The sequence below is a fragment of the Anomaloglossus baeobatrachus genome, chromosome 2 (assembly GCF_048569485.1).
Source record: "Anomaloglossus baeobatrachus isolate aAnoBae1 chromosome 2, aAnoBae1.hap1, whole genome shotgun sequence".
In the NCBI taxonomy this organism is placed as follows: Eukaryota; Metazoa; Chordata; class Amphibia; order Anura; family Aromobatidae; genus Anomaloglossus; species Anomaloglossus baeobatrachus.
Genome location: NC_134354.1, coordinates 790,398,729 through 790,542,907, shown reverse-complemented (window position 1 = coordinate 790,542,907; position 144,179 = coordinate 790,398,729). Strand labels below are relative to the sequence as shown.

At 50.5% G+C, this 144,179-nt stretch overlaps 1 protein-coding gene across 1 annotated transcript; it reads right to left on the bottom strand.

Annotated features, from left to right (window-relative positions):
* Positions 1-62,950: 62,950 nt before the first annotated feature.
* Positions 62,951-138,852, bottom strand: CLPB (ClpB family mitochondrial disaggregase). The gene is made up of 16 exons (XM_075337655.1): positions 138,457-138,852; positions 136,472-136,523; positions 135,812-135,898; positions 123,715-123,818; positions 104,052-104,186; positions 96,303-96,400; positions 87,504-87,618; positions 81,845-81,922; positions 80,085-80,140; positions 79,911-79,955; positions 79,584-79,745; positions 76,029-76,185; positions 75,811-75,881; positions 69,510-69,629; positions 64,159-64,263; positions 62,951-63,324 (listed from the first exon to the last, which is right to left on the bottom strand). The coding sequence occupies exons 1-16, from the start codon at positions 138,752-138,754 to the stop codon at positions 63,070-63,072; spliced, it is 1,938 nt and encodes a 645-aa protein (XP_075193770.1). The 5' UTR covers positions 138,755-138,852; the 3' UTR covers positions 62,951-63,069.
* Between the last annotated feature and the right edge of the window lie 5,327 nt (positions 138,853-144,179).

Genomic DNA, 144,179 nt, shown 5'->3' with positions numbered 1-144,179 from the left:
ATAAACAAGAGAAGATACAGAAACAAGAGAAGATACAGAAACAAGGGAAGATACAGAAAGAAGAGAAGATACAGAAACAAGACAAGATACAGAAACAAGAGAAGATACAGAAACAAGAGAAGATACAGAAACAAGAGAAGATACAGAAAGAAGAGAGGACACATATACAAGAGAAGATAAAGAAACAAGAGAAGATACAGAAACAAGAGAAGATACAGAAACAAGAGAAGATACAGAAACAAGGGAAGATACAGAAACAAGAGAAGATACAGAAACAAGAGAAGATACAGAAACAAGGGAAGATACAGAAACAAGAGAAGATACAGAAACAAGAGAACATACAGAAACAAGAGAAGATACAGAAACAAGGGTAGATACAGAAACAATAGAAGATACAGAAACAAGGGAAGATACAGAAACAAGAGAAGATACAGAAACAAGGGAAGATACAGAAACAAGGGAAGATCCATAAACAATAGAAGATACAGAAACAAGAGAAGATACAGAAAGAAGAGAAGATACAGAAACAAGGGAAGATACAGAAAGAAGAGAAGATACAGAAACAAGAGAAGATACAGAAACAAGACAAGATATAGAAAGAAGAGAAGATACAGAAACAAGAGAAGATACAGAAACAAAAGAAGATACAGAAAGAAGAGAGGACACATATACAAGAGAAGATAAAGAAACAAGAGAAGATACAGAAAGAAGAGAAGATACAGAAAGAAGAGAAGATACAGAAACAAGAGAAGATACAGAAACAAGAGAAGATACAGAAACAAGGGAAGATACAGAAACAAGAGAAGATACAGAAACAAGGGAAGATACAGAAACAAGAGAAGATACAGAAACAAGGGAAGATACAGAAACAAGAGAAGAAACAGAAACAAGGGAAGATACAGAAACAAGGGAAGATCCATAAACAATAGAAGATACAGAAACAAGAGAAGATACAGAAACAAGAGAAGACACAGAAACAAGGGAAGATACGGAAAGAAGAGAAGATACAGAAACAAGGGAAGATACAGAAACAAGAGAAGATACAGAAACAAGGGAAGATACAGAAACAAGAGAAGATACAGAAATAAGAGAAGATACAGAAACAAGGGAAGATACAGAAACAAGAGAAGATACAGAAACAAGAGAAGATACAGAAACAAGAGAAGATACAGAAAGAAGAGAGGACACATATACAAGAGAAGATAAAGAAACAAGAGAAGATACAGAAACAAGAGAAGATACAGAAACAAGAGAAGATACAGAAACAAGGGAAGATACAGAAACAAGAGAAGATACAGAAACAAGAGAAGATACAGAAACAAGGGAAGATACAGAAACAAGAGAAGATACAGAAACAAGAGAACATACAGAAACAAGAGAAGATACAGAAACAAGGGAAGATACAGAAACAATAGAAGATACAGAAACAAGGGAAGATACAGAAACAAGAGAAGATACAGAAACAAGGGAAGATACAGAAACAAGGGAAGATCCATAAACAATAGAAGATACAGAAAGAAGAGAAGATACAGAAAGAAGAGAAGATACAGAAACAAGGGAAGATACAGAAAGAAGAGAAGATACAGAAACAAGAGAAGATACAGAAACAAGACAAGATACAGAAAGAAGAGAAGATACAGAAACAAGAGAAGATACAGAAACAAAAGAAGATACAGAAAGAAGAGAGGACACATATACAAGAGAAGATAAAGAAACAAGAGAAGATACAGAAAGAAGAGAAGATACAGAAAGAAGAGAAGATACAGAAACAAGAGAAGATACAGAAACAAGAGAAGATACAGAAACAAGAGAAGATACAGAAACAAGAGAAGATACAGAAACAAGAGAAGATACAGAAACAAGAGAAGATACAGAAACAAGGGAAGATACAGAAACAAGAGAAGATACAGAAACAAGGGAAGATACAGAAACAAGAGAAGATACAGAAACAAGGGAAGATACAGAAACAAGAGAAGAAACAGAAACAAGGGAAGATACAGAAACAAGGGAAGATCCATAAACAATAGAAGATACAGAAACAAGAGAAGATACAGAAACAAGAGAAGATACAGAAACAAGGGAAGATACGGAAAGAAGAGAAGATACAGAAACAAGGGAAGATACAGAAACAAGAGAAGATACAGAAACAAGGGAAGATACAGAAACAAGAGAAGATACAGAAACAAGAGAAGATACAGAAACAAGGGAAGATACATAAACAAGAGAAGATACAGAAACAAGAGAACATACAGAAACAAGAGAAGATACAGAAACAAGGGAAGATACAGAAACAATAGAAGATACAGAAACAAGGGAAGATACAGAAACAAAAGAAGATACAGAAACAAGGGAAGATACAGAAACAAGGGAAGATCCATAAACAATAGAAGATACAGAAACAAGAGAAGATACAGAAAGAAGAGAAGATACAGAAACAAGGGAAGATACAGAAAGAAGAGAAGATACAGAAACAAGAGAAGATACAGAAACAAGACAAGATACAGAAAGAAGAGAAGATACAGAAACAAGAGAAGATACAGAAACAAGAGAAGATACAGAAACAAAAGAAGATACAGAAAGAAGAGAGGACACATATACAAGAGAAGATAAAGAAACAAGAGAAGATACAGAAAGAAGAGAAGATACAGAAACAAGAGAAGATACAGAAACAAGAGAAGATACAGAAACAAGGGAAGATACAGAAACAAGAGAAGATACAGAAACAAGGGAAGATACAGAAACAAGAGAAGATACAGAAACAAGGGAAGATACAGAAACAAGAGAAGAAACAGAAACAAGGGAAGATACAGAAACAAGGGAAGATCCATAAACAATAGAAGATACAGAAACAAGAGAAGATACAGAAACAAGAGAAGATACAGAAACAAGGGAAGATACGGAAAGAAGAGAACATACAGAAACAAGGGAAGATACGGAAAGAAGAGAAGATACAGAAACAAGAGAAGATACAGAAACAAGACAAGATACAGAAAGAAGTGAAGATACAGAAACAAGAGAAGATACAGAAACAAGAGAAGATACAGAAACAAGAGAAGATACAGAAAGAAGAGAAGATACAGAAACAAGAGAAGATACAGAAACAAGAGAAGATACAGAAACAAGGGAAGATACAGAAACAAGAGAAGATACAGAAACAAGAGAAGATACAGAAACAAGGGAAGATACAGAAACAATAGAAGATACAGAAACAAGGGAAGATACAGAAACAAGAGAAGATACAGAAACAAGGGAAGATACAGAAACAAGGGAAGATCCATAAACAATAGAAGATACAGAAACAAGGGAAGATACAGAAAGAAGAGAAGATACAGAAACAATAGAAGATACAGAAAGAAGAGAAGATACAGAAACAATAGAAGATACAGAAAGAAGAGAAGATACAGAAACAAGGGAAGATACAGAAAGAAGAGAAGATACAGAAACAATAGAAGATACAGAAACAAGAGAAGATAGAGAACAAAGGGAAGATACAGAAACAAGAGAAGATACAGAAACAAGAGAAGATACAGAAAGAAAAGAAGATACAGAAACAAGGGAAGATACAGAAACAAGGGAAGATACAGAAAAAAAGATAAGATACAGGAAAAAAAAAGATACAGAAAAAAAGATAGGATATAGAAACAAGAAAAGATACAGAAACAAGAGAAGATACAGAAAAAGAGAAGATATAGATAAAAAGAGAAGATACAGAAACAAGAGAAGATACAGAAAAAGAGAAGATATAGATAAAAAGAGAAGATACAGAAACAAGAGAAGATAGAAAAAAAGAGAAGATGCAGAAAAAAAGAGAAGAAAAGAAGGAAAGAGAAAATAAAAAAAAGAATATACAGAAACAAGAGAAGATAAAGAAAAAAGAGAAGAAAAAAGAAAAAAAAGATACAAAAAAGAGAGAAAAAAAAGAGAAGATACAGAAATAGGAAACAAAACAACAAAACCATAAAAAGACAATTAAAAAGTTTTACACAATTAGGGAAAAAATAGAAAAAACAGTAAGAGAAAGAGCGGAAGCGCAGCGCTTGTTCACATGGATTTTGTTGCTTTTTTGCATGAACACAGCCTTTGATGTCATTTTGAAGCTTTTTTTGCGCTTTATTTACTGCATTATTTTGATTCTCTGCTTTTTTACCTCTCAAAGGTGAAAAATTTCAATAAAAAATGCAAGAATTCACATACTGGTTTAACAAAAACAAAAAATATAAATAAATAAATAAAAATAAAATGCAGCACAGGTAAAAATAAATTCCCCGAGTGACAGAAATGTTACAAATGTCGTTTAGTTACTGTAACGAATCTGTGACATTATATCTGCCAGAAAAATAGCAGGAAAAACCACATGAATGTGCACAAAGCCCAAAGAGGGAAAACAAAGAATAACAGTATTGAAAAAAAAACAAGAAATTATAAAAATCCCAAATAAAAAAAATCTAAAAAAACCCAACAGAATAAAAGCAAAGTAACTAAAAGGAAACATTCACATAGAAGACATGAAAATAAAGAACGAAGGGAAAGACGAAAAGAAAAACTGCTGAAAAAGAAGACAATATAGAAAACAATAGAAAAAGGAAAACAATAGAATAGAAAAATAAATGAAAGACAAATAGGCAAAAAGTAAAATAAAAAAATCAAGTAAAAAATGGAGCTGGATTTCTATAAGAACGCTGCGACCAGTCACTGCACATGTGTTCTGTTCTCTGCACTATTTATAAACATTTGCGCCGTTGTTTGGTAAATACGAGGTAAACGCTGTATTGCTATTTCTGTGATCGGAACATTGGACGGATCCCGGTGACGATTCTGTATCCATGGAAACCTGTATAAATATATAGATTCATTACTGTCATATCCGAGGAAATGACATCACAGCCTGAACCCAAAGGACAATAACGAGGCCCAAACTGGAGCAGATACTCTCACTGCCCCAGATGCCTCCATATAACCCGGGACAAGTGCATAATTAGATTGTAAGCTCAGCAGGAGAGCAGTACTGCATCTGCTGGAAATAAAAACACCTACTCCATCAGTTTAAACCCAACAGAAATCAGAAAGATGCCCAGGTTATACCAGCTGTACATATATAATTATATACAGGAGATGCCCAGGTTATACCGGCTGTACATATATAATTATATACAGGAGATGCCCAGGTTATACCAGCTGTACATATATAATTATATACAGGAGATGCCCAGGTTATACCGGCTGTACATATATAATTATATACAGGAGATGCTCAGGTTATAAAGGCTGTACATATATAATTATATACAGGAGATACCCAGGTTATACCGGCTGTACATATATAATTATATACAGGAGATGCCCAGGTTATACCAGCTGTACATATATAATTATATACAGGAGATGCCCAGGTTATACCGGCTGTACATATATAATTATATACAGGAGATGCCCAGGTTATACCAGCTGTACATATATAATTATATACAGGAGATGCCCAGGTTATACCGGCTGTACATATATAATTATATACAGGAGATGCTCAGGTTATAAAGGCTGTACATATATAATTATATACAGGAGATGCCCAGGTTATACCAGCTGTACATATATAATTATATACAGGAGATGCCCAGGTTATACCGGCTGTACATATATAATTATATACAGGAGATGCCCGGATTATACCGGCTGTACATATATAATTATATACAGGAGATGTCCAGGTTATACCGGCTGTACATATATAATTATATACAGGAGATGCCCAGGTTATACCGGCTGTACATATATAATTATATACAGGAGATGCCCAGGTTATACCGGCTGTACATATATATTTATATACAGGAGATGCCCAGGTTATACCGGCTGTACATATATAATTATATACAGGAGATGCCCAGGTTATACCGGCTGTACATATATAATTATATACAGGAGATGCCCAGGTTATACCAGCTGTACATATATAATTATATACAGGAGATGGCAGGTTATACCGGCTGTACATATATAATTATATACAGGAGATGTCCAGGTTATACCGGCTGTACATATATAATTATATACAGGAGATGCCCAGGTTATACCGGCTGTACATATATAATTATATACAGGAGATGCCCAGGTTATACAGGCTGTACATATATATTTATATACAGGAGATGCCCAGGTTATACCGGCTGTACATATATAATTATATACAGGAGATGCCCAGGTTATACCGGCTGTACATATATAATTATATACAGGAGATGCCCAGGTTATACCGGCTGTACATATATAATTATATACAGGAGATGCCCAGGTTATACCGGCTGTACATATATAATTATATACAGGAGATGCCCAGGTTATACCGGCTGTACATATATAATTATATACAGGAGATGCCCAGGTTATACCGGCTGTACATATATAATTATATACAGGAGATGCCCAGGTTATACCGGCTGTACATATATAATTATATACAGGAGATGCCCAGGTTATACCGGCTGTACATATATAATTATATACAGGAGATGCCCAGGTTATACCAGCTGTACATATATAATTATATACAGGAGATGCCCAGGTTATACCGGCTGTACATATATAATTATATACAGGAGATGCCCAGGTTATACCGGCTGTACATATATAATTATATACAGGAGATGCCCAGGTTATACCGGCTGTACATATATATTTATATACAGGAGATGCCCAGGTTATACCGGCTGTACATATATAATTATATACAGTAGATGCCCAGGTTATACCGGCTGTACATATATAATTATATACAGGAGATGCACAGGTTATACCGGCTGTACATATATAATTATATACAGGAGATATCCAGGTTATACCGGCTGTACATATATAATTATATACAGGAGATGCCCAGGTTATACCAGCTGTACATATATAATTATATACAGGAGATGCCCAGGTTATACCAGCTGTACATATATAATTATATACAGGAGATGCCCAGGTTATACCAGCTGTACATATATAATTATATACAGGAGATGGCCAGGTTATACCGGCTGTACATATATAATTATATACAGGAGATATCCAGGTTATACCGGCTGTACATATATAATTATATACAGGAGATGCCCAGGTTATAGCAGCTGTACATATATAATTATATACAGGAGATGCCCAGGTTATACCGGCTGTACATATATAATTATATACAGGAGATGCCCAGGTTATACTGGCTGTACATATATAATTATATACAGGAGATGCCCAGGTTATACCAGCTGTACATATATAATTATATACAGGAGATGCCCAGGTTATACCAGCTGTACATATATAATTATATACAGGAGATGCCCAGGTTATACCAGCTGTACATATATAATTATATACAGGAGATGCCCAGGTTATACCGGCTGTACATATATAATTATATACAGGAGATGCCCAGGTTATACCAGCTGTACATATATCATTATATACAGGAGATGCCCAGGTTATATCGGCTGTACATATATAATTATATACAGGAGATGCCCGGGTTATATCGGCTGTACATATATAATTATATACAGGAGATGCCCAGGTTATACCGGCTGTACATATATAATTATATACAGGAGATGTCCAGGTTATACCGGCTGTACATATATAATTATATACAGGAGATGCCCGGGTTATACCGGCTGTACATATATAATTATATACAGGAGATATCCAGGTTATACCAGCTGTACATATATAATTATATACAGGAGATGCCCAGGTTATACCAGCTGTACATATATCATTATATACAGGAGATGCCCAGGTTATATCGGCTGTACATATATAATTATATACAGGAGATGCCCGGGTTATATCGGCTGTACATATATAATTATATACAGGAGATGCCCAGGTTATACCGGCTGTACATATATAATTATATACAGGAGATGTCCAGGTTATACCGGCTGTACATATATAATTATATACAGGAGATGCCCGGGTTATACCGGCTGTACATATATAATTATATACAGGAGATATCCAGGTTATACCAGCTGTACATATATAATTATATACAGGAGATGCCCAGGTTATACCAGCTGTACATATATAATTATATACAGGAGATGCCCAGGTTATACCGGCTGTACATATATAATTATATACAGGAGATGCCCGGGTTATACCGGCTGTACATATATAATTATATACAGGAGATATCCAGGTTATACCAGCTGTACATATATAATTATATACAGGAGATGCCCAGGTTATACCAGCTGTACATATATAATTATATACAGGAGATGCCCAGGTTATACCGGCTGTACATATATAATTATATACAGGAGATGCCCAGGATATACCGGCTGTACATATATAATTATATACATGAGATGCCCAGGATATACCGGCTGTACATATATAATTATATACAGGAGATGCCCAGGTTATACCGGCTGTACATATATAATTATATACAGGAGATGCCCAGGATATACCGGCTGTACATATATAATTATATACAGGAGATGCCCAGGATATACCGGCTGCACATATATAATTATATACAGGAGATGCCCAGGTTATACCGGCTGTACATATATAATTATATACATGAGATGCCCAGGATATACCGGCTGTACATATATAATTATATACAGGAGATGCCCAGGTTATACCGGCTGTACATATATAATTATATACAGGAGATGCCCAGGTTATACCGGCTGTACATATATAATTATATACAGGAGATGCCCAGGTTATACCAGCTGCACATATATAATTATATACAGGAGATGCCCAGGTTATACCGGCTGTACATATATAATTATATACAGGAGATGCCCGGGTTATATCGGCTGTACATATATAATTATATACAGGAGATGCCCGGGTTATACCGGCTGTACATATATAATTATATACAGGAGATGCCCAGGTTATACCGGCTGTACACATATAATTATATACAGGAGATGCCCAGGTTATACCAGCTGTACATATATAATTATATACAGGAGATGCCCAGGTTATACCAGCTGTACATATATAATTATATACAGGAGATGCCCGGGTTATACCAGCTGTACATATATAATTATATACAGGAGATGCCCGGGTTATACCGGCTGTACATATATAATTATATACAGGAGATGCCCAGGTTATACCGGCTGTACATATATAATTATATACAGGAGATGCCCGGGTTATACCAGCTGTACATATATAATTATATACAGGAGATGCCCGGGTTATACCAGCTGTACATATATAATTATATACAGGAGATGCCCGGGTTATACCAGCTGTACATATATAATTATATACAGGAGATGCCCAGGTTATACCAGCTGTACATTTATAATTATATACAGGAGATGCCCGGGTTATACCAGCTGTACATATATAATTATATACAGGAGATGCCCGGGTTATACCAGCTGTACATATATAATTATATAGAGGAGATGCCCAGGTTATACCAGCTGTACATATATAATTATATACAGGAGATGCCCGGGTTATACCAGCTGTACATATATAATTATATACAGGAGATGCCCAGGTTATACCGGCTGTACATATATAATTATATACAGGAGATGCCCGGGTTATACCGGCTGTACATATATAATTATATACAGGAGATGCCCAGGTTATACCGGCTGTACATATATAATTATATACAGGAGATGCCCAGGTTATACCGGCTGTACATATATAATTATACACAGGAGATGCCCAGGTTATACCGGCTGTACATATATAATTATATACAGGAGATGCCCGGGTTATACCAGCTGTACATATATAATTATATACAGGAGATGCCCAGGTTATACCAGCTGTACATATATAATTATATACAGGAGATGCCCGGGTTATACCGGCTGTACATATATAATTATATACAGGAGATGCCCAGGTTATACCTGCTGTACATATATAATTATATACAGGAGATGCCCGGGTTATACCGGCTGTACATATATAATTATATACAGGAGATGCCCAGGTTATACCAGCTGTACATATATAATTATATACAGGAGATGCCCAGGTTATACCGGCTGTACATATATAATTATATACAGGAGATATCCAGGTTATACCAGCTGTACATATATAATGATATACAGGAGATGCCCAGGTTATACCAGCTGTACATATATAATTATATACAGGAGATGCCCAGGTTATACCGGCTGTACATATATAATTATATACAGGAGATGCCCAGGTTATACCGGCTGTACATATATAATTATACACAGGAGATGCCCAGGTTATACCGGCTGTACATATATAATTATATACAGGAGATGCCCAGGTTATACCGGCTGTACATATATAATTATACACAGGAGATGCCCAGGTTATACCGGCTGTACATATATAATTATATACAGGAGATATCCAGGTTATACCGGCTGTACATATATAATTATATACAGGAGATGCCCAGGTTATACCAGCTGTACATATATAATTATATACAGGAGATGCCCAGGTTATACCAGCTGTACATATATAATTATATACAGGAGATGCCCAGGTTATACCGGCTGTACATATATAATTATATACAGGAGATGCCCAGGTTATACCAGCTGTACATATATAATTATATACAGGAGATGCCCAGGTTATACCGGCTGTACATATATAATTATATACAGGAGATATCCAGATTATACCAGCTGTACATATATAATGATATACAGGAGATGCCCAGGTTATACCAGCTGTACATATATAATTATATACAGGAGATGCCCAGGTTATACTGGCTGTACATATATAATTATATACAGGAGATGCCCAGGTTATACCGGCTGTACATATATAATTATACACAGGAGATGCCCAGGTTATACCGGCTGTACATATATAATTATATACATGAGATGCCCAGGTTATACCGGCTGTACATATATAATTATACACAGGAGATGCCCAGGTTATACCGGCTGTACATATATAATTATATACAGGAGATATCCAGGTTATACCGGCTGTACATATATAATTATATACAGGAGATGCCCAGGTTATACCAGCTGTACATATATAATTATATACAGGAGATGCCCAGGTTATACCAGCTGTACATATATAATTATATACAGGAGATGCCCAGGTTATACCGGCTGTACATATATAATTATATACAGGAGATGCCCAGGTTATACCGGCTGTATATATATAATTATATACAGGAGATGCCCGGGTTATACCGGCTGTACATATATAATTATATACAGGAGATGCCCAGGTTATATCGGCTGTACATATATAATTATATACAGGAGAGGCCCGGGTTATACCGGCTGTACATATATAATTATATACAGGAGAGGCCCGGGTTATACCGGCTGTACATATATAATTATATACAGGAGAGGCCCGGGTTATACCGGCTGTACATATATAATTATATACAGGAGAGGCCCGGGTTATACCGGCTGTACATATATAATTATATACAGGAGAGGCCCGGGTTATACCGGCTGTACATATATAATTATACACAGGAGATGCCCAGGTTATACCGGCTGTACATATATAATTATATACAGGAGATGCCCGGGTTATACCAGCTGTACATATATAATTATATACAGGAGATGCCCAGGTTATACCAGCTGTACATATATAATTATATACAGGAGATGCCCGGGTTATACTGGCTGTACATATATAATTATATACAGGAGATGCCCAGGTTATACCTGCTGTACATATATAATTATATACAGGAGATGCCCGGGTTATACCGGCTGTACATATATAATTATATACAGGAGATGCCCAGGTTATACCAGCTGTACATATATAATTATATACAGGAGATGCCCAGGTTATACCGGCTGTACATATATAATTATATACAGGAGATATCCAGGTTATACCAGCTGTACATATATAATGATATACAGGAGATGCCCAGGTTATACCAGCTGTACATATATAATTATATACAGGAGATGCCCAGGTTATACCGGCTGTACATATATAATTATATACAGGAGATGCCCAGGTTATACCGGCTGTACATATATAATTATACACAGGAGATGCCCAGGTTATACCGGCTGTACATATATAATTATATACAGGAGATGCCCAGGTTATACCGGCTGTACATATATAATTATACACAGGAGATGCCCAGGTTATACCAGCTGTACATATATAATTATATACAGGAGATATCCAGGTTATACCGGTTGTACATATATAATTATATACAGGAGATGCCCAGGTTATACCGGCTGTACATATATAATTATATACAGGAGATGCCCAGGTTATACCAGCTGTACATATATAATTATATACAGGAGATATCCAGGTTATACCGGCTGTACATATATAATTATATACAGGAGATGCCCAGGTTATACCAGCTGTACATATATAATTATATACAGGAGATGCCCAGGTTATACCGGCTGTACATATATAATTATATACAGGAGATGCCCAGGTTATACCGGCTGTACATATATAATTATATACAGGAGATATCCAGGTTATACCGGCTGTACATATATAATTATATACAGGAGATGCCCAGGTTATACCAGCTGTACATATATAATTATATACAGGAGATGCCCAGGTTATACCAGCTGTACATATATAATTATATACAGGAGATGCCCAGGTTATACCGGCTGTACATATGTAATTATATACAGGAGATGTCCAGGTTATACCAGCTGTACATATATAATTATATACAGGAGATGCCCAGGTTATACCGGCTGTACATATATAATTATATACAGGAGAGGCCCGGGTTATACCGGCTGTACATATATAATTATATACAGGAGAGGCCCGGGTTATACCGGCTGTACATATATAATTATATACAGGAGATGCCCAGGTTATACCGGCTGTACATATATAATTATATACAGGAGATGCCCTGGTTATACCGGCTGTACATATATAATTATATACAGGAGATGCCCTGGTTATACCGGCTGTACATATATAATTATATACAGGAGATGTCCGGGTTATACCGGCTGTACATATATAATTATATACAGGAGATGCCCTGGTTATACCGGCTGTACATATATAATTATATACAGGAGATGCCCAGGTTATACCGGCTGTACATATATAATTATATACAGGAGATGCCCTGGTTATACCGGCTGTACATATATAATTATATACAGGAGATGTCCGGGTTATACCGGCTGTACATATATAATTATATACAGGAGATGCCCAGGTTATACCTGCTGTACATATATAATTATATACAGGAGATGCCCAGGTTATACCGGCTGTAGATATATAATTATATACAGGAGATGCCCAGGTTATACCTGCTGTACATATATAATTATATACAGGAGATGCCCAGGTTATACCGGCTGTACATATATAATTATATACAGGAGATGCCCAGGTTATACCGGCTGTACATATATAATTATATACAGGAGATGTCCGGGTTATACCGGCTGTACATATATAATTATATACAGGAGAGGCCCGGGTTATACCGGCTGTACATATATAATTATATACAGGAGATGCCCAGGTTATACCAGCTGTACATATATAATTATATACAGGAGATGCCCAGGTTATATCGGCTGTACATATATAATTATATACAGGAGATGCCCAGGTTATACCAGCTGTACATATATAATTATATACAGGAGATGCCCAGGTTATACCAGCTGTACATATATAATTATATACAGGAGATGCCCAGGTTATAGCAGCTGTACATATATAATTATATACAGGAGATGCCCGGGTATTACCAGCTGTACATATATAATTATATACAGGAGATGCCCGGGTTATAGCGTTATTATTCGCTGCTCCGGGCTTCCTGTGTTTCGGTCGCTGCTCGGGGTCAGTGATGGGGTTTTCATTATCGGCTCATTAGCAGATTATATCTTTACATCTGTGACGTTAATTTTCAGTAGTTCCTATGTTATAGCGGACAATGTAATTTCTTGTAGGAAACCCTAAAATATTAAAAATCCAATACAAATCTTGTTAGTGTGCTGGAGTGAGATGATAATGGGAGCGGGGAGCGGGGAGCGTCGGGAGACGTCGGCCTCCGGGGACTGACATCAACACAGTTCCGGATCAATAATGTGGAAGCTGCGGAAGTTTCCTGTAGATTGTCAGCTCCTGTGTTCTGCAGGTGGTGGACAGCGGAAGAAGAGGCTAATGCAAAAGTCAGGAGCCAAGGAGAAGCCATGATGGCCGCCATCACACCCCGGAGACCAGAGACCCCAACTCCTCAGAAGCCTGATGGTGCACCGCTGCGTCATTCCACCGTCACTCCTGCAGGGCCATGCTGGGGATAGCACCATTTTTATTCCTCTTCTGACTCCTGTTTTGTAGAGCAGTCACTGCGGTGTGGATGATGGGGTGTAGTGCTCGGCCATGAGGCCCCCGACACTACTCCTATGCTGGTTCTGAGAGCTGGATCCATAGGGGTTGTTGTAATGCGTTCCTGCATCTGCGGAGGGTTCTGCCTCCCCCTTCTCAGGGTGAGGACTTCAGGAGCAGAAATTTATCCATTCCCTGTAATCCCTCCAATTATTCCTTCCAAAGACCAAACTAAGGACCAGGGACACTCACTACGGGGGAAGAAAAGCGATTCCGGCAGCTAAATAGGAAGGGTTCTTTACAGTTAGAGCAGTCAGACTGTGGAATGCGACCACAAGAGGTAGTAATGGCCGATACTAGAACAGCTTTATATCAGGGCAGATGACATTGTGGGTGATAGATAATTTAGTGAGAAAGGTTCCACTTGATGGACTTTAGTCTCTTTTCAACCTATGTACAGTAACTGTTAGGAGAGGGACAAGCTGGCCACGTTCCCCCGTGAAGACACGAGTATTGTTATGGTGTATAATGTGTATTGTGACATGTTAGGACTGGTCCAGGGTAGGAGGAGATAAAGTGAAGGGACAGAGACAGTTTCTTGTCAGGAGGTCAGATAGGGCCCAGCATGCAGCAGTGATAGACCTACGGTCTGACTGGTGAGCAGAGCCGCATGATGTAGGGGTGCCCAATGTGAGAGGAGACCTGAGAATGAGGGAACAGTGAGCTCCTGAGTAAAGGGGAAAGAAAACAGATGGAACGACGGAGTGGTCACCTGGAGACGGGTCCTGGGGCAGGACATTTAGCAGTGCGGCCCCTGAGGTCATACTTCAGAGAGGTAACGGGCCAGGATGGAACAGAACGTGAGATGAAGAGAATACACCGGGCCGGAGTTCCCAAAGAGTCAGAAGTAGAGAAGCTAAGTATCGATAATATTGGCAAACTAGGGAAGAAGATGCTGAGAATAGGACCCTCGGGCTGAGAATAGGACCCTCGGGCTGAGAATAGGACCCTCGCTGACTGGACTGTAGTGCCCAGCTGGGCTGTGGAGGAGGCAGGTGACCCGGGGGAAGCAGTTCACGTGAGTGAAGAGAATGGAGCGGACTCTGTGTGTGGAGAAGTTCCGTATCGTGAAGGAAAAGTTTATTTTTGATTGCTGGTCTCTTTTATTGACCTGTTCAACATCTGGTCCTGACCGGCCGAAATCAATGTCATAGCGCCCCCATAGCAAAATTCCACACACCCAGCCAGGACCTCCACTTTCATGTAACGTGCCAGGTTGTAAGAGAGGAATAGCTCACCCACGACTCCCGCCCCGAGCCACATAACATGACTCTGTTACTACGTGCAGTCACAGAGGGCACCAGCAGGAGCTCTGATCCTTTATACTTTCATCCCTCCACTTGGGGTCAGTTGCAGAGGGCACCAGCAGGAGCTCTGATCCTTTATCCTTTCATCCCTCCACTTGGGGTCAGTTGCAGAGGGCGTTAGTAACAGTTGGAAACTCTGTATCTTGTACCCTGTTTTCCCTCCACTAGAGGTCAGTCGCAGAGGGCATCAGAGGTAGATTGGAGTTTTGTTATATGTACCCTCTTTCCCTCTGCCTGGGGTTATTTGCAGAGGGTATTAGAGACAGGCTGGAGTTTTGTTATCTGTACCCTCTTTCACTCTATTCGAGGGCAAGCGCATAGGGCATCAGAGGCAGGTTGGATCCTCTACTCGGGGGCAGTCGCAGAGGGCATCAGAGGCAGGTTGGAGTTCTGTTATCTGTACCCTCTTTCCCTCCACTCAGGGTCATTTGCAGAGAGCATCAGAGGCAGTTGGAGTTTTGTTTCCTGTACCCTCTTTCCCTCCACTCAGGGTCATTTGCAGAGAGCATCAGAGGCAGTTGGAGTTTTGTTTCCTGTACCCTCTTTCCCTCCACTCAGGGTCAGTTGCAGAGGGCATCAGAGGCAGGTTGGAGTTCTGTTATTTGTAGCCTCTTTCCCTCTGCCTGGGGTTATTTGCAGAGGGTATTAGAGGCAGGTTAGCGTTCTGTTATCTGTACGCCTCTTTCCCTCCACTCAGGGTCATTTGCAGAGGGTATCAGAGGCAGTTGGAGTTTTGTTATCTATACCCTCCTTTCCCTCCACTCAGGGCCAGTTGCAGAGGGCATTGGTAGCAGGTTGTAGCTTAGTATCCTGTCATGTAAAAAGATGAAAAGTAATGCACAACGCGTTTTGAGCTAGTAAGAGCTTGTAATCATAGGAATCCTTTTCTGTATGGTGCTTACAGCGCTGTTCACACAATGCCATATAACCTGCGTGTGTAGTGTTGCAATTAATGTATTAGGGTCATTGTTACTTGAAAATGTTGAGGTGTTAATGATGAAGCTGCACAGATTGTATCTGTTGTGTCCGATCCGTTAGTAGTGACCATGTATCCCTCCATCCTCTCCACTGATGCAGGGGCTCGGGGCAGGCTACAGGCGTCCTGCGCTGAGAAAGACCCCAAAGATGCCGGATTAGTGAGTGCTTCTACTGTAAACAGGAAATTCAGGTAACTATTACTCGGGTTATGAGCAAACAGATGAATTGAAGGCTGCTGGAGTGTGGTGCAGGTGAAGGTTCACATCGTGGAGCCCTCTGCGGCTCCGGGTCAGTGGATCCTGGAGCTGGATCCTCCACAGCTCGATATTACGGCTCTGATCTAAGGTGTTTATTCGCCTCGTATCACTGGTTCTTGTATTTATGGTTTTGGAATATTGATTACATTTCCTTTATATAAGGGGCAGAAGCTCGGGATTTCCTGAGCTGTGGGACTATATAAATGACCTTTAGTCTAATATGAAGTAAATCTATGATTAAGAGCTCATGGGAGCTCGAAACGTGTAATCCGCCATCAGATGTAAGCGTTAATGTATAAATTTGATATAAAGGTGAAAAAAGGAAAATTAGGGTTTTTTATTTTGTTTCTCGCTGTTGCGGGATTGCAACTTTTTCTACTTTTTAATTATTCACTCAAGGAGGTTGGTTTGGAAGTGTCCAAGCTTCGGTGGAGAGAGTCACGATGGCGTGGCGTTCAGCTGAAATGATAGTTGTATCAGATAGATGCGCTCTTCCAAAACTTACAGTGTTACAGGATTCAGAGCTCCATCCTACTGCTGATGCCCTCTGCAACTGACCCTGAGTGGAGGGAAAACGAGGATACAAGATACCAAGCTCCATCCTACTGCTGACGCCCTCTGCAACTGACCCTGAGTGGAGGGAAAACGAGGATACAAGATACCAAGCTCCATACTACTGCTGACGCCCTCTGCAACTGACTCTGAGTGGAGGGAAAACGAGGATACAGGATACAGAGCTCCATCCTACTGCTGACGCCCTCTGCAACTGACCCTGAGTGGAGGGAAAACAAAGATACAGGATACAGAGCTCCATCCTACTGCTGATGCCCTCTGCAACTGACCCTGAGTGGAGGGAAAATGAGGATACAAGATACCAAGATCCATACTACTGCTGACGCCCTTTGCAACTGACCCTGAGTGGAGTAAAAACAAGGATACAGGATACAGAGCTCCATCCTACTGCTGACGACCTCTGCAACTGACCCTGAGTGGAGGGAAAACGAGGATACAGAGCTCCATCCTACTGCTGACGCCCTCTGCAACTGACCCTGAGTGAAGGGAAAAGGTGGATACAAGATACCAAGATCCATACTACTGCTGACGCCCTCTGCAACTGACCCTGAGTGGAGGGAAAACAAAGATACAGGATACAGAGCTCCATCCTACTGCTGATGCCCTCTGCAACTGACCCTGAGTGGAGGGAAAATGAGGATACAAGATACCAAGATCCATACTACTGTTGACGCCCTCTGCAACTGACCCTGAGTGGAGGAAAAACAAGGATACAGGATACAGAGCTCCATCCTACTGCTGACGCCCTCTGCAACTGACCCTGAGTGGAGGGAAAACGAGGATACAGAGCTCCATCCTACTGCTGACGCCCTCTGCAACTGACCCTGAGTGGAGGGAAAACGAGGATACAAGATACCAAGCTCATACTACTGCCAATGCCCTCTACAACTGACCCTGAGTGGAGGGAAAACGAGGATACAGGATACAGAGCTCCATCCTACTGCTGACGCCCTCTGCAACTGACCCTGAGTGGAGGAAAAACGAGGATATAGGATACAGAGCTCCATCCTACTGCTGTTGCCCTCTACAATTGACCCTGAGTGGAGGAAAAATAGAATTACACGATAGAGAGGATTTATAGGATACATGGCTTTTAGGATACAAGAAAAAAAAAAACTTTTGTTTTTTAATGTATGCTTACAACATTTTCTGACGGAGACAGTGTGCCCTCTGAATTTACAGAAGGAGGGTAAATTACCTCTGTTGCTGTCCCAGGCAAGGAAGACCACCTGTCTGTGAGCGGAGACCACTGTCTGTGAGCGGAGACCACTGTCTGTGAGCGGAGACCACTGTCTGTGAGCGGAGACCACTGTCGGTGAGAGGAGACCACTGTCTGTGAGCGGAGACCACTGTCGGTGAGAGGAGACCACGGTCTGTGAGAGGAGACCACGGTCTGTGAGAGAAGACCACTGTCGGTGAGCGGAGACCACTGTCTGTGAGCGGAGACCACTGTCTGTGAGCAGAGACCACTGTCTGTGAGCGGAGACCACTGTCGGTGAGAGGAGACCACTGTCGGTGAGCGGAGACCACTGTCTGTGAGAGGAGACCACGGTCTGTGAGCGGAGACCACTGTCTGTGAGCAGAGACCACTGTCTGTGAGCGGAGACCACTGTCGGTGAGCGGAGACCACTGTCTGTGAGAGGAGACCACGGTCTGTGAGCGGAGACCACCTGTCTGTGAGCGGAGACCACTGTCTGTGAGAGGAGACCACGGTCTGTAAGCGGAGACCACCTGTCGGTGAGCGGAGACCACTGTCTGTGAGAGGAGACCACTGTCTGTGAGAGGAGACCACTGTCGGTGAGCGGAGACCACTGTCGGTGAGAGGAGACCACGGTCTGTGAGCGGAGACCACTGTCTGTGAGCGGAGACCACTGTCTGTGAGCGGAGACCACTGTCGGTGAGCGGAGACCACTGTCGGTGAGAGGAGACCACGGTCTGTGAGCGGAGACCACTGTCTGTGAGCGGAGACCACTGTCTGTGAGAGGAGACCACGGTCTGTGAGCGGAGACCACCTGTCTGTGAGCGGAGACCACTGTCTGTGAGAGGAGACCACGGTCTGTGAGCGGAGACCACCTGTCGGTGAGCGGAGACCACTGTCTGTGAGAGGAGACCACTTTCGGTGAGAGGAGACCACTGTCTGTGAGAGGAGACAACTGTCTGTGAGAGGAGACCACGGTCTGTGAGAGGAGACCATGGTCTGTGAGCGGAGACCACTGTCTGTGAGCGGAGACCACTGTCTGTGAGTGGAGACCACTGTCGGTGAGAGGAGACCACGGTCTGTGAGCGGAGACCACTGTCTGTGAGAGGAGACCACGGTCTGTGAGCGGAGACCACCTGTCGGTGAGAGGAGACCACTGTCTGTGAGCGGAGACCACTGTCTGTGAGAGGAGACCACCTGTCGGTGAGCGGAGACCACTGTCTGTGAGAGGAGACCACGGTCTGTGAGCGGAGACCACCTGTCGGTGAGAGGAGACCACTGTCTGTGAGCGGAGACCACTGTCGGTGAGAGGAGACCACGGTCTGTGAGCGGAGACCACTGTCGGTGAGAGGAGACCACGGTCTGTGAGCGGAGACCACTGTCTGTGAGAGGAGACCACGGTCTGTGAGCGGAGACCACCTGTCGGTGAGAGGAGACCACTGTCTGTGAGCGGAGACCACTGTCGGTGAGAGGAGACCACCTGTCGGTGAGCGGAGACCACTGTCTGTGAGAGGAGACCACGGTCTGTGAGCGGAGACCACTGTCTGTGAGCGGAGACCACTGTCGGTGAGCGGAGACCACTGTCGGTGAGAGGAGACCACGGTCTGTGAGCGGAGACCACTGTCTGTGAGCGGAGACCACTGTCTGTGAGAGGAGACCACGGTCTGTGAGCGGAGACCACCTGTCTGTGAGCGGAGACCACTGTCTGTGAGAGGAGACCACGGTCTGTAAGCGGAGACCACCTGTCGGTGAGCGGAGACCACTGTCTGTGAGAGGAGACCACTGTCTGTGAGAGGAGACCACTGTCGGTGAGCGGAGACCACTGTCTGTGAGCGGAGACCACTGTCGGTGAGCGGAGACCACTGTCGGTGAGAGGAGACCACGGTCTGTGAGCGGAGACCACTGTCTGTGAGCGGAGACCACTGTCTGTGAGAGGAGACCACGGTCTGTGAGCGGAGACCACCTGTCTGTGAGCGGAGACCACTGTCTGTGAGAGGAGACCACGGTCTGTGAGCGGAGACCACCTGTCGGTGAGCGGAGACCACTGTCTGTGAGAGGAGACCACTGTCGGTGAGAGGAGACCACTGTCTGTGAGAGGAGACAACTGTCTGTGAGAGGAGACCACGGTCTGTGAGAGGAGACCATGGTCTGTGAGCGGAGACCACTGTCTGTGAGCGGAGACCACTGTCTGTGAGTGGAGACCACTGTCGGTGAGAGGAGACCACGGTCTGTGAGCGGAGACCACTGTCTGTGAGAGGAGACCACGGTCTGTGAGCGGAGACCACCTGTCGGTGAGAGGAGACCACTGTCTGTGAGCGGAGACCACTGTCTGTGAGAGGAGACCACCTGTCGGTGAGCGGAGACCACTGTCTGTGAGAGGAGACCACGGTCTGTGAGCGGAGACCACCTGTCGGTGAGAGGAGACCACTGTCTGTGAGCGGAGACCACTGTCGGTGAGAGGAGACCACGGTCTGTGAGCGGAGACCACTGTCGGTGAGAGGAGACCACGGTCTGTGAGCGGAGACCACTGTCTGTGAGAGGAGACCACGGTCTGTGAGCGGAGACCACCTGTCGGTGAGAGGAGACCACCTGTCGGTGAGCGGAGACCACTGTCTGTGAGAGGAGACCACTGTCTGTGAGCGGAGACCACTGTCTCCAACAGACCAAAGATGAAGTGAGTCCTGCAAAAATTGTCAGGTGCCTGTGAAAGAGACACGGAATCTATGACACATCGAGAGGAGGCCATGACACCAGGAATTGCAGTAGAGACCACCAATGAGCCGCTGAGAATAGAGGGACCACCCCATATAGGCTGAGAGAAGCCAGGGAGTGCTCTGAGGCCACAAGGTGTAACACCCGAGAGTGCGGCCTCTATACACGGTGCGGCCTCTATACACGGTGTGGCCTCTATACACGGTGCGGCCTCTATACACTGCACGGTGCGGCCTCTATACACGGTGCGGCCTCTATACACTGTACGGTGCGGCCTCTATACACAGTGCGGCCTCTATACACTGCACGGTGCGGCCTCTATACACGGTGCGGCCTCTATACACTGCACGGTGCGGCCTCTATACACTGCACGGTGCGACCTCTATACACTGCACGGTGCGGCTTCTATACACTGCACGGTGCGGCCTCTATACACTGCACGGTGCGACCTCTATACACTGCACGGTGCGGCCTCTATATACTGCACGGTGCGACCTCTATACACTGCACGGTGCGGCCTCTATACACTGCACGGTGCGGCCTCTATACACTGCACGGTGCGGCCTCTATACACTGCACGGTGCGACCTCTATACACTGCACGGTGCGGCCTCTATACACTGCACGGTGCGACCTCTATACACTGCACGGTGCGGCTTCTATACACTGCACGGTGCGGCCTCTATACACTGCATGGTGCGACCTCTATACACTGCACGGTGCGGCCTCTATACACTGCACGGTGCGGCCTCTATACACTGCACGGTGCGGCCTCTATACACTGCACGTTGCGGCCTCTATACACTGCACGGTGCGGCCTCTATACACTGCACGGTGTGGCCTCTATACACTGCACGGTGCGGCCTCTATACACTGCACGGTGCGACCTCTATACACTGCACGGTGCGGCCTCTATACACTGCACGGTGCGACCTCTATACACTGCATGGTGCGGCCTCTATACACTGCACGGTGCGGCCTCTATACACTGCACAGTGTGGCCTCTATACACTGCACGGTGCGGCCTCTATACATGTGCTCATTGCTGTGCTGTCCTTATTGCTGTGCTTTGCTCAGTCCTGTACTCATTGCTTTGCTGATTGCTGTGCTGTGCTCAGTGCTGTGCTGTGTTCATTGCTGTGCTGTGCTCAGTGCTGTGCTGTGTTCATTGCTGTGCTGTGCTCAGTGCTGTGCTGTGCTCATTGCTGTGCTGTGCTCAGTGCTGTGCTGTGCTCATTGCTGTGCTGTGCTCAGTGCTGTGCTGTGCTCATTGCTGTGCTGTGCTCAGTGCTGTGCTGTGCTCATTGCTGTGCTGATTGCTGTGCTGTGCTCAGTGCTGTGCTCATTGCTGTGCTGTGCTCATTGCTGTGCTGATTGCTGTGCTGTGCTCAGTGCTGTGCTGTGCTCAGTGCTGTGCTGTGCTCAGTGCTGTGCTGTGCTCATTGCTGTGCTGTGCTCAGTGCTGTGCTGTGCTCATTGCTGTGCTGATTGCTGTGCTGTGCTCAGTGCTGTGCTGATTGCTGTGCTGTGCTCAGTGCTGTGCTCATTGCTGTGCTGTGCTCAGTGCTGTGCTGTGCTCATTGCTGTGCTGTGCTCAGTGCTGTGCTGTGCTCATTGCTGTGCTGTGCTCAGTGCTGTGCTGTGCTCATTGCTGTGCTGTGCTGAGTGCTGTGCTGTGCTCATTGCTGTGCTGTGCTCAGTGCTGTGCTGTGCTCAGTGCTGTGCTGTACTCATTGCTGTGCTGTGCTCAGTGTTGTGCTGTGCTCATTGCTGTGCTGATTGCTGTGCTGTGCTCAGTGCTGTGCTGTGCTCATTGCTGTGCTGTGCTCAGTGCTGTGCTGTACTCATTGCTGTGCTGTGCTCATTGCTGTGCTGTGCTCATTGCTGTGCTGATTGCTGTGCTGTGCTGATTGCTGTGCTGTGCTCAGTGCTGTGCTGTGCTCAGTGCTGTGCTGTGCTCATTGCTGTGCTGTGCTCAGTGCTGTGCTGTGCTCATTGCTGTGCTCAGTGCTGTGCTGTGCTCAGTGCTGTGCTGTGCTGATTGCTGTACTGTGCTCAGTGCTGTGCTGTGCTCATTGCTGTGCTGTGCTCAGTGCTGTGCTGTGCTCATTGCTGTGCTGTGCTCAGTGCTGTGCTGTGCTCATTGCTGTGCTGATTGCTGTGCTGTGCTGAGTGCTGTGCTGTGCTCATTGCTGTGCTGTGCTCAGTGCTGTGCTGTGCTCATTGCTGTGCTGTGCTCAGTGCTGTGCTGTACTCATTGCTGTGCTGTGCTCAGTGTTGTGCTGTGCTCATTGTTGTGCTGATTGCTGTGCTGTGCTGTGCTCATTGCTGTGCTGTGCTCATTGCTGTGCTGTGCTCAGTGCTGTGCTGTGCTCATTGCTGTGCTGATTGCTGTGCTGTGCTGATTGCTGTGCTGTGCTCATTGCTGTGCTGTGCTCAGTGCTGTGCTGTGCTCATTGCTGTGCTGTGCTGATTGCTGTGCTCATTGCTGTGCTGTGCTCAGTGCTGTGCTGATTGCTGTGCTGTGCTCATTGCTGTGCTGTGCTCATTGCTGTGCTGTGCTCAGTGCTGTGCTGTGCTCATTGCTGTGCTGATTGCTGTGCTCAATGCTGTGCTCAGTGCTGTGCTGTGCTCATTGCTGTGCTGTGCTCAGTGCTGTGCTGTATCAGGGCCTATTACCTGTTGCAGATTTCAGATTTCAGCAGAATCAGACTGTCAGGACTGACTCGTTTACATTGTCCTAACCCTGAAGACTCCTGCTGAGGGCTGCAATCTGCAAAACCGTCCTGAAGAACCTCCTTATACATGTGGAAATTAGTATATACCATATCCTTACCTTCCACGTGTCTTATATATACTCCAGTCACATCAAAAGCATAAATAACACTCACATGAAGAGCTGCAGCCAGAATTCTGGGGCACATTATCTCTTATAATGCAGTCACAATTCTGCTATTACATCGTATCTTATTCTCCAGAGCTGCAGTCACTATTCCGCTGTTACATCATGTCTTATCCTCCAGTCACCTCCAGAGCTGCAGTCACTATTCCGCTGTTACATCATGTCTCATCCTCCAGTCACCTCCAGAGCTGTAGTCACTATTCTGCTGTTACATCATGTCTTATCCTCCAGTCACCTCCAGAGCTGCAGTCACTATTCTGCTGTTACATCATGTCTTATCCTCCAGTCACCTCCAGAGCTGCAGTCACTATTCCGCTGTTACATCATGTCTCATCCTCCAGTCACCTCCAGAGCTGCAGTCACTATTCCGCTGTTACATCATGTCTCATCCTCCAGTCACCTCCAGAGCTGCAGTCACTATTCCGCTGTTACATCATGTCTCATCCTCCAGTCACCTCCAGAGCTGCAGTCACTATTCTGCTGTTACATCATGTCTTATCCTCCAGTCACCTCCAGAGCTGCAGTCACTATTCTGCTGTTACATCATGTCTTATCCTCCAGTCACCTCCAGAGCTGCAGTCACTATTCTGCTGTTACATTGTGTCTTATCCTCCACTCACCTCCAGAGCTGCAGTCACTATTCTGCGGTTACATCATGTCTTATCCTCCAGAGCTGCAGTCACTATTCTGCTGTTACATCATGTCTTATCCTCTAGTTAGCTCCAGAGCTGCAGTCACTAATCTGCTGTTACATCATGTCTTATCCTCCAGAGCTGCAGTCACTATTCTGCTGTTACATCATGTCTTATCCTCTAGTTAGCTCCAGAGCTGCAGTCACTATTCTGTTTGCAGCCCCTTTAATGTGTGCATTGCATTCTGGCAGATGTATTTGTTTCTCTGGCAGCGGCTTCGTTGCAGCTCTGGGGGTGAGTGGAGCATTAGGCTGAGGATGAGGCTGAACTCGAGGCGACACTGCCTCCCCTGCCGCTGCTCGTCCCCTGACAGTCAACTCTGCAAAATGAAAGCCAATAAATAAGCTTCTTGTGTATTTGTTGCCGGAGGCGTCAGATGCGGCGGCTGCGATCCCCGGCACCAGCACAGATCCGCGCCGTCACCGAGATGAATGATCCGAACCCGGAGAACAGCGAGAAGGATGAATTATTCACCAGCAAACGGTGACGCCGGCGCGGAGAGGCTTATTACCGACCCCCCGCGTTATATCACACCGGAGATTATAAGAACCAACGGGACCGGATCCACTGATATATCAAATAACGAACCGGACCGGAGCTGCGTCCCGACTACTGCTCCAGTCACATCCAAAGCTGCAGACAAATATGCAGACAAATCTGCAGCTTTTCCCCTCTGCTCTCTATACAGACACATCTGCAGGTTTTTCCCTCCACTCTCTATAAAGACATATCTGCAGGTATTTCCCATCACTCTCTATACAGACACATCTGCAGGTTTTTCCCTCCACTCTCTATAAAGACACATCTGCAGTTTTTTCCCTCCGCTCTCTATACAGACACATCTGCAGGTTTTTCCCTCCGCTCTCTATACAGACACATTAGCAGGTTTTCCCTCCACTCTATACAGATACATCTGCAGGTTTTTCTCTCCCTTCTGTATACAGACACATCTGCAGGTTTTTCCCTCCGTTCTCTATACAGACACATCTGCAGGTTTTTCCCTCCGCTCTCTATACAGGCACATCTGCAGGTTTTTGCCTCCGCTCTCTATAAAGACATATCTGCAGGTATTTCCCAACACTCTCTATACAGACACATGTGCAGGTTTTTCCCTCCACTCTCTATAAAGACACATCTGCAGTTTTTTCCCTCCGCTCTCTATACAGACACCTCTGCAGGTTTTTCCCTCCGCTCTCTATACAGACACATTAGCAGGTTTTCCCTCCACTCTTTACAGACACATCTGCAGGTTTTTCTCTCCCTTCTGTATACAGACACATCTGCAGGTTTTCCCTCCGCTCTTGCTCTCCAGAATAATGAGGGAGAGAATGTTTTCAGGCATTTTTCTTCCTTTCTGCACAATGAAGTTTCCTCCATTAATATTTGGTGGCATTGCCCTTACACTGTGTGACTTGGGGGAAACGTTTTGGATCCTTCCAGAAGCTTCTCACAATAGTTGGTGGAATTTGGGCCGAATTCTCCTGACATATCTGGTGTAGCTGAGCCATGTTTGGAGGTCGCCGCTCGCTCCGGCCATTTCAGCTTTGCCCATAGATTTTCCATAGGATTTAGATCAGGGCTTTGTGATGGCCACTCCAAAACATTGGATTTGTTCTCCTTAAGCCCCTGTGTAACCAGTTTGGCAGTAGCTTCAGGTCATTGTCCATTTGGAAGACCCATTTCCCCCCAATCTTTATGTTCCTGGCTGATGTCTTGAGATGTTCTTCAGTATTGCCACATAATCTTCTTTCCTCATGATGCCATCTATTTTGTGAAGTGCATGTTATGATTCAGTGACCGAGGAGGAGCAGAGAAAGGACAAAACTCAGAAACTCAAAAAATAACCAGAGTGGCTGGAACCTTAACGGACTGCAGACCTAATCCTGACACACAACTAGAAGTAGCCGTGGGACGGGCCTACGATGACCTGGTCGCCTCGACACAGCCGGAGAACTAAATATTCTTACAGAGAGAAATATTAAAAAAGCTAATCTACCTCGGAGCAGCCCCCAAAGATATAGATAGCCCCCCACGTGTAAAGACTACGGTGATATAAGAAAACACAATACGTAGCTAGAGAACAGATTCAGCAAAGATGAGGCCCAAACTATCTGCATAGGAAAGGATAGGAAAGAGTACTGACTGCAGCCGTAAAACCCTAATAAATACCAGCACGCCTCATATGGAAAAATCCTGAGCCCACACAGGCTCTCCCCCACTATATCAGCACTCTGGTGTTACTGGGATCCAAGAAAAACACTGATATAGAGGAGGGACTGAATTTTGTACCAAGCATGACAAAACACAATACATAGCAGAACATGGAGCAAGGTACACAGAAAATCCCAGCAGGGAATGATCCAACTCCACCAAGAACTCCACACAGACAAAATAACAAGAAAGTGGAAACCATAAGCAGAGGTACAAAGACCGACTTATCTGAGAGGTGTTCTGGTAGACACAGAGAAAAGGGCTGGTTTCAGAATGTCCTTAGCACACAGGAGATACATTGAGCACCGGCAAGGAACAAGAGAACACTACTCCTACTATATAGGCCCAGTCAGAACACCCTGATTGCCAATCCTCCCCAGCAAGTCCACAATTCTCCTCCTGAGATCTTGGCTGATTTCTTTTGACTTTCCCATGAGGCAACAGAAAGAAACCGTGTGTGTCAGGTGTGCATTACAATACATCCACAGGTGAGCGGAAAGCGGAGGGAAAAACCTGCAGATGTGTCTTTATAGAGAGCGGAGGGAAAAACCTGCAGATGTGTCTGTATAGAGAGCGGAGGGAAAAACCTGCAGATGTGTCTGTATAGAGAGCGGAGGGAAAAACCTGCAGATGTGTCTGTATAGAGAGCGGAGGGAAAAACCTGCAGATGTGTCTGTATAGAGAGCGGAGGGAAAAACCTGCAGATGTGTCTGTATAAAGAGCGGAGGGAAAAACCTGCAGATGTGTCTGTATAGAAAGTGGAAGGAAAACCTGCAGATGTGTCTGTATAGAGAGCGGAGGGAAAAACCTACAGATGTGTCTATATAGAGAGTGGAGGGAAATTTCTGGCTTCAGCGGAGAGATCACATCTTATTACAGTACAGTAATTATTATATTTTGATGGGGGGCAGTTACATGACGGGGCACATATTGTGATGGGGGGGCAGTTACATGACGGGGCACATATTGTGATGGGGGGGCAGTTACATGACGGGGCACATATTGTGATGGGGGGGCAGTTACATGCCGGGCACATATTGTGATGGGGGGCAGTTACATGACGGGCACATATTGTGATGGGGGGCAGTTACATGACGGGGCACATATTGTGATGGGGGGGTTGTTACATGACGGGGCACATATTGTGATGGGGGGGCAGTTACATGACGGGGCACATATTGTGTCGGGGGGCAGTTACATGACGGGGCACATATTGTGATGGGGGGGTTGTTACATGACGGGGCACATATTGTGATGGGGGGGCAGTTACATGCCGGGCACATATTGTGATGGGGGGCAGTTACATGCCGGGCACATATTGTGATAGGGGGGCAGTTACATGACAGGGCACATATTGTGATGGGGGGGCAGTTACATGCCGGGCACATATTATGATGGGGGGCAGTTACATGCCGGGCACATATTGTGATGGGGGGCAGTTACATGACGGGGCACATATTGTGATGGGGGGCAGTTACATGCCGGGCACATATTATGATGGGGGGCAGTTACATGCCGGGCACATATTGTGATGGGGGGCAGTTACATGACGGGGCACATATTGTGATGGGGGGCAGTTACATGCCGGGCACATATTGTGATGGGGGGCAGTTACATGCCGGGGCACATATTGTGATGGGGGGCAGTTACATGACGGGGCACATATTGTGATGGGGGGCAGTTACATGCCGGGGCACATATTGTGATGGGGGGCAGTTACATGACGGGGCACATATTGTGATGGGGGGCAGTTACATGCCGGGGCACATATTGTGATGGGGGGGCAGTTACATGCCGGGCACATATTGTGATGGGGGGCAGTTACATGACGGGGCACATATTGTGATGGGGGGCAGTTACATGCCGGGCACATATTGTGATGGGGGGCAGTTACATGCCGGGCACATATTGTGACGGGGGGGCAGTTACATGCCGGGCACATATTGTGATGGGGGGGCAGTTACATGCCGGGCACATATTGTGATGGGGGGCAGTTACATGCCGGGCACATATTATGATGGGGGGCAGTTACATGCCGGGCACATATTGTGATGGGGGGCAGTTACATGACGGGGCACATATTGTGATGGGGGGCAGTTACATGCCGGGCACATATTGTGATGGGGGGCAGTTACATGCCGGGCACATATTGTGATGGGGCATCCTGCGCTCGCTGACGGTCTCTCTCCCGCTCTTTTCCTCGGTGCGGCTGTCACTCCCTGTCGCTCCCCGCGGGCAGCTCTGCAATAAGATCCTAATAAATTCGGCATATACATCACCGGCGACAATCACACGGTACTTAAAGTTCAGCCTCATCAATAGCGGCCAATTAGAGGAGGGGGGGGCGCAGCGTCTGCACAAAATGAATGTTCTTCCCTCATCGAAGCTCAATTATCTGCGCTCGCTGCAGGGATCACCGGGATCAATCCTGTCGCTCATAGTCACTTCCCATAGCCCCATTCCCTGCCTCCTGCTCATCCTGAGCCTCCTGGTCCAGGAGTAGAATGCTAGAGCTGCAGTGAAGACTGACACATCACAGGGAGATGTCACCGAGGTGAGAAACCCATAGCAGGCTGAAATACTCTGTGCTGCTGTGCCCGGCATTGTAACCATGCTGGAGATAAGCGGCAACTGCTGCTCCTCAGATCAGTGACCGAAACCAGTTACCAGAATATGGAGGAACCCGGCATCTGATTACACCGCACCTTCCCGAAACTCAACTGACACTATGGAGACTGGAGAGCGGTGATGTCACTGGTATATTATATCTGGAGAGCGGTGATGTCACTGGTATATTATATCTGGAGAGCGGTGATGTCACTGGTATATTATATCTGGAGAGCGGTGATGTCACTGGTATATTATATCTGGAGAGCGGTGATGTCACTGGTATCTTATATCTGGAGAGCGGTGATGTCACTGGTATATTATATCTGGAGAGCGGTGATGTCACTGGTATATTATATCTGGAGAGCGGTGATGTCACTGGTATCTTATATCTGGAGAGCGGTGATGTCACTGGTATATTATATCTGGAGAGCGGTGATGTCACTGGTGTCTTATATCTGGAGAGCGGTGATGTCACTGGTATATTATATCTGGAGAGCGGTGATGTCACTGGTATCTTATATCTGGAGAGCGGTGATGTCACTGGTGTCTTATATCTGGAGAGCGGTGATGTCACTGGTATATTATATCTGGAGAGCGGTGATGTCACTGGTATCTTATATCTGGAGAGCGGTGATGTCACTGGTATATTATATCTGGAGAGCGGTGATGTCACTGGTGTCTTATATCTGGGGAGCGGTGATGTCACTGGTGCCTTATATCTGGAGAGCGGTGATGTCACTGGTATCTTATATCTGGAGAGCGGTGATGTCACTGGTATCTTATATCTGGAGAGCGGTAATGTCACTGGTATACTATATCTGGAGAGTGGTGATGTCACTGGTATATTATATCTGGAGAGCGGTGATGTCACTGGTATCTTATATCTGGAGAGCGGTGATGTCACTGGTATCTTATATCTGGAGAGCGGTGATGTCACTGGTATATTATATCTGGAGAGTGGTGATGTCACTGGTGTCTTATATCTGGGGAGCGGTGATGTCACTGGTATCTTATATCTGGAGAGCGGTGATGTCACTGGTATCTTATATCTGGAGAGCGGTGATGTCACTGGTATCTTATATCTGGAGAGCGGTGATGTCACTGGTATCTTATATCTGGGGAGCGGTGATGTCACTGGTATATTATATCTGGAGAGTGGTGATGTCACTGGTATCTTATATCTGGAGAGCGGTGATGTCACTGGTATATTATATCTGGAGAGCGGTGATGTCACTGGTATCTTATATCTGGAGAGCGGTGATGTCACTGGTATATTATATCTGGAGAGCGGTGATGTCACTGGTGTCTTATATCTGGGGAGCGGTGATGTCACTGGTGCCTTATATCTGGAGAGCGGTGATGTCACTGGTATCTTATATCTGGAGAGCGGTGATGTCACTGGTATCTTATATCTGGAGAGCGGTAATGTCACTGGTATACTATATCTGGAGAGTGGTGATGTCACTGGTATATTATATCTGGAGAGCGGTGATGTCACTGGTATCTTATATCTGGAGAGCGGTGATGTCACTGGTATCTTATATCTGGAGAGCGGTGATGTCACTGGTATATTATATCTGGAGAGTGGTGATGTCACTGGTGTCTTATATCTGGGGAGCGGTGATGTCACTGGTGCCTTATATCTGGAGAGCGGTGATGTCACTGGTATCTTATATCTGGAGAGCGGTGATGTCACTGGTATCTTATATCTGGAGAGCGGTAATGTCACTGGTATACTATATCTGGAGAGTGGTGATGTCACTGGTATATTATATCTGGAGAGCGGTGATGTCACTGGTGTATTATATCTGGAGAGCGGTGATGTCACTGGTGTATTATATCTGGAGAGCGGTGATGTCACTGGTATATTATATCTGGAGAGCGGTGATGTCACTGGTATCTTATATCTGGAGAGTGGTGATGTCACTGGTATATTATATCTGTAGAGCGGTGATGTCACTGGTATATTATATCTGGGGAGCGGTGATGTCACTGGTATATTATATCTGGAGAGCGGTGATGTCACTGGTATATTATATCTGGAGAGCGGTGATGTCACTGGTATATTATATCTGGAGAGCGGTGATGTCACTGGTATATTATATCTGGAGAGTGGTGATGTCACTGGTATATTATATCTGGAGAGCGGTGATGTCACTGGTGTCTTATATCTGGAGAGCAGTGATGTCACTGGTATCTTATATCTGGAGAGCGGTGATGTCACTGGTATCTTATATCTGTAGAGCGGTGATGTCACTGGTATATTATATCTGGAGAGCGGTGATGTCACTGGTGTCTTATATCTGGAGAGCGGTGATGTCACTGGTATATTATATCTGGAGAGCGGTGATGTCACTGGTATCTTATATCTGGAGAGCGGTGATGTCACTGGTATATTATATCTGTAGAGCGGTGATGTCACTGGTATATTATATCTGGGGAGCGGTGATGTCACTGGTATATTATATCTGGAGAGCGGTGATGTCACTGGTATATTATATCTGGAGAGCGGTGATGTCACTGGTATATTATATCTGGAGAGCGGTGATGTCACTGGTATCTTATATCTGGAGAGTGGTGATGTCACTGGTATCTTATATCTGGAGAGCGGTGATGTCACTGGTGTCTTATATCTGGAGAGCGGTGATGTCACTGGTATATTATATCTGGAGAGCGGTGATGTCACTGGTATATTATATCTGGAGAGCGGTGATGTCACTGGTATCTTATATCTGGAGAGCGGTGATGTCACTGGTATCTTATATCTGGAGAGTGGTGATGTCACTGGTATCTTATATCTGGAGAGCGGTGATGTCACTGGTATATTATATCTGGAGAGCGGTGATGTCACTGGTGTCTTATATCTGGAGAGCGGTGATGTCACTGGTATATTATATCTGGAGAGCGGTGATGTCACTGGTATCTTATATCTGGAGAGCGGTGATGTCACTGGTATCTTATATCTGGAGAGCGGTGATGTCACTGGTATCTTATATCTGGACAGCGGTGATGTCACTGGTATCTTATATCTGGAGAGCGGTGATGTCACTGGTATCTTATATCTGGAGAGCGGTGATGTCACTGGTATCTTATATCTGGAGAGCGGTGATGTCACTGGTATACTATATCTGGAGAGTGGTGATGTCACTGGTATATTATATCTGTAGAGCGGTGATGTCACTGGTATATTATATCTGGGGAGCGGTGATGTCACTGGTATATTATATCTGGAGAGCGGTGATGTCACTGGTATATTATATCTGGAGAGCGGTGATGTCACTGGTGTCTTATATCTGGAGAGTGGTGATGTCACTGGTATATTATATCTGGAGAGCGGTGATGTCACTGGTATATTATATCTGGAGAGCGGTGATGTCACTGGTATATTATATCTGGAGAGCGGTGATGTCACTGGTATATTATATCTGGAGAGCGGTGATGTCACTGGTATATTATATCTGGAGAGCGGTGATGTCACTGGTATATTATATCTGGAGAGCGGTGATGTCACTGGTATATTATATCTGGAGAGCGGTGATGTCACTGGTATATTATATCTGGAGAGCGGTGATGTCACTGGTATATTATATCTGGAGAGCGGTGATGTCACTGGTATATTATATCTGGAGAGTGGTGATGTCACTGGTATATTATATCTGGAGAGCGGTGATGTCATTGGTATATTATATCTGTAGAGCGGTGATGTCACTGGTATATTATATCTGGAGAGTGGTGATGTCACTGGTATCTTATATCTGTAGAGCGGTGATGTCACTGGTATATTATATCTGGAGAGCGGTGATGTCACTGGTATATTATATCTGGAGAGTGGTGATGTCACTGGTGTATTATATCTGGAGAGCGGTGATGTCACTGGTGTATTATATCTGGAGAGCGGTGATGTCACTGGTATATTATATCTGGAGAGCGGTGATGTCACTGGTATCTTATATCTGTAGAGCGGTGATGTCACTGGTATATTATATCTGGAGAGCGGTGATGTCACTGGTATCTTATATCTGGAGAGCGGTGATGTCACTGGTATATTATATCTGGAGAGTGGTGATGTCACTGGTATATTATATCTGGAGAGCGGTGATGTCACTGGTATCTTATATCTGGAGAGCGGTGATGTCACTGGTATCTTATATCTGGAGAGCGGTGATGTCACTGGTATATTATATCTGGAGAGTGGTGATGTCACTGGTATCTTATATCTGGAGAGCGGTGATGTCACTGGTATATTATATCTGGAGAGCGGTGATGTCACTGGTATCTTATATCTGGAGAGCGGTGATGTCACTGGTATATTATATCTGGAGAGCCGTGATGTCACTGGTATCTTATATCTGGAGAGCGGTGATGTCACTGGTATACTATATCTGGAGAGCGGTGATGTCACTGGTATATTATATCTGGACAGCGGTGATGTCACTGGTATCTTATATCTGGAGAGCGGTGATGTCACTGGTATATTATATCTGGAGAGCGGTGATGTCACTGGTATCTTATATCTGGAGAGCGGTGATGTCACTGGTATACTATATCTGGAGAGTGGTGATGTCACTGGTATATTATATCTGTAGAGCGGTGATGTCACTGGTATATTATATCTGGGGAGCGGTGATGTCACTGGTATATTATATCTGGAGAGCGGTGATGTCACTGGTGTCTTATATCTGGAGAGTGGTGATGTCACTGGTATATTATATCTGGAGAGCGGTGATGTCACTGGTATATTATATCTGGAGAGCGGTGATGTCACTGGTATATTATATCTGGAGAGCGGTGATGTCACTGGTATATTATATCTGGAGAGCGGTGATGTCACTGGTATATTATATCTGGAGAGCGGTGATGTCACTGGTATATTATATCTGGAGAGCGGTGATGTCACTGGTATATTATATCTGGAGAGCGGTGATGTCACTGGTATATTATATCTGGAGAGCGGTGATGTCACTGGTATATTATATCTGGAGAGTGGTGATGTCACTGGTATATTATATCTGGAGAGCGGTGATGTCACTGGTATATTATATCTGTAGAGCGGTGATGTCACTGGTATATTATATCTGGAGAGTGGTGATGTCACTGGTATCTTATATCTGTAGAGCGGTGATGTCACTGGTATATTATATCTGGAGAGCGGTGATGTCACTGGTATATTATATCTGGAGAGCGGTGATGTCACTGGTATATTATATCTGGGGAGCGGTGATGTCACTGGTGTATTATATCTGGAGAGCGGTGATGTCACTGGTGTATTATATCTGGAGAGCGGTGATGTCACTGGTATATTATATCTGGAGAGCGGTGATGTCACTGGTATCTTATATCTGGAGAGCGGTGATGTCACTGGTATATTATATCTGGAGAGTGGTGATGTCACTGGTATATTATATCTGGAGAGCGGTGATGTCACTGGTATCTTATATCTGGAGAGCGGTGATGTCACTGGTATCTTATATCTGGAGAGCGGTGATGTCACTGGTATATTATATCTGGAGAGTGGTGATGTCACTGGTATCTTATATCTGGAGAGCGGTGATGTCACTGGTATCTTATATCTGGAGAGCGGTGATGTCACTGGTATCTTATATCTGGAGAGCGGTGATGTCACTGGTATATTATATCTGGAGAGCGGTGATGGCACTGGTATCATATCTGGAGAGCGGTGATGTCACTGGTATATTATATCTAGAGAGTGGTGATGTCACTGGTATCTTATATCTGGAGAGCCGTGATGTCACTGGTATCTTATATCTGGGGAGCGGTGATGTCACTGGTATCTTATATCTGGAGAGCGGTGATGTCACTGGTATATTATATCTGGAGAGCGGTGATGTCACTGGTATCTTATATCTGGAGAGCGGTGATGTCACTGGTATCTTATATCTGGGGAGCGGTGATGTCACTGGTATCTTATATCTGGAGAGCGGTGATGTCACTGGTATCTTATATCTGGAGAGCGGTGATGTCACTGGTATATTATATCTGGAGAGCGGTGATGTCACTGGTATCTTATATCTGGAGAGCGGTGATGTCACTGGTATCTTATATCTGGAGAGCGGTGATGTCACTGGTATATTATATCTGGAGAGTGGTGATGTCACTGGTATCTTATATCTGGAGAGCGGTGATGTCACTGGTATCTTATATCTGGAGAGCGGTGATGTCACTGGTATCTTATATCTGGAGAGCGGTGATGTCACTGGTATATTATATCTGGAGAGCGGTGATGGCACTGGTATCATATCTGGAGAGCGGTGATGTCACTGGTATATTATATCTAGAGAGTGGTGATGTCACTGGTATCTTATATCTGGAGAGCCGTGATGTCACTGGTATCTTATATCTGGGGAGCGGTGATGTCACTGGTATCTTATATCTGGAGAGCGGTGATGTCACTGGTATATTATATCTGGAGAGCGGTGATGTCACTGGTATCTTATATCTGGAGAGCGGTGATGTCACTGGTATCTTATATCTGGGGAGCGGTGATGTCACTGGTATCTTATATCTGGAGAGCGGTGATGTCACTGGTATATTATATCTGGAGAGCGGTGATGTCACTGGTATCTTATATCTGGAGAGCGGTGATGTCACTGGTATCTTATATCTGGGGAGCGGTGATGTCACTGGTATCTTATATCTGGAGAGCGGTGATGTCACTGGTATATTATATCTAGAGAGCGGTGATGTCACTGGTATCTTATATCTGGAGAGCGGTGATGTCACTGGTATATTATATCTGGAGAGCGGTGATGTCACTGGTATATTATATCTGGAGAGCGGTGATGTCACTGGTATCTTATATCTGGAGAGCGGTGATGTCACTGGTGTCTTATATCTGGAGAGCGGTGATGTCACTGGTATATTATATCTGGAGAGCGGTGATGTCACTGGTATATTATATCTGGAGAGCGGTGATGTCACTGGTGTATTATATCTGGAGAGCGGTGATGTCACTGGTGTCTTATATCTGGAGAGCGGTGATGTCACTGGTATCTTATATCTGGAGAGCGGTGATGTCACTGGTATCTTATATCTGGGGAGCGGTGATGTCACTGGTGTCTTATATCTGGAGAGCGGTGATGTCACTGGTATCTTATATCTGGAGAGTGGTGATGTCACTGGTATATTATATCTGGAGAGCGGTGATGTCACTGGTATCTTATATCTGGAGAGCGGTGATGTCACTGGTGTCTTATATCTGGAGAGCGGTGATGTCACTGGTATCTTATATCTGGAGAGTGGTGATGTCACTGGTATCTTATATCTGGAGAGTGGTGATGTCACTGGTGTCTTATATCTGGAGAGCGGTGATGTCACTGGTATCTTATATCTGGAGAGTGGTGATGTCACTGGTGTCTTATATCTGGAGAGCGGTGATGTCACTGGTATCTTATATCTGGGGAGCGGTGATGTCACTGGTGTCTTATATCTGGAGAGCGGTGATGTCACTGGTATCTTATATCTGGAGAGTGGTGATGTCACTGGTGTCTTATATCTGGAGAGCGGTGATGTCACTGGTATCTTATATCTGGAGAGTGGTGATGTCACTGGTGTCTTATATCTGGAGAGCGGTGATGTCACTGGTATCTTATATCTGGGGAGCGGTGATGTCACTGGTGTCTTATATCTGGAGAGCGGTGATGTCACTGGTATATTATATCTGGAGAGCGGTGATGTCACTGGTGTCTTATATCTGGAGAGCGGTGATGTCACTGGTATCTTATATCTGGAGAGCGGTGATGTCACTGGTATCTTATATCTGGAGAGTGGTGATGTCACTGGTATATTATATCTGAAGATCGGTGATGTCACTGGTATATTATATCTGGAGAGCGGTGATGTCACTGGTATATTATATCTGGAGAGCGGTGATGTCACTGGTGTCTTATATCTGGAGAGCGGTGATGTCACTGGTATCTTATATCTGGAGAGCGGTGATGTCACTGGTATCTTATATCTGGAGAGTGGTGATGTCACTGGTATCTTATATCTGGAGAGCGGTGATGTCACTGGTATCTTATATCAGGAGAGCGGTGATGTCACTGGTATCTTATATCTGGAGAGCGGTGATGTCACTGGTATCTTATATCTGTAGAGCGGTGATGTCACTGGTATATTATATCTGGAGAGCGGTGATGTCACTGGTATATTATATCTGGAGAGCGGTGATGTCACTGGTGTCTTACATCTGGAGAGCGGTGATGTCACTGGTATATTATATCTGGAGAGTGGTGATGTCACTGGTATCTTATATCTGGAGAGCGGTGATGTCACTGGTATATTATATCTGGAGAGCGGTGATGTCACTGGTGTATTATATCTGGAGAGCGGTGATGTCACTGGTGTCTTATATCTGGAGAGCGGTGATGTCACTGGTATATTATATCTGGAGAGCGGTGATGTCACTGGTGTATTATATCTGGAGAGCGGTGATGTCACTGGTATATTATATCTGGAGAGCGGTGATGTCACTGGTGTCTTATATCTGGAGAGCGGTGATGTCACTGGTATCTTATATCTGGGGAGCGGTGATGTCACTGGTGTCTTATATCTGGAGAGCGGTGATGTCACTGGTATCTTATATCTGGGGAGCGGTGATGTCACTGGTGTCTTATATCTGGAGAGCGGTGATGTCACTGGTATCTTATATCTGGAGAGTGGTGATGTCACTGGTGTCTTATATCTGGAGAGCGGTGATGTCACTGGTATCTTATATCTGGAGAGTGGTGATGTCACTGGTGTCTTATATCTGGAGAGCGGTGATGTCACTGGTATCTTATATCTGGGGAGCGGTGATGTCACTGGTGTCTTATATCTGGAGAGCGGTGATGTCACTGGTATCTTATATCTGGAGAGTGGTGATGTCACTGGTGTCTTATATCTGGAGAGCGGTGATGTCACTGGTATCTTATATCTGGAGAGTGGTGATGTCACTGGTGTCTTATATCTGGAGAGCGGTGATGTCACTGGTATCTTATATCTGGGGAGCGGTGATGTCACTGGTGTCTTATATCTGGAGAGCGGTGATGTCACTGGTATATTATATCTGGAGAGCGGTGATGTCACTGGTGTCTTATATCTGGAGAGCGGTGATGTCACTGGTATCTTATATCTGGAGAGCGGTGATGTCACTGGTATCTTATATCTGGAGAGCGGTGATGTCACTGGTATCTTATATCTGGGGAGCGGTGATGTCACTGGTGTCTTATATCTGGAGAGCGGTGATGTCACTGGTATCTTATATCTGGAGAGCGGTGATGTCACTGGTATCTTATATCTGGAGAGCGGTGATGTCACTGGTATCTTATATCTGGAGAGCGGTGATGTCACTGGTATCTTATATCTGGAGAGCGGTGATGTCACTGGTATATTATATCTGAAGATCGGTGATGTCACTGGTATATTATATCTGGAGAGCGGTGATGTCACTGGTATATTATATCTGGAGAGCGGTGATGTCACTGGTGTCTTATATCTGGAGAGCGGTGATGTCACTGGTATCTTATATCTGGAGAGCGGTGATGTCACTGGTATCTTATATCTGGAGAGTGGTGATGTCACTGGTATCTTATATCTGGAGAGCGGTGATGTCACTGGTATCTTATATCAGGAGAGCGGTGATGTCACTGGTATCTTATATCTGGAGAGCGGTGATGTCACTGGTATCTTATATCTGTAGAGCGGTGATGTCACTGGTATATTATATCTGGAGAGCGGTGATGTCACTGGTATATTATATCTGGAGAGCGGTGATGTCACTGGTGTCTTATATCTGGAGAGCGGTGATGTCACTGGTATATTATATCTGGAGAGTGGTGATGTCACTGGTATATTATATCTAGAGAGCGGTGATGTCACTGGTATCTTATATCTGGAGAGCGGTGATGTCACTGGTATATTATATCTGGAGAGCGGTGATGTCACTGGTGTATTATATCTGGAGAGCGGTGATGTCACTGGTATATTATATCTGGAGAGCGGTGATGTCACTGGTGTCTTATATCTGGAGAGCGGTGATGTCACTGGTATCTTATATCTGGGGAGCGGTGATGTCACTGGTGTCTTATATCTGGAGAGCGGTGATGTCACTGGTATATTATATCTGGAGAGTGGTGATGTCACTGGTGTCTTATATCTGGAGAGCGGTGATGTCACTGGTATCTTATATCTGGAGAGCGGTGATGTCACTGGTATATTATATCTGGAGAGCGGTGATGTCACTGGTATCTTATATCTGGAGAGCGGTGATGTCACTGGTATCTTATATCTGGAGAGCGGTGATGTCACTGGTATATTATATCTGGAGAGCGGTGATGTCACTGGTATCTTATATCTGGAGAGCGGTGATGTCACTGGTATCTTATATCTGGAGAGCGGTGATGTCACTGGTATATTATATCTGGAGAGCGGTGATGTCACTGGTATCTTATATCTGGAGAGCGGTGATGTCACTGGTATATTATATCTGGAGAGCGGTGATGTCACTGGTATCTTATATCTGGAGAGCGGTGATGTCACTGGTATCTTATATCTGGAGAGCGGTGATGTCACTGGTGTCTTATATCTGGAGAGCGGTGATGTCACTGGTATCTTATATCTGGAGAGCGGTGATGTCACTGGTATATTATATCTGGAGAGCGGTGATGTCACTGGTATATTATATCTGGAGAGTGGTGATGTCACTGGTATATTATATCTGGAGAGTGGTGATGTCACTGGTATCTTATATCTGGAGAGCAGTGATGTCACTGGTATCTTATATCTGGAGAGCGGTGATGTCACTGGTATATTATATCTGGAGAGCGGTGATGTCACTGGTATCTTATATCTGGAGAGCGGTGATGTCACTGGTATCTTATATCTGGAGAGCGGTGATGTCACTGGTATATTATATCTGGAGAGCGGTGATGTCACTGGTATATTATATCTGGAGAGTGGTGATGTCACTGGTGTCTTATATCTGGAGAGTGGTGATGTCACTGGTGTCTTATATCTGGAGAGCGGTGATGTCACTGGTATATTATATCTGGAGAGCGGTGATGTCACTGGTATCTTATATCTGGAGAGCGGTGATGTCACTGGTATCTTATATCTGGAGAGCGGTGATGTCACTGGTATATTATATCTGGAGAGCGGTGATGTCACTGGTATCTTATATCTGGAGAGTGGTGATGTCACTGGTATCTTATATCTGGAGAGCGGTGATGTCACTGGTATATTATATCTGTAGAGTGGTGATGTCACTGGTATATTATATCTAGAGAGCGGTGATGTCACTGGTATACTATATCTGGAGAGTGGTGATGTCACTGGTATATTATATCTGGAGAGCGGTGATGTCACTGGTATATTATATCTGGGGAGCGGTGATGTCACTGGTATCTTATATCTGGAGAGTGGTGATGTCACTGGTATCTTATATCTGGAGAGTGGTGATGTCACTGGTATATTATATCTGGAGAGCGGTGATGTCACTGGTATCTTATATCTGGAGAGCGGTGATGTCACTGGTATATTATATCTGGAGAGCGGTGATGTCACTGGTGTCTTATATCTGGAGAGCGGTGATGTCACTGGTATATTATATCTGGAGAGTGGTGATGTCACTGGTATATTATATCTGGAGAGCGGTGATGTCACTGGTATCTTATATCTGGAGAGCGGTGATGTCACTGGTATATTATATCTGGAGAGTGGTGATGTCACTGGTATCTTATATCTGGAGAGCGGTGATGTCACTGGTATATTATATCTGGAGAGCAGTGATGTCACTGGTATATTTTATCTGGAGAGCGGTGATGTCACTGGTATCTTATATCTGGGGAGCGGTGATGTCACTGGTATATTATATCTGGAGAGCGGTGATGTCACTGGTATATTATATCTGGAGAGCGGTGATGTCACTGGTATCTTATATCTGGAGAGCGGTGATGTCACTGGTATCTTATATCTGGAGAGCGGTGATGTCACTGGTATATTATATCTGGAGAGCGGTGATGTCACTGGTGTCTTATATCTGGAGAGCGGTGATGTCACTGGTGTCTTATATCTGGAGAGCGGTGATGTCACTGGTGCCTTATATCTGGAGAGCGGTGATGTCACTGGTATCTTATATCTGGAGAGCGGTGATGTCACTGGTATATTATATCTAGAGAGCGGTGATGTCACTGGTATATTATATCTGGAGAGCGGTGATGTCACTGGTATCTTATATCTGGAGAGCGGTGATGTCACTGGTATATTATATCTGGAGAGCGGTGATGTCACTGGTATCTTATATCTGGAGAGCGGTGATGTCACTGGTATCTTATATCTGGAGAGCGGTGATGTCACTGGTATCTTATATCTGGAGAGCGGTGATGTCACTGGTATATTATATCTGGAGAGTGGTGATGTCACTGGTATCTTATATCTGGAGAGCGGTGATGTCACTGGTATATTATATCTGGAGAGCAGTGATGTCACTGGTATATTATATCTGGAGAGCGGTGATGTCACTGGTATCTTATATCTGGAGAGCGGTGATGTCACTGGTGTCTTATATCTGGAGAGCGGTGATGTCACTGGTATATTATATCTGGAGAGCGGTGATGTCACTGGTATATTATATCTGGAGAGCGGTGATGTCACTGGTATATTATATCTGGAGAGCGGTGATGTCACTGGTATATTATATCTGGAGAGCGGTGATGTCACTGGTATATTATATCTGGAGAGCGGTGATGTCACTGGTATATTATATCTGGAGAGCGGTGATGTCACTGGTATATTATATCTGGAGAGTGGTGACGTCACTGGTGTCTTATATCTGGAGAGCGGTGATGTCACTGGTATATTATATCTGGAGAGCGGTGATGTCACTGGTATATTATATCTGGAGAGTGGTGATGTCACTGGTATATTATATCTGGAGAGCGGTGATGTCACTGGTATATTATATCTGGAGAGCGGTGATGTCACTGGTGTCTTATATCTGGAGAGCGGTGATGTCACTGGTATATTATATCTGGAGAGCGGTGATGTCACTGGTATATTATATCTGGAGAGCGGTGATGTCACTGGTATATTATATCTGGAGAGCGGTGATGTCACTGGTATCTTATATCTGGAGAGCGGTGATGTCACTGGTATATTATATCTGGAGAGCGGTGATGTCACTGGTATCTTATATCTGGAGAGCGGTGATGTCACTGGTATATTATATCTGGAGAGGGGTGATGTCACTGGTATCTTATATCTGGAGAGCGGTGATGTCACTGGTATATTATATCTGGAGAGCGGTGATGTCACTGGTATATTATATCTGGAGAGTGGTGATGTCACTGGTATATTATATCTGGAGAGCGGTGATGTCACTGGTATATTATATCTGGAGAGCGGTGATGTCACTGGTATATTATATCTGGAGAGTGGTGATGTCACTGGTATATTATATCTGGAGAGCGGTGATGTCACTGGTATATTATATCTGGAGAGCGGTGATGTCACTGGTGTCTTATATCTGGAGAGCGGTGATGTCACTGGTATATTATATCTGGAGAGCGGTGATGTCACTGGTATATTATATCTGGAGAGCCGTGATGTCACTGGTATATTATATCTGGAGAGCGGTGATGTCACTGGTATATTATATCTGGAGAGCCGTGATGTCACTGGTATCTTATATCTGGAGAGCGGTGATGTCACTGGTATCTTATATCTGGAGAGTGGTGATGTCACTGGTATATTATATCTGGAGAGCGGTGATGTCACTGGTATATTATATCTGGAGAGCGGTGATGTCACTGGTATATTATATCTGGAGAGCGGTGATGTCACTGGTATATTATATCTGGAGAGCCGTGATGTCACTGGTATATTATATCTGGAGAGCGGTGATGTCACTGGTATATTATATCTGGAGAGCCGTGATGTCACTGGTATCTTATATCTGGAGAGCGGTGATGTCACTGGTATATTATATCTGTAGAGTGGTGATGTCACTGGTATATTATATCTGGAGAGCGGTGATGTCACTGGTATATTATATCTGGAGAGCGGTGATGTCACTGGTATATTATATCTGGAGAGTGGTGATGTCACTGGTATATTATATCTGGAGAGTGGTGATGTCACTGGTATCTTATATCTGGAGAGCGGTGATGTCACTGGTATATTATATCTGGAGAGCGGTGATGTCACTGGTATATTATATCTGGAGAGCGGTGATGTCACTGGTATCTTATATCTGGAGAGCGGTGATGTCACTGGTATCTTATATCTGGAGAGCGGTGATGTCACTGGTATATTATATCTGGAGAGCGGTGATGTCACTGGTGTCTTATATCTGGAGAGCGGTGATGTCACTGGTATATTATATCTGGAGAGCGGTGATGTCACTGGTATATTATATCTGGAGAGCGGTGATGTCACTGGTATATTATATCTGTAGAGCGGTGATGTCACTGGTGTCTTATATCTGGAGAGCGGTGATGTCACTGGTGTCTTATATCTGGAGAGTGGTGATGTCACTGGTATATTATATCTGGAGAGCGGTGATGTCACTGGTATATTATATCTGGAGAGCGGTGATGTCACTGGTGCCTTATATCTGGAGAGCGGTGATGTCACTGGTATCTTATATCTGGAGAGCGGTGATGTCACTGGTATATTATATCTAGAGAGCGGTGATGTCACTGGTATATTATATCTGGAGAGCGGTGATGTCACTGGTATCTTATATCTGGAGAGCGGTGATGTCACTGGTATCTTATATCTGGAGAGCGGTGATGTCACTGGTATATTATATCTGGAGAGTGGTGATGTCACTGGTATCTTATATCTGGAGAGCGGTGATGTCACTGGTATATTATATCTGGAGAGCAGTGATGTCACTGGTATATTATATCTGGAGAGAGGTGATGTCACTGGTATCTTATATCTGGGGAGCGGTGATGTCACTGGTATATTATATCTGGAGAGCGGTGATGTCACTGGTATATTATATCTGGAGAGCAGTGATGTCACTGGTATCTTATATCTGGAGAGCGGTGATGTCACTGGTATATTATATCTGGAGAGCGGTGATGTCACTGGTGTCTTATATCTGGAGAGCGGTGATGTCACTGGTATATTATATCTGGAGAGCGGTGATGTCACTGGTATATTATATCTGGAGAGCGGTGATGTCACTGGTATATTATATCTGGAGAGCGGTGATGTCACTGGTATATTATATCTGGAGAGCGGTGATGTCACTGGTATATTATATCTGGAGAGTGGTGACGTCACTGGTGTCTTATATCTGGAGAGCGGTGATGTCACTGGTATATTATATCTGGAGAGCGGTGATGTCACTGGTATATTATATCTGGAGAGTGGTGATGTCACTGGTATATTATATCTGGAGAGCGGTGATGTCACTGGTATATTATATCTGGAGAGCGGTGATGTCACTGGTGTCTTATATCTGGAGAGCGGTGATGTCACTGGTATATTATATCTGGAGAGCGGTGATGTCACTGGTATATTATATCTGGAGAGTGGTGATGTCACTGGTATATTATATCTGGAGAGCGGTGATGTCACTGGTATATTATATCTGGAGAGCGGTGATGTCACTGGTGTCTTATATCTGGAGAGCGGTGATGTCACTGGTATATTATATCTGGAGAGCTGTGATGTCACTGGTATATTATATCTGGAGAGCGGTGATGTCACTGGTATATTATATCTGGAGAGCGGTGATGTCACTGGTATCTTATATCTGGAGAGCGGTGATGTCACTGGTATATTATATCTGGAGAGCGGTGATGTCACTGGTATCTTATATCTGGAGAGCGGTGATGTCACTGGTATATTATATCTGGAGAGGGGTGATGTCACTGGTATCTTATATCTGGAGAGCGGTGATGTCACTGGTATATTATATCTGGAGAGCGGTGATGTCACTGGTATATTATATCTGGAGAGTGGTGATGTCACTGGTATATTATATCTGGAGAGCGGTGATGTCACTGGTATATTATATCTGGAGAGCGGTGATGTCACTGGTATATTATATCTGGAGAGTGGTGATGTCACTGGTATATTATATCTGGAGAGCGGTGATGTCACTGGTATATTATATCTGGAGAGCGGTGATGTCACTGGTGTCTTATATCTGGAGAGCGGTGATGTCACTGGTATATTATATCTGGAGAGCGGTGATGTCACTGGTATATTATATCTGGAGAGCGGTGATGTCACTGGTATATTATATCTGGAGAGCGGTGATGTCACTGGTATCTTATATCTGGAGAGCGGTGATGTCACTGGTATATTATATCTGGAGAGCGGTGATGTCACTGGTATATTATATCTGGAGAGCGGTGATGTCACTGGTATATTATATCTGGAGAGCGGTGATGTCACTGGTATATTATATCTGGAGAGCGGTGATGTCACTGGTATATTATATCTGGAGAGCCGTGATGTCACTGGTATATTATATCTGGAGAGCGGTGATGTCACTGGTATATTATATCTGGAGAGCGGTGATGTCACTGGTATATTATATCTGGAGAGCGGTGATGTCACTGGTATATTATATCTGGAGAGCGTGATGTCACTGGTATATTATATCTGGAGAGCGGTGATGTCACTGGTATATTATATCTGGAGAGCGTGATGTCACTGGTATCTTATATCTGGAGAGCGGTGATGTCACTGGTATATTATATCTGTAGAGTGGTGATGTCACTGGTATATTATATCTGGAGAGCGGTGATGTCACTGGTATATTATATCTGGAGAGCGGTGATGTCACTGGTATATTATATCTGGAGAGTGGTGATGTCACTGGTATATTATATCTGGAGAGTGGTGATGTCACTGGTATCTTATATCTGGAGAGCGGTGATGTCACTGGTATCTTATATCTGGAGAGCGGTGATGTCACTGGTGTATTATATCTGGAGAGCGGTGATGTCACTGGTATATTATATCTGGAGAGCGGTGATGTCACTGGTGTATTATATCTGGAGAGCGGTGATGTCACTGGTATATTATATCTGGAGAGCGGTGATGTCACTGGTATATTATATCTGGAGAGTGGTGATGTCACTGGTATATTATATCTGGAGAGCGGTGATGTCACTGGTATCTTATATCTGGAGAGCGGTGATGTCACTGGTATATTATATCTGGAGAGCGGTGATGTCACTGGTGTATTATATCTGGAGAGCGGTGATGTCACTGGTGTATTATATCTGGAGAGCGGTGATGTCACTGGTATATTATATCTGGAGAGCGGTGATGTCACTGGTATATTATATCTGGAGAGGGGTGATGTCACTGGTATATTATATCTGGAGAGCGGTGATGTCACTGGTATATTATATCTGGAGAGCAGTGATGTCACTGGTGTATTATATCTGGAGAGCGGTGATGTCACTGGTATATTATATCTGGAGAGCGGTGATGTCACTGGTATATTATATCTGGAGAGCGGTGATGTCACTGGTATATTATATCTGGAGAGCGGTGATGTCACTGGTATCTTATATCTGGAGAGCAGTGATGTCACTGGTGTATTATATCTGGAGAGCGGTGATGTCATATTATATCTGGAGAGCGGTGATGTCACTGGTATATTATATCTGGAGAGCGGTGATGTCACTGGTATCTTATATCTGGAGAGCGGTGATGTCACTGGTATATTATATCTGGACAGCGGTGATGTCACTGGTATATTATATCTGGAGAGCAGTGATGTCACTGGTGTATTATATCTGGAGAGCGGTGATGTCACTGGTATATTATATCTGGAGAGCGGTGATGTCACTGGTGTATTATATCTGGAGAGCGGTGATGTCACTGGTATATTATATCTGGAGAGCGGTGATGTCACTGGTATATTATATCTGGAGAGCGGTGATGTCACTGGTATCTTATATCTGGAGAGCAGTTGATGTCACTGGTATATTATATCTGGAGAGCTGGTGATGTCACTGGTATATTATATCTGGAGAGCGGTGATGTCACTGGTCGGTGTATTATATCTGGAGAGCAGTGATGTCACTGGTGTATTATATCTGGAGAGTGGTGATGTCACTGGTATCTTATATCTGGAGAGCGGTGATGTCACTGGTATATTATATCTGGAGAGCGGTGATGTCACTGGTATATTATATCTGGGAGAGCGGTGATGTCACTGGTATATTATATCTGGAGAGCGGTGATGTCACTGGTATATTATATCTGGAGAGCGGTGATGTCACTGGTATATTATATCTGGAGAGCGGTGATGTCACTGGTATCTTATATCTGGAGAGCGGTGATGTCACTGGTGTATTATATCTGGAGAGCCAGTGATGTCACTGGTATATTATATCTGGAGAGCGGTGATGTCACTGGTATATTATATCTGGAGAGCGGTGATGTCACTGGTATATTATATCTGGAGAGCGGTGATGTCACTGGTATCTTATATCTGGGGAGCGGTGATGTCACTGGTATCTTATATCTGGAGAGCGGTGATGTCACTGGTATCTTATATCTGGAGAGCGGTGATGTCACTGGTATATTATATCTGGAGAGCGGTGATGTCACTGGTATATTATATCTGGAGAGCGGTGATGTCACTGGTATATTATATCTGGAGAGCGGTGATGTCACTGGTATATTATATCTGGAGAGCGGTGATGTCACTGGTATCTTATATCTGGAGAGCGGTGATGTCACTGGTATATTATATCTGGAGAGCGGTGATGTCACTGGTATCTTATATCTGGAGAGCGGTGATGTCACTGGTATATTATATCTGGAGAGCGGTGATGTCACTGGTATCTTATATCTGGAGAGCGGTGATGTCACTGGTATATTATATCTGGAGAGCGGTGATGTCACTGGTATATTATATCTGGAGAGCGGTGATGTCACTGGTGTATTATATCTGGAGAGCGGTGATGTCACTGGTATCTTATATCTGGAGAGCGGTGATGTCACTGGTATATTATATCTGGAGAGCGGTGATGTCACTGGTATATTATATCTGGAGAGCGGTGATGTCACTGGTATCTTATATCTGGAGAGCGGTGATGTCACTGGTATCTTATATCTGGAGAGCGGTGATGTCACTGGTATATTATATCTGGAGAGCGGTGATGTCACTGGTATCTTATATCTGGAGAGCGGTGATGTCACTGGTGTATTATATCTGGAGAGCGGTGATGTCACTGGTATATTATATCTGGAGAGCGGTGATGTCACTGGTGTATTATATTTGGAGAGCCGTTATGTCACTGGTATATTATATCTGGAGAGCGGTGATGTCACTGGTATATTATATCTGGAGAGTGGTGATGTCACTGGTATATTATATCTGGAGAGCGGTGATGTCACTGGTATCTTATATCTGGAGAGCGGTGATGTCACTGGTATATTATATCTGGAGAGCGGTGATGTCACTGGTGTATTATATCTGGAGAGCGGTGATGTCACTGGTGTATTATATCTGGAGAGCGGTGATGTCACTGGTAAATTATATCTGGACAGCGGTGATGTCACTGGTATATTATATCTGGAGAGCAGTGATGTCACTGGTGTATTATATCTGGAGAGCGGTGATGTCACTGGTATATTATATCTGGAGAGCGGTGATGTCACTGGTATATTATATCTGGAGAGCGGTGATGTCACTGGTATATTATATCTGGAGAGCGGTGATGTCACTGGTATCTTATATCTGGAGAGCAGTGATGTCACTGGTGTATTATATCTGGAGAGCAGTGATGTCACTGGTGTATTATATCTGGAGAGCAGTGATGTCACTGGTGTATTATATCTGGAGAGTGGTGATGTCACTGGTATATTATATCTGGAGAGCAGTGATGTCACTGGTATATTATATCTGGAGAGCGGTGATGTCACTGGTATATTATATCTGGGGAGCGGTGATGTCACTGGTATATTATATCTGGAGAGCGGTGATGTCACTGGTATATTATATCTGGAGAGCGGTGATGTCACTGGTATATTATATCTGGAGAGCGGTGATGTCACTGGTATCTTATATCTGGAGAGCGGTGATGTCACTGGTGTATTATATCTGGAGGCCAGTGATGTCACTGGTATATTATATCTGGAGAGCGGTGATGTCACTGGTATATTATATCTGGGGAGCGGTGATGTCACTGGTATCTTATATCTGGAGAGCGGTGATGTCACTGGTATCTTATATCTGGAGAGCGGTGATGTCACTGGTATATTATATCTGGAGAGCGGTGATGTCACTGGTATCTTATATCTGGAGAGTGGTGATGTCACTGGTATATTATATCTGGAGAGCGGTGATGTCACTGGTATATTATATCTGGAGAGCGGTGATGTCACTGGTGTCTTATATCTGGAGAGCGGTGATGTCACTGGTATATTATATCTGGAGAGCGGTGATGTCACTGGTATATTATATCTGGAGAGCCGTGATGTCACTGGTATATTATATCTGGAGAGCGGTGATGTCACTGGTATATTATATCTGGGGAGCGGTGATGTCACTGGTATATTATATCTGGAGAGCGGTGATGTCACTGGTATATTATATCTGGAGAGCGGTGATGTCACTGGTATATTATATCTGGAGAGCGGTGATGTCACTGGTATCTTATATCTGGAGAGCGGTGATGTGACTGGTGTATTATATCTGGAGGCCAGTGATGTCACTGGTATATTATATCTGGAGAGCGGTGATGTCACTGGTATCTTATATCTGGAGAGCGGTGATGTCACTGGTATCTTATATCTGGGGAGCGGTGATGTCACTGGTATCTTATATCTGGAGAGCGGTGATGTCACTGGTATCTTATATCTGGAGAGCGGTGATGTCACTGGTATATTATATCTGGAGAGCGGTGATGTCACTGGTATATTATATCTGGAGAGCGGTGATGTCACTGGTATCTTATATCTGGAGAGCGGTGATGTCACTGGTATATTATATCTGGGGAGCGGTGATGTCACTGGTATCTTATATCTGGAGAGCGGTGATGTCACTGGTATATTATATCTGGAGAGCGGTGATGTCACTGGTATCTTATATCTGGAGAGCGGTGATGTCACTGGTATATTATATCTGGAGAGCGGTGATGTCACTGGTATCTTATATCTGGGGAGCGGTGATGTCACTGGTATCTTATATCTGGAGAGCGGTGATGTCACTGGTATCTTATATCTGGAGAGCGGTGATGTCACTGGTGTCTTATATCTGGAGAGCGGTGATGTCACTGGTATATTATATCTGGAGAGCGGTGATGTCACTGGTATATTATATCTGGAGAGCGCTGATGTCACTGGTATCTTATATCTGGAGAGCGGTGATGTCACTGGTATATTATATCTGGAGAGCGGTGATGTCACTGGTATATTATATCTGGAGAGCGGTGATGTCACTGGTGTATTATATCTGGAGAGCGGTGATGTCACTGGTATCTTATATCTGGAGAGCGGTGATGTCACTGGTATATTATATCTGGAGAGCGGTGATGTCACTGGTATATTATATCTGGAGAGCGGTGATGTCACTGGTATCTTATATCTGGAGAGCGGTGATGTCACTGGTATCTTATATCTGGAGAGCGGTGATGTCACTGGTATATTATATCTGGAGAGCGGTGATGTCACTGGTATATTATATCTGGAGAGCGGTGATGTCACTGGTATCTTATATCTGGAGAGCGGAGATGTCACTGGTATATTATATCTGGAGAGCGGTGATGTCACTGGTATCTTATATCTGGAGAGCGGTGATGTCACTGGTATATTATATCTGGAGAGCGGTGATGTCACTGGTATCTTATATCTGGAGAGCGGTGATGTCACTGGTATATTATATCTGGAGAGCGGTTATGTCACTGGTATATTATATCTGGAGAGCGGTGATGTCACTGGTATCTTATATCTGGAGAGCGGTGATGTCACTGGTATCTTATATCTGGAGAGCGGTGATGTCACTGGTATCTTATATCTGGAGAGCGGTGATGTCACTGGTATATTATATCTGGAGAGCGGTGATGTCACTGGTATCTTATATCTGGAGAGCGGTGATGTCACTGGTATATTATATCTGGAGAGCGGTGATGTCACTGGTATCTTATATCTGGAGAGCGGTGATGTCACTGGTATCTTATATCTGGAGAGCGGTGATGTCACTGGTGTCTTATATCTGGAGAGCGGTGATGTCACTGGTATCTTATATCTGGAGAGCGGTGATGTCACTGGTATCTTATATCTGGAGAGCGGTGATGTCACTGGTATATTATATCTGGAGAGTGGTGATGTCACTGGTGTCTTATATCTGGAGAGCGGTGATGTCACTGGTATCTTATATCTGGAGAGCGGTGATGTCACTGGTATCTTATATCTGGAGAGTGGTGATGTCACTGGTATCTTATATCTGGAGAGTGGTGATGTCACTGGTATCTTATATCTGGAGAGCGGTGATGTCACTGGTATCTTATATCTGGAGAGCGGTGATGTCACTGGTATATTATATCTGGAGAGCGGTGATGTCACTGGTATCTTATATCTGGAGAGCGGTGATGTCACTGGTATCTTATATCTGGAGAGCGGTGATGTCACTGGTGTCTTATATCTGGAGAGCGGTGATGTCACTGGTATCTTATATCTGGAGAGCGGTGATGTCACTGGTATCTTATATCTGGAGAGCGGTGATGTCACTGGTATATTATATCTGGAGAGTGGTGATGTCACTGGTGTCTTATATCTGGAGAGCGGTGATGTCACTGGTATCTTATATCTGGAGAGCGGTGATGTCACTGGTGTATTATATCTGGAGAGCGGTGATGTCACTGGTATCTTATATCTGGAGAGCGGTGATGTCACTGGTATATTATATCTGGAGAGTGGTGATGTCACTGGTATCTTATATCTGGAGAGTGGTGATGTCACTGGTATCTTATATCTGGAGAGTGGTGATGTCACTGGTATCTTATATCTGGAGAGCGGTGATGTCACTGGTATCTTATATCTGGAGAGCGGTGATGTCACTGGTATCTTATATCTGGAGAGCGGTGATGTCACTGGTATCTTATATCTGGAGAGCGGTGATGTCACTGGTATATTATATCTGGAGAGCGGTGATGTCACTGGTATATTATATCTGGAGAGCGGTGATGTCACTGGTATCTTATATCTGGAGAGCGGTGATGTCACTGGTATCTTATATCTGGAGAGCGGTGATGTCACTGGTGTCTTATATCTGGAGAGCGGTGATGTCACTGGTATCTTATATCTGGAGAGCGGTGATGTCACTGGTATCTTATATCTGGAGAGCGGTGATGTCACTGGTATATTATATCTGGAGAGTGGTGATGTCACTGGTATCTTATATCTGGAGAGCGGTGATGTCACTGGTATCTTATATCTGGAGAGTGGTGATGTCACTGGTATATTATATCTGGAGAGCGGTGATGTCACTGGTATATTATATCTGGGGAGCGGTGATGTCACTGGTATATTATATCTGGAGAGCGGTGATGTCACTGGTATCTTATATCTGGAGAGCGGTGATGTCACTGGTATCTTATATCTGGAGAGCGGTGATGTCACTGGTATCTTATATCTGGAGAGTGGTGATGTCACTGGTATATTATATCTGGAGAGTGGTGATGTCACTGGTATATTATATCTGGAGAGCGGTGATGTCACTGGTATATTATATCTGTAGAGCGGTGATGTCACTGGTATATTATATCTGGAGAGCGGTGATGTCACTGGTATCTTATATCTGGAGAGCGGTGATGTCACTGGTATCTTATATCTGGAGAGCGGTGATGTCACTGGTATATTATATCTGGAGAGTGGTGATGTCACTGGTATCTTATATCTGGAGAGCGGTGATGTCACTGGTATCTTATATCTGGAGAGTGGTGATGTCACTGGTATATTATATCTGGAGAGCGGTGATGTCACTGGTATATTATATCTGGGGAGCGGTGATGTCACTGGTATATTATATCTGGAGAGCGGTGATGTCACTGGTATCTTATATCTGGAGAGCGGTGATGTCACTGGTATCTTATATCTGGAGAGCGGTGATGTCACTGGTATCTTATATCTGGAGAGTGGTGATGTCACTGGTATATTATATCTGGAGAGTGGTGATGTCACTGGTATATTATATCTGGAGAGCGGTGATGTCACTGGTATATTATATCTGTAGAGCGGTGATGTCACTGGTATATTATATCTGGAGAGCGGTGATGTCACTGGTATCTTATATCTGGAGAGCGGTGATGTCACTGGTATCTTATATCTGGAGAGCGGTGATGTCACTGGTATATTATATCTGGAGAGCGGTGATGTCACTGGTATCTTATATCTGGAGAGCGGTGATGTCACTGGTATCTTATATCTGGAGAGCGGTGATGTCACTGGTATCTTATATCTGGAGAGTGGTGACGTCACTGGTGTCTTATATCTGGAGAGCGGTGATGTCACTGGTATATTATATCTGGGGAGCGGTGATGTCACTGGTATCTTATATCTGGAGAGCGGTGATGTCACTGGTGTCTTATATCTGGAGAGTGGTGATGTCACTGGTATCTTATATCTGGAGAGTGGTGATGTCACTGGTATCTTATATCTGGGGAGCGGTGATGTCACTGGTATATTATATCTGGAGAGCGGTGATGTCACTGGTATCTTATATCTGGGGAGCGGTGATGTCACTGGTATATTATATCTGGAGAGCGGTGATGTCACTGGTATATTATATTTGGAGAGCGGTGATGTCACTGGTATCTTATATCTGGAGAGCGGTGATGTCACTGGTGTCTTATATCTGGGGAGCGGTGATGTCACTGGTGTCTTATATCTGGAGAGCGGTGATGTCACTGGTATCTTATATCTGGAGAGCGGTGATGTCACTGGTATCTTATATCTGGAGAGCGGTGATGTCACTGGTATATTATATCTGGAGAGCGGTGATGTCACTGGTATCTTATATCTGGAGAGCGGTGATGTCACTGGTATATTATATCTGGAGAGCGGTGATGTCACTGGTATCTTATATCTGGAGAGCGGTGATGTCACTGGTATATTATATCTGGAGAGCGGTGATGTCACTGGTATATTATATCTGGAGAGCGGTGATGTCACTGGTATATTATATCTGGAGAGCAGTGATGTCACTGGTATCTTATATCTGGAGAGCGGTGATGTCACTGGTGTATTATATCTGGAGAGCGGTGATGTCACTGGTATATTATATCTGGAGAGCGGTGATGTCACTGGTATCTTATATCTGGAGAGCGGTGATGTCACTGGTGTATTATATCTGGAGAGCGGTGATGTCACTGGTGTATTATATCTGGAGAGTGGTGATGTCACTGTTATATTATATCTGGAGAGCGGTGATGTCACTGGTATATTATATCTGGAGAGCAGTGATGTCACTGGTATCTTATATCTGGAGAGCGGTGATGTCACTGGTGTATTATATCTGGAGAGCGGTGATGTCACTGGTATATTATATCTGGAGAGCGGTGATGTCACTGGTATCTTATATCTGGAGAGCGGTGATGTCACTGGTATATTATATCTGGAGAGCGGTGATGTCACTGGTATATTATATCTGGAGAGCGGTGATGTCACTGGTATATTATATCTGGAGAGCGGTGATGTCACTGGTGTATTATATCTGGAGAGCGGTGATGTCACTGGTATATTATATCTGGAGAGCGGTGATGTCACTGGTATCTTATATCTGGAGAGCGGTGATGTCACTGGTGTATTATATCTGGAGAGCGGTGATGTCACTGGTATATTATATCTGGAGAGCGGTGATGTCACTGGTATCTTATATCTGGAGAGCGGTGATGTCACTGGTATATTATATCTGGAGAGCGGTGATGTCACTGGTATATTATATCTGGGGAGCGGTGATGTCACTGGTATATTATATCTGGAGAGCGGTGATGTCACTGGTATATTATATCTGGAGAGCGGTGATGTCACTGGTATACTATATCTGGAGAGTGGTGATGTCACTGGTATATTATATCTGGAGAGCGGTGATGTCACTGGTATATTATATCTGGAGAGTGGTGATGTCACTGGTATATTATATCTGGAGAGCGGTGATGTCACTGGTATACTATATCTGGAGAGTGGTGATGTCACTGGTATATTATATCTGGAGAGCGGTGATGTCACTGGTATATTATATCTGGGGAGCGGTGATGTCACTGGTATATTATATCTGGAGAGCGGTGATGTCACTGGTATATTATATCTGGAGAGCGGTGATGTCACTGGTATATTATATCTGGAGAGCGGTGATGTCACTGGTATCTTATATCTGGAGAGCGGTGATGTCACTGGTGTCTTATATCTGGGGAGCGGTGATGTCACTGGTGTCTTATATCTGGAGAGCGGTGATGTCACTGGTATCTTATATCTGGAGAGCGGTGATGTCACTGGTATCTTATATCTGGAGAGCGGTGATGTCACTGGTATATTATATCTGGAGAGCGGTGATGTCACTGGTATCTTATATCTGGAGAGCGGTGATGTCACTGGTATATTATATCTGGAGAGCGGTGATGTCACTGGTATCTTATATCTGGAGAGCGGTGATGTCACTGGTGTATTATATCTGGAGAGCGGTGATGTCACTGGTATATTATATCTGGAGAGCGGTGATGTCACTGGTATATTATATCTGGAGAGCGGTGATGTCACTGGTATATTATATCTGGAGAGCGGTGATGTCACTGGTATATTATATCTGGAGAGCGGTGATGTCACTGGTATCTTATATCTGGAGAGCGGTGATGTCACTGGTATATTATATCTGGAGAGCGGTGATGTCACTGGTATATTATATCTGGAGAGCGGTGATGTCACTGGTATATTATATCTGGAGAGTGGTGATGTCACTGGTATATTATATCTGGAGAGCGGTGATGTCACTGGTATATTATATCTGGAGAGCGGTGATGTCACTGGTATCTTATATCTGGAGAGCGGTGATGTCACTGGTATATTATATCTGGAGAGCGGTGATGTCACTGGTATATTATATCTGGAGAGCGGTGATGTCACTGGTATATTATATCTGGAGAGCGGTGATGTCACTGGTATCTTGCACCGCTCTCGTCTGTAGTCGGGACGCTCTGATGTCCGGGGTCTGCACCGCTCTCGTCTGTAGTCGGGACGCTCTGATGTCCGGGGTCTGCACCGCTCTCGTCTGTAGTCGGGACGCTCTGATGTCCGGGGTCTGCACCGCTCTCGTCTGTAGTCAGGACGCTCTGATGTCCGGGGTCTGCACCGCTCTCGTCTGTAGTCGGGACGCTCTGATGTCCGGGGTCTGCACCGTTCTCGTCTGTAGTCGGGACGCTCTGATGTCCGGGGTCTGCACCGCTCTCGTCTGTAGTCGGGACGCTCTGATGTCCGGGGTCTGCACCGCTCTCGTCTGTAGTCGGGACGCTCTGATGTCCGGGGTCTGCACCGCTCTCGTCTGTAGTCGGGACGCTCTGATGTCCGGGGTCCGCACCGCTCTCATCTGTAGTCGGGACGCTCTGATGTCCGGGGTCTGCACCGCTCTCGTCTGTAGTCGGGACGCTCTGATGTCCGGGGTCCGCACCGCTCACGTCTGTAGTCGGGACGCTCTGATGTCTGGGGTCTGCACCGCTCTCGTCTGTAGTCGGGACGCTCTGATGTCTGGGGTCCGGGGTCTGCACCGCTCTCGTCTGTAGTCTGGACGCTCTGATGTCTGGGGTCTGCGCCGCTCTCGTCTGTAGTCGGGACGCTCTGATGTCCGGGGTCTGCGCTGCTCTCGTCTGTAGTCGGGACGCTCTGATGTCAGGGGTCTGCACCGCTCTCGTCTGTAGTCAGGACGCTCTGATGTCAGGGGTCTGCACCGCTCTCGTCTGTAGTCGGGACGCTCTGATGTCTGGGGTCTGCGCCGCTCTCGTCTGTAGTCGGGACGCTCTGATGTCCGGGGTCTGCGCTGCTCTCGTCTGTAGTCGGGACGCTCTGATGTCAGGGGTCTGCACCGCTCTCGTCTGTAGTCAGGACGCTCTGATGTCCGGGGTCTGCACCGCTCTCGTCTGTAGTCAGGACGCTCTGATGTCCGGGGTCCGCACCGCTCTCGTCTGTAGTCGGGACGCTCTGATGTCTGGGGTCTGCACCGCTCTCGTCTGTAGTCGGGACGCTCTGATGTCCGGGGTCTGCACTGCTCTCGTCTGTAGTTGGGACGCTCTGATGTCCGGGGTCCGCACCGCTCTCGTCTGTAGTTGGGACGCTCTGATGTCCGGGGTCCGCACCGCTCTCGTCTGTAGTTGGGACGCTCTGATGTCCGGCGTCCGCACCGCTCTCGTCTGTAGTTGGGACGCTCTGATGTCCGGGGTCCGCACCGCTCTCGTCTGTAGTTGGGACGCTCTGATGTCCGGGGTCTGCGCCGCTCTAGTCTGTAGTCGGGACGCTCTGATGTCCGGGGTCCGCACCGCTCTCGTCTGTAGTCGGGACGCTCTGATGTCCGGGGTCTGCACCGCTCTCATCTGTAGTCGGGACGCTCTGATGTCCGGGGTCCGCACCGCTCTCGTCTGTAGTCAGGACGCTCTGATGTCCGGGGTCTGCACCGCTCTCGTCTGTAGTCGGGACGCTCTGATGTCCGGGGTCCGCACCGCTCTCGTCTGTAGTCAGGACGCTCTGATGTCCGGGGTCTGCGCCGCTCTCGTCTGTAGTCGGGACGCTCTGATGTCCGGGGTCTGCTCCGCTCTAGTCTGTAGTCGGGACGCTCTGATGTCCGGGGTCTGCTCCGCTCTAGTCTGTAGTCGGGACGCTCTGATGTCCGGGGTCTGCTCCGCTCTAGTCTGTAGTCGGGACGCTCTGATGTCCGGGGTCTGCTCCGCTCTCGTCTGTAGTCAGGACGCTCTGATGTCCGGGGTCTGCGCCGCTCTCGTCTGTAGTCGGGACGCTCTGATGTCCGGGTTCCGCGCTGCTCTCGTCTGTAGTCGGGACGCTCTGATGTCCGGGGTCTGCACCGCTCTCGTCTGTAGTCGGGACGCTCTGATGTCCGGGATCTGCACCGCTCTCATCTGTAGTCAGGACGCTCTGATGGCCGGGGTCTGCGCCGCTCTCGTCTGTAGTCGGGACGCTCTGATGGCCGGGGTCTGCGCCGCTCTCGTCTGTAGTCGGGACGCTCTGATGTCCAGGGTCTGCTCCGCTCTCGTCTGTAGTCGGGACGCTCTGATGTCCGGTGTCTGCTCCGTTCTCGTCTGTAGTCAGGACGCTCTGATGTCCGGGGTCTGCACCGCTCTCGTCTGTAGTCGGGACGCTCTGATGTCCGGGGTCTGCACCGCTCTTGTCTGTAGTCGGGACGCTCTGATGTCCGGGGTCTGCTCCGCTCTCGTCTGTAGTCAGGACGCTCTGATGTCCGGGGTCTGCACCGCTCTCGTCTGTAGTTGGGCGCTCTGATGTCCGGGGTCTGTGCCGCTCACGTCTGTAGTCGGGACGCTCTGATGTCCAGGGTCTGCACCGCTCTCGTCTGTAGTCGGGACGCTCTGATGTCCGGGGTCTGCACCGCTCTCGTCTGTAGTCAGGACGCTCTGATGTCCGGGGTCCGCACCGCTCTCGTCTGTAGTCGGGACGCTCTGATGTCCGGGGTCTGCACCGCTCTCGTCTGTAGTCGGGACGCTCTGATGTCCGGGGTCTGCACTGCTCTCGTCTGTAGTTGGGACGCTCTGATGTCCGGGGTCCGCACCGCTCTCGTCTGTAGTTGGGACGCTCTGATGTCCGGGGTCCGCACCGCTCTCGTCTGTAGTTGGGACGCTCTGATGTCCGGGGTCCGCACCGCTCTCGTCTGTAGTTGGGACGCTCTGATGTCCGGGGTCCGCACCGCTCTCGTCTGTAGTTGGGACGCTCTGATGTCCGGGGTCTGCGCCGCTCTAGTCTGTAGTCGGGACGCTCTGATGTCCGGGGTCCGCACCGCTCTCGTCTGTAGTCGGGACGCTCTGATGTCCGGGGTCTGCACCGCTCTCATCTGTAGTCGGGACGCTCTGATGTCCGGGGTCCGCACCGCTCTCGTCTGTAGTCGGGACGCTCTGATGTCCGGGGTCTGCACCGCTCTCATCTGTAGTCGGGACGCTCTGATGTCCGGGGTCTGTGCCGCTCACGTCTGTAGTCAGGACGCTCTGATGTCCGGGGTCTGCACCGCTCTCGTCTGTAGTCGGGACGCTCTGATGTCCGGGGTCTGCACCGCTCTCGTCTGTAGTCGGGACGCTCTGATGTCCGGGGTCTGCACCGCTCTCGTCTGTAGTCGGGACGCTCTGATGTCCGGGGTCTGCTCCGCTCTTGTCTGTAGTCGGGACGCTCTGATGTCCGGGGTCCGCGCTGCTCAAGTCTGTAGTCGGGACGCTCTAGGGTCCGGGGTCTGCACCGCTCTCGTCTGTAGTCGGGACGCTCTTATGTCCGGGCTCGGTGGCCCCCTGATGTTCGGGGCTCGGTGGCCCTCTGATGTTCGGGGCTCGGTGGCCCCCTGATGTTCGGGGCTCGGTGGCCCCCTGATGTTCGGGGCTCGGTGGCCCCCTGATGTTCGGGGCTCGGTGGCCCCCTGATGTTCGGGGCTCGGTGGCCCCCTGATGTTCGGGGCTCGGTGGTCCCCTGATGTTCGGGGCTCGGTGGCCCCCTGATGTCCGGGCTCGGTGGCCCTCCTGTCATGGTCTCTGCTGCGTTCGCTGTTTGCGCTCGGCTCTAATCTAATTGTCGCCTCTGCGCGGCTCGGGGCTGCGCTAATTGAATTGCTCTCGTCACAGCCTCTGCGGCTTTTATTGTTTCTGGGGCGGCCGCTGACACATTTATTTGATCTGTCACAGGCAGCCTCTAACCCCGCGCTGTTTGCTTAAAGGCACAGCGCAATTAAAAACAAATAAAACAATCCAGAGCCGTCTGTTATTTATATATTCCGAGACGTGAGCTCTGCCCCATCTGTGCCGTGTCCAAGGCCCAGACATCTACAGAGCCACATCTGTGCAGAAACACAGGGAAAGCGGAGATCAGCCGCACCCACACTGCTGAGCTGTGTATCTAATCTTCTCCTGTGTGATACTGTCTGCTGAGCTGTGTATCTAATCCTCTCCTGTGTGATACTGTCTGCTGAGCCGTGTATCTAATCCTCTCCTGTCTGATACTGTCTGCTGAGCCGTGTATCTAATCTTCTCCTGTGTGATACTGTCTGCTGAGCTGTGTATCTAATCCTCTCCTGTGTGATACTGTCTGCTGAGCTGTGTATCTAATCCTCTCCTGTGTGATACTGTCTGCTGAGCTGTGTATCTAATCTTCTCCTGTGTGATACTGTCTGCTGAGCTGTGTATCTAATCCTCTCCTGTGTGATACTGTCTGCTGAGCCGTGTATCTAATCCTCTCCTGTCTGATACTGTCTGCTGAGCTGTGTATCTAATCTTCTCCTGTGTGATACTGTCTGCTGAGCTGTGTATCTAATCCTCTCCTGTGTGATACTGTCTGCTGAGCTGTGTATCTAATCCTCTCCTGTGTGATACTGTCTGCTGAGCTGTGTATCTAATCCTCTCCTGTGTGAAACTGTCTGCTGAGCTGTGTATCTAATCTTCTCCTGTGTGATACCGTCTGCTGAGCCGTGTATATAATCCTCTCCTGTGTGATACTGTCTGCTGAGCCGTGTATCTAATCCTCTCCTGTGTGATACCGGCTGCTGAGCTGTGTATCTAATCTTCTCCTGTGTGATACCGTCTGCTGAGCCGTGTATATAATCCTATCCTGTGTGATACTGTCTGCTGAGCCGTGTATCTAATCCTCTCCTGTGTGATACCGGCTGCTGAGCCGTGTATCTAATCCTCTCCTGTGTGATACCGTCTGCTGAGCCGTGTATCTAATCCTCTCCTGTGTGATACCGTCTGCTGAGCCGTGTATCTAATCCTCTCCTGTGTGATACCGTCTGCTGAGCCGTGTATCTAATCCTCTCCTGTGTGATACCGTCTGCTGAGCCGTGTATCTAATCCTATCCTGTGTGATACTGTCTGCTGAGCCGTGTATCTAATCCTCTCCTGTGTGATACTGTCTGCTGAGATGTGTATCTAATCCTCTCCTGTGTGATACCGTCTGCTGAGCCGTGTATCTAATCCTCTCCTGTGTGATACCGTCTGCTGAGCCGTGTATCTAATCCTCTCCTGTGTGATACCGTCTGCTGAGCCGTGTATCTAATCCTCTCCTGTGTGATACTGTCTGCTGAGCCGTGTATCTAATCCTCTCCTGTGTGATACTGTCTGCTGAGCCGTGTATCTAATCCTATCCTGTGTGATACTGTCTGCTGAGCCGTGTATCTAATCCTCTCCTGTGTGATACTGTCTGCTGAGATGTGTATCTAATCTTCTCCTGTGTGATACTGTGCTGGGGATGTTTGGGGTCAGGGTTACAGTAGATACTGGTGTTGGTTCCTCAGTCGAGATTTCGTGCAGCGATGGCGCCGGAGACAGTACACATCACCAGTGTGAGCGGCGGGAAACGGAAAAGCTTATGTTACAGGACCCCCCCCTTCCCTTAGTCGCGGCTAGGCGCGGGACCCCCCCTTCCCTTAGTCGCGGCTAGGCGCGAGACCCCTCCTTCCCTTAGTCGCGGCTAGGCACGAGACTCCCCCTTCCCTTAGTCGCAGCGAGGCACGGGACCCCCCCTTCCCTTAGTCGCGGCTAGGCGCGAGACCCCTCCTTCCCTTAGTCGCGGCTAGGCGCGAGACCCCCCCTTCCCTTAGTCGCGGCTAGGCGCGAGACCCCCCCCTTCCCTTAGTCGCGGCTAGGCGCGGGACCCCCCCTTCCCTTAGTCGCGGCTAGGCGCGAGACCCCCCCTTCCCTTAGTCGCGGCTAGGCGCGGGACCCCCCCTTCCCTTAGTCGCGGCTAGGCGCGGGACCCCCCCTTCCCTTAGTCGCGGCTAGGCGCGGGACCCCCCCTTCCCTTAGTTGCGGCGAGGCACGGGACCCCCCCCTTCCCTTAGTTGCGGCGAGGCACGGGACCCCCTTCCCTTGCGGTGTACCCCTTCTATTTTTTAGGGGGAGGTAATATTATCACACCCGGTGTATATCGCTCTGTGTTTATTGGCAGTGTGCTGCACTGCAGCGCCCCCGTCGGTCGGGGCTCTATATGTTGTAGCTGCACTCTCTACGGCTGCAGTAACGTCCTCCTCGTGTGCGGCTTCAGGAGCTGGATGTGTCCTCCAGGGGCAGCGGCTCCATAATGTCCAGTTTGCGGCCCTTGCTGCCCGGCTCCACCACCTCCAGGCGCAGGCGGGGCGCCGTCCTCCTCTGCAGCGCCTCGTCCTCCTCATTTGTCTCTTTACCTTTCAGTAGGTGTTTGTCGGAGGCGTCCACCGCGATCCTGAGCGTGCAGCCGCGAGGCAGCAGGTCCTGCTCATAGGCAGCCGCCAACTGGTTCACCACCCGCCGGTCCACCTGACAGGGAGAAACAACATGTAGAGTGTGAGTGGGACACACGCGGGGATCAGGGGCACAGGTCGGTCACCCAGCTTTCCCAGGATCCTTATCCTCAGCTCCCGCAGTCTACAGGAGCAAACGGGGAAAAGTGGAGCGAGCCCAGAGGAACCTGGACCCAGAAAAACGCAGGGGTGTGGGGTGGTGCTGGTGTACAGGAGCAATCAGGGAGGGTAGGGGGGTGTGGATCTACAGAAGCAGGCGGTATCTACAGGAGAGTGGACGCGGGTCTACAGGAGGGCGGAGGGTGGACGCGGGTCTACAGGAGGGCGGAGAGTGGACGCGGGTCTACAGGAGGGCGGAGGGTGGACGTGGGTCTACAGGAGCGCGGAGGGTGGACGTGGGTCTACAGGAGCGCGGAGGGTGGACGTGGGTCTACAGGAGCGCGGAGGGTGGACGTGGGTCTACTGGAGCGCGGAGGGTGGACGTGGGTCTACTGGAGCGCGGAGGGTGGACGTGGGTCTACAGGAGCGCGGAGGGTGGACGTGGGTCTACAGGAGGGCGGAGGGTGGACGCGGGTCTACAGGAGGGCGGAGGGTGGACGCGGGTCTACAGGAGGGCGGAGGGTGGACGCGGGTCTACAGGAGGGCGGAGGGTGGACGCGGGTCTACAGGAGGGCGGAGGGTGGACGCGGGTCTACAGGAGGGCGGAGGGTGGACGCGGGTCTACAGGAGCGCGGAGGGTGGACGCGGGTCTACAGGAGCGCGGAGGGTGGACGCGGGTCTACAGGAGCGCGGAGGGTGGACGCGGGTCCACAGGAGCGCGGAGGAGTGTCCCCCAGTACTGTTTCTGTACCTCATGTTTGATGGAGCGGGCGCCATAGTGCACATTGTATCCATCGGCCAAAACGTCCATCACTTCCCGGTCCCAGATCAGGGTGATCTCGTGCCGCTGTTTGGCCTGAAGAGAAGAAAACACCAAAAAAATGTCAACTACGAAAGATAAAACTCGGGGGACAACAGGAGACGGCGCACCGGGGAGGGGATGAGATGCAGGAGACGGCGCACCGGGGAGGGGATGAGATGCAGGAGACGGCGCACCGGGGAGGGGATGAGATGCAGGAGACGGCGCCCCAGTCACGGCCTCTCGCGTCGCCCTCCCCAGTCACGGCCTCTCAGGTGGCCCTCCCCAGTCACGGCCTCTCAGGTGGCCCTCCCCAGTCACGGCCTCCCGCGTCGCCCTCCCCAGTCTCGGCCTCTCACGTGGCCCTCCCCCAGTCACGGCCTCTCGCGTCGCCCTCCCCCAGTCACGGCCTCTCGCGTCGCCCCCTCCCCAGTCTCGGTCTCTCGCGTCGCCCCCTCCCCAGTCTCGGCCTCTCGCGTCACCCCCTCCCCAGTCTCGGCCTCTCGCGTCGCCCCCTCCCCAGTCTCGGCCTCTCGCGTCGCCCTCCCCAGTCACGGCCTCTCAGGTGGCCCTCCCCAGTCACGGCCTCCCGCGTCGCCCTCCCCAGTCACGGTCTCTCATGTCGCCCTCCCCAGTCTCGGCCTCTCGCGTCGCCCTCCCCAGTCTTGGCCTCTCGCGTCGCCCCCTCCCCAGTCTCGGCCTCTCGCGTCGCCCTCCCCAGTCTCGGCCTCTCACGTGGCCCTCCCCAGTCACGGCCTCTCGCGTCGCCCCCTCCCCAGTCTCGGCCTCTCGCGTCGCCCTCCCAGTCTCGGCCTCTCGCGTCGCCCTCCCCAGTCACGGCCTCTCGCGTCGCCCCCTCCCCAGTCTCGGCCTCTCGCGTCGCCCTCCCCAGTCACGGTCTCTCATGCTACCCACCTCTGCTGTAGTTACATCCGGAGCTGCACTCTCAGTGCTGTCAGATTTTATTTAGTTTCCTCATGTCAACAGAGCACTATTATTTCCATAGCGCTTAACAGACGTGATCACCACTGTCCCCATCGGGGCTCACAATCTAAATTCCCTATGGGTCTTTGGAGTGTGGGAGGAACCTGGAGAATCCGGAGGAAACCCACGTGTACACGGGGAGAACATACAAACCCCTCGTGGCATACACTCCGGTTCATCTAAAGCTGTAATTTGAATTCTACGTTATCAGGCAGAATGCACTGTGATTGCAGCTCTGGATGTGAGTAGAGGATAAGCGGTGACTATAAATCTCTTTTTTCGGTTGGGGATGAGCATTTAGGACCAGTCCGGGGATTCGTGTCTCACAGACACTCCATTATTAAGTGAAGGGCCCGCGCCCGCCGCCTGCGTCCGTCCTCTGACCCGTCCCCATTATCATGGGGCCCTCGGGGGTCTCTCAAAACCCCTGGTTGTCGTAGAAACACAAAATAATATTTCTGTGCTCAGATTCGGGATCATTAACAAAGAGACGGAAGACGTGAGGGCAGACTGCTGCGACCTGCGAGACGGGGGTGGAGGACCGGCCGCCGGACCCGACAGGGGCACTCCGGCTCACCCGTCCTCCGTCCATGTCCTCTCCTATTTCTACACTCGCCCTGTATAATCTATCCTTACTGGAATGGAATCATCTCTGCGAGTACTAACGCCTGTCAGGAGAGGCCGACCTTCAGTGTAAAGCATGGGGGAGATGCACAACAGTAGCTGCAACGCCTAACTATATAAAGTATTGGATCCTCTGATGATTCTGTAGAGGATCCAACACTTTGATTTCCCCCTACACAGAATGGAGAGGGCTGTAATTATTATCCTCAGTAACTTCACCTAAGACTGGATATTTTTATTCTGACAATCCCATTTTCTGATTTATAAATTTGCATTTTATTGCATGAAATATGTATTTTATCACCGACCGACCAGCAGGATTTCTGCTCTCACAGATCTGGTATTTCTCTCCTCCTCTGCACTCTTTACCTGGATTAGTTGCCCCTGTGTGACCTCGTCACCTGTATAATAGACCCCTGTCCACACACTCAATCACACTCCAACCTCTCCACCATGGCCAAGACCAGAGAGCTGTCTAAGAGCACCAGGGACACAACTGTAGACCTGCACAAGCTGGGATGTGCTGCAGGACAATAGGCAAGCAGCTTGGTGAGAAGACAACAACTGTTGGTGAAATTATTAGAGAATGGAAAAAACACAAGATGACTGTCAATCTTACTCGCTTCGTGGGGTAAGGATGATTCTGAGAAAGGTCAGGAATCAGCCCAGAACTACACGGGAGAACCTGGTCAATGACCTGAGGAGAGCTGGGACCAGAGTCTCAAAGATTACCGTTAGCAACACACTATGCCATCATGGATTAACATCGTGCAGGGCAGACAAGGTCCCCTGCTCACTCCAGCACATGTCCAGTGTTTGAAGCTCACCAATGACCATCTGGATGATCCAGAGGAGGCATGGGAGAAGGTCATTGATTAGAGGAGACCAAAAAACAACTTTTTGGTGTCAACTCTACTTGCTATGTTTGGAGAAAGAAGAAGGACAAGTACAACCCCAAGAACACTGTCTCAACCGTGAAGCATGGGGGTGGAAACATCATACTTTGGGGGCTTTTCTGCAAAGGGGACAGGACGACTGCACCATATTGAAGGGAGGTTGGATGGGGTCATGTATTGCAAGATTTTGGCCAACAACCTCTTCCCCTCAGTAAAAGCATTGAAGATGGGTCGTGGCTGGGTCTTAAAGCATGACAATGATCCAAACCACACAGCCAGGGCCACTAAGGAGCGGCTCAGTAAGAAGCATTTCAATTTGCTGGAGTGTCCGAGCCAGTCTCCAGACCTGAACCCAAGAGAAAATCCTTTGGAAGACGATGAAACCCAATGTTGTCCAGCGATAGCCCTGAAACCTGGAGAAGACCTGTATGGAGGAGTGACCTGAAAGATCTGGAGAAGATCTGTATGGAGGAGTGACCTGAAAGATCTGGGAGAAGATCTGTATGGAGGAGTGACTGAAAGATCTGGAGAAGATCTGTATGGAGGAGTGACCTGATAGATCTGGAGAAGATCTGTATGGAGGAGTGACCTGAAAGATCTGGGGAAGATCTGTATGGAGGAGTGACCTGAAAGATCTGGAGAAGATCTGTATGGAGGAGCGACGTGAGAGATCTGGAGAAGATCTGTATGGAGGAGTGACCTGAGAGATCTGGAGAAGATCTGTATGGAGGAGTGACCTGAAAGATCTGGGAGAAGATCTGTATGGAGGAGTGACTGAAAGATCTGGAGAAGATCTGTATGGAGGAGTGACCTGAGAGATCTGGAGAAGATCTGTATGGAGGAGTGACCTGAAAGATCTGGAGAAGATCTGTATGGAGGAGTGACCTGAAAGATCTGGGAGAAGATCTGTATGGAGGAGCGACCTGAAAGATCTGGAGAAGATCTGTATGGAGGAGTGACCTGAAAGATCTGGAGAAGACCTGTATGGAGGAGTGACCTGAAAGATCTGGAGAAGACCTGTATGGAGGAGTGACTGAAAGATCTGGAGAAGATCTGTATGGAAGGGTGACCTGAAAGATCTGGAGAAGATCTGTATGGAGGAGTGACCTGAAAGATCTGGAGAAGATCTGTATGGAGGAGTGACCTGATAGATCTGGAGAAGATCTGTATGGATGAGTGACCTGATAGATCTGGAGAAGATCTGTATGGATGAGTGACCTGAAAGATCTGGAGAAGATCTGTATGGAGGAGTGACCTGAAAGATCTGGAGAAGATATGTATGGAGGAGTGACCTGAAAGATCTGGAGAAGATCTGTATGGAGGAGTGACCTGATAGATCTGGAGAAGATCTGTATGGATGAGTGACCTGAAAGATCTGGAGAAGATCTGTGTGGAGGAATGACCTGAAAGATCTGGAGAAGATCTGTATGGAGGAGTGACCTGAGAGATCTGGAGAAGATCTGTATGGATGAGTGACCTGAAAGATCTGGAGAAGATCTGTATGGAGGAGTGACTGAAAGATCTGGAGAAGATCCGTATGGAGGAGTGACCTGAAAGATCTGGAGAAGATCCGTATGGAGGAGTGACCTGAAAGATCTGGAGAAGATCTGTATGGAGGAGTGACTCAAAGATCTGGAGAAGATCTGTATGGAGGAGTGACCTGAGAGATCTGGAGAAGATCTGTATGGAGGAGTGACCTGATAGATCTGGAGAAGATCTGTATGGAGGAGTGACCTGATAGATCTGGAGAAGATCTGTATGGAGGAGTGACCTGAAAGATCTGGGGAAGATCTGTATGGAGGAGTGACCTGAAAGATCTGGAGAAGATCTGTATGGAGGAGCGACGTGAGAGATCTGGAGAAGATCTGTATGGAGGAGCGACCTGAGAGATCTGGAGAAGATCTGTATGGAGGAGTGACCTGAGAGATCTGGAGAAGATCTGTATGGAGGAGTGACCTGATAGATCTGGAGAAGATCTGTATGGAGGAGTGACCTGATAGATCTGGAGAAGATCTGTATGGAGGAGTGACCTGATAGATCTGGAGAAGATCTGTATGGAGGAGTGACCTGAAAGATCTGGAGAAGATCTGTATGGAGGAGCGACGTGAGAGATCTGGAGAAGATCTGTATGGAGGAGTGACTGAAAGATCTGGAGAAGATCTGTATGGAGGAGCGACCTGAGAGATCTGGAGAAGATCTGTATGGAGGAGTGACCTGAGAGATCTGGAGAAGATCTGTATGGAGGATGACCTGATAGATCTGGAGAAGATCTGTATGGAGGAGTGACCTGAGAGATCTGGAGAAGATCTGTATGGAGGAGTGACCTGATAGATCTGGAGAAGATCTGTATGGAGGAGTGACCTGATAGATCTGGAGAAGATCTGTATGGAGGAGTCGGTGAATCCCGGCTGCAGTGTGTATAAACCTGGTGAAGAAGGACACGTGCGACCTCTGTGACTGCAGACACAGGCTCCTCCCACATATTATCTTGTGATTTCTATTGTATCTAATCCTTATTTCCTGTAATAATGCAGATTATTATGTATAATCCCTACACTGGGATCTTCTGGATTTTATTCTGTCACAGGTGAAGTTCCCGGTGATAATAATCACAGATCTCTCCATTCTGTGCAGGGGGAAATGGAAAATCTGCAGCGGATCAGATCCTTCCTTTCCGCGCTGTATGAGGCAGAGTCTCACGTTGTGTGAACGCTCAGACAACACAGAGATGGAGTCACCGGTCACACCTGTGCCCTAATGGAGCAGAACTGCAGTGTAAAGCATGGGTTCAGATTTTACCTTTTTGGCCCACGTGTTTAGCTCCTTCAGGACCAGCTGGGAAAGCTCCGAGCGGCAGAAAGGCAGGAAATAGACAATCTCATTGATCCTCCCCAGGAACTCGTCTCTGCGGAAGTGCGCCTGCGAAAGAGAAGAAGGTCTGAACGAGCGCCAAGGCTGCAAACACACGGACTGCGCCTTTACTCCACTCACATCCAGAGCTGCAAACACACGGCGAGTGCGCCTGTACTCTACTCACATCCAGAACTGCAAACACACGGACTGTGCCTGTACTCTACTCACATCCAGAGCTGCAAACACACGGAGAGTGCGCCTGTACTCTACTCACATCCAGAGCTGCAAAACACACAAAGAGTGCGCCTGTACTCGCATCCAGAGCTGCAAACACACGGACTGTGCCTGTATTCTACTCACATCCAGAGCTGCAACCACACGGTGCCTGATCACTAACATGAATGTGTTATCACTATACAGACAGTGCAGATGGGATAACATTGGACTGCAAAGGAAACGGATTGCCTTAACTGCCTGAAATGGCTGATAACAGGGAGTAATAGGTTGTAGTCACCTGTCCTACAGTCCCCTCCCCCAGTAATGGCTGATAACAGGGAGTAATAGATTGTAGCCACCTGTCCTACTGTCTCCACCCCAGTAATGGCTGATAACAGAGAGTAATAGATTGTTATCAGCCATGACTGGGGGAGGAGACTGTAGGACAGGTGAGTACAATCTATTACTCTCTATTATCAGCCATTACTGGGGAAGGAGACTGTAGGACAGGTGAGTACAATCTATTACTCTCTATTATCGGCCATTACTGGGGAAGGAGACTGTAGGACAGGAGATTACAGTCTCCTCCCCCAGTAATGGCTGATAACAGGGAGTAATAGATTGTAGCCACCTGTCCTACAGTCTCCCCCCCAGTAATGGCTGATAACAGGGAGTAATAGATTGTAGCCACCTGTCCTACATCTCCTCCCCCAGTAATGGCTGATAACAGGGAGTAGTAGATTGCAGTCACCTGTCCTATAGTCTCCTCCCCCAGTAATGGCTGATAACAGGGAGTAATAGATTGCATTCACCAGTGCGGCAGACATGGATACAGCTGCTGTGTTTCGGATGCAGCAGAGCCGCGTTTGTCACCGGTCATTTTGGCTTCGTTATCTTCCTGTAATTCCATCAGGAGCCTCGCTCTGAGGACCCCGCGCCCCGCGCTCCCGCCCCGGGGGGATGACATCAGCAGCAGATACACGGAAACTGAATTATCCTGCAGATCTGGACATCCTCACCCAGATCCGCTCCTCCCGAGCCGGCGTCACCCTGCAGCACTCACAGGGGGAGCGGAGCGCGCCCTATAATGGGGCACATGCCAAGCACACAGCGAGTAGCACAAACAACAGCAGCACAGAGGATCACAGGAAATCAGTCTCCTGGCCTTGTGAGAGGTCAGAGTGACATGGTGGAAGGTGCAGGGAGCTCACAGCAGCACAGAGTATTTCAGGAAGGAAGACTGCCAATCTTGTGGGAGGCAACACCGGGACAATTTCATACTGGAAGAAGCAAGACCGCCAGCAGCACAGAGTATTTCAGGACAGGGGGCGCTGATCTTACAGGAAAGGTTATATAGTGAAAAAAAGCAGGGAACTTGCAGCAGCACAGAGTATTTCAGGAGAGAGGAGCACTTATCTCTGGAAAATAGCTACCTCAGCAGTAAATAATGAAGGGTGCAGGACCCCACAGCAGCACAGAGTATTATAGGAGCACACAAGGTAATGCTGAAACGCTACGTCTAGTCCGGGCCTGGGGGAAGGGTGCATGATAATTCTCCAAGAGTCCCGTGTCCGGCTCCGCCATCATCAGCTTCCGAGCTGCCCCATAATGCCCCACCGCCATCACTCTGACTGCACAGGGTTAATGTGAGTGCTGCCCCCGCAGAGCCCCACCGCCATCACTCTGACTGCACAGGGTTAATGTGAGTGCTGCCCCCGCAGAGCCCCACCGCCATCGCTCTGACTGCACAGGGTTAATGTGAGTGCTGCCCCCGCAGAGCCCCACCGCCATCGCTCTGATTGCACAGGGTTAATGTAAGTGCAGCCCCATAATGCCCCACCACCATCACTCTGACTGCACAGGGTTAATGTAAGCACTGCCCCCGCAGAGCCCCATCACCATTGCCTTGACTGCACAGGGTTAATGGGAGTGCTGCCCCCGCAGAGCCCCATCACCATTGCTCTGACTGCACAGGGTTAATGTGAGTGCTGCCCCGGCAGAGGCCCATCACCATCGCTCTGACTGCACAGGGTTAATGCGAGTGCTGCCCCCGCAGAGCTCCATCACCACTGCTCTGACTGCACAGGGTTAATGCGAGTGCTGCCCCCGCAGAGCCCCATCACCATTGCTCTGACTGCACAGGGTTAATGCGAGTGCTGCCCCCGCAGAGCTCCATCACCACTGCTCTGACTGCACAGAGTTAATGCGAGTGCTGCCCGCGCAGAGCTCCATCACCATTGCTCTGACTGCACAGGGTTAATGCGAGTGCTGCCCCCGCAGAGCTCCATCACCACTGCTCTGACTACACAGGGTTAATGTGAGTGCTGCCCCGGCAGAGGCCCATCACCATCGCTCTGACTGCACAGGGTTAATGCGAGTGCTGCCCCCGCAGAGCCCCATCACCATTGCTCTGACTGCACAGGGTTAATGTGAGTGCTGCCCCGGCAGAGGCCCATCACCATCGCTCTGACTGCACAGGGTTAATGCGAGTGCTGCCCCCGCAGAGCTCCATCACCACTGCTCTGACTGCACAGGGTTAATGCGAGTGCTGCCCCCGCAGAGCCCCATCACCATTGCTCTGACTGCACAGGGTTAATGCGAGTGCTGCCCCCGCAGAGCTCCATCACCACTGCTCTGACTGCACAGAGTTAATGCGAGTGCTGCCCCCGCAGAGCCCCATCACCATTGCTCTCACTGCACAGGGTTAATGCGAGTGCTGCCCGCGCAGAGCTCCATCACCATTGCTCTGACTGCACAGGGTTAATGCGAGTGCTGCCCCCGCAGAGCCCCATCACCATTGCTCTGACTGCACAGGGTTAACGCGAGTGCTGCCCCCGCAGAGCTTCATCACCACTGCTCTGACTGCACAGGGTTAATGCGAGTGCTGCCCCCGCAGAGCCCCATCACCATCGCTCTGACTACACAGGGTTAATGCGAGTGCTGCCCCCGCAGAGCCCCATCACCATTGCTCTGACTGCACAGGGTTAACGCGAGTGCTGCCCCCGCAGAGCCCCATCACCATCGCTCTGACTACACAGGGTTAATGCGAGTGCTGCCCCCGCAGAGCCCCATCACCACTGCTCTGACTGCACAGGGTTAATGCGAGTGCTGCCCCCGCAGAGCCCCATCACCATCGCTCTGACTACACAGGGTTAATGCGAGTGCTGCCCCCGCAGAGCTCCATCACCACTGCTCTGACTGCACAGGGTTAATGCGAGTGCTGCCCCCGCAGAGCCCCATCACCATTGCTCTGACTGCACAGGGTTAACGCGAGTGCTGCCCCCGCAGAGCTCCATCACCACTGCTCTGACTGCACAGGGTTAATGCGAGTGCTGCCCCCGCAGAGCTCCATCACCACTGCTCTGACTGCACAGGGTTAATGCGAGTGCTGCCCCCGCAGAGCTCCATCACCACTGCTCTGACTGCACAAGGTTAACGCGAGTGCTGCCCCCGCAGAGCTCCATCACCATCGCTCTGACTGCACAGGGTTAATGCGAGTGCTGCCCCCGCAGAGCTCCATCACCACTGCTCTGACTGCACAGGGTTAATGCGAGTGCTGCCCCCGCAGAGCACCATCACCACTGCTCTGACTGCACAGGGTTAATGCGAGTGCTGCCCCCGCAGAGCTCCATCACCACTGCCTTGACTGCACAGGATAAATGCGAGTGCTGCCCCCGCAGAGCCCCATCACCATCGCTCTGACTACACAGGGTTAATGCGAGTGCTGCCCCCGTAGAGCCCCATCACCATTGCTCTGACTGCACAGGGTTAATGCGAGTGCTGCCCCCGTAGAGCCCCATCACCATTGCTCTGACTGCACAGGGTTAATGCGAGTGCTGCCCGCGGTCCTGGCATCGGCAGCACAAACCATCTGTAATGAAGCCTCTGATCAATCCACGGTTTAAGAGACGCCCATTAATTGTGCCGCCATCAGGAGCAGAGACCGACCAGAATTAATTCCAGGTACAGATTCTGCCTCCGGCCATCAGACTGTGGTCAGGAGCGGCTGCAGCGCTGGGAGGAGGCCAAACCAGCGGCTGAGAGCAGCACGGCGCCAAGATCCTCCATCACCCCGGAGCATCTATGGGATTCACGTCACACGTGAGCAAATATATATCTTATATCCAGACAGTAATGATGTCACCATCCTACTGCACGACATCACTAAGGGCCACGTGAGGAACCACCACAGATGAGCTACATCCTGTATTATACTCCAGAGCTGCACTCACTGTGTACATATATTACTGATCCTGAGTTACCTCCTGTATTATACTCCAGAGCTGCACTCACTGTGTACATATATTACTGATCCTGAGTTACCTCCTGTATTATACTCCAGAGCTGCACTCTCTATTCTGCTGGTGCAGTCACTGTGTACATACATTACATTACTGATCCTGAGTTACCTCCTGTATTATACTCCAGAGCTGCACTCTCTATTCTGCTGGTGCAGTCACTGTGTACATACATTACATTACTGATCCTGAGTTCCCTCCTGTATTATACTCTAGAGCTGCACTCACTGTGTACATATATTACTGATCCTGAGTTACCTCCTGTATTATACTCCAGAGCTGCACTCTCTATTCTGCTGGTGCAGTCACTGTGTACATACATTACATTACATTACTGATCCTGAGTTCCCTCCTGTATTATACTCCAGAGCTGCACTCACTATTCTGCTGGTGCAGTCACTGTGTACATACATTACATTACTGATCCTGAGTTCCCTCCTGTATTATACTCCAGAGCAGCACTCACTATTCTGCTGGTGCAGTCACTGTGTACATACATTACATTACTGATCCTGAGTTCCCTCCTGTATTATACTCCAGAGCTGCACTCACTATTCTGCTGGTGCAGTCACTGTGTACATACATTACTGATCCTGAGTTACCTCCTGTATTATACTCCAGAGCTGCACTCACTATTCTGCTGGTGCAGTCACTGTGTACATACATTACATTACATTACTGATCCTGAGTTCCCTCCTGTATTATACTCCAGAGCTGCACTCACTATTCTGCTGGTGCAGTCACTGTGTACATACATTACATTACTGATCCTGAGTTCCCTCCTGTATTATACTCCAGAGCTGCACTCACTATTCTGCTGGTGCAGTCACTGTGTACATACATTACATTACTGATCCTGAGTTCCCTCCTGTATTATACTCCAGAGCTGCACTCACTATTCTGCTGGTGCAGTCACTGTGTACATACATTACATTACTGATCCTGAGTTACCTCCTGTATTATACTCCAGAGCTGCACTCACTATTCTGCTGGTGCAGTCACTGTGTACATACATTACATTACTGATCCTAAGTTACCTCCTGTATTATACTCCAGAGCTGCACTCACTATTCTGCTGGTGCAGTCACTGTGTACATACATTACTGATCCTGAGTTACCTCCTGTATTATACTCCAGAGCTGCACTCACTATTCTGCTGGTGCAGTCACTGTGTACATACATTACTGATCCGGAGTTACCTCCTGTATTATACTCCAGAGCTGCACTCACTATTCTGCTGGTGCAGTCACCGTGTACATACATTAGATTACTGATCCTGAGTTACGTCCTGTATTATACTCCAGAGCTGCACTCACTATTCTGCTGGTGGAGTCACTATGTACATAAATTAGTGAGTGCAGCTCTGGAGTATAATACAGGAGGTAACTCAGGATCAGTAATGTAATGTACACAGTGACTGCACCAGCAGAATAGTGAGTGCAGCTCTGGAGTATAGTACAGGATGCACCTGCAGAATAGTGAGTGCAGCTCTGGAGTATAGTACAGGATCAGTAATGTATATACACAGTGACTGTAGCAGCAGAATAGTGAGTGCAGCTCTGGAGTACAGTACAGGATGCACCTGCAGAATAGTGAGTGCAGCTCTGGAGTATAGTACAGGATCAGTAATGTATGTACACAGTGACTGTAGCAGCAGAATAGTGAGTGCAGCTCTGGAGTTGTATGCAGTGTTGGAGGTGTAGTATGCATGGTCTCGGGCTGATGAGGCTCACCTTCAGGATGGGTCGGATGACGTTCTCCTTGAAGTGTTTGGAGATAGTGATGTTTGGGGTGTGGATGTCGCCTGCAGGGAGAGGGAGGTGTTAGTGTCCGCACGCAGCGCACATCAGTGGGTTAGGACAGGCTATTCCAGACTAGCAGATATTCTGGAGTATCAGGCATGCTTGCTTTGGGTTGTGTGTGGGACCCCCCGTGCCCCGCCGTCAGTCACCCCGCTTGTCGGCCAGCCTGTGCTTGCTCATGTGTTGCGCCTCCTGCCGCAGCTGCAGGGCATGATGGGCGATCTCGTCGCTCCCCGCATTGCAGGTCATGATGAAGATGGCGTCCTTGCACTCTATGGTCTTCCCCTTCCCATCGGTCAGACGACCCTGGAACAAAAGAAATAAAGAAGTCATCCATGGGGTAATGGGGGGTACAACCGCGCCCCAAACCCCGTCCTTCCTGGGGCCATGGTGTCATTGCACTGCTGTATGGGGCGCGGCGTGCCCTCGCTGACAGATGGAGCGGCGCAGGTCCTGGGTGCTGAACATTACCGCGCTGTTTATTGCTGTGTGCCGCGCGGCGCGGGGAATTGATTTTCCATTTGGCGGCTGCGGCGATGATCTATGCAGGGACGATTACTAGATTAATCCTGGAGATGGGAAGACGAGGGACGAGGACGAGGAGAAAGTTTTATTAGCAGGAGGGGGAGCGCGTCCTCGGAGGAGACATCCGAAAACTCATATGCTATATGCTGCTCGCAGGCTCCAGCGCCGGCATCACATCGGGGGACATAGTGTGTGACTGAACGTGACAGCGCGGGGACACGGAGGAGAGGACGACGCACATACATGTACAGCACAGCGCGGGGACACGGAGGAGAGGACGACGCACATACATGTACAGCACAGCGCGGGGACACAGAGGAGAGGACGACGCACATACATGTACAGCACAGCGCGGGGACACAGAGGAGAGGACGACGCACATACATGTACAGCACAGCGCGGGGACACGGAGGAGAGGACGACGCACATACATGTACAGCACAGCGCGGGGACACGAAGGAGAGGACGACGCACATACATGTACAGCACAGCGTGGGGACACGAAGGAGAGGACGACGCACATACATGTACAGCACAGCGCGGGGACACAGAGGAGAGGACGACGCACATACACGTGCAGCACAGTGCAGGGACACGGAGGAGAGGACGACGCACATACATGTACAGCACAGCGCGGGGACACAGAGGAGAGGACGACGCACATACACATGCAGCACAGCGCGGGGACACAGAGGAGAGGACGACGCACATACACGTGCAGCACAGTGCGGGGACACGGAGGAGAGGACGATGCACATACACGTGCAGCACAGTGCGGGGACACAAAGGGGAGGACGACGCACATACATGTGCAGCACAGCGCGGGGAGAGAGGGAAGGACACCGTACATAACAGGGGGACATGTGCATCACAGTGCAGTCCTCCCCGCACAGCAGACATCACAGCTCTGCAGCAAATACACAGCAACAACCAGATCTCTGCTGGGTGTCAGTGACCATCACATCCAGAGGCCTGAAAGCTGACCAAATACTCCTCATGGAAAAGCTCCTGCAGAGCCCTCTGCCCTCCTTCCTCCCGAGCCCTCTGCCCTCCTCCTTCCTCCCGAGCCCTCTGCCCTCCTCCTTCCTCCCGAGCCCTCTTGTCCTCCTTCCTCCCGAGCCCTCTGCCCTCCTCCTTCCTCCCGAGCCCTCTTGTCCTCCTTCCTCCCGAGCCCTCTGCCCTCTTCCTCCTTCCTCCCGAGCCCTCTTGTCCTCCTCCTTCCTCCCGAGCCCTCTTGTCCTCCTCCTTCCTCCCCCTTCCTCCCGAGCCCTCTCGTCCTCCTTCCTTCCTGCCTCCCGAGCCCTCTTTTCTTCCTCCTTCCCGAGCCCTTTGTCCTCCTCCTCCCTCCCTCCCAAGCCCTCGTCCTCCTCCTCCCTCCCGAGCCCTCGTCCTCCCTCCCGAGACCTCGTCCTCCTCCTCCCTCCCGAGACCTCATCCTCCTCCTCCCTCCCGAGCCCTCTTGTCCTCCTTCTTGCCTCCCGAGCCCTCTTGTCCTCCTTCCTGCCTCCCGAGCCCTCTTGTCCTCCTTCCTGCCTCCCGAGCCCTCTTGTCCTCTTCCTTCCTTCCGAGCCCTCTTGTCCTCCTTCCTGCCTCCCGAGCCCTCTTGTCCTCCTTCTTGCCTCCCGATTCTCTTGTCCTCCTTCCTGCCTCCCGAGCCCTCTTGTCCTCCTTCCTGCCTCCAGAGCCCTCTTGTCCTCTTCCTTCCTCCTGAGCCCTCTTGTCCTCCTTCTCCCTCCCGAGCCCTCTTGTTCTGCTCCTCCTCCTTCTAGAGCCCCCTGCCCTCCTCCTCCCTCTAGAGCCCCCTGCCCTCCTCCTCCCTCTGGAGCCCCCTGCCCTCCTCCCTCTGGAGCCCCCTGCCCTCCTCCTTTCTCTGGAGCCCCCTGCCCTCCTCCTCCTTTCTCTGGAGCCCCCTGCCCTCCTCCTCCTCCCTCTGGAGCCCCCTGCCCTCCTCCTCCTCCCTCTGGAGCCCCCTGCCCTCCTCCTCCTCCCTCTGGAGCCCCCTGCCCTCCTCCTCCTCCCTCTGGAGCCCCCTGCCCTCCTCCTCCTCCCTCTGGAGCCCCCTGCCCTCCTCCTCCTCCCTCTGGAGCCCCCTGCCCTCCTCCTCCTCCCTCTGGAGCCTCCTGCCCTCCTCCTCCTCCCTCTGGAGCCCCCTGCCCTCCTCCTTCTCCTCCCTCCGGAGACCTCTGCCCTCCTCCTCCTCCCTCTGGAGCCCCCTGCCCTCCTCCTCCTCCCTCTGGAGCCCCCTGCCCTCCTCCTCCTCCCTCTAGAGCCCCCTGCCCTCCTCCTCCCTCTGGAGCCCCCTGCCCTCCTCCTCCCTCTGGAGCCCCCTGCCCTCCTCCTTTCTCTGGAGCCCCCTGCCCTCCTCCTCCTTTCTCTGGAGCCCCCTGCCCTCCTCCTCCTCCCTCTGGAGCCCCCTGCCCTCCTCCTCCTCCCTCTGGAGCCCCCTGCCCTCCTCCTCCTCCCTCTGGAGCCCCCTGCCCTCCTCCTCCTCCCTCTGGAGCCCCCTGCCCTCCTCCTCCTCCCTCTGGAGCCCCCTGCCCTCCTCCTCCTCCCTCTGGAGCCCCCTGCCCTCCTCCTCCTCCCTGTGGAGCCCCCTGCCCTCCTCCTCCTCCCTCCGGAGACCTCTGCCCTCGTCCTCCTCCCTGTGGAGCCCCCTGCCCTCCTTCTCCTCCCTCCGGAGACCTCTGCCCTCCTCCTCCTCCCTCTGGAGCCTCCTGCCCTCCTCCTCCTTTCTCTGGAGCCCCCTGCCCTCCTCCTCCTCCCTCTGGAGCCCCCTGCCCTCCTCCTCCTCCTCCCTCCGGAGACCTCTGCCCTCGTCCTCCTCCCTCTGGAGCCCCCTGCCCTTCTCCTCCTCCTCCTCCCTCCGGAGACCTCTGCCCTCGTCCTCCTCCCTGTGGAGCCCCCTGCCCTCCTCCTCCTCCCTCCGGAGCCCTCTGCCCTCCTCCTCCTCCTCCCTCTGGAGCCCCCTGCCCTCCTGCCTCCGGACCCCTCTGTTGAATTACTACTTACTCCCTAATAACCATTACCAGTGTCTCCCATCCCAGGCGATCACATCACTGACCTAACAGTAAAGCTGGGGCGGGGGTTACACCACACTGAGCTATATGTAGGCAGAGGACCCCTTTAGGGTCGTACATACTTTGAGGGAGACTGGATTACTGGACATGAAATCTGTTTACCTCGTCAAATAACTGCAGCATTATGGTGAGGACGTCGGGGTGGGCCTTATCCACCTCGTCAAACAGGACCACCGCGTTGGGGCACTCCTTTAGCTTCTTGGTCAGCTGACCTCCATCCTCGTGTCCCACGTATCCCGGCGGAGAGCCGATGAACTTGGCCACCTGCAGAGAAGCATCCGGCGGAGGAGGGGAGGAGTTATGTTCCCGCGTCCCGTACACTCACTCTATGGCGGTACCCCGCCCCCGTGGTGCCCAGTGCAGCACAATGATGTAGATGATGGACACACTGCGCGGCTACACTGGACTACCGCTCCCATCAGCCCGTACCTCATGCTTCTCCTGGAATTCGGACATATCCAGCCGGATGAAGCCCTGCGAGGACAGAAGGAGGCGTCATGCACGCACTCCGCACATACTCCGGAGGATCAGCAAATCCGGATTATTGGTTTCCGGACTTTCATCAGAATATAAATCTATGTACAATGCACATGGTGACGTCACCTTCTTGATGTCCTTGTGCAGGTAGCGCGCCGTCTGTTTCGCCAATTCCGTTTTACCTATCCAAAAAAAAGATAAAAACATTCCCAGTAAGTGTCAGATATGTGATATCTGCGCAGAGGTCGGATATCCGGTCCCAGGACGGCGCTGGGATTCGCTGCTCGATCACGTGACCGCTCGTCCTATCTCGTCCCGTTTGGTGCAGAGACCCCCGACCGATGGTGATAAATCTCGCCTGCCGCCGGGGGCCGTGTGCTCTTAATGTTTTTATAGAGCGGCGGTGACAGTGATGGATGTGATGGGAGGACTGTAATATCATATATTGAGCTGCGCACAAGGGGGAGATCACAGGACCCCGGAATAATGGCATAACGGTGCCGCGGCATGTATGTGCCGGGAATTATAGGGTTATAACGGTCCAATCATCTAATTAGCACCGCTACATTATACGTATAATCACAGGGTGGGGTCCACATACACCCCCCCCCTCCCCCGCCCGTCGCACCTTCTCCTCCGTCCTGACAGGTTAATCGCGGCTGCTAAATCCTGGAAACCGCCAGGCCTTAATACAGGAAAATTAAATTACACGATTCAGCGGGGACCGCGGCGAGGACACCGAGGACAGAAGCAGCCGAGCCGATTATTCACATCCAAGCAGCCGCCATTAACGCCTCATTCATTATTCACAGGCTCGGACGCAGATTGGGGTCCGCTCATTATTTACAATATTATCCAGATTATTTTCTTCATTTTAATTTTCATTTATAAACATCAATTGTAACTATTGTCGTGGGATTTTTTTCATATTTTTTTCCCCAAGGTTCATAATTATATAGTGTAAAAATATATATATATATATATATATATATATATATATATTTTTTTTTTTTTTCTTTTACACGTTTTATAATTTAATTCTTTATTATATTGTGTGTATATATATATATATATATATACATACATATATATATATACATACATACATACATACATACATACATACATACATACATACATACATACATACATATACATATACATATATATATATATATACATATATATATACATATATATATATATATATATATATATATATATATATATATATATATATATATATATATATATATATATATATATATATATATATATATATATATATATATATATATATATATATATATATATATACACATACATACATACATACACACCCACACTAATATATATACACATACATACACACTTTTTATTATTTGTATTAAACATTTTTTCCTTTATTACTCTTCTATACACAGTATATTGGGGTTTTTTTTGTTGGTTTTTTTTTTACACACACACACACACACACACATAGATATATATTATATATATAAAAAACTAAATTTATTTAATTTTAAAAAATTTTATATACATATATTTTTCTTATTTTTCTAACATTTTTTGCATTTTTACAATGGACTTGAATTTTTAACTTCAGTTAGTTTATTATTAATGGAATTTTTTTATATATATTTTATTTATTACATTTATGTGATTAGATAATTAGATTATTTCTAGATGATTTTTATCATCATTATTCCTCATTATCGTTTTCTTCGCTCACTCATTTGTATACTTATTAGAAGTATATTTTTTTTGTTTTTTATTTTACTTTTTTTTTTTATTTTTCAGGAGAAATGATAAAATACATAAAAACTACCAGATTAGAACACACATTTATGACAGGCGTAGAAAAAAGAAGCAATAAATGGCATCACCTATCCCGGAGGATCCCAGGAATAAGAAGACCAGGGGGTGCTCGTCGTCGGACCATCCGTTCTCCTTCCTGCGGATGGCTGGAGACATGGAGGAGAGATAAATCACTGCCAGGGCCGGGAGTGTAATTATCACTAAGTATCCCGCGTTTCGCTGCTCTGCGCTCCCTCTCCGTCCTCGGGACCATTAGTCGGGTAATGTGATTAGCGGGCAGAGCCCCACAGGAGGGTAATCGGGTTAGTATGGATATGGCGCGCGGCCCAGAGCCCGGCTCACATACGCTTTCCTGGATGTGCACTCAGGGTTGTCAGGGAGACGAGGGCGCGGGAGGGACGCGGAGGAGACGTGAGGGGAGCGCAGAGGGGGCGCGAGGGGAGCAGCGGAGGGAGGGAAGGTCGCAGCGTCCTTCACCCAGAAACACCATCGCAGGGGTAGAGGGCACACACACAGGGGTCCCCCAGAGACCACCAAACACACACAGGGGTCCCCCAGAGACCACCAAACACACACAGGGGTCCCCCAGAGACCACCAAACACACACAGGGGTCCCCCGGAGACCACCAAACACACACAAGGGTCCCCCAGAGACCACCAAACACACACAAGGGTCCCCCAGAGATCACCAAACACACACAGGGGTCCTCCAGAGACCAAACACACACAGGGGTCCCCCAGAGACCAAACACACACAAGGGTCCTCCAGAGAGACCGCCCCTCACATATACAGGCAGGTAAAGGTGGGTTCAGAGGTGTGGGTGGACTCATGCCCCCACTACAGATCAGATGATGGGGAGCGTGTCCCCCCAAACACCAGTGCCCGTCCCCTCCAGTCTCATGCTTTTCCAACCCCGATTTATGCCCGTCCCCATCCAGAGTCTCACACTTGTCCACCCCCAAATTTCTGCTCATCCCACCCCCACGCACGTCTTTCACGCATCCCCTACATATAAAGAGTATCAAGCCTGTCCCCCTCAGAGTTGTGCATGTCGACTGCAGTCTTGTGCCCGTTCCCCCCAGACTCGAGCCCATCCCCCCAGTGTCTCGCACTCGCCTCACTGAAGTTTCGCGCCCCTTCCCCCCCCAGACTTGTGCCTCTCTCCCCCATTGAGTTGCTCCCCATCTTACCCCCCAGACTTGCGCCCTCCATCTTACCCCCCCAAACTCATGCCTCCCACCTTGCCCCCCCAGACTCGTGCCCCCCTCCCCCCGGAGTGGCGCGTGCTTGCAGACTTGTGTTTACCTCTCCCCCCGGGGGCGCAGCAGACGCGGCTTTTATTTCCTACATTTGTATCGGTGGCGCTGCGCCCGCGGCTCTATTGAACGGATAAATTCTCTGTATTGTTTTACACAAATCAATAGCTCCGCAGTTATCAGCCCCTCAGCCAGGAGGGTAATAAATGTGGAGTTATCAGATCTATTCATTTCGGGGGTGAAGCCGAGTGTCCTGAGCGTACAGCCGGGAGGAGGGCGAGGGGGCGACCGGACGCCTCCTGGAGGAAAGCTAATACGGCTGCCATTATACTGTGAGCCGAGAGGTCACCCAGCTTTCCCAGACTCCTGATCATCCTGTGTATGCCGCGCTCCTGGAGCCTCGGTATATGGAAAGCTGGGTGACTCCCCACAGGAGATCCAGGTCCAGCATGAAAGCCTGATCCGGCAGGGACGATCACCCAGCTTTCCTAGGTTCCTGAGCGGACTGGTTAAGCGCTCATATAACACCAATGTATATGGCTGATCCAGAGTCTGGGGAAGCTGGGTGCCTGACAGTCAGGCTGCCACTAGATCTGCTGTGCACAGTCACCCAGCTTTCCCAGACTCCTGAATGACTCATTACCCCTGATCACATCCGCGGCCGTGCAGCGGGGGCCGCTCATCACATCCGGCTGTCTCTGCGTACATGACACCAGGGTGGTAACATATCTGGGTGCCTGTCTTATGGCCGCCAGTGAAGCCCCAGCGAGAAAGTAACTCAGCTCGCCTGGACTCCTGAAAAGCCGTCTTAGTCCTGAAACTGAACATCCCATGTCCGGTCAGGGTTCTGGGAAAGCTGGGTGACGAGCCCTGTGGATACAGTACTCTGCTGGGATCGTCTGCTGGATGGCGAGGTCTTCCATTATATAGGTGGTCACTCAGGATTCCAGGAAAGCTGTGTGACCCATGCACGTTTCCCCGGCTGCTGCGGGAGGGTCGGGGTCCTCAGTGGTCTCCATGGGGCGTGAAGACTTGTGCCGCACACGATTATGGACGTCACCGATTTTTGGGCACCTCTGTGGGTCGGATCGGGTCGATCTGGTGTCATCTCCTATCAGTACAGGCAGAGGGTGCGAAGGGTTAATCCTTCCCCGTAGAAATGTGCACAACGCCTGGCGCTAATGAGAATCCTTCCCATCCACTTAGCGGTGTGCAGAGCAGAGCGCCCCGGACAGCTCCGCCCGGTGATGCCCCGCGGTGGGGGGAGGGCAGGTCCCCAATAATTCAATCAGGACCGGCATAAAAAGAGCGGCTGTAATGGGCTCAGACACCACCTGTGACGCCGCAGACACCGGCCATTCATCACCGGCCGACAATTAGCTGCCGCAGCCCGAGGGCAGAGCCGCACCAAATCCCCGCCGAACCGCACTCCCCGCCGCACCGCACTCCCCGCATCCCCGCTGCACCACATCCCCGCCGCACCGCACTCCCCGCATCCCCGCTGCACCACATCCCCGCCGCACCGCACTCCCCGCATCCCCGCTGCACCACATCCCCGCCGCACCGCACTCCCCGCATCCCCGCTGCACCACATCCCCGCCGCACCGCACTCCCCGCATCCCTGCCGCACCGCACTCCCCGCATCCCTGCTGCACCACATCCCCGCCGCACCACATCCCCGCCGCACCGCACTCCCCGCTGCACCGCACTCCCCGCATCCCCGCTGCACCACATCCCCGCCGCACCGCACTCCCCGCATCCCCGCTGCACCACATCCCCGCCGCACCGCACTCCCCGCATCCCCGCTGCACCACATCCCCGCCGCACCGCACTCCCCGCATCCCCGCTGCACCACATCCCCGCCGCACCGCACTCCCCGCATCCCTGCCGCACCGCACTCCCCGCATCCCTGCTGCACCACATCCCCGCCGCACCACATCCCCGCCGCACCGCACTCCCCGCTGCACTGCACTCCCCGCATCCCTGCTGCACCACATCCCTGCTGCACCGCACTCCCCGCATCCCTGCTGCACCACATCCCTGCTGCACCGCACTCCCCGCATCCCTGCTGCACCACATCCCTGCTGCACCGCACTCCCCGCATCCCTGCTGCACCACATCCCTGCTGCACCGCACTCCCCGCTGCACCACATCCCTGCTGCACCGCACTCCCCGCATCCCTGCTGCACCACACTCCCCGCATCCCTGCTGCACCACATCCCTGCTGCACCGCACTCCCCGCATCCCTGCTGCACCACATCCCTGCTGCACCGCACTCCCCGCATCCCTGCTGCACCACATCCCTGCTGCACCGCACTCCCCGCATCCCTGCTGCACCACATCCCTGCTGCACCGCACTCCCCGCATCCCTGCTGCACCACATCCCTGCTGCACCGCACTCCCCGCATCCCTGCTGCACCGCACTCCCCGCATCCCTGCTGCACCGCACTCTGCTGCGCTGCACGTATGTGCACGGTGGAGGCTGCCGGCCGGGCACAGGTGGGCACACAAGCAGCGGCCACCGGCACGTACAGGCACAGGCTTATATGGATCCAGACACCTTTATGTGGCCTCGGTGAGCAATAACGCGGCTGCAGGATGGGGCCCCGGAGAGACGCCGGTCAGCGAATGGCCCTATATATAGCAGCCGGGAGGGGGCAGCGCTGGACGAGCCCCCGGGGGGGACACACGGCTTATGAAAGTAGTAAAGATCTCAGCTCTGGAGGAACGAAGCAGAGACTAAAAATACCGGCCCGCTGCACTGCTGTCACAAGGAGCGGCCCCTGTGAGATCCACCGGGAGAGGCCCCTGCAGGATCCAGTGTGTGGCCCCCAGCGCTGCTGTCACAAGGAGCGGCCCCTGCAGGATCCAGTATGTGGCCCTCCAGCGCTGCTGTCACAAGGAGCGGCCCCTCCAGGATCCAGTGTGTGGCCCCCCAGCGCTGCTGTCACAAGGAGCGGCCCCTGTGGGATCCAGTGTGTGGCCCCCCAGCGCTGCTGTCACAAGGAGCGGCCCCTCCAGGATCCAGTGTGTGGCCCCCAGCACTGCTGTCACAAGGAGCGGCCCCTGTGGGATCCAGTGTGTGGCCCCCAGCGCTGCTGTCACAAGGAGCGGCCCCTCCAGGATCCAGTGTGTGGCCCCCAGCGCTGCTGTCACAAGGAGCGGCCCCTGTGGGATCCAGTGTGTGGCACCCCAGCACTGCTGTCACAAGGAGCGGCCCCTGTGGGATCCAGTGTGTGGCCCCCCCAGCACTGGTGTCACAAGGAGCGGCCCCTGTGGGATCCAGTGTGTGGCCCCCAGCGCTGCTGTCACAAGGAGCGGCCCCTGTGGGATCCAGTGTGTGGCCCCCCCAGCACTGCTGTCACAAGGAGCGGCCCCTGTGGGATCCAGTGTGTGGCCCCCAGCGCTGCTGTCACAAGGAGCGGCCCCTGTGGGATAAAGTGTGTGGCCCCCAGCGCTACTGTCACAAGGAGCGGCCCCTGTGGGATCCAGTGTGTGGCCCCCAGCGCTGCTGTCACAAGGAGCGGCCCCTGTGGGATCCAGTGTGTGGCCCCCAGCGCTGCTGTCACAAGGAGCGGCCCCTGTGGGATCCAGTGTGTGGCCCCCCAGCGCTGCTGTCACAAGGAGCGGCCCCTGTGGGATCCAGTGTGTGGCCCCCAGCGCTGCTGTCACAAGGAGCGGCCCCTGCAGGATCCAGTGTGTGGCTCCCAGCACTGGTGTCACAAGGAGCGGCCCCTGCAGGATCCAGTGTGTGGCCCCCAGCGGTGCTGTCACAAGGAGCGGCCCTCCAGGATCCAGTGTGTGGCCCCCCAGCACTGCTGTCACAAGGAGCGGCCCCTGTGGGATCCAGTGTGTGGCCCCCCAGCGCTGCTGTCACAAGGAGCGGCCCCTGTGGGATCCAGTGTGTGGCCCCCAGCGCTGCTGTCACAAGGAGCGGCCCCTGCAGGATCCAGTGTGTGGCTCCCAGCACTGGTGTCACAAGGAGCGGCCCCTGCAGGATCCAGTGTGTGGCCCCCAGCGGTGCTGTCACAAGGAGCGGCCCTCCAGGATCCAGTGTGTGGCCCCCCAGCACTGCTGTCACAAGGAGCGGCCCCTGTGGGATCCAGTGTGTGGCCCCCAGCGCTGCTGTCACAAGGAGCGGCCCCTGTGGGATCCAGTGTGTGGCCCCCAGCGCTGCTGTCACAAGGAGGGCCCCTGCGGGATCCAGTACATGGCCCCTAACACCATCCACTCCGGGGGACCTGACAGTGATAAGGTCTGCCTGACATTTCAAGATCTCTGCTTGCGGTCAGTGAATTAGTAAACCACAGCTGCAGGTGCGTTCCCATGTACCAGTGCAGTTAATAACTCAGCAGCCCCCGTCCTCTCCTTACACTGTAACGACCCCTCAGCTGTGTGAGCAGGAGTAAATGGCGGCCATATTGAACAGATACCGCGGACAGACGCCATCTTTGTTGTGGTTCCACTTACCCGCCCCCACAGTGGCGATGGCGCCCTCCTGCCCCACGATGTGCTCCTGCAGCCGCTGCTCCAGGGGAAACCGCCGGCGCTCCTCCAGATCCCGCTTCTTCTGCGCCACCTGAAACTGTACAAAGAGGCAAAGTATGAGGGAAAGCAGCGAACAGATCTCCGCTCACTGTCAGGGAATGGAAATTAGGCTCTTGGCCTTTTCTAATTCCGGGAGAGCTGGGTCCCAATCATAAAGCTGCCCCAGGTCACAGGAACCTTCTTGTCTAGGGTGATTTGCCATTCAGGAGTCTGGGAAAGCTGGGTGCCATCAGTATTGCTGCTGTTACGGTTTATTAATGGGGTCTCCAACAGTGATCATAGACTCCTGAGTGGCAAAGTGCTGCAGAGCAATGTGGGGGGGGGGGTGATAACGGATGAGACCCCCAGGAAGAGCATAGATCACCCAGCTTTCTCCGAGTTAGTAATATCGTAGCCCGAGCAGGCGGCGTCCGACCTTCACTTGTATTTGCCGTCGCATAATCAAGAATTATGCAAAAACCACACAATTCCTGCTCCGCTGACCATCTGCTCACCATTTCCATCTGAGTAGATCAAACATTTCTCTGGTACTGTTCCTTTAAGTTTTTCACACTTTCTTTCATGCTCATGAGATCTCAAATGGTCAAGAATCAAGTAAAAAGTCACCATTTATATAGTTAGAGACCATTCGCTCGCAGTTTCCATAGCTGCATTGCAAACATTTTTTGTGTGACTGCTCCTTTAAATTTTTCACATTTTTTTTTTGTTCTCACATTTTAGCAGAATCGGAACCCAAGAATTACATAAAACATCACTGAGAAGAATACAGCAGTGACCAATTACTTGTAGTTTTCACGGGGCTGTGCCAACAATTAGTTTTTGGTGTTTTTTTTTTTAGGTTTTTCACTTTTTTTTTTCCTATTTGATTCTCACACTCTTGCACCACAAAACCCCAAGACGTCAAGGATTATTTAAAACAATACTGCGATTAAAATGACTGCAAATAATGTGCCAGTGACCATTCGTTCACAGTTTCCATAGGAAAGTTTAAAGTTTTTCACGTTTTTTTTTTTGGAGGGGGAGGGGGTCGTAATATTGTTCCCCCATGACAACCAAAATATTAATTTAGGCCTTTTACATGATTCCTGACCAATGAGCCACGGGCCACTTTCTTGCACTTTCAACAAGAGCAGCTCTAACATTTTTCTGGGACTGATATCTTAAGTTTTTCACATTTTTTTTGTTCTCACTGTTGCATCACGAGAACACATTCAGTGTCATAAAACACTGGTCCAAAAAATGTGCCAGTGACCTTCTGATCGGTTTTCATAGCAGACGTTGAAGCATTTTCTGGGACTGTTCCTTTAGGTTTTTCACATTTTTTTCTTCTTAATTCGCTGCATAATGTGAACCCAAATAAGTGAAGAATTGTGTAAAGCGTCACCAAGACTAATGCACCGGTGAGTGGTGCTTGCAGTTTTCATCACAGAAGTCCTAGCCTTTTTTTTCTGGGACTGCTGCTTTAAGTTTTTCACATTTATTTATTTTTTTTTAATTTTCACATTGTTGCATTACAAGAACGCAATAGATCAACAATCATGAAAACCCTAATATACAGCAGTGACCGTATGATGGCAGTTTCTAAAAGGGACATCAATCCTTTTTCTGGGACTGTTCCTTTAAATTTTTCACGTTTTTTTATTCTTCTAGTTTTAGCAGGGGCGTCGGGCCTGGATCCCGGTGTGGGCTGCGGTTTTCCAGTTTTGGGTCCTTTATCAGCAGAAAGGAAAACACGACAAATGTAAATGTCTGCGGCGGTGGCGGCGGTGAGTAAATAAAACGTATGTGGCGGCATTAAATACTCCCATCTATTCATTCTCGTCTGTGATTAAAATAAGCCATAAATTCCGGGGGAGTCCCAGAAGAGCGGGGGATACAGAATCGCTACCTGCCAGCAGCCTGTCCCCGTCAGCCGGCCGTTCATCACCCGCCCCTGTCACCCGGCTTTACGGCTTTATAAGCAGATTCATCTCCCGCGCCGAGAGAAATACGGCGGCGAACAGGTCGTCTCCCCGCGTGATGGCTTATTTATGAGGGAGATACATAACCCACCGCACTGTACGGCTGACAGACGCTGAGCGACGAGGCTCATCACAGCCAGCGCAGACCGCCGACGCGAGGAAGAGTACGGAGAGGGACGAGGCTCATCACAGCCAGCGCAGACCGCCGACGCGAGGAAGAGTACGGCGAGCGACGAGGCTCATCACAGCCAGCGCAGACCGCCGACGCGAGGAAGAGTACGGAGAGGGATGAGGCTCATCACAGCCAGCGCAGACCGCCGACGCGAGGAAGAGTACGGAGAGGGACGAGGCTCATCACAGCCAGCGCAGACCGCCGACGCGAGGAAGAGTACATGGAGCGACGGGGCTCATCACAGCCAGCGCAGACCGCCGACGTGAGGAAGAGTACGGAGAGCGACGAGGCTCATCACAGCCAGCGCATATCGCCGACGCGAGGAAGAGTACGAGGAGCGACGAGGATCATCACAGCCAGCGCAGACCGCCGACGCGGGGAAGAGTACGGAGAGCGACGAGGATCATCACAGCCAGCGCAGACCGCCGACGCGGGGAAGAGTACGGAGAGCGACGAGGATCATCACAGCCAGCGCAGACCGCCGACGCGAGGAAGAGTACGGAGAGCGACGAGGCTCATCACAGCCAGAGCAGACCGCCGACGCAAGGAAGAGTACATGGAGCGACGAGGATCATCACAGCCAGAGCAGACCGCCGACGCGAGGAAGAGTACGGAGAGCGACGAAGCTCATCACAGCCAGAGCAGACCGCCGACGCGAGGAAGAGTACGAGGAGCGACGAGGATCATCACAGCCAGCGCAGACCGCCGACGCGAGGAAGAGTACGGAGAGCGACGAGGATCATCACAGCCAGCGCAGACCGCCGACGCGAGGAAGAATACGGCGAGGTAAGAGGCTCATCACAGCCAGCGCAGACCGCTGACGCGAGGAAGAGTACATGGAGCGACGAGGATCATCACAGCAAGCGCAGACCGCCGACGCGAGGAAGAGTACGGAGAGCGACGAGGCTCATCACAGCCAGCGCAGACCGCCGACGCGAGGAAGAGTACGAGGAGCGACGAGGATCATCATAGCCAGCACAGACCGCCGACGCGAGGAAGAGTACGGCGAGCGACGAGGCTCATCACAGCCAGCGCAGACCGCCGACGCGAGGAAGAGTAGAGTACAGGGAGCGACGAGGATCATCATAGCCAGCGCAGACCGCCGACGCGAGGAAGAGTACGGAGAGCGACGAGGATCTTCACAGCCAGCGCAGACTGCCGACGCGAGGAAGAGTACGGAGAGCGACGAGGCTCATCACAGCCAGCGCAGACCGCCGACGCGAGGAAGAGTACGGCGAGCGACGAGGATCTTCACAGCCAGCGCAGACCGCCGACGCGAGGAAGAGTACGAGGAGCGACGAGGATCATCACAGCCAGCGCAGACCGCCGACGCGAGGAAGAGTACAGAGAGGGACGAGGCTCATCACAGCCAGCGCAGACCGCCGACGCGAGGAAGAGTACGGCGAGCGACGAGGATCTTCACAGCCAGCGCAGACCGCCGACGCGAGGAAGAGTACGAGGAGCGACGAGGATCATCACAGCCAGCGCAGACCGCCGACGCGAGGAAGAGTACAGAGAGGGACGAGGCTCATCACAGCCAGCGCAGACCGCCGACACGGGGAAGAGTACAACGAGCGACGAGGCTCAGCACAGCCAGCGCAGACCGCCGACACGGGGAAGAGTACAACGAACGACGAGGCTCAGCACAGCCAGCGCAGACCGCCGACGCGGGGAAGAGTACGGAGAGGGTAAAGGATCATCACAGCCAGCGCAGACCGCCGACACGAGGAAGAGTACGAGGAGCGACGAGGCTCATCACAGCCAACGCAGACCGCCGACGCAGGGAAGAGTACGGCAAGAAACGAGGCTCATCACAGCCAGCGCAGACCGCCGACGCGAGGAAGAGTACGAGAAGCGACGAGGATCGTCACAGCCAGCGCAGACCGCCGACGCGAGGAAGAGTACGGAGAGGGATGAGGCTCATCACAGCCAGCGCAGACCGCCGATGCGAGGAAGAGTACGGAGAAGGATGAGGCTCATCACAGCCAGCGCAGACCGCCGACGCGAGGAAGAGTACGGAGAGGGATGAGGCTCATCACAGCCAGCGCAGACCGCCGACGCAGGGAAGAGTACGGGGAGCAACTAGGATCATCACAGCTAGCGCAGACCGCCGACATGAGAGAGTACGGAAAGCGATGAGGATCATCACAGCCAGCGCAGACCGCCGACGCAAGGAAGAGTACGGCGAGGTAAGAGGCTCATCACAGCAGAAATATGCAGGGGGCGCTCCAACCCCACCGCCCGCGGAGATATGCAGGGGGCGCTCCAACCCCACCGCCCGCGGAGATATGCAGGGGGCGCTCCAACCCCACCGCCCGCGGAGATATGCAGGGGGCGCTCCAACCCCACCGCCCGCGGAGATATGCAGGGGGCGCTCCAACCCCACCGCCCACGGAGATATGCAGGGGGCGCTCCAACCCCACCGCCCACGGAGATATGCAGGGGGCGCTCTAACCCCACCGCCCGCGGTGATATGCAGGGAGCGCTCTAACCCCACCGCCCGCGGAGATATGCAGGGGGCGCTCCAACCCCACCGCCCGTGGAAATATGCAGGGAGCGCTCTAACCCCACCGCCCGCGGAGATATGCAGGGGGCGCTCCAACCCCACCGCCCTTCTACAGGGACAGGACATTCAGAAACTCCAGAAAAGGTCCCTGTCTAAAATACGCCCTTTAAGGGGGCACTTTCTTGAATACCCTCTTCTTGTCAGCCCCATCAGTTTAAACTGAATGTCTGGAGGACGGGGACACAAGAGGGGGACAACAAGAGGGGGACAACAAGAGGGGGACAACAAGAGGGGGACAACAAGAGGGGGACAACAAGAGGGGGACAACAAGAGGGGGCGGCCTCGCACCTTTAGGAGAACTAATCTCTGCACAAACTGAACCCTTAAAACTATATGAAGCAGTTACAAATGTAATGGTATCTTCTTCCCCTCCCGTAGTGCTGAATATTCCATTCTTCTCCGCTCTCAGGGCCCTTCTTGCTGTCAGTGAATGGCGCCATTCTGTGCGTCCATCTAGTCCTGCCCGTACAGCTGCCGATCTGCTCTGTGCTGCGGTGGGACCCGGCCCGTACACTGGAGCCCAGGACTGTCACTTATAGGAAAGCGTCACCCTGCACTGTATATTAGGAACTGCCGGGTTATTCTGCACTTCCCCCACAAGCACCTTACTCCCCCGTGAAGTCCCTTCACACTCCCCCCACAACGACCTTGCTCCCCCCGCGCCTTCTCCCCACACCCACCTTGCTCTCCTCGCGCGCACCTTGCTCTCCCTGCGCACTCTCCTCGCGCGCACCTTGCTCTCCCTGCGCACTCTCCTCGCGCGCACCTTGCTCTCCCTGCGCACTCTCCTCGCGCGCACCTTGCTCTCCCTGCGCGCACCTTGCTCTCCCTGCGCACTCTCCTCGCGCGCACCTTGCTCTCCCTGCGCACTCTCCTCGCGCGCACCTTGCTCTCCCTGCGCACTCTCCTCGCGCGCACCTTGCTCTCCCTGCGCACTCTCCTCGCGCGCACCTTGCTCTCCCTGCGCACTCTCCTCGCGCGCACCTTGCTCTCCCTGCGCACTCTCCTCGCGCGCACTCTCCTCGCGCGCACTCTCCTCGCGCGCACTCTCCTCGCGCGCACTCTCCTCGCGCGCACTCTCCTCGCGCGCACTCTCCTCGCGCGCACTCTCCTCGCGCGCACTCTCCTCGCGCGCACTCTCCTCGCGCGCACTCTCCTCGCGCGCACTCTCCTCGCGCGCACTCTCCTCGCGCGCACCCTCCTCGCGCGCACCCTCCTCGCGCGCACCTTGCTCTCCCTGCGCACTCTCCTCGCGCGCACCTTGCTCTCCCTGCGCACTCTCCTCGCGCGCACCTTGCTCTCCCTGCGCACTCTCCTCGCGCGCACCTTGCTCTCCCTGCGCACTCTCCTCTCGCGCACCTCGCTCTCCCTGCGCACTCTCCTCTCGCGCACCTCGCTCTCCCTGCGCACTCTCCTCTCGCGCACCTCGCTCTCCCTGCGCACTCTCCTCTCGCGCACCTCGCTCTCCCTGCGCACTCTCCTCGCGCGCACCTCGCTCTCCCTGCGCACTCTCCTCTCGCGCACCTCGCTCTCCCTGCGCACTCTCCTCTCGCGCACCTCGCTCTCCCTGCGCACTCTCCTCTCGCGCACCTCGCTCTCCCTGCGCACTCTCCTCTCGCGCACCTCGCTCTCCCTGCGCACTCTCCTCTCGCGCACCTTGCTCTCCCTGCGCACTCTCCTCTCGCGCACCTTGCTCTCCCTGCGCACTCTCCTCTCGCGCACCTTGCTCTCCCTGCGCACTCTCCTCTCGCGCACCTTGCTCTCCCTGCGCACTCTCCTCTCGCGCACCTTGCTCTCCCTGCGCACTCTCCTCTCGCGCACCTTGCTCTCCCTGCGCACTCTCCTCGCGCGCACCTTGCTCTCCCTGCGCACTCTCCTCGCGCGCACCTTGCTCTCCCTGCGCACTCTCCTCGCGCGCACCTTGCTCTCCCTGCGCACTCTCCTCTCGCGCACCTTGCTCTCCCTGCACTCTCCTATCGCGCACCTTGCTTTCCCTGCACACTCTCCTCTCGCGCACCTTGCTCTCCCTGCACACTCTCCTCTCGCGCACCTTGCTCTCCCTGCACACTTTCCTCGCGCGCACCTCGCTCTCCCTGCGCCCTCTCCTCGCGCGCACCTCGCTCTCCCTGCGCACTCTCCTCTCGCGCACCTTGCTCTCCCTGCACACTCTCCTCTCGCGCACCTTGCTTTCCCTGCACACTCTCCTCTCGCGCACCTTGCTCTCCCTGCACACTCTCCTCTCGCGCACCTTGCTCTCCCTGCACACTTTCCTCTCGCGCACCTTGCTCTCCCTGCACACTTTCCTCTCGCGCACCTTGCTCTCCCTGCACACTCTCCTCCCACATGCATCTTGCTCTCCCTGCACACTCTCCTCTCACACCTTACTCTCCCTGCACACTCTCCTCTCACACCTTGCTCTCCCTGCACACTCTCCCCTTACACCTTGCTCTCCCTGCACACTCTCCTCCCACATGCACCTTGCTCTCCCTGCACACTCTCCTCTCGCGCACCTTGCTCTCCCTGCACACTCTCCTCTCACACGCACCTTGCTCTCCCTGCACACTCTCCTCTCGCGCACCTTGCTCTCCCTGCACACTCTCCTCTCACACCTTGCTCTCCCTGCACACTCTCCTCTCACACCTTGCTCTCCCTGCACACTCTCCTCTCACACCTTGCTCTCCCTGCACACTCTCCTCTCACACCTTGCTCTCCCTGCACACTCTCCTCTCACACCTTGCGCTCCCTGTACACTCTCCTCCTACATGCACCTTGCTCTCCCTGCACACTCTCCCCTCACACCTTGCTCTCCCTGCACACTCTCCTCCCACATGCACCTTGCTCTCCCTGCACACTCTCCTCCCACATGTACCTTGCTCTCCCTGCACACTCTCCTCTCACACCTTGCTCTCCCTGCACACTCTCCTCTCACACCTTGCGCTCCCTGTACACTCTCCTCCTACATGCACCTTGCTCTCCCTGCACACTCTCCCCTCACACCTTGCTCTCCCTGCACACTCTCCTCCTACATGCACCTTGCTCTCCCTGCACACTCTCCCCTTACACCTTGCTCTCCCTGCACACTCTCCTCCCACATGCACCTTGCTCTCCCTGCACACTCTCCTCCCACATGCACCTTGCTCTTCCTGCACACTCTCCTCCCACATGCACCTTGCTCTCCCTGTACACTCTCCTCCTACATGCACCTTGCTCTCCCTGCACACTCTCCTCTCACACCTTGCTCTCCCTGCACACTCTCCTCTCACACCTTGCTCTTCCTGCACACTCTCCCCTCACACCTTGCTCTCCCTGCACACTCTCCCCTCACACCTTGCTCTCCCTGCACACTCTCCCCTCACACCTTGCTCTCCCTGCACACTCTCCCCTCCCACCTTGCTCTCCCTGCACACTCTCCTCCCACATGCATCTTGCTCTCCCTGCACACTCTCCTCCCACATGCACCTTGCTCTCCCTGCAAACTCCCCCAACATGCACCTTGCTCTCCCTGCACACTCTCCTCTCACACCTTGCTCTCCCTGCACACTCTCCTCCCACATGCACCTTGCTCTCCCTGCACACTCTCCCCTCAGACCTTGCTCTCCCTGCACACTCTCCTCCCACATTCATCTTGCTCTCCCTGCACACTCTCCTCCCACATGCACCTTGCTCTCCCTGCACACTCTCCTCCCACATGCACCTTGCTCTCCCTGCACACTCTCCCCTCACACCTTGCTCTCCCTGCACACTCTCCTCCTACATGCACCTTGCTCTCCCTGCACACTCTCCTCTCACACCTTGCTCTCCCTGCACACTCTCCTCCCACATGCACCTTGCTCTCCTGCACACTCTCCTCCCACATGCACCTTGCTCTCCCTGCACACTCTCCTTCCACATGCACCTTGCTCTCCCTACACCCCCCCCCGCAGTCCTTGCACCCTCCACACGTACCTTGCTCTCCCTGCACACTCTCCCTGCGCACCTTGCTTTACCCCCACGCAGTCCTTGCACACTCCCCCCGCACGCACCTTGCTCTCCCATTCTTTCAGGATCTTCTTTAGCTCTCCTTCCCGGGCGTAGTCCAGGGGCGCGTGGCCCATCTCATTCTTCTGCATGGGGTCCGCACCTGAGGGGAGAGACCTGAGCGTCACATGATGAAAGAGAAGCTCACAGCGTTACTCACCCAGTCAAACCATCATATAATTTATTGATCTACAACGTGAGGCTGTCTGCTGCAGAACTACAACTCCCATCATGCCCTGGCAGCCTGGTGCACACTCCTGTGACCGCTCCCGCCCTGTCCACAGCTCGCAGGGTGTAGTAGTGTCACAATAGTAAGAAACGTTTGGACAGTTTTAGGACAGGCTTGTCTCTGCTTGCTGTCAGTGAACAGTCAGCCATGGTCCTGTTCCCACACGTTTGTTACAATGTATCAGTGCAGGTAAAGCATCCTGAAGGACAGGTGTGGGGGGGCAGGAGATTGCACAGACCGGATACAAGTGTGGCGAATCCTCAGCTGTGAGAAGGTTTGGGTTTGCTACAATGTATCGAGTCTCCCCCGTTTACCTGCGCTGATACATTGTAACAGACGGGCCAGCACAGTGATGAGATTTGAGGGGTGGGGGGTTGTTGGTTTTCTTCTCGGATATTGATGGCTCGGGGCCGAGTCCCCTCCGGCAGTCTGAGGGTTAAGGCACATAAAGTGGCCGGGATATAAAGGCCATTGATCAGAGGATGGGGGGCCGCTTTCTGCCGGGGCCCCCGCTGACAAGACTGATGTCTGAGCCGCGCGCGCGCTGGCGTTAACGTGTCCCCGGCCGCCGGCTGATGACAGCCCAGAGGCCGCACATCTATTCTCTTCCCCGGGATCAATCGATGGCGCGCTCCAATATTAGCTTAATCCCCCTGTTAATGGTCCTGACCACATGACTAATTGCAGCAATAATTGATAGGACCGGACCATGAGCAGGAGAGGGGGGTGTTCATCGATCGGCCAGGCCGCCACCAGCAGCGATCGGATATTACACCGCCATAAATAAACACGTGTCACCGGAGCGGGCGAGGCGGCCCGGACCCCTCTAGAGGAACCACGGCCGCATTGCCCTCACTCATCACACCCTGCATCAGTCTCCACTGCACACCTGCCATTGTATTCAGGAAGCAGCAGGCTCAGGATGAGCGCACGCTCCTGACACCTGGACCAATCACCTGTGCAGAAAACACAAGCAGTGATCTGAGTGGCTGATGATGGCCACGCCCCTCTGCAGGTCACAGAGACAAATTCTGGAACATCCCTTTAATTCCTTGTCTGGATTATCAGCAGTTTATATCAATTATTCTGGAATGGGAACCCCGATAATCCGGCATATGGCAAAAGCAACAGGAGCAAGGATCGGGGGGGCCCCCGGGGGTCTTATAGGACACTACAGAATACAACAGATTTCACAGTGGTGGTCACCCAGCTTTCCCAGTTTCCTCAGCAGATCCCGGGAAAGCTGGGTTACACCCCTGCGACAGGACAGTCGGCTCTCCCAGATTCGTCATTCGGAATAACACGCTGACTGATAATCTGGCATCAAAGGCAAAAAAAAAAAAAAGAAAGCAAAAAAACAAATGGCTGCTCTGGTCCTACAGATCCAGCTTTCCAGTGATCCTGCACGGAGCAGTCGGGGTAATGCCGGATTACTGGAATGTGACATGTCTGGATCTTCTCTACGTACAGGCAGATGAGCGGAGAAGGACGGCCGTGACGGAGGACGTCAGTCTATAAACTGGGGGGTGGGCGAGGGACAATGGCCGCCTGTGCTGGGGCAGCGGGGGTTAATTGGTGGAGGATCAGGCGGCCCATTGTGCTCAGCCAAAGGGTCTACAACCTTAAGACCCCTTAATAGAGCACGCAATTAGTCACCACCCACAGTGGAGGGCCGTGTTATGGATGGCGGGCACCTGGTCCGCACCGCGGGCGGCATTAGCGGTGGCGTCCTATAATATTTGATGAATGAGGCGCGGCGCGGCGCTGGAGAAGGTCACTCATTGGGGAAATATGTTTCTGTCGCGGCTATTGAAAAAAGTTTATGTTGGTGACAGCGCGGCATTACTCACGTTTTATTAACTCCGGCCTCCGCGCTATTTGTCTTTCGTGGCTTCCGGGGTCCCTGTCAATCGCCGGTTAGGGTCCCGCGCCAGCACCGGCCCCCCAGACGGACACTAATGTCCTGCAGGGTCAGGGGGGGCTAAAGAGCCTGAAATTACTAATAAACGCCGACAGCTATGTTATCTGTACCGGGGAAAGCTGGGTGACAACCAATATGGCCACCAGGAAAGCTCAGACGTGTTCACTGCTCCACGCGACCACCGCTCCTGGAATTCAGGAGTCTGGGAAAGTTGGGTAGCTCGCTAATTAAATTGTCACAACGCAGATTGCTTACTTAGTGTCTGGAAAAGCTGGGTGACAACCGACGTGGGCCGCCATTGAAGCTTCATCGTGGTCACTGTCCAGCTTTTCTATCAACATCGGCCCCTGACCAACCACCTCTGCCATTCAGGAGGCTTGGAAAGTGTGATGGCTAATGTCACTACACATCCAAGCAGCCTGGGAAAAGCTGGGTGACAGCCAATAGCACAGCTCTTACAGGAGCCTGGGAAAAGCTGGGTGACAGCCAATAGCACAGCTCTTACAGCAGCCTGGGAAAAGCTGGGTGACAGCCAATAGCACAGCTCTTACAGGAGCCTGGGAAAAGCTGGGTGACAGCCAATAGCACAGCTCTTACAGCAGCCTGGGAAAAGCTGGGTGACAGCCAATAGCACAGCTCTTAGAGGCAGTCTGGGAAAAGCTGGGTGACAGCCAATAGCACAGCTCTTACAGGAGCCTGGGAAAAGCTGGGTGACAGCCAATAGCACAGCTCTTACAGGAGCCTGAGAAAAGCTGGGTGACAGCCAATAGCACAGCTCTTACAGGAGCCTGGGAAAGCTGGGTGACAGCCAATAGCACAGCTCTTACAGGAGCCTGGGAAAGCTGGGTGACAGCCAATAGCACAGCTCTTACAGGAGCCTGGGAAAGCTGGGTGACAGCCAATAGCACAGCTCTTACAGGAGCCTGGGAAAAGCTGGGTGACAGCCAATAGCACAGCTCTTAGAGGCAGTCTGGGAAAAGCTGGGTGACAGCCAATAGCACAGCTCTTAGAGGCAGCCTGGGAACAAGCTGGGTGACAGCCAATAGCACAGCTCTTACAGGAGCCTGGGAAAAGCTGGGTGACAGCCAATAGCACAGCTCTTAGAGGCAGTCTGGGAAAAGCTGGGTGACAGCCAATAGCACAGCTCTTACAGGAGTCCGGGAAAAGCTGGGTGACAGCCAATAGCACAGCTCTTAGAGGCAGTCTGGGAAAAGCTGGGTGACAGCCAATAGCACAGCTCTTAGAGGCAGTCTGGAAAGCTGGGTGACAGCCAATAGCACAGCTCTTAGAGGCAGTCTGGGAAAAGCTGGGTGACAGTCAATAGCACAGCTCTTACAGGAGCCTGAGAAAAGCTGGGTGACAGCCAATAGCACAGCTCTTAGAGGCAGTCTGGGACAAGCTGGGTGACAGCCAATAGCACAGCTCTTACAGGAGCCTGGGAAAAGCTGGGTGACAGCCAATAGCACAGCTCTTAGAGGCAGTCTGGGAAAAGCTGGTGACAGCCAATAGCACAGCTCTTAGAGGCAGTCTGGGAAAAGCTGGGTGACAGCCAATAGCACAGCTCTTACAGGAGCCTGGGAAAAGCTGGGTGACAGCCAATAGCACAGCTCTTAGAGGAGCCTGGGAAAAGCTGGGTGACAGCCAATAGCACAGCTCTTAGAGGCAGCCTGGGAAAAGCTGGGTGACAGCCAATAGCACAGCTCTTAGAGGAGCCTGGGAAAAGCTGGGTGACAGCCAATAGCACAGCTCTTACAGGAGCCTGAGAAAAGCTGGGTGACAGCCAATAGCACAGCTCTTACAGGAGCCTGGGAAAAGCTGGGTGACAGCCAATAGCACAGCTCTTAGAGGAGCCTGGGAAAAGCTGGGTGACAGCCAATAGCACAGCTCTTAGAGGCAGCCTGGGAAAAGCTGGGGTGACAGCCAATAGCACAGCTCTTAGAGGAGCCTGGGAAAAGCTGGGTGACAGCCAATAGCACAGCTCTTACAGGAGTCTGGGAAAAGCTGGGTGACAGCCAATAGCACAGCTCTTACAGGAGCCTGGGAAAAGCTGGGTGACAGCCAATAGCACAGCTCTTAGAGGCAGCCTGGGAAAAGCTGGGTGACAGCCAATAGCACAGCTCTTAGAGGAGCCTGGGAAAAGCTGGGTGACAGCCAATAGCACAGCTCTTAGAGGAGCCTGGGAAAAGCTGGGTGACAGCCAATAGCACAGCTCTTACAGGAGCCTGGGAAAAGCTGGGTGACAGCCAATAGCACAGCTCTTACAGGAGCCTGGGAAAGCTGGGTGACAGCCAATAGCACAGCTCTTACAGGAGCCTGGGAAAAGCTGGGTGACAGCCAATAGCACAGATCTTAGAGGCAGCCTGGGAAAAGCTGGGTGACAGCCAATAGCACAGCTCTTACAGGAGCCTGGGAAAGCTGGGTGACAGCCAATAGCACAGCTCTTAGAGGCAGTCTGGGAAAGCTGGGTGACAGCCAATAGCACAGCTCTTAGAGGCAGTCTGGGAAAAGCTGGGTGACAGCCAATAGCACAGCTCTTAGAGGCAGTCTGGGAAAAGCTGGGTGACAGCCAATAGCACAGCTCTTAGAGGCAGCCTGGAAAAGCTGGGTGACAGCCAATAGCAAAGCGCTTAGAGGCAGCCTGGGAAAAGCTGGGTGACAGCCAATAGCACAGCGCTTAGAGGCAGCCTGGGAAAAGCTGGGTGACAGCCAATAGCACAGCGCTTAGAGGCAGCCTGGGAAAAGCTGGGTGACAGCCAATAGCACAGCGCTTAGAGGCAGCCTGGGAAAAGCTGGGTGACAGCCATTATGGCCAACACCACAGTTCTCAGAGGGTCGTTGCTCGGTTTTTCTAGATGCCATGATGAGAAAGTTGCTTGGCAGCCAATTTACCAGTCAGGGTTCCAGTTAGGCCTCTTTCACGGACGTGTCAAAAGGTGCGTATTGTCCTCCGTGTGCCGTGTTTATGGCCTACGTGTGTTCTCCGTGATAACACACGGAGAACGGGCACTTTCTGCTCACCTGTCCCTGGCGTCGCTGTCCGTGGTGCTGATCTTCCGTCTCCGGTCCCTGCGACTCCCCTCTGCTGCCGGCCGCAGTGAAGTGAATATGCAATGAGCATAATGAGCGGCGGTCGGCAGCAAGTGACAGCAGCGGCGGTCGGCAGCAAGTGATAGCAGCGGCGGTCGGCAGCAAGTGACAGCAGCGGTGGTCGGCAGCAAGTGACAGCAGCGGTGGTCGGCAGCAAGTGATAGCAGCGGCGGTCGGCAGCAAGTGACAGCAGCGGTGGTCGGCAGCAGCGGCAGAGACTGCAGGGCTGGAGAAGGTGAGTAAAGATTTGTTATTTTTTTGTAATAGACACGTCTTTTCTCCGGTGCGTGTCACACGGAACACGTCCGTGTGTGTGTTACGTGTGACATGTTTGCGTTCCGTGTGACACCCGTGATGCCGGAGAAAAATGGACATGTCGGCGTGTGGAGCACATGGGCACACGTAAGTACGGAACGGACACACGTTCGTGCAAAAATACGTGTGCGCGAAACCATAGGAAAACATATGTCAACGTGTGCCCGTGTCTCCGGTACGTGAGAAAACTGCCAAACACGTACCGGAGGCACGGGCGTGTGACAGAGGCCTAAAGCGGAGTGACAATCCCCGCGGGAGGTGGAAATGCTCTGTATAATAAAATGTTGATATTAAATGAATATTGCAGAATTTGTCACTCAGGAGCCTGGGAAAGCTGGGTGTGTGAGAGCGGTGACGGCGGCCATATTGGAGACAATCCAACTGATGAAGGACGCCTCAAGGACCGTGTGTACAGGGGGGATTATTGAGGGCGGTGCACCGATCAGCGGACTGTGTGTACAGGGGGATTATATATTGAGGGCGGTGCACCGATTAGCAAACTATGTACGGGGGGATTATTGAGGGCGGTGCACCGATCAAAGGACTGTGTGTAATGGGGGGGATTATTGAGGGCGGTGCACCGATCAGAGGACTGTGTGTACGGGGGGGGATTATTGAGGGCGGTGCACCGATCAGCGGACTGTGTACAGGGGGGGGATTATTGAGGGCGGTGCACCGATCAGAGGACTGTGTGTACGGGGGGGGATTATTGAGGGCGGTGCACCGATCAGCGGACTGTGTGTAATGGGGGAGATTATTGAGGGCGGTGCACCGATCTGCGGACTGTGTATACGGGGGGGGGGCTTATTTGGGGCAGTGCACTGATCATCTGTGTATACGGGGGGGATTATTGAGTGTTGTGCACCAATCAGCGGACTGTGTGTACAGGGGGGGGGGGGGGGGGGGGAGACTATTGGGGGCGATGCACCCAACAGTGGACTGCGCCCTTATTGCACCATTTTTTGTGATTGAAATCTACAACTCCCAGCATGCTCTGCTGCGCTGTAATAAGGGCCCTGGCGCCTCCTCCGCTTGCGCTCCGCGGTCAGGGGCGATTATAAAACCAGAGTATATTCTTCCCGTGGAGCCGTAAACCGCGGCCGCGATGATTAAAACCGTGGCGGCCACGGCTTCAGGACGTTAACCCCCGCCATCCTGCTCCACAGGCAGCTTATCACAGCAGAGGGTCTGTTACAGTTGCATCACCCCTTCATTCAGGCTGCCAGTCTCTACAGCTGTTCATCCTGAGCCTCCTGGTGCACAGACTGGCACAGCAGGGACTGTGACCCTCCGTGGTCAGTACTGGCCCCTGCGGCCGGTGACATCTGCTGCGCAGAACATGAGACCACTTCCCGGACGTCCTGGAATCCAGGTTAACCAGTCGTTGGCGGGCGCCGCACCCTGCGCCATCTGCAGGTCTAGACACCTGGGGGGGGCTGTGCACGGTCACAGGTGAAATGGAGCAGATAAGAGAGACCTAAAAACAACAGCCCCCGGACGCCCATCTGCCCCCACAGCCACTTTCCCTGCAACATTAACTCTTTGTGCATCGCCGCTCACCTCCGGGCTGCAGGCTGGCGCTGACTGGGTTAATGTGCGGCTGCCCAGTCATGCACTGGTCACCAGATCCAGCAAAGGTCAAGTGAGCGAGCGAGGAGGAGGATGACGGGGAAGAGGAAGATGAGGAGGGAGATGAGGGCGCCTCCGGGCACCGCCGCCTGGTTAAGTGGCCAGATAATGGAGGAGGGCGCCTCCGGGGCCACACGGGCAGGTGGAGAGGAAGCCGAGGACAATAAGTGAAGCGCTCAGCCAAGCGACACCTCCCCGCTGCTGCCGCCACCTGAAAGACTCAGGAAAGAGCGGCCGAGGGGGGGCGACGAGGATGTGCCGGGGCCCAGAGCGGACGCAGAGCCGACGGGACCCCGCGAGGGACGGCCGCAGAGCCGACGGGACCCCGCGAGGGACGGACGCAGAGCCGACGGGGCCCCGCGAGGGACGGACGCAGAGCCGACGGGGCCCCGCGAGGGACGGACGCAGAGCCGACGGGGCCCCGCGAGGGACGGACGCAGAGCCGACGGGGCCCCGCGAGGGACGGACGCAGAGCCGACTGACCCAAAGGGCAATGGCCGCAGCCACGCCAGCCCATTACAGAGAGAAGACGCAGCCCAGCCAGCCTCCATGGGCTGCATATATAAGACTCACCTGCCTCCAACAGAGCTTGGACTGTCCCGTAGTCGTCCATCAGCACAGCGTAGTGCAGCGCGGAGCAGCCCCGGAAGCTGGCGCGGTTATTCAGACGGTTACTGAACTCATCCTCCCGGGTCCGGGTCACCAGAACTACAACAAGAGAAGAAAAGCATCAGCACTATCATCACACCTCACCCCCCCCCCCATCATCCTCCCTCACCCCCCCCCCTTATCATCCTCATCACCCCCCCCCCCTTATCATCCTCATCAACCCCCCTTATCAACCTCATCACCCCCCCATCCACCTCATCACCCCCCCCATCATCCCATCACCCCCCCATCATCCTCAACACCCCCCCCCATTATCCTCATCACCCCCCCCCATTATCCTCATCACCCCCCCTTATCATCCTCAACAACCTCCCTTATCATCCCTCATCACCCCCCCTTATCACCACATCACCCCCCCATCATCCTCATCACCCCCCCCGTATCATCCTCATCACCCCCCCATCATCCTCATCACCCCCCCCGTATCATCCTCATCACCCCCCCATCATCCTCATCGCCCCCCCCATCAACCTCATCACCGCCCCCCATCATCCTCATCACCGCCCCCCATCATCCTCAACATCCCCCCATCAACCACATCATCCCCCATCATCCCCCCATCATCCTCATCACCCCCCATCATCCTCATCACCCCCCATCATCCTCATCACCCCCCCATCATCCTCATCACCCCCCATCATCCTCATCACCCCCCATCACCTCATCACCCCCCATCATCCTCATCACCCCCCATCATCCTCATCACCCCCCCATCCTCATCATCAACCCCCCACATCCACAACACCCCCCCCATCATCCACATCACCCCCCCCCATCAACCTCATCACCCCCCCCAACATCCTCATCACCCCCCCATCATCCTCATCACCCCCCAACACCACCTCACACCCCCCAACAACCTCACCACCCCCCATCATCCTCATCACCCCCCATCATCCTCATCACCCCCCCAACCTCATCATCAACCCCCCCATCAACCTCATCACCCCCCCAACAACCTCAACACCCCCCCCATCAACCTCAACACCCCCCCCATCAACCCTCATCACCCCCCCACACCCACCTCATCACCCCCCCCATCATCCTCATCACCCCCCCCATCATCCTCATCACCCCCCCCCATCAACCTCATCACCCCCCCATCCTCATCATCAACCCCCCCATCATCCCCATCAACCCCCCCATCATCCTCATCACCCCCCCCATCATCCTCATCACCCCCCCCCCCCATCATCCTCATCACCCCCCCCATCATCCTCATCACCCCCCCCATCATCCTCATCACCCCCCCATCATCCTCATCACCCCCCCCCATCATCCTCATCACCCCCCCATCCTCATCATCAACCCCCCCCCATCAACCTCATCACCCCCCCCATCATCCTCATCACCCCCCCCCCATCATCCACATCACCCCCCCCCATCATCCTCATCACCCCCCCATCACCCCCCCCCCATCATCCTCATCACCCCCCCCATCATCCTCATCACCCCCCCATCACCCCCCCCCATCACCCCCCCCCATCATCCTCATCACCCCCCCATCCTCATCACCCCCCCATCATCCTCATCACCCCCCCATCATCCTCATCACCCCCCCCCATCATCCTCATCACCCCCCCCCATCATCCTCATCACCCCCCCCCATCATCCTCATCACCCACCCCCATCATCCTCATCAACCCCCCCCATCATCCTCATCACCCCCCCATCACCCCCCCCCCCATCATCCTCATCAACCCCCCCCATCATCCTCATCACCCCCCCCCCATCATCCTCATCACCCCCCCCATCCTCATCACCCCCCCATCATCCTCATCACCCCCCCCCCATCATCCTCATCACCCCCCCCCCATCATCCTCATCACCCCCCCATCATCCTCATCACCCCCCCATCATCCTCATCACCCCCCATCATCCTCATCACCCCCCCCCCCCCATCATCCTCATCACCCCCCCCATCATCCTCATCACCCCCCCCATCATCCTCATCACCCCCCCCCATCATCCTCATCACCCCCCCCCCATCATCCTCATCACCCCCCCCCCCATCATCCTCATCACCCCCCCCATCATCCTCATCACCCCCCCCCCCCATCATCCTCATATCACCCCCCCCATCATCCTCATCACCCCCCCCCATCATCCTCATCACCTCCCCCCATCATCCTCATCACCCCCCCCCATCATCCTCATCACCCCCCCCCCATCATCCTCATCACCCCCCCCCCATCATCCTCATCACCCCCCCCCAATCCTCATCACCCCCCCCCATCATCCTCATCACCCCCCCCATCATCCTCATCACCCCCCCCCCATCATCCTCATCACCCCCTCCCATCATCCTCATCACCCCCTCCCATCATCCTCATCTCCTCACCCCCATCATCCTCCTCACCCCATCATCCTCCTCACCCCATCATCCTCATCACCCCCCCCCCATCATCCTCATCACCCCACCCCCCATCATCCTCATCACCCCACCCCCCATCATCCTCATCACCCCCCCCATCATCCTCATCACCCCCCCATCATCCCCATCACCATATTCCAATTCCTTAAACATCTCCCTTCCTCTGCTAGCTGCCATTGAATAGAAACCCTCCCACATATCAATTAATCATAAAACCGCTGAAGTTAATGGTAACACGTGAGCAGTTTTCCTTTGCTCTAATTGGTTGCACCACGACGGATCTGAACCAAAAATGATCCAATTCAATCACTGGAAGCAGAGATCCTGCCGGCAGGACGCACCCAATACATCCACTGACCCCCCTGTCATCATGGAACGCTCCAGGGACAGAGACACGGACCTGAACCTTACACAGTGATTAGACTGGAAGAATCCATTATTCTCCTGCCCGGGGGCGTTTGCCCTCTGAACCTTTCACCCCTGCAGGTCAAATACCCAGGGATCCCAGGAAAGAAAGATAGAAATCAAGAGGAGCGAGAAATGAGGACGCACGGCGCAAAACACCCCCAGACACCCCAACATGTGCCCGCGAGATCCCCCTGCTGGAATATCGGAAGGAGAAAAATATACAGTATATATATATAAAAAAAAAAAAAAAACGCAAATCAGGTCTGGTAAAAAGAAAATCCAGGGGCTCCAATGTGCTCCAATGGACGGCTGATAACAGAGAGCAAAACCTTGTACTCATCTGTCCTACAGTCTCCTCCCCCAGTAATGACTGATAAAAGGGAGTAATAGATTGTAGTCACCTGTCCTACAGTCTCCCCCCCCAGTAATGGCTGATAACAGGGAGTAATAGATTAGGACATGTGAGTACAGTCTCCTACCCCAGTAATGGCTGATAACAGGGAGTAATAGCTTGTAGTCACCTGTCCTACAGTCTCCTCCCCCAGTAATGGCTGATAACAGGGAGCAGTGGGCTTCTCTGGGGCTGCAGGTGTAGTCTCTTGTCCTGGAGGTGTCAGGCAGATGCAGCCCCCGGGGGGCGCTCTCTGGGGAGGATGTTGCTATTGATTACACGGGTGGATAATCAGCAGCTGCACTCAGATCTCTGCTCCGCAGGATCAATGATGGCTCATCCACCTGCCGGGCGGTGTACAGGACACGCAGGATCTCGCCTCCGGAGCGTCGCCCCCTGCTGGCCGCAGGTGGGTTATTAATGTGAATACAACGTCGGCTCAGCACCCAGCTTCTCCAGAATCCAGAACGTCCAATCTGCCCAGTAACGCAGTAATGGCAGATACAGCACAAAACTCGGCAGATTTACCATTCAGGACTCTGGAAAGCTGGATGCCACCAGTACTGTAATCACCATCTCAGAGCCACCTAACTTTCCCTGACTCCTGCACAATATATTTATGGAATTAGGAAACAGAAAATAACTCAATAGATTTACCTTTCAGGGGTCTGGGAAAGCTGAGTGATAGACACTTCAGTGCTGAAAGGTTCGTTATAGAGGGTCTAAAATCCAGCTTTCCCAGAATTCAGAACAGCAAATCAATCCAAAATACAATAATATGGAATAAGGAAATACAAAACTAGGCGATTTACCATTCAGGACACTTAGAAAGCAGGGTGATTGATTTTGTTGGCGCTGCCCAGTAGTCACCCAGCTTTCCCATAATGTAAAATGTGCAGAGTTTTGTACTTACCACACAGGATTGTGAGAAAGCTGGGTAGTAGACCCTATAGTACAGCAATTATTGCAGTCTTACAAGCTCTATAACCCAGCTTTCCCAGACTCCAAACTATGAATCTGTACACAATATTGTGACGTTTGAGAAGGTGACATCATGGGAAAGCTGAGTGACTGAACGTGAAGGTCGTCATTGGTATTTTAGTGCGATCACTCAGCTTTGCCACAACACATATATTTGGCATGAGTACTGATAACTAAACTGATGTGTCATGTAGGACTCTGGGAAAGCTGGGTAATCACCTGTAGGTGTTTTAATGACTAATACAGAGTCACCCAGCTTTCCCAGACCACAGATTATGGAATCTCACTAATAATACAAGGCGATTTATACCTCTGCAAGTAAACTATTCCAGCCCCTGGGAAAGCTGGGTGACTGGTTAGTGCACTCACTAACCATTACATATGTCATTCAGTGTCCTGGGAAAGCTGGGTCAGTGACCCGTCACTCAGCTTTCCCAGGAACGGATTTAGACAAAAGTTCCTGGAGATTTTGCTTGTCTTAAAGGGCCGCGCACGCACAAATTTATGCATTTAAGAAAATGGAAAGATGTAGACGAGAAAATAGTGAACGGCGCAGAAACAAATCGCACGAGAAATGCGCAACTCTGTATGTGGGGTGGAAAAGTTTCCCCGGGTGGGGGCCCCACAGAGGGTTAACGGGCCCCCGGTGCGGGATGAGCGCGGCGGCGGCGTGTCAGGGAAGATGAATCTGAGACACTAGGCAGGAGAGCGGTAAAGAGATTAAAGTCTTATTATTACGGGGCGTCTGCTCCCCTCCCCCGCCCTCCGCCATGACAGCTCAGTCATCATCTGTGAGAAATACCGGAGCGCGGCATTAAGATGGCAAACTCGATAAAGCGTCAGGGGGAGCCGCGCCGCACATCCATCACCGCTCGCTGCCGGCCGCGCAAATGTCTGTAATATATTTCTGGTGATGCCGCAGTTTAGATGCTTTTATGAAATAGAAATATGTACAGATGGCGGCGGCGGCGGGCGGGGGAGGGGCGGCGGGGCACCGACACAATGAGACGGCACAAGAGCTGACAATTACATCCAGCATGTCTCACCACCCGAAATGTGGAGAAAGAGGCCGGGGGAAAAACTCAGGAGCCCCGGGGGCCAGGGGATCTGTACGGACTAAAGACGAACACGGCCGTACAGAGGAGGAGATCGAGAGAGCAGCCATGGGGTCTATGTGGCCGTACGGAGGAGATCGAGAGAGCAGCCATGAGGTCTATGTGGCCGTACAGAGGAGATCGAGAGAGCAGCCACGGGGTCTATGTGGCCGTACAGAGGAGATCGAGAGAGCAGCCATGGGGTCTATGTGGCCGTACGGAGGAGATCGAGAGAGAAGCCATGAGGTCTATGTGGCCGTACAGAGGAGATCGAGAGAGCAGCCATGGGGTCTATGTGGCCGTACAGAGGAGATCGAGAGAGCAGCCATGAGGTCTATGTGGCCGTACAGAGGAGATTGAGAGAGCAGCCACAGGGTCTATGTGGCCGTACAGAGGAGACCGAGAGAGCAGCCATGGGGTCTATGTGGCCGTACAGAGGAAATTGAGAGAGCAGCCATGGGGTCTATGTGGCCGTACAGAGGAGATCGAGAGAGCAGCCACGGGGTCTATGTGGCCGTACAGAGGAGATCGGAGAGAGCAGTCATGGGGTCTATGTGGCCGTACGGAGGAGATCGAGAGAGCAGCCATGGGGTCTATGTGGCCGTACGGAGGAGATCGAGAGAGCAGCCATGGGGTCTATGTGGCCGTACAAAGGAGATCGAGAGAGCAGCCCGGGGTCTATGTGGCCGTACAAAGGAGATCGAGAGAGCAGCCATGGGGTCTATGTGGCCGTACAGAGGAGATCGAGAGAGCAGCCACGGGGTCTATGTGGCCGTACAGAGGAGATCGAGAGAGCAGCCATGGGGTCTATGTGGCCGTACAAAGGAGATCGAGAGAGCAGCCATGGGGTCTATGTGGCCGTACAAAGGAGATCGAGAGAGCAGCCCGGGGTCTATGTGGCCGTACGGAGGAGATCGAGAGAGCAGCCATGGGGTCTATGTGGCCGTACAGAGGAGATCGAGAGAGCAGCCACGGGGTCTATGTGGCCGTACAGAGGAGATCGAAAGAGCAGCCACGGGGTCTATGTGGCCGTACAGAGGAGATCGAGAGAGCAGCCACGGGGATCTGTACGGACTAAAGACGAACACGGCCGTACAGAGGAGATCGAGAGAGCAGCCACGGGGTCTATGTGGCCGTACAGAGGAGATCGAGAGAGCAGCCATGGGGTCTATGTGGCCGTACAGAGGAGATCGAGAGAGCAGCCATGAGGTCTATGTGGCCGTACAGAGGAGATCGAGAGAGCAGCCACGGGGTCTATGTGGCCGTACAGAGGAGATCGAGAGAGCAGCCATGGGGTCTATGTGGCCGTACGGAGGAGATCGAGAGAGCAGCCATGAGGTCTATGTGGCCGTACAGAGGAGATCGAGAGAGCAGCCATGGGGTCTATGTGGCCGTACAGAGGAGATCGAGAGAGCAGCCGGGAGGGGGAGGGGGTGTCTGTGCGGACTGAAGAGGACAATACGGCTGTACAGAGGAGATCAAGAGAGTGGCCACGGGTGTCTGTGTGGACTGATGAGGACAAAACAGCCGTGCAGAGAAGACCGAGTGAGCGGCCAGGGGATCCGTATGGATTGAAGAGGACAACGCGGCCATACAGAGGAGACCGGCAGCCAATCAGCAGCTGAGAGTGGTGAATTACAATGTGACCCACCCACCGGACTACACACATCATATCTCCCCTGTGCTGTAATAAGAGGTGATATCTCCCCTGTGCTGTAATAAGAGGTGATATCTCCCCTGTGCTGTAATAAGAGGTGATATCTCCCCTGTGCTGTAATAAGAGGAGATATCTCCCCTGTGCTGTAATAAGAGGTGATATCTCCCCTGTGCTGTAATAAGAGGTGATATCTCCTCTGTGCTGTAATAAGAGGCGATATCTCCCCTGTGCTGTAATAAGAGGCGATATCTCCCCTGTGCTGTAATAAGAGGTGATATCTCCCCTGTGCTGTAATAAGAGGTGATAGCTCCCCTGTGCTGTAATAAGAGGTGATATCTCCCCTGTGCTGTAATAAGAGGCGATATCTCCCCTGTGCTGTAATAAGAGGCGATATCTCCCCTGTGCTGTAATAAGAGGCGATATCTCCCCTGTGCTGTAATAAGAGGTGATATCTCCCCTGTGCTGTAATAAGAGGTGATATCTCCCCTGTGCTGTCATAAGAGGTGATATCTCCCCTGTGCTGTCATAAGAGGTGATATCTCCCCTGTGCTGTAATATGAGGCGATATCTCCCCTGTGCTGTAATATGAGGCGATATCTCCCCTGTGCTGTAATATGAGGCGATATTACAGCACAGGGGAGATATCACCTCTTATTACAGCACAGAGGAGATATCACCTCTTATTACAGCACAGGGGAGATATCACCTCTTATTACAGCACAGGGGAGATATCACCTCTTATGACGGCACAGGGGAGATATCACCTCTTATTACAGCACAGGGGAGATATCACCTCTTATTACAGCACAGGGGAGATATCGCCTCTTATTACAGCACAGAGAAGATATCGCCTCTTATTACAGCACAAGGGAGATAAGAGGCGATATCTCCTCTGTGCTGTAATAAGAGGTGATATCTCCCCTGTGCTGTCATAAGAGGTGATATCTCCCCTGTGCTGTCATAAGAGGTGATATCTCCCCTGTGCTGTCATAAGAGGTGATATCTCCCCTGTGCTGTAATAAGAGGTGATATCTCCCCTGTGCCGTCATAAGAGGTGATATCTCCCCTGTGCTGTAATAAGAGGTGATATCTCCCCTGTGCTGTAATAAGAGGTGATATCTCCTCTGTGCTGTAATAAGAGGTGATATCTCCTCTGTGCTGTAATAAGAGGTGATATCTCCTCTGTGCTGTAATAAGAGGTGATATCTCCCCTGTGCTGTAATAAGAGGTGATATCTCCCCTGTGCTGTAATAAGAGGTGATATCTCCCCTGTGCTGTAATAAGAGGTGATATCTCCCCTGTGCTGTCATAAGAGGTGATATCTCCCCTGTGCTGTCATAAGAGGTGATATCTCCCCTGTGCTGTCATAAGAGGTGATATCTCCCCTGTGCTGTAATAAGAGGTGATATCTCCCCTGTGCTGTAATAAGAGGTGATATCTCCCCTGTGCTGTAATAAGAGGTGATATCTCCCCTGTGCTGTCATAAGAGGTGATATCTCCCCTGTGCTGTCATAAGAGGTGATATCTCCCCTGTGCTGTAATAAGAGGTGATATCTCCCCTGTGCTGTAATAAGAGGTGATATCTCCCCTGTGCTGTAATAAGAGGTGATATCTCCCCTGTGCTGTAATAAGAGGAGATATCTCCCCTGTGCTGTAATAAGAGGTGATATCTCCCCTGTGCTGTAATAAGAGGTGATATCTCCTCTGTGCTGTAATAAGAGGCGATATCTCCCCTGTGCTGTAATAAGAGGCGATATCTCCCCTGTGCTGTAATAAGAGGTGATATCTCCCCTGTGCTGTAATAAGAGGTGATATCTCCCCTGTGCTGTAATAAGAGGCGATATCTCCCCTGTGCTGTAATAAGAGGCGATATCTCCCCTGTGCTGTAATAAGAGGCGATATCTCCCCTGTGCTGTAATAAGAGGCGATATCTCCCCTGTGCTGTAATAAGAGGTGATATCTCCCCTGTGCTGTAATAAGAGGTGATATCTCCCCTGTGCTGTCATAAGAGGTGATATCTCCCCTGTGCTGTCATAAGAGGTGATATCTCCCCTGTGCTGTAATATGAGGCGATATCTCCCCTGTGCTGTAATATGAGGCGATATTACAGCACAGGGGAGATATCACCTCTTATTACAGCACAGGGGAGATATCACCTCTTATTACAGCACAGGGGAGATATCACCTCTTATGACGGCACAGGGGAGATATCACCTCTTATGACGGCACAGGGGTGATATCACCTCTTATTACAGCACAGGGGAGATATCACCTCTTATTACAGCACAGGGGAGATATCGCCTCTTATTACAGCACAGAGAAGATATCGCCTCTTATTACAGCACAAGGGAGATAAGAGGCGATATCTCCTCTGTGCTGTAATAAGAGGTGATATCTCCCCTGTGCTGTCATAAGAGGTGATATCTCCCCTGTGCTGTCATAAGAGGTGATATCTCCCCTGTGCTGTCATAAGAGGTGATAATCTCCCCTGTGCTGTAATAAAGTGATATCTCCCTGTTCTGTTATAAAGAGGTGATATCTCCCTGATGCTGTAATAAGCTGTATATCTCCCCTGTGCTGAAATAAGGTGATATCTCCCTGTGCTGTCCATAAGAGGTTATATCTCCCCTGTGCTGTCATACGAGTTCATATCTCCTCTGTAGCTGTAATAAGGAGGTGATTAGTCTCCCCTGTGCTGTCATAAGAGGTGATATCTCCCCTGTGCTGTAATAAGAGGTGATATCTCCCCTGTGCTGTAATAAGAGGTGATATCTCCCCTGTGCTGTAATAAGAGGTGATATCTCCCCTGTGCTGTCATAAGAGGTGATATCTCCCCTGTGCTGTCATAAGAGGTGATATCTCCCCTGTGCTGTAATAAGAGGTGATATCTCCCCTGTGCTGTCATAAGAGGTGATATCTCCCCTGTGCTGTAATAAGAGGTGATATCACCCCTGTGCTGTAATAAGAGGTGATATCTCCCCTGTGCTGTCATAAGAGGTGATATCTCCCCTGTGCTGTAATAAGAGGTGATATCTCCCCTGTGCTGTAATAAGAGGTGATATCTCCTCTGTGCTGTAATAAGAGGTGATATCTCCCCTGTGCTGTAATAAGAGGTGATATCTCCCCTGTGCTGTAATAAGAGGTGATATCTCCCCTGTGCTGTAATGAGGTGATATCTCCCCTGTGCTGTAATAAGAGGTGATATCTCCCCTGTGCTGTAATAAGAGGTGATATCTCCCCTGTGCTGTAATAAGAGGTGATATCTCCCCTGTGCTGTAATAAGAGGTGATATCTCCCCTGTGCTGTCATAAGAGGTGATATCTCCCCTGTGCTGTCATAAGAGGTGATATCTCCCCTGTGCTGTAATAAGAGGTGATATCTCCCCTGTGCTGTAATAAGAGGTGATATCTCCCCTGTGCTGTCATAAGAGGTGATATCTCCCCTGTGCTGTAATAAGAGGTGATATCACCCCTGTGCTGTAATAAGAGGTGATATCTCCCCTGTGCTGTAATAAGAGGTGATATCTCCCCTGTGCTGTAATAAGAGGTGATATCACCCCTGTGCTGTAATAAGAGGTGATATCACCCCTGTGCTGTAATAAGAGGTGATATCTCCCCTGTGCTGTCATAAGAGGTGATATCTCCCCTGTGCTGTAATAAGAGGCGATATCTCCCCTGTGCTGTAATAAGAGGTGATATCTCCCCTGTGCTGTAATAAGAGGTGATATCTCCCCTGTGCTGTAATAAGAGGTGATATCTCCTCTGTGCAGTAATAAGAGGTGATATCTCCCCTGTGCTGTAATAAGAGGTGATATCTCCCCTGTGCTGTAATAAGAGGTGATATCTCCCCTGTGCTGTAATAAGAGGTGATATCTCCCCTGTGCTGTAATAAGAGGTGATATCTCCCCTGTGCTGTAATAAGAGGTGATATCTCCCCTGTGCTGTAATAAGAGGTGATATCTCCCCTGTGCTGTCATAAGAGGTGATATCTCCCCTGTGCTGTCATAAGAGGTGATATCTCCCCTGTGCTGTAATAAGAGGTGATATCTCCCCTGTGCTGTAATAAGAGGTGATATCTCCCCTGTGCTGTAATAAGAGGTGATATCTCCCCTGTGCTGTAATAAGAGGTGATATCTCCCCTGTGCTGTAATAAGAGGTGATATCTCCCCTGTGCTGTAATAAGAGGTGATATCTCCCCTGTGCTGTAATAAGAGGTGATATCTCCCCTGTGCTGTCATAAGAGGTGATATCTCCCCTGTGCTGTAATAAGAGGTGATATCTCCCCTGTGCTGTAATAAGAGGTGATATCTCCCCTGTGCTGTCATAAGAGGTGATATCTCCCCTGTGCTGTCATAAAAGGTGATATCTCCCCTGTGCTGTAATAAGGGTATGTGCACACGTTGCTTTTTTTTCAGCGCGGAAAAAAACGCACCCTCTGGCAGAGCATTTTGAATCTACAGCTACTTCACCCAAAATGTTGCTGTAGCAACAATATTCTCACTTTTAGGCCCGTTTCACACGTCAGTGAAAAACAGTGACGTTTTTCACTGGCGTGTAAAACATGCACATGTCCCTCCGTGTGCCGTGAATCACGGCACACGTGGGTTGTCTAAGTGCAATCCGGGCTCCGTTCTCCGTGGCCCGTGATTGCACTTAGAGATTCACTCACCTGCGCCCGCTCCCGCTCTCCATGGTGCTGATCGCTCACGCGGTGCAGCATCCGGCTGGCGCTGACCCCCGCAGCAGCTGCTTCCGGGTCGGCTGTGTCGCACATCATGAATATGTGCGACAATAATGAGCCGGCTCAGAAGCAGCCGGCAGAACGGGCTGCAGAGGACATCGCTGGACGCCGGGAGAGTAAAAATGATTTTTATTTTACAAGCACTTTTTTTCTGGCACGTGTCTCACGGATCACACCACTGCGTGGTCCGTGGGACATCAGTGATGCCAGAAAAAAATGGACATGTCTCCGTGCGGCAATCACGCACACGCGGGTACGCCGCACGGAGACACGTGCAGTGAAAAATCACTGATGTGTGAGCAGACTCATTCATTATAATGCGTCTGCGTATGTCAGGGATTCTGGTACGTTTAAAAAAAAGCACAAACGTCCCAGAATCACTGATGTGTGAAACAGGCCTAAGGCTATGTGGCCATGATCCAGCGACACGGCGTCCAGTACACAGTGTCAGCCTCCTGCAGAGATGTGAGTGTTGTCCACGGGAGAACGCAGCTGCCCATGCCCACGATTTGGGTTCAGGCTGCTGTGGAGCTCTATGCTACCTGCAGAGAACACTCTCGTCTCCGCAGCATAAATTGACATGCTGAGGCTCGGGAAGCTGCGCCACAGGTCGGTTTATGCTGCGGAGAAAAGAAGCACAGTGGGCATGAGATTTCTAAAAATCCTTCCACTGTGCTTCTACTGCACAACGCAGCGTCATGGACGCAGGGAAAACAATCTGCGCCCAAAACGCTGCAAACCCCGATTGTGGGCACACAGCCAAAAAAGCGTCAATGGAGGTCAAATATATATACAACGTCCCACCCCCCCCTGCATATTCTAAGCTGGCACCTTTAGTACCTTTCATGTGGCACTAAAGGGTGCCTAGCCTAGTTTTTATCACAAAAACAAAAAAAAAAAATGGCGTGGGGTCCCCCCTATTTTTGATAGCCAGTCAGGGTAAAGCAGACAGCTGTAGCCTGCAAACCACAGCTGTCAGCTTCATCTTGTCTGGTGATCAATTTGGAGGGCTCCCCAGGTTTTTTTTTTATTTATAAATAAAAATAATAAAAAAATATAACATGGGGTCCCCCCAAATTAGATCACCAGCCAAGGTGAAGCTGACAGCTGAGGTCTGGTATTCTCAGGGTGGGAAGAGCCATGGTTATTGGACTCTTCCCAGCCTAAAAATAGCAGGCCACAGCCGCCCCAGAAGTGGCGCATCCATTAGATGCGCCAATCCTGGCGCTTCGCCCCAACTCATCCCGCGCCCTGGTGCGTTGGCTAACGGGGTAATAAATGGGGTTGATACCAGATGTGTAATGTCACCTGGCATCAAGCCCAGCAATTAGTGATGTCACGGCGTCTATCAGATACCCGACATAACTAATTGACAGTAAACAAAAGCAAAAAAAGACAACAAAACATTTTTTATTAGAAAAAACACTCCCCAAATCATTCCCTTGTTCTCCAATTTAATAAAAAAAAAAATGGGTCCGCAGAAATCCATTTGGATGTCCCACGTCGGCTCTGGACCTTCTAGAATATGGGGGCACGTTCAGGGAACGTATCCCCCATTTTCTAGGAGGGCAGACCCTCCATTTGAGGAGAGTGGGTGCCAAAAATCTGCACCCACTCTCCCCGGGTCACAGCTGCAGAGTGCCGAGCAGCCAGCACAGCTTTCTGAACACAGTGCTGGCTGTCAGCTGCTCTGCACATGTGACCGGCCGGCGTCTGCTGTGAAGGAGGAGGGGGCCGCGGGGGGATCAGCGCTGCGACCGGACAGGTATGTATGACACCGGGGGGAATTGGGGTGAACGGGCAGGGCCTGGGGGGCATTTTTCTGTCGCATGTGTTATTGCACATGCGACAGAAATCATAGGAGCAGGGCGGCCGGTGCGCTACTGTGCGCGCAGCCATGTTGGATTTTCGGGAGGGGGGGCGGGGGTCGGGGCGGGCACTTTGGCGACACCGGGGGCTTTGCCAGGAAGTGAGGTCAACAGGAAACCTCTTGACCTCACTTCCAGGTAAATGCCTGCGTTCTGGCGTGCCGACAAAGGCCGCGGACCGCAACAAAAAAGCAGGTCCATGCGGTGTAGCTGCGTTCTGACCCCACATCATTGATTTCAATGGGGGAGAGAACGCAGCCACAACGCACAAAAGAAGTGACATGCTGCTTTTCTTTCCGCACCGATTTTTGGCATCCAAAACGCTGCGGAAAGAAACGCAGCGTGTGCACTGATTTTTCAGCTTTCCCATACACTTTGCTGGGAAAGCTGAACGCATGCAATTTGCCACTGAAACGCTGCGGTTCAAAACGCAGCGTTTCCGCGGTAAAAAACGCAACGTGTGCACACAGCCTTAGTGGTGATATTTCCCCTGTGCTGTAATAAGAGGTGATATCTCCTCTGTGCTGTAATAAGAGGTGATATCTCCCCTGTGCTGTAATAAGAGGTGATCTCTCCCCTGTGCTGTAATAAGAGGTGATATCTCCCCTGTGCTGTAATAAGAGGTGATATCTCTCCTGTGCTGTAATAAGAGGTGATATCTCTCCTGTGCTGTAAGATGCAATATCTCCGCTCCTTTTCTCTCTCTCTCTCTCTCTCTATATCTATATATGCCATATTCTGCCTGTCTTGCTCCAAAGTGACGTCATTACAGTGACAACAGTCGCCACAGCGCGTGCGCTAAAAAGGCTGCGACCAACGGCTCAGCTAGGGCTCCCTGCACACGTAGCCAGGGTACACATCGGGTTACTAAGCAAAGCACTTTGCTTAGTTACCCGATATTTACCCTGGCTACGTGTGCAGGGAGCCTAACTGAACAAGCCGAACTATGGGCCGACAGGACGACGCCCGACACTTCCCCGCTCAGCTCCGCCCCCCCCCCCCCCGCACTCCGCATGTATACATTGAACACACATACACACTCACCTGTCCCCAGCATTAAGGAATAACGTTTGGAACTCCATTCTACGTCTGAACTGGGTGCAAAAAAACTAAAAAACATCACTATGGGGAGATAAGGCATGCACACCAGTGACTATGGAAGGGGAATACATGGAATAGCAGAAACTGCTGTGTGAATACTGACATGAAAAATTCAATAGCTATTTGTAAGAATGAAATGTGAAAAATGGAACCTGCATTACTGCCATGAACATATGAATAAAGAGAAATTTAGCTACTGAATTGATCAATGCAATAGAGCCCCAACACTACGCCAAAGTATTTCTCTACGTTGGGGTCCCTAGCTTGTGTGTGTCCTCTCATGCAGTTAAAACTGCATGAGAGGACACACACAAGCTAGGGACCCCAACGTAGAGAAATACTTTGGCGTAGTGTTGGGGCTCTGTTGCATTGATCAATTCAGTAGCTAAATTTCTCTTTATTCATATATTCATGGCAGTAATGCAGGTTCCATTTTTCACATTTCATTCTTACAAATAGCTATTGAATTTTTCATGTCAGTATTCACACAGCAGTTTCTGCTATTCCATGTATTCCCCTTCCATAGTCACTGGTGTGCCTGTCCCCAGCATTGACGTCCTCACCGCCATGGTCCCGCTCAGCTCCACCCCCCGCACTCCGCCCCCGCACACATTAGGCTGCTTCCACACCTGCGTTGTGTGACGCATGTGACGGATGCGTTGCAAATAGTGAGCTAATAAAGTAACGGATTCCTGTAAAAGAACGTTTTGATTTTTTTTTTTTATTGTGTTTTTTTAATGTTTCGTCGGGAAAAAGAGATTTGCGGTCGGGAGGAGAGAGAGGTGACCGCAAATCCCCTGAGTGACCACAGTGAGCCGCGCTATCAGCGGTGCCGTCACTCAGGTGACCCGCGGCCACAGGTGTAGTCCTCCACCTGAGAGCTGTGTCCGCAGGTCACCTGAATGAGGGCACAGCTGATAGCGCGGCTCACTTCAGTTGCTGCGGGGAGATGACAGAGCGGTCGTGATCTACGGTCGCTCCTGTCAGCTTCATGTAGCAGAGCTGAAAGCGTCGGGGGACCTCTGTGGATTACGTCGGACCGGGAGGGGTATTTGGGGGTTTAATAAAGTGGTGAAAGAGGGTTTTTTTTGTCTTTTATTCCAAATAAAGGATTTTTTGGGTGTATGTGTTTATTTTCTTTAACTTACAGGTTAATCATGGAAGGTATCTCGGGGAGACGCCTGACATGATTAACCTAGGACTTAGTGGCAGCTATGGGCTACTGCCATTAACTCCTTATTACCCCGATTACCACCGCACCAGGAAAATTCGGGTTGAGCCGGGTAGAGTCCCGTAACTGTCGCATCTGATGGATGCGGCAATTCCAGGTGGCTGCTGGCTGATATTGTTAGGCTGGGGGGCTCCCCATAATGTGGCGCTCCCCATACTGAGAATACCGGCCTTCAGCTGTGTGGCTTTATCTTGACTGGTATCAAAATTGGGGGGGACCGCACGTCGTTTATTTTTTTATTTATTTTACTGCACGATATAGACACGCCCACCTGCGGCTGTGATTGGTTCCAGTGAGACAGCTGTCACTCATCGTGGGGGCGTGGCTGACTGCAACCAATCATAGGCGCCGGTGTGCGGGAAAAGCAGGGAATATGAGATGGAATAATGAGCAGCCGGCATTTTCAAAAGAGGAAAAGCCGCCGGAGCTTTGTGACAGCCGTGCAGCGTCGCGCCCGTGATCGGTGAGTATGAGAGAGGGGGTGGAGATGGGGGGGGGGGGGGGGGAAGAGAGACCAGGAGTGATTTTAAACGATTTAGATCGTTCTGCTGGACATGCTGAGCATGCTCAGTAGAACGTGACGGAAATTGTCAGTGGATTCCGCCGCTTAGAGCATAGCGGCGGAATCCGCAACCCTAGACAAATAGACACCTTAGCGGATTCCAACCGAATCTGTCAATGTGCGTTATTTTAACAACCCAAAAAACATTACATGCAGCGTTCCTTCCGCCCGACGCTGCGTCAAATTAATGACTCAGCGTTGTCCAGCGGATGCAACGTAGATACTTACGCGTTACAGTGCGTTGTCAATACAAGTGTATGGAGAAAATACGTAATTACTTACCGGTAATGTGTTTTTTCTGAACCCATGACGGCACCACGATGTAAGGGTGCCGTCATGGGTGCTGGAAAAAGCGCAGTGCGTTAACTGCCTGCGCTATTCTCCATAGCGGCGGATTACACTGAATGCAAGTGTGAAAGCGGCCTTACCCCGCAGGATGGGGGCACATGTCAGAATGGTGGCTGCACCACGATGGGGGCACATACCAGCATCAGCCCACATACCAGGATGGGGGCCATACAAGGATGGAGACTATACCAGGATGGGGGCCATACAAGGATGGAGACTATACCAGGATGGGGGCCATACAAGGATGGAGACTATACCAGGATGGGGGCCATACAAGGATGGAGACTATACCAGGATGGGGGCCATACAAGGATGGAGACTATACCAGGATGGGGGCCATGCAAGGATGGAGACTATACCAGGATGGGGGCCATGCAAGGATGGAGACTATACCAGGATGGGGGCCATGCAAGGATGGAGACTATACCAGGATGGGGGCCATACAAGGATGGAGACTATACCAGGATGGGGGCCATGCAAGGATGGAGACTATACCAGGATGGGGGCCATGCAAGGATGGAGACTATACCAGGATGGGGGCCATGCAAGGATGGAGACTATACCAGGATGGGGGCCATGCAAGGATGGAGACTATACCAGGATGGGGGCCATACAAGGATGGAGACTATACCAGGATGGGGGCCATACAAGGATGGAGACTATACCAGGATGGGGGCCATACAAGGATGGAGACTATACCAGGATGGGAAACAGTTTTTGGCCATGGACAACTGTACGTTGCGTTTTCAAGAGTGACAATGAGATCCAACGTCAGACTGCAAGTTGTTGACCCCCTTTACAAGGAAAGTTACTTACAGATAGTGAAAAGGGCTTCACACAAAATGTGGTGTGCAAAAATATGTTTACGGCACTTTCCACTGTCCATGGCCTTCTTCCATTACAAGCCATGGACATCATTAGACTCATCTATATATATAATTGAGAAAAAGGAGCCAGCACGATCCGAAATTGGCATGCATCATATAAAAGGTGCAAATTCACAGATTTATTCCAACTGTACTATAATAAAAAAAAACCCAAAACTTTTAACTTTATCTAGGAGGCCGCATGGCAAATGAAATACAGAATATAGAGTAGGACCCCCCTATTGAGATTTGCCGTGACGTTGGCAGGGGTGGCTCAAAGAATTGATCAATTATTTGCTAAAAATCTCATTTATATTACAGTACAGTTGGAATAAATCTGTGAATTTGCACTTTTTATATGATGCGTGCCATTTTCAGATCGTGCTGGCTCCCCTCTCTCATATATATATATATATAATTGCCTTATTCTGTTTGTCTTGCTCCAAAATGACGTCATTACAGTGACAACCGTCGCATTGGCCGCTCGGCTCGGCCCGCCCCCTGCATGCATTGGCCACGCTCCCTGCACACTTTGCCTGCTCGGCCACTCCCCCCACACACTTTGCCCACTTGGCCACGCCCCCGAACACTTTGCCCGCTTGGCCATGCCCCCCCCCCCCCCGCACAATTGGGCATCTAAACACCTCCCCCCCAGGACTACTCCTCCTATTATCCTCCTCTCCCCCCAGGACTATTCCTCCTATTATACTCCTCTGCCCCCAGGACTACTCCTCCTATTATTCTCCTCTCCCCCCAGGACTACTCCTCCTATTATCCTCCTCTCCCCCCAGGACTACTCCTCCTATTATCCTCCTCTCCCCCCAGGACTACTCCTCCTATTATTCTCCTCTCCCCCCAGGACTACTCCTCCTATTATTCTCCTCTCCCCCCAGGACTACTCCTCCTATTATTCTCCTCTCCCCCCAGGACTACTCCTCCTATTATTCTCCTCTCCCCCCAGGACTACTCCTCCTATTATCCTCCTCTCTCCCTAGGACTACTCCTCCTATTATCCTCCTCACCCCCCAGGACTACTCCTCCTATTATCCTCCTCTCTCCCTAGGACTACTCCTCCTATTATCCTCCTCTCTCCCCAGGACTACTCCTCCTATTATCCTCCTCTCTCCCTAGGACTACTCCTCCTATTATCCTCCTCTCTCCCTAGGACTACTCCTCCTATTATCCTCCTCTCTCCCTAGGACTAGTCCTCCTATTATCCTCCTCTCTTCCCAGGACTACTCCTCCTATTATCCTCCTCTCTTCCTAGGACTAGTCCTCCTATTATCCTCCTCTCTTCCCAGGACTACTCCTCCTATTATACTCCTCTCTCCCCAGTACTAGTCCTCCAACACACACTGCACAAAACATACCTCCCCTCAAAACACACACACACACAGCGCTCCACAAACAACGCAACACACACAATACAACACACAAACAACACCGCTCTCAATCCCCACACACCCAGAACATTTACAGCGCCCTACACAAACACCTGGCAACTACACAGAACACACACACACACATACATATACATTATATATATATATATATATATATATATATATATATATATATATAACAAAAATCATACATTACCTACACAATAAATTCTAGAGTACCCGATGCGTTGAAGGTGGCCGGATTCTAATATAATGAAACTGTTTCTTCTGTTTGTCATTTTAAAACCAATAAACAATTATAAGATTAACCCTAACCCCTCCAGTGCATTCATTATACACATTCTAGACTGCCCGATACCTTACAATCCGGCCACCTTCTAGTGTATTATAATGCTCCTGCTCTATTATAGGCTGCAGTCTCCAGTGACCGTCCCTTTAATCCCGCAGCGTTTATAATATTGGGTAGTACATGCAGTGACTGGCGCACGCCGCTCTGGATCCGGCTATCATGGTCCGGAGAAGCCCCCGCCGTCGCCCGCTCACCTTGCAGCGAGTGCAGATTCTTCTCCTTCGCCACCTCGTACACGCTGGAGAAGTCGTCTCCGAGGTTGGGGTCAGCGCCGGCGCCAAGTAATAACTTCACGACACTGAAAACAGAGAAGGAGGGGGGTGAGGGCGACCCAAAGAGCTGACAATCCACCGCACACACACACAATGCTGCAACACAGTGTAGGGAAAGTATAAGCTACACAGCATACTGCAGCCACCTCCAGAGCTGCACTCACTATTCTGCTGTTACATCATGTCTTATCCTCCAGTCACCTCTAGAGCTGTAGTCACTATTCTGCTGTTACATCGTGTCTTATCCTCCAGTCACCTCCAGAGCTGCACTCACTATTCTGCTGTTACATCATGTCTTATCCTCCAGTCACCTCCAGAGCTGCAGTCACTATTCTGCTGTTACATCGTGTCTTATCCTCCAGTCACCTCCAGAGCTGCAGTCACTATTCTGCTGTTACATCATGTCTTATCCTCCAGTCACCTCCAGAGCTGTAGTCACTATTCTGCTGTTACATCATGTCTTATCCTCCAGTCACCTCCAGAGCTGCAGTCACTATTCTGCTGTTACATCGTGTCTTATCCTCCAGTCACCTCCAGAGCTGCAGTCACTATTCTGCTGTTACATCGTGTCTTATCCTCCAGTCACCTCCAGAGCTGTAGTCACTATTCTGCTGTTACATCGTGTCTTATCCTCCAGTCACCTCCAGAGCTGCAGTCACTATTCTGCTGTTACATCATGTCTTATCCTCCAGTCACCTCCAGAGCTGCAGTCACTATTCTGCTGTTACATCATGTCTTATCCTCCAGTCACCTCCAGAGCTGTAGTCACTATTCTGCTGTTACATCATGTCTTATCCTCCAGTCACCTCCAGAGCTGCAGTCACTATTCTGCTGTTACATCATGTCTTATCCTCCAGTCACCTCCAGAGCTGCAGTCACTATTCTGCTGTTACATCATGTCTTATCCTCCAGTCACCTCCAGAGCTGTAGTCACTATTCTGCTGTTACATCATGTCTTATCCTCCAGTCACCTCCAGAGCTGCAGTCATTACTCTGCTGTTACATCATGTGTAGCCTCCAGTCACCTCGATCGGGAGGGGGGGGGGGGGGGTGTTAATATATATTCATTACATACACGGGCCTATAATGAGGTTTCACCTTGCGGGGGGCACAACCTGCCGCACTTCACTATTGATCCCACTATAGATTCATGGTGGGTCAATAGAGACGAGGGGTCCACGTGTGGCTGTGCAGCGCTGGCGCCGGGCAGCTGGGACCACTCATCCAGGATGTCTCTACAGAAGAAGGACAGTCGGGTGTGACGTGGGGCGAGCCCACCGATGTCCTCCTCTAATTACCCCCACCAGGGAGCGAAGGCTCAGCCGGGGGAGGGGGGCGCTGTGCACGCTGCGCTATACTCAGGGTCTATGAATCTCCACCAGTCGTCTGATAATCCAGCACCGACTGATTACATCCCTCTAATTATTGTCATCATGGCAGCCGATGACCGGCCGCTGTCACATATATTGTGCCATGTTACGTGACGGCGGTATACTGTGACAGCGGCCGGTCATTGGCTCCCATGATGACAATAATTAGAGGGATGTAATCAGTCAGTGCTGGATTATCAGACGTATAATATATATATATATATATATATATATATATATATATATATATATATATATATATATATATATATTATATATATATATATATTATACTAGGTGTAGTACCCGGCGTTGCCCGGGATAGCAACTGTCTCTCTCCCAGTCTCTGTCTGTATGTCGCTGTCTGTCTCTTTCCTTGTCTGTCTATGTCTCTGTCTGACTATTTCTGTCTGTCTGTATTTGTATCAGTCTCTCTCTCTCTCTGTGTCTGTCTCTGTCCCCGTCTGTCTCTGTCCCCGTCTGTCTCTGTCCCCGTCTGTCTCTGTCCCCGTCTGTCTCTGTCCCCGTCTGTCTCTGTCCCCGTCTGTCTCTGTCCCCGTCTGTCTCTGTCCCCGTCTGTCTCTGTCCCCGTCTGTCTCTGTCCCCGTCTGTCTCTTTCCCCGTCTGTCTCTGTCCCCGTCTGTCTCTTTCCCCGTCTGTCTCTTTCCCCGTCTGTCTCTTTCCCCGTCTGTCTCTTTCCCCGTCTGTCTCTTTCCCCGTCTGTCTCTTTCCCCGTCTGTCTCTTTGCCCGGGCTCTCTCAGTCTGTCTTTTTCTGTCTCTCTTCATCCGTCTCACCACCGACATCTTTTTACCTCACACATAAAACTTCTTTGGTATTATTATCTTCATTTATTTTGCTTGCAATGAAAAAACACAAAAGAGAATGAAACAAAAATCAAATCATTTCACATAAAACTCCAAAATGGGCCAGACAAAAAGTATTGGCACCCTTAGCCTAAGGGGTACTTTGCACGCTGCGACATCGCAAGCAGATGCGGCGATGTCAAGCGCGATAGTCACCGCCCCCGTCGCGATATCTTGTGATTCCTGGCGTAGCGAACATTATCGGTACGGCAGCTTCACATGCACTCGCCTGTCCTGCGACCTCGCTCTGGCTGGCAGTCTGCCTCCTTCCTAAGGGGGCGGGTCATGCAGCATCACAGCGACGTCACACGGCAGGCGGCCAATAGCAGCGGAGGGGCGGAGATGAGCAGGATGTAAACATCCCACCCACCTCCTTCCTTCCGCAGTGCAGCCGGGACGCAGATGTTCCTCGCTCCTGCGGCTTCACATACAGCGATGTGCTGCCGCAGGAACGAGGAACTACATCATACCTGTCACTGCACCAACATTATGGAAATGTCGGACCCTACACCGATCATACGATAATGACGCTTTTGCGCTCGTTAAATCGTATCAAAAAGGATTTGCACACTACAATATCGACTGCGACGCCGGATGTGCGTCACTTTCGATTTGACCCCACCGACATTGCACCTGCGATATCATAGTGTGCAAAGTACACCTAATACTTGGGTGCACAACCTTTAGCCAAAATAACTGCGCACAACCGCTTCCGGTAACCATTAATGAATTTCTTACAATGCTCTGCTGGAATTTTACACCATTCTTCTTTGGCAAACTGCTCCAGGTCCCTGAGATTTGAAGGGGGCCTTCTCCAAACTGCCATTTTGAGATCTCTCCACAGGTTTTCTATGGGGTTCAGGTCTGGAGTTATTGCTGGACACTTTAGTAGTCTCCAGTGCTTTCTCACAAACCATTTTCTAGTGCTTTTTGAAGTGTGTTTTGTTTGGGTTATTGTCCTGCTGGAAGACCCATGACCTCTGAGGGAGACCCAGCTTTCTCACACTGGGCCCTACATTATGCTGCAAAATTTGTTGGAAGTCTTCAGACTTCATAATGCCATGCACACGGTCAAGCAGTCCAGTGCCAGAGGCAGCAAAGCAACCCCAAAACATCAGGGAACCTCCGCCATGTTTGCCTGTAGGGACCGTGTTCTTTTCTTTGAATGCCTCTTTTTTTTCCTGTAAACTCTATGTTGATGGCTTTTCCCAAAAAGCTCTACTTTTGTCTCCTCTGACCAGAGAACATTCTTCCAAAGCGTTTTAGGTTTTCTCAGGTAAGTTTTGGCAAACTGCAGCCTGGCTTTTTTATGTTTCGGGGTAAGAAGTGGGGTCTTCCTGGGTATCCTACCATACAGTCCCTTTTCATTCAGACACTGACGGATAGTACGGGTTGACCCTGTTGTACCCTCGGACTGCAGGGCAGCTTGACCTTGTTTGGATGTTAGTGGAGGTTCTTTATCCACCATCCGCACAATCTTGCGTTGAAATCTCTCGTCAATTTTTCTTTTCCTTCCACATCTAGGGAGGTTAGCCACAGTGCCATGGGCTTTACACTTCTTGATGACACTGCGCACCGTAGACATAGGGACTTTCAGGTCTTTGGAGATGGACTTGTAGCCTTGAGATTGCTCATGCTTCCTCACAATTTGGACTCTCAAGTTCTCAGACAGTTCTTTGGTCTTCTTTCTTTTCTCCATGCTCAATGTGGTACACACAAGGACACAGGACAGAGGCTGAGGCAACTTTAATCCATGTCACCTGCTGCAAGTGTGATTTATCATTGCCAACACCTGTTAGGTGCCACAGGTAAGTTACAGGGGCTGTTATTACACAAATTACAGAAGCAGCACAGGATTTTTCACACAGCGCCAATACTTTTGTCCACCCCCTTTTTATGTTTGGTGTGGAATTATATCCAATTTGGCTTTATGACAAATTTTTTTTCTTTTCTTCATTGAAGACAAATTAAATGAAGATAATAATACCAAAGAATCTGCAATCATTTTCAGGAAGAAACTGAGGATTCACTGACAGAATTGCAGGGGTGCCAATACTTTTGGCCAGCACTGTACATACACAGCCTATATAATAAATATATATATTATATATATATATTTATTGTGTGTGGAGCCACTGAATACAAAGCCACAGAGCAGCTGCCTGCACTGAAGCTGCTGAGGTAAAGTGAAAGCTGAGCTCTGATTGGTCGCTGTGACTGAGGTAGTTTTTCTGCTTTGAATCTATGGATTCCCCTATTAGATCTGATGAGTGTGAGGGGATTACTGAGGGGTTAGAACACTAACGGCTGGTTTATATAATGCAGCCAAAATACCGACCATCTATAGGGTAAGTTAATCCAAAAGCTCAGAAAGCAAAACGGTCTCAAACAGCTGAGACAAGTGAACAACGCGAGTCCAGGCTTAAAATGGAAACGGATGAGACAGGCTGAATCAAAGGAAACATCTGACCACCGGGAACGCCGTCTTCAGGAGAAACTGATGAGACAGGCTGAATCATGGGAAGCTAAAACATCTGAACCAAAGTAAGGGGTATTTTGCACGTTGCGACATCGCTAGCATCGGCTTGCGATACCGAGCGCGATAGTACCTGCCCCCGTTGCAGCTGCGATATCTTGTGATAGCTGCTGTAGCGAACATTATCGCTACGGCAGCTTCACACGCACTTACCGGCCCTGCAACGTCGCTCTGGCCGGCGACCCGCCTACTTCCTAAGGGGGAGGGGGTCGTGCGGCATCACAGCGCCGTCATACGGCAGGCGGCCAATAGAAGCGGAGGGGCGGAGATGAGCGGGACGTAACCTCCTGCCCACCTCCTTCCTTACACATAGCCGGTGGAGGCAGGTAAGGAGATGTTCCTGACTCCTGCGGCTTCATACACAGCGATGTGTGCTGCCGCAGGAACGAGGAACAACATCGTATCTCCTATTGGTGCGACATTATGAAAATGACCGACACTACACAGATCACCGATTTTCGACGCTTTTGCGATCGTTTATTGGCGCATCTAGGCTTTACACATTGCGACGTCGTTACCGGATGTGCGTCACTTTCGATTTGACCCCGACGATATCGCAGTAGCGATGTCGCAACGTGCAAAGTACCCCTAAGAATATCATCAAAATGACGGCATACGACACATACACTTTATGCAGAGACGGAGGCGGCTGACTTAAGTAAGTGTGGAAGTGTTTCACTACGACCCAATTCAGGTCACCTTTCAGCATGTTCTCAACGATGGACATGAATTTTGGATCTTTGTTGTTTTAGAAATTTCTTCACGACTTCTTTATAAGAATCCCAAGCCCTTTTCTCAAGTTTTCATTTTTGCTTTGCATATGTTGTCCTTCGTGAGTTTACGAATATTTGAACCCCCAAAAATGCCTTCCTTTAGTTTTGCTTTGGGCAGCCCCTGAAACTTGGCACCCAGGTACTTAGATTCCCTCCTTCTTTCAGTAGAGCTTTCACTAACTGCTTCATCAGTTCAATCATAATGTGGAGTGGGGGCCGGGGAACTATAGTGGGATCAACTAAACCTTCCGCAACAAGGTTCTAGAGTCCAGGGTGTAAAGAGGTTCTCGTTGGCCAACGGCTCCCGTGATGAGGGCCATCACTACTGTCCTATTCAGATATAGCATGGAGACTTCACGTATCCTCCTCGCTGCCCAAAGAGCAAAGAGAGAACTTCACATCACCACATAGTGACCATCTTTGGTCCTCGTAGTTAAGTTTTCTGAGAATAAACTGTAAATTCTTAGGTTTCCTTCCAGTGGACAGATCGCCCTACAGGCGGCACTGGAGCTTACTGGTTGCCATTGTGCAGTTGCAGCTTTGAGCCTTTTTCGGATGAAACATTAAAACGTGTGGACTCGGTCACATTGTTCTCAATGAGCCCAGGAACATCCCTGCTACACCAGAGCACTGCCCTGACAAAAGTATGGAAGCAATTCCTTCTGGGACCTTCTGGAATTCTAATCTTTTGGAAGCCTATGAAGTCAGCGATTGTGGAAAACCTGTACATGATGGAATTTTTGCAGTGATCGAAAAAAAATTCAACAACCACCTCTTACTTTTCAAACAAATTACCCTCTTTATTAGGTAACTTTCACACTTGCGTTCAGCGGAGTCCGTCACTATGGAGAATAGCGCAGTCCGTTAACGCACTGCGCTATTCTCCATAGACTTGTATGGATGACGTACTGTAACGCAAGTGTCAGCTTTGCATCCGCCGGACGACACGTCGTCGTTATTTTGACGCTGCATCGGGCGGAAGGAACGCAGCATGTAACGTTTTTTTGAGCAGCGGAATCCTTTGGATTTCACTGCGCATGCTCTCTCTGGCTCCCTCCACCCGTAACCAGGGTACACATCGGGTAACCAAGGAACCCTGGTTACGTGTGCCGGGAGCCCAACACTTCCCCGCTCGGCTACGCCCATTCCCCGCACTCCGTATGTATACACACACACAATTGCACGCACACCCACACTCTCACACTCACTCACCTGTCCCCCAGCGATGCAGTCCCCGCGGCATTCACGTCCTTAGCCATGGCCCCGCTCGGCTCCACCCACTTCGCACTCCGCCCCCCCCCCCCGCTCACGCCCCCCGCACACATTGTCGGCGACCGAATGATCAGCTGACCACCCAGCGGCCGGCTACTGTGAGTGATCGGCTGATCACCCGGCGGCCGGCTACTGTGAGTGATCAGCTGATCACCCGGCGGCCGGCTACTGTGAGTGATCAGCTGATAGTTCACAATAGTCTGCTGACAATAAAACTGTAAAAAAACAAAACAAATTGTGTTGTTTTGCAGCATCCGTTGCGCCACTATATGCAACACATCCGTTGCATCCGTCACACAACGCAAGTGTGAAACTAGCCTTAGGTAACTTGCAAGTCGCCTCCGTCCTTCTGATGATATGCGCAGCGAGATACTCCAGAATTGAAATTCTTAAGCGGGCTTTACTCGCTACAATATGTCGTCGGGGTCACGTCGTTAGTGACGCACATCCGACATCGTTTGACATATTGTAGCATGTGACAGCTACGAGCGAGTGAGAACGAGCAAAAATACTCACCTTATCGTTGCTCATTGACACGTCGCTCATTTTCTAAGTAGCGAACGTCCTTCTGCGCGCCGGTCGTTCATCGTTCCCGAGGCAGCACACATCTCTCCGTGGGACACCCCAGGAACGATGAACTGCAGCTTACCTGCGGCCGCCGGCATTGCGGAAGGAAGAAGGTGGGCGGGATGTTACGTCCCGCTCATCTCCGCCCCTCCGCTTCTATTGGCCGGCGGCTGTGTGACGTCGCTGTGATGCCGAACGTCCCCCCCCTTCAGGAAGTGGATGTTCGCCGCCCACATCGAGGTCGTTCGGGAGGCAAGTACGTGTGACGGGGGGGGTTACAGCATTGTGCGACACGGGTAACAAATTGCTTGTGCCGCACAAACAATGAGGGTGGGTGCGATCGCACATGAAATCGACGTGGGTAAAGGAGCCTTTAGGAAACCCTCAAAAGATTTTACCCCACTGTGGAGGTTAAACACTAAAATGATGTGTCCTTCATCTTCTGAACTAAGCTTCCTTGGCCGACCACAGTGTATGGCCCTCAAGAAATCCAGGCAGGTATTTCTCCAGTGTCTGATCGGCTCCAAAATTATTTTGAAGCTGGATAACAACCCCTAAAATCCAGCCAAATTAATTAATAACAAGGAATTCTGGGGGTGATGATCCGGATCTCACATCATCCAGTCTGTCTGGGATCAAAAGACAGAAGGATCCCCACAAGCCTCATACACAGAAGATCTGGGGTCAGGACTCAGAGATGGTTACAACAACTTCCTGCAAATATTGTGTGCAAGTGATGAGAAGAACTGTTGGAGGAGACGGACGGCCACCGGATACCGAGGATGGAGGAGATGGGCAGTCATCGAATACTGAGGACGGAGGAGACGGACGGTCATCGAATACTGAGGACAGAGGAGACGGGCAGTCATCGAATACTGAGGACAGAGGAGACGGGCAGTCACTGGATACCGAGGAAGGAGGAGACGGACGGTCACTGGATACCGAGGAAGGAGGAGACGGACGGTCACTGGATACCGAGGAAGGAGGAGACGGACGGTCACTGGATACCGAGGAAGGAGGAGACGGACGGTCACTGGATACCGAGGAAGGAGGAGACGGACGGTCACTGGATACCGAGGAAGGAGGAGACGGACGGTCACTGGATACCGAGGAAGGAGGAGACGGACGGTCACTGGATACCGAGGAAGGAGGAGACGGACGGTCACTGGATACCGAGGAAGGAGGAGACGGACGGTCACTGGATACCGAGGAAGGAGGAGACGGACGGTCACTGGATACCGAGGAAGGAGGAGACGGACGGTCACTGGATACCGAGGAAGGAGGAGACGGACGGTCACTGGATACCGAGGAAGGAGGAGACGGACGGTCACTGGATACCGAGGAAGGAGGAGACGGACGGTCACTGGATACCGAGGAAGGAGGAGACGGACGGTCACTGGATACCGAGGAAGGAGGAGACGGACGGTCACTGGATACCGAGGAAGGAGGAGACGGACGGTCACTGGATACCGAGGAAGGAGGAGACGGACGGTCACTGGATACCGAGGAAGGAGGAGACGGACGGTCACTGGATACCGAGGAAGGAGGAGACGGACGGTCACTGGATACAGAGGAAGGAGGAGACGGACGGTCACTGGATACCGAGGAAGGAGGAGACGGACGGTCACTGGATACCGAGGAAGGAGGAGACGGACGGTCACTGGATACCGAGGAAGGAGGAGACGGACGGTCACTGGATACCGAGGAAGGAGGAGACGGACGGTCACTGGATACCGAGGAAGGAGGAGACGGACGGTCACTGGATACCGAGGAAGGAGGAGACGGACGGTCACTGGATACCGAGGAAGGAGGAGACGGACGGTCACTGGATACCGAGGAAGGAGGAGACGGACGGTCACTGGATACCGAGGAAGGAGGAGACGGACGGTCACTGGATACCGAGGAAGGAGGAGACGGACGGTCACTGGATACCGAGGAAGGAGGAGACGGACGGTCACTGGATACCGAGGAAGGAGGAGACGGACGGTCACTGGATACCGAGGAAGGAGGAGACGGACGGTCACTGGATACAGAGGAAGGAGGAGACGGACGGTCACTGGATACAGAGGAAGGAGGAGACGGACGGTCACTGGATACAGAGGAAGGAGGAGACGGACGGTCACTGGATACCGAGGAAGGAGGAGACGGACGGTCACTGGATACCGAGGAAGGAGGAGACGGACGGTCACTGGATACCGAGGAAGGAGGAGACGGACGGTCACTGGATACCGAGGAAGGAGGAGACGGACGGTCACTGGATACCGAGGAAGGAGGAGACGGACGGTCACTGGATACCGAGGAAGGAGGAGACGGACGGTCACTGGATACCGAGGATGGAGGAGACGGACGGTCACTGGATACCGAGGATGGAGGAGACGGACGGTCACTGGATACCGAGGATGGAGGAGACGGACAGTCACTGGATACCGAGGAAGGAGGAGACGGGAGGTCACTGGATACCGAGGATGGAGGAGACGTGCGGTCACCGGATACTGAGGACGGAGGAGACGGGCGGTCACGGAATACTGAGGATGGAGGAGACGGGCGGTCACTGAATACTGAGAACGGAGGACACGGGAGGTCACTGGATACTGAGGATGGAGGAGACGGGCGGTCACTAGATACCGAGGATGGAGGAGACGGGCGGTCACTAGATACCGAGGATGGAGGAGACGGGCGGTCACTAGATACTGATGGGGATATAAGTTTTTTTCCTTATTTCTTTGTATCTTGTTGATAACCATACACTGTCAGCTCTCCTATACATGAAGCTTCTGACGCTGCGGCGTCTTCTCCACACCTGTTGCACAGCACTGTATACGGGGACCGGGACCCTTCCCGACCAGATGCGACTCCGGCTCCTGTGACACTTGCACTCTTCTCGCACTTGGGTTCTGCTCCGTCGATCACCTGGAAGAGTCAATAGTGTCAGGGGCTCAGGCGGCCATTGTCTGCGCCTCTCAGTAACAGGATGAGCAGCAAGACATGAAAGTAGAGCAAACATGGAGCCGGGAAAGCCTCTTACGTGACGACCTTCTGCGGCTCCTCCTGGCATTGAGCTTGTCATGGGCTCTTGTCAAAAACCGGCGCCACACACGAACTCATCGCACGGGTCGTGCCGCTCGAGAGCGGATATCCAGCCATTGTCCGCCGGCCATAATCCTGTGTTGGTCCAAGTCATTTACGTCCTTTTTGTCACTTATGAACTTGAAACATCAAAAGTCACCGGAGCGGATTGTGCAGCGCGGCCACAAATTGGATTTCTGTTCAGACTCATCGGATCGGGTCGGTAAACACTGGAGAGAGCTGAACGCCCTGGGAACCGAGTCAATATGGAGGTGAAGGGGGAAAGCTCACAAAGAAGCCGGGACCACAATACGTGCGGCAGATGAGGAGCAAATCCCACCGGCGCCAAGGGCACCAGAGACAACCCAGGGCTTGTGCCAAGATGGACGCCCAAAACCACAGCCGCCGGGTCTGTAAAACAGCAGATCGTCAACGAAACGTCACACATCCTCAACATCCTGCAAAAACAGAAGACGGGGGGAAGCCACCAGGGGCAGGAGCCGGAGGGAGGAGGACGCTGCCACCAGGGGCAGGAGCACGCTGCCACCAGGGGCAGGAGCCGGAGGGAGGAGGACGCTGCCACCAGGGGCAGGAGCCGGAGGGAGGAGGACGCTGCCACCAGGGGCAGGAGCCGGGGGGAGGAGGACGCTGCCACCAGGGGCAGGAGCCGGGGGGAGGAGGAGGACGCCATCAGGGGCAGGAGCCGGGGAGGAGGAGGAGGACGCTGCCATCAGGGGCAGGAGCCGGGGAGGAGGAGGACGCTGCCACCAGGGGCAGGAGCCGGACGCTGCCACCAGGGGCAGGAGCCGGAGGGAGGAGGACGCTGCCACCAGGGGCAGGAGGATGCTGCCACCAGGGGCAGGAGCCGGAGGGAGGAGGACGCTGCCACCAGGGGCAGGAGCCGGAGGGAGGAGGACGCTGCCACCAGGGGCAGGAGCCGGGGAGGAGGACGCTGCCACCAGGGGCAGGAGCCGGAGGGAGGAGGACGCTGCCACCAGGGGCAGGAGCCGGAGGGAGGAGGACGCTGCCACCAGGGGCAGGAGCCGGAGGGAGGAGGACGCTGCCACCAGGGGCAGGAGCCGGAGGGAGGAGGACGCTGCCACCAGGGGCAGGAGCAAGACCCCACCAGGGGCAGGGGCCGGGAGAGGGAGGGGGGTTGTTGGAGAACACCACCAGGCACAGCAGCCGGGGTGAAAGGATGCCACCAAGCTCAGAAGCCAGGTGATGCCAGGGTCACACACGGTACCACCGGTGTTCCTGCGTTCTCCTGGGCAGGCGTCTTCTTCATTATCGGCCATGTTCGCTCTCGTGATTTTTGGGGTACCTTACTCTCTCAACTCTTCCTGGCAAGCAACACCAGTGACAGACATACACCCCTTGTCATCATACCCCTTGTACTGTGGTGACAAGTCATGCTGGGTGCTGTAGTTCTGCAGGGATGTTCACGTGAGAGGACATAGCGGACGCCTCCTGCTGCAGCCGCCAGGGACTTGTTTGAGGGGGAGAAGGGGGTTGTCCCAGTCCCGCTGGGAATGCTCGGCCGGTCGCTCGTAGCCACCTCCGCACCCACCTGTGATTCCTCCCGATGGCGGCCACCATGAGCGCGGTCCAGCCCAGCTTGTGTCTGCTGTTGGGATCCACCTTTTCCCGCAGTAATCTAGGAGAAACACAGGAATCCGTCATTATTGGTGTCAGGAGGTCCGGGCCCCCGAGGGCCTGTCTCCACAACCTGTACTTAAGGAGGTTGCCCACTACTTTCACATCGATCGCAGATCCTAAGATGGGTCATCAATGTCTGATCGACCGACACCTGGCACCGCCGCCGATCAGCTCTTCTCAGTGCCGCCGCCACCGGCCAGAAATGTTCAGTTCCGGAGCTGCCCTGTCTCCTGATAGCGGCTGCGGCACATCCGCCTCTTGATTTTAGTAGGCGGATGTGCAGTACTTGGCCTGTCAGGAGACGGGGCAGCTCCGGAGCAGAGCATTCCCGGCTGCCTGCTACCGCCGCCAGCACCGAGAAGACAAGTAGTGGACAACCCCTTTAATAATCTGGTTTGTGCAACACAGAAACGCATTTTTCTAAATGGAAACCATCAGTAAGCAGGGCGGTGATTGCTGCCAGGATCTGAAAGCAGCAGCGTCCACTGTATCCATACAACACAAAACTAACAGTAATAATTCCATTTACAAAGTTGGCGGACAGCACACGACGCACGTCCGCGCGGCTCACCTCTCCACATCGCTGGCGTTACAGGTCCGCGCCGCCTCCACTAACTGCTCACCTGGAGGAAGAGAAAAGGACAGTCACCGGGGAGAAAGCAGAATCTTCTACTCCAGTCACAACCAGAGCAGCACTCACCAAGCTACACAGATCACAAGAGCAGGACTAGGAGCACTACAACTCCCAGAAGACACCAGCCAAAGAAAGCAGAGCAGGGCCACAACCAGCAGGACAATGAGTGACCACCAAACAGGAAGTCAGCAGCGTTGTGAATACAGCTCTGAAGGTGCTCAATACAGGCAGCTGCAAAGTACAGAGCAAAGTACAGACTGCAGATCATAGACAGGTAGAGATCAAATCTACAGAGCGGGACGAGGGCGCCCTCCGCAGGAGATCACAGGGATCAGATCTACAGAGCGGGACGAGGGAGCCCCCGCAGGAAATCACAGAGATCAGATCTACAGAGCGGGACGAGGGCGCCCCCCGCAGGAGAACACAGGGATCAGATCTACAGAGCGGGACGAGGGCGCCCCCCGCAGGAGAACACCGGGATCAGATCTACAGAGCGGGACGAGGGCGCCCCCCGCAGGAGAACACCGGGATCAGATCTACACAGCGGGACGAGGGCGCCCCCCCGCAGGAGAACACAGGGATCAGATCTACAGAGCGGGACGAGGGCGCCCCCCGCAGGAGATCACAGGGATCAGATCTACAGAGCGGGACGAGGGCGCCCCCCGCAGGAGAACACAGGGATCAGATCTACAGAGCGGGACAAGGGCGCCCCCCGCAGGAGATCACAGGGATCAGATCTACAGAGCGGGACGAGGGACCCCCCCCGCAGGAGATCACAGAGATCAGATCTACAGAGGGTGACGAGGGAGCCCCCCGCAGGAGATCACAGAGATCAGATCTACAGAGGGGAAGAGGGCGCCCCCCGCAGGAGGTCACAGGGATCAGATCTACAGAGCGGGACGAGGGCGCCCCCCGCAGGAGGTCACAGGGATCAGATCTACAGAGCGGGACGAGGGCGCCCCCCGCAGGAGATCACAGGGATCAGATCTACAGGGGGGGACGAGGGAGCCCCCCGCAGGAGATCACAGGGATCAGATCTACAGAGCGGGACGAGGGACCCCCCGCAGGAGATCACAGGGATCAGATTTACACAGCGGGACGAGGGCGCCCCCGCAGGAGATCACATCTACAGCGGAGGACGAGGGAGCCCCCTGAAGGCGGTCACAGGGATCACATCTACAGAGGAGGAGGAGGAGGGTGACCCCCGCAGGAGATCACAGGGATCACATCCACAGAGGAGGACGAGGGCAACCCCTGCAGGAGATCACAGGGATCACATCTCCAGGACGAGGGCGCCCCCCGCAGGAGATCACAGGGATCAGATTTACAGAGCGGGACGAAGGCGCCCCCCGCAGGAGATCACAGAGATCAGATCTACAGAGCGGGACGAGGGCGCCCCCCGCAGGAGATCACAGGGATCAGATCTACACAGCGGGACGAGGGCGCCCCCCCCCACAGGAGATCACAGGGATCAGATCTACACAGTGGGACGAGGGCGCCCCCCCCCACAGGAGATCACAGGGATCAGATCTACACAGTGGGACGAGGGCGCCCCCCCCCACAGGAGATCACAGGGATCACATCTACAGAGCGGACGAGGGCGCCCCCCGCAGGAGATCACAGGGATCACATCTACAGAGGAGGATGAGGGCGCCCCCCGCAGGAGGTCACAGGGATCAGATCTACAGAGCGGGACGAGGGCGCCCCCCGCAGGAGGTCACAGAGGGGCTGCAGGACCGATATTAATATTATTATTTATTTATAGAGCACCATTGATTCCATAGTGCTGTACATGAGAGGGGTTACATACAGAACACATACACAAGTTACAGTAGACAGACTGGTACAGAGGGAAGATATATATTATACTATACTATGTAACAACGGAAACTGATTGATGAAAAAGATAAAATTGTTCCGACCTTTGTCGCCGTCTCCGCCGCTATCACATGCGGCCAGCAGGGCGGCAGCAGCGAGCACGGCCGCTCCGCATCCGGCAGCTCCATCCCGACCACTGCGCTCTCTGTGGCGGCCTCCACTGGTGGCAGAGTGGTACTGCAATCCATGTGACTGATGACTGACGAGCTCGGAGCGCCCTCCACTGTCCAGCACCCGGTACTGCAATCCGGTAACTACACGCTGCCTCACAATCTCCGCTCTCCCCAAATGGACGGCGAGGAGGCGGGAGACACCGAGCCGGGACACTCGAGGGCCCCACATGAACGGGAGCCACTCAGAAGACGCCTATTATACGAAGCGGTAAGATGGACTCCTCCTGTCACTTTCACAGACCGCTGCTGCTGACCTGTCTGACGTCACCGCGGCAAAGCATTCTGGGAGTTGAAGTCTTTCATCAACGACTTCACAGAAGAAATAACGGAAATAAAAACTCCATTTTCCGAAATGCCAGGCGTGATCGTGACGTGTGGGCCCGGAGCATGCCGGGAAGTGTAGTGTGTCGGCGCTGTTACCTCAGCCATTCCCTGATGATGTCATTTGTTCTCAGGTAAGATGGTGACTGACAGGAAACACAAAAGAGGCTTTCTAAAAAATGGCAGTAGCGCCTCAGTGTTATCAGTGCGGGGTTATGTGGATAGGTTTCCCTTTTATTTAGGATTACATTGATTACACCGAGGGCCAATAATACTACAAGAGGGGACCGAGGGGCATTAACACGACAGGAGGGTACCGAGGGGCAATAATACTACAAGAGGGCCAATAATACTACAAGAGGGCACCGAGGGGCATTAACACGACAGGAGGGTACCGAGGGGCAATAATACTACAAGAGGACACCGAGGGGCAATAATACTACAAGAGGGCACCGAGAGACAATAAAACTACAAGAGGGCACCGAGGGGCAATAATACTACAAGAGGGCACCGAGAGACAATAAAACTACAAGAGGGCACCGAGGGGCAATAATACTACAAGAGGGCACCGAGGGGCAATAATACTACAAGAGGGCACCGAGGGGCAATAATACTACAAGAGGGTACTGAGGGGCAATAATACTACATGAGGGTACCGAGGGGCAATAATACTACAAGAGGATACTGAGGGGCAATAATACTACATGAGGGTACCGAGGGGCAATAATACTACAAGAGGATACTGAGGGGCAATAATACTACATGAGGGTACCGAGGGGCAATAATACTACAAGAGGGTACCGAGGGGCAATAATACTACAAGAGGGCACCGAGGGGCAAGAATACTACAAGAGAGCACCGAGGGGCAATAATACTACAAGAGGGCACCGAGGGGCATTAACACGACAGGAGGGCACCGAGGGGCAATAATACTACAAGAGGACACCGAGGGGCAATAATACTACAAGAGGGCACCGAGAGACAATAAAACTACAAGAGGGCACCGAGGGGCAATAATACTACAAGAGGGCACCGAAGGGCAATAATACTACAAGAGGGTACTGAGGGGCAATAATACTACATGAGGGTACCGAGGGGCAATAATACTACAAGAGGGTACCGAGGGGCAATAATACTACAAGAGGGCACCGAGGGGCAAGAATACTACAAGAGAGCACCGAGGGGCAATAATACTACAAGAGGGCACAGAGGGGCAATAATACTACAAGAGGGCACCGAGGGGCAATAATACTACAAGAGGGCACCGAGGGGCAATAATACTACAAGAGGGCACCGAGGGGCAAGAATACTACAAGAGGGCACCGAGGGGCAATAATACTACAAGAGGGCACCGAGGGGCAATAATACTACAAGAGGGCACCGAGGGGCAATAATACTACAAGAGGGCACCGAGGGGCAAGAATACTACAAGAGAGCACCGAGGGGCAATAATACTACAAGAGGGCACCGAGGGGCAATAATACTACAAGAGGGTACCGAGGGGCAATAATACTACAAGAGGGCACCGAGGGGCAATAATACTACAAGAGGGCACCGAGGGGCAAGAATACTACAAGAGAGCACCGAGGGGCAATAATACTACAAGAGGGCACCGAGGGGCAATAATACTACAAGAGGGCACCGAGGGGCAATAATACTACAAGAGGGCACCGAGGGACAATAATACTACAAGAGGGCACCGAGGGGCAAGAATACTACAAGAGGGCACCGAGGGGCAATAATACTACAAGAGGGCACCGAGGGGCAATAATACTACAAGAGGGCACCGAGGGGCAATAATACTACAAGAGGGCACCGAGGGCAAAAATACTACAAGAGGGCACCGAGGGGCAATAATACTACAAGAGGGCACCGAGGGGCAATAATACTACAAGAGGGCACCGAGGGGCAATAATACTACAAGAGGGCACCGAGGGGCAATAATACTACAAGAGGACACCGAGGGGCATTAACACGACAGGAGGGTACTGAGGGGCAATAATACTACAAGAGGGTACTGAGGGGCAATAATACTACAAGAGGGCACTGAGGGGCAATAATACTACAAGAGGGCACCGAGGGGCATTAACACGACAGGAGGGTACTGAGGGGCAATAATACTACAAGAGGGCACCGAGGGGCATTAACACGACAGGAGGGTACTGAGGGGCAATAATACTATAAGAGGGCACCGAGGGGCATTAACACTATAGGAGGGCACCGAGGGGCAATAATACTACAAGAGGGCACCGAGGGGCAATAATACTACAAGAGGGCACCGAGGGGCAATAATACTACAAGAGGGCACCGAGGGGCAATAATACTACATGAGGGCACCGAGGGGCAATACTACTACAAGAGGGCACCGAGGGGCAATAATACTACAAGAGGGCACCGAGGGGCATTAACATGACAGGAGGGTACCGAGGGCAAAAATACTACAAGAGGGCACCGAGGGGCAATAATACTACAAGAGGGCACCGAGGGGCAATAATACTACAAGAGGGCACCGAGGGGCATTAACATGACAGGAGGGTACCGAGGGCAAAAATACTACAAGAGGGCACCGAGGGGCAATAATACTACAAGAGGGCACCGAGGGGCAATAATACTACAAGAGGGCACCGAGGGCAAAAATACTACAAGAGGGCACCGAGGGGCAATAATACTAAGAGAGGGCACCGAGGGACAATAATACTACAAGAGGGCACCGAGGGGCAATAATACTACAAAAGAGCACTGAGGAACAATACTACTACAAGAGGGTAAACATAACCTAAACAACCTTTCCTATGACCGGAAGAGGTCCACAAGAAATATAGAACCTAGAAAAATGTAACCCCAATTTACCAAAAATAAAGGTGGGGATACAAAAGAGAGAGGACCACGGATAATCAAAGTGGAATACAAGATTTATTAATTGTACATGAGGTGATACAGGACACACAGTGGAGGCAGGCTAGATGGAAACAGCCTGCTAGGAAAACAACCCACAGCAATACCAGGACACACCACCAGATGGCAAACCTGCTGACAGGCAGCAATATAATGGAGGATTGTACAAGTTATAAGATAGCCCGTGAAGAGTCAAAAGGGACAGTGTGAAGAAAACAGTTGTTAGTAGGAGATCTGTAGAATCCCCTAGAGAGTCCCAATGACAAGGGGGCATGAGTAATTAATCAATATTACCTTGCGACATGTCAGAGCAGAGATGGTGGATGTGTCCGGGCGTGGGGGCGGGGCCTCGACGCGCGTTTCACCAAAGGCTTCGTCAGGAGGCAATAATACTACAAGAGGGCACCGAGGGGCAATAATACTACAAGAGGGCACCGAGGGGCAATAATACTACAAGAGGGCACCGAGGGGCAATAATACTAAGAGAGGGCACCGAGGGACAATAATACTACAAGAGGGCACCGAGGGGCAATAATACTACAAGAGGGCACCGAGGGGCATTAACACTGCAGGAGGGCACCGCGGGGCAATAATACTACAAGAGGGCACTGAGGGGCAATAATACTACAAGATGGCACCGAGGGGAATTAACACGACAGGAGGGTACTGAGGGGCAATAATACTACAAGAGGGCACCGAGGGGTAAATATACTAGAAGAGGGAACCGAGGGGCAATAATACTAAAAGAGGGCACCAAGGGGCAATAATACTACAAGAGGGCACCGAGGGGCAAAAATACTACAAGAGGGCACCGAGGGGCAATAATACTACAAGAGGGCACCAAGGGGCATTATCACTACAAAAGGGCACCGAGGGGCAATAATACTACAAGAGGGCACCGAGGGGTAAAAATACTAGAAGAGGGCACCAAGGGGCATTAACACGACAGGAGGGTACTGAGGGGCAATAATACTACAGGAGGGCACCGAGGGGTAAAAATACTAGAAGAGGTAACTGAGGGGCAATAATACTACAAGAGAAGGGCACCGAGGGGCAATAATATTACAAGAGGGCACCGAGGGGCAATAATACTACAGGAGGGCACCGAGGGGTAAAAATACTAGAAAAGGGAACTGAGGGGCAATATTATTGCAAGAGGGCACCGAGCGGTGGTCAGTACAAGAGTAGTAGTGTAGCTGTGGTCAGTATAGGAGTAGCAGTGTGCAGTGCAGCGGTGGTACACATGGTTCAGCAGTGTGCAGGGTGGTATACGTAGCTCAGCAGTGTGCAGGGTGGTACATGTAGCTCAGCAGTGTGCAGTGCAGGGTGGTACAGGTAGCTCAGCAGTGTGCAGTGCAGGGTGGTACAGGTAGCTCAGCAGTGTGCAGTGCAGGGTGGTACATGTAGCTCAGCAGTGTGCAGTGCAGGGTGGTACACGTAGCTCAGAATTGTGCAGTGCAGGGTGGTACAGGTAGCTCAGCAGTGTGCAGTGCAGGGTGGTATACGTAGCTCAGCAGTGTGCAGTGCAGGGTGGTACACGTAGCTCAGCAGTGTGCAGTGCAGGGTGGTACATGTAGCTCAGCAGTGTGCAGTGCAGGGTGGTACATGTAGCTCAGCAGTGTGAAGTGCAGGGTGGTACATGTAGCTCAGCAGTGTGAAGTGCAGGGTGGTACAGGTAGCTCAGCAGTGTGCAGTGCAGGGTGGTACACGTAGCTCAGCAGTGTGCAGTGCAGGGTGGTGCACGTAGCTCAGCAGTGTGCAGTGCAGGGTGGTACAGGTAGCTCAGCAGTGTGCAGTGCAGGGTGGTACAGGTAGCTCAGCAGTGTGCAGTGCAGGGTGGTACAGGTAGCTCAGCAGTGTGCAGTGCAGGGTGGTACAGGTAGCTCAGCAGTGTGCAGTGCAGGGTGGTACAGGTAGCTCAGCAGTGTGCAGTGCAGGGTGGTGCACGTAGCTCAGCAGTGTGCAGTGCAGGGTGGTACAGGTAGCTCAGCAGTGTGCAGTGCAGGGTGGTGCACGTAGCTCAGCAGTGTGCAGTGCAGGGTGGTGCACGTAGCTCAGCAGTGTGCAGTGCAGGGTGGTACAGGTAGCTCAGCAGTGTGCAGGGTGGTACACGTAGCTCAGCAGTGTGCAGTGCAGGGTGGTACAGGTAGCTCAGCAGTGTGCAGTGCAGGGTGGTACAGGTAGCTTAGCAGTGTGCAGTGCAGGGTGGTACAGGTAGCTCAGCAGTGTGCAGTGCAGGGTGGTACAGGTAGCTCAGCAGTGTGCAGTGCAGGGTGGTACAGGTAGCTCAGCAGTGTGCAGTGCAGGGTGGTACAGGTAGCTCAGCAGTGTGCAGTGCAGGGTGGTACATGTAGCTCAGCAGTGTGCAGTGCAGGGTG

Coding starts and splice junctions, on each gene's coding strand:
- CLPB (XM_075337655.1), bottom strand. CDS start 138,754: ATGTGGGGCCCTCGAGTGTCCCGGCTCGGTGTCTCCCGCCTCCTCGCC. Junction 79,956..80,084: donor TGCACAAGGACATCAAGAAG/GTGACGTCACCA, acceptor CTGTCCTCGCAG/GGCTTCATCCGGCTGGATAT. Junction 63,325..64,158: donor CCCGCTCCATCAAACATGAG/GTACAGAAACAG, acceptor TCTCCCTGTCAG/GTGGACCGGCGGGTGGTGAA.